The sequence below is a fragment of the Labeo rohita genome, unplaced genomic scaffold (assembly GCF_022985175.1).
Source record: "Labeo rohita strain BAU-BD-2019 unplaced genomic scaffold, IGBB_LRoh.1.0 scaffold_122, whole genome shotgun sequence".
Classification (NCBI taxonomy): Eukaryota; Metazoa; Chordata; class Actinopteri; order Cypriniformes; family Cyprinidae; genus Labeo; species Labeo rohita.
In genome coordinates, this window is record NW_026127362.1 from 16173 (window position 1) to 119592 (window position 103420).

At 38.6% G+C, this 103420-nt stretch overlaps 5 protein-coding genes across 5 annotated transcripts in view; 3 read left to right on the top strand and 2 right to left on the bottom strand.

The window, feature by feature from the left end:
- The window catches only part of LOC127157850 (prostaglandin F2 receptor negative regulator-like), a 17965-nt gene extending 14451 nt beyond the window's left edge, over positions 1–3514 (bottom strand). Inside the window, exon 1 of the mRNA XM_051101061.1 lies at positions 3442–3514. Within this exon, the coding sequence (XP_050957018.1) occupies positions 3442–3514 (73 nt within the window). The remainder of the gene's footprint in view (positions 1–3441) is intronic.
- A 2315-nt stretch (positions 3515–5829) lies between these two features.
- On the top strand, positions 5830–8231 carry si:dkey-11f4.20 (uncharacterized). Its single transcript, XM_051101048.1, has 5 exons — positions 5830–5913; positions 6338–6625; positions 6769–7071; positions 7408–7548; positions 7795–8231. The coding sequence occupies exons 1-5, from the start codon at positions 5859–5861 to the stop codon at positions 7953–7955; spliced, it is 948 nt and encodes a 315-aa protein (XP_050957005.1). The 5' UTR covers positions 5830–5858; the 3' UTR covers positions 7956–8231.
- Positions 8232–37680: 29449 nt separating this feature from the next.
- Positions 37681–70201, top strand: ptgfrna (prostaglandin F2 receptor inhibitor a). The gene is given in 9 exon segments (XM_051101051.1): positions 37681–37790; positions 39936–40268; positions 40271–40303; positions 45594–46010; positions 53650–54072; positions 57107–57511; positions 59078–59185; positions 65419–65718; positions 68678–70201. Coding segments are annotated over 9 exon segments (2235 nt in total). The 5' UTR covers positions 37681–37741; the 3' UTR covers positions 68845–70201.
- A 6470-nt stretch (positions 70202–76671) lies between these two features.
- LOC127157839 (immunoglobulin superfamily member 3-like) lies at positions 76672–92447 on the top strand. The gene is given in 13 exon segments (XM_051101043.1): positions 76672–76857; positions 77689–78057; positions 78269–78585; positions 78587–78686; positions 79732–80136; positions 80351–80734; positions 80871–81245; positions 85648–86031; positions 86415–86816; positions 86908–87714; positions 87834–88217; positions 88331–88726; positions 92200–92447. Coding segments are annotated over 13 exon segments (4626 nt in total). The 5' UTR covers positions 76672–76778; the 3' UTR covers positions 92424–92447.
- A 9824-nt stretch (positions 92448–102271) lies between these two features.
- On the bottom strand, positions 102272–103414 carry LOC127157842 (uncharacterized). Its single transcript, XM_051101047.1, has 3 exons — positions 103289–103414; positions 102875–103183; positions 102272–102744 (listed from the first exon to the last, which is right to left on the bottom strand). The coding sequence occupies exons 2-3, from the start codon at positions 103137–103139 to the stop codon at positions 102341–102343; spliced, it is 669 nt and encodes a 222-aa protein (XP_050957004.1). The 5' UTR covers positions 103140–103183; positions 103289–103414; the 3' UTR covers positions 102272–102340.
- Positions 103415–103420: the final 6 nt, after the last annotated feature.

Here is a 103420-nt window from a genome sequence, read left to right on the forward strand (position 1 = left end):
ATCAATCTAAAGGCTTGTCTTACTTAACATTTTCGTCTTGTTTCTAGTCAAAATATGTAAAAATTCTTAAATTAAGATGCATTTACTAGAACAACATTCGATATTTAGTCTTGTTTCCATGGTAAAAAACTAAATCAAGTTAATTTTGCTTAAAATAAGTACAATTATTTGCCAGTGGGGTAAGTAAAATACTCTTGTTTTAAGAATATTTTACTTACCCCACTGGCAGATAATTGTACTTGTTTCCAGGGGGAAAAATTAAATTAAGTTAATTTTGCTTAAAACAAGACTAAATAGCTAATGTTATTTTGCTTATCTAGTAAATGCATCTTGATTTAAGAATTTTTAGATATTTTGACTAGAAACAAGACACAAATACTAAGTAAGATAAGCCTTTTTTGTAGTGCTCCATACACCATAATGGCAAAGCAAAAAAAAAAAATTTTAACATCTTTGCAAATGTATTAAGAATAAAAAACTTAAATTATTTCATTGCATAAGTATCCATACCCTTATGTGGGACAGTTGAAATTTAGCTCAGGAGAATTCATATTGCTTAGATGTTACTACATTTTGAGTGAAGTTACCTGTGGAAAATTCAGTTGAATGTGTATGATTTGGAAAGGCACACGCATCTTAATAAAGGGTCTAATAGCTAAAAATCCAGATCAGAGAAAAACTGCTTGTTGAGTTTAAAAACAGGATTTTTTGCAAGTGTAACGGAGGCCAACTGTTAGGTTAGTGCGCCCACCTTTTATGCCGGAGACCCGGGTTCAGGCCCCACTCGGAGCTGATGCGAGTAGGACCTAGGGAGAGGGGTTACACAAGCTACAGATCTGTGGAAGAGTTCAGAATAAAAACATGCTGCATTGAAGGTTCACAGAAGCATGTCTTCATTACCCTTAATGGAAAAAGTCTGAATCAACCAGGACTCTTCCTAGAGCTGGCTTCTTGGCCAAACTAAGCAAACGATGGAGAAGGGTTTTGGTTAGAGTGCTGACCAAGAGCCTGATGGTCACTCTAGTTGAGCTCCATGATCATATGTGCAGATGGGAGTAACCTACAGAAGAACAAACATCACTGCAACACTCCACCGATCTGGACTTTATGATGTGTGACCAGACTTAATCCTATCCTCAGTGAAGACACATGAAAATACACTTGTAATTTGCAAAAAATGTTTGGAGGAAACCAAGCACTGCTCATCACCTGCAAATTACCATCCCAAATGTAAAATGTAGTGGTAGCAGCCTCATGCTGTCCAGAGCATTCAGAACCTCAGACTGGGCAGAACGTTCACCTTCCAACAGGACAATGACCCTAAGCACACAGCAAGAATGGCTTATAGACAACTCAGTAAATATCCTTGAGTTGCCCAGCCTGTGCTTGAACACAATCAAATATTTCTGGAGAAACCTGAAAGTGTACATCTGGCCCCATCCAAGCTGACAGAGCTTGACAGGTGAAGAGGTGAGAAGAAAATGGCAGATAACTGCCAAACGTGTGCAAAGCTTGTCGCATCATAACCCAAAAATAGTGCTAAGTACTAAGTTAAGGGTATGACTATTTATGCAATGTAGTTATTTTAGTTTCTGTTCAATTCTGTTTTTGCTTTGACAGTATGGTGTATGGAGTGTAGGTTGATGTGATGTTCTTCTTCAATAACTAGTCCTAGAGCTTTAAAGTTACAACCACCAAACTCAGCCCAGACCTCGAGACCTACTTTCGAACTATAAAACTGTTTTAAACTTTAAGATTTTACAACTACTACAAACTTTCAGACTAGGATTTGTATCAAGTTTAGAACTGATGTTATACATTACCAGTTTTTTTTTTTTTTTTTTTTTAACATTGATAATAATAAGAACCATTATTAAAGGAGAACTCCACTTCCAGAACAACAATTTTACAGATAATTTACTCACCCCCTTGTCATCCAAGATGTTCATGCCTTTCTGTCTTCAGTTGTAAAAAAAATTATGGTTTTTGAGGAAAGCATTTCAGGATTTTTCTCAATATAATGGTCTTCATTGGAAAATTCAGCTTGATGTTGATGATTTTGCTCTGCAAGAAAATTTTTGTACATGCAAGCACAAAAGACTATTAATTTGTGGTTGTGAGACATGCTTCAGTAAACACCATTACTTTTCTCAAACCATTATTTTTCTCAACCATAGTCAGCCTCAAGAAAACCCACAGCTGAACAAAATAAATTATGTTAAATGTATTTAAAATGTACACTTTATGTTCATGAAACAGATTTGGGTCTCACATTATGAAGATTGTGACCTTAAGTCTGTTTATGACCATTTAAAAAACAATTTGAAGTTTGAAGTAAACCAAAGCATGAGTTGCACTGAGGTTTCCTGCATGTGGTAAATATAATTGTCACGTTTGGTTTTAAAGGGGTCATCGGCTGCCCATTTTCCGCAAGTAGATATGATTCTTCAGGGTCTTAAAGAAAGGTCTATAACATGTTTAGGTTAAATTTCTCAGTGGTAGTGTAAAACACCCTTTTTACTTTGTCAAAAACAGCTCTGTTCACATGAGCTACTGCTCACCCTGCCCCTCTCTTCCATTCTAAAGTCACAGTTTTTATTCATGCAGTTATAACTGCTCAAAAACTATTTAAAATACATTTGTAAAGGACTTATTAGTCATTAACAAACTCCTTTATAAACCCTCTACAAAGACATCCTTAATATAGTGCAGTGGACGCAAAAAGCAAATGTTGCAAATCCTTTGAACTTTGTGTCAGAAGGTCATAAACAGAACGAAGCAGCAGTTTACTATTTACAGCTCACTCTACGCTAAAACATTAGTGTCAGTAAACAGTCGTGGGAGGAGCCTGTACAGAACTACATCATTCTGCCAAGAATCTGTGAACGGCTTGATCTGAGAAAGTGGTTATTATTTATGGGGATTCTTAAAACCACTGGGTGAATTTTTATCATTATAGGGTGGTTGTGTGCACACACTGCCAACACACATTTCAGTTCAAATAACATGTGAAAGTGAATTTTGCATCCAATGAACCCTTTAAATATTTGTGTGTAACATCAGATCCACTGCAGGGGAGTCAAAATTGAGAACCCATAAATGAAACTAATGCAAAACTCACCAACAGTGGGTTACGATAACAAAGCTAAATGAAAACAAAGGATATTTAAGGGCTATATATACACTCATAAGGACTAATGACTAACAAGATACGCCTAAAAGTAATCAATACAATGAACCAATGGCAAGACAGAACTCAGAACCACCTGACAAGACTCCGGCAACTCTCACTGATCGGACTACACAGCGCCACATGTAGTCAAACACAACTTAACGCATGAAGCAAAGTAAGCATCATGACAAGATCACATGAGGGACACAGGGAATCACGTGATTTCCCATGGGTGGCTCCCAACACCCAAACAAAACACCCTAAAAGACCAGGACTGTGGTAGAGTGGAGGACGGATGGAGGGCCAGGCCTGTGAAGCAGAAAAGGGCATGGCACATGACATGATGGTAGTACTGGGTGGTGAAGCAGTGGTAGGCCTGGGCTATAAAGCAGTGGCTGAGACGATGGACTATTGAACAGTGGTGGGTCTGGACCCTGGAGTAGAGGCAGGCCAGAATTGTTGAGTAGTAGAAGTGATGACCATGAACCGTGGAGCAAAGAGCAAGACTGTAGACCATGGGGCAGTGGACGAAACCATGGAGGATCGGCTGGTTGGAGCAGAGCCGGCAGAAGAGATGACCACCATGGCGAAGCTGGCTGAACGTGACACCATAGCAGAGCAGAAGAAACAAGGGAGTCAGGAGGCTTTGGAGGAGGACCAGTAGCAGATGCTGTCAAGTTGGGAGGAAGAGCTATAGAAGTGTATGTGGCTTAAATACACCAAATGGCGATAGCTATTACAAAATATGCAACCGACAACGGAAAGTCCCTTGAGACCACCAGACTTGGGCCCACAACGGACATGGCTGGTAAGTTTAGAGGTGGACCAAGGTCTATCTGCAAGAGCCTGGGACATATAAACCCCCCTAAAACCTTGAGGAATCTTGAGTGACCATGATGTGGGGAGATTCTGGTTGATGACCATGATGTAGCCAGTCATTTATGCACTGCTAAATACAGCATCTGTATACACGAATAAGGTATACCATAAGTATATTGAGTAATAAGACAAATAATGGCAATGAATGGTGTGGTCTATTTTTTATTTTTATTTATTTGTTTATTTATTTTGCAGTTTTATTATGATAAACATGACACAATATAACGCAACCCTATTGAAAAAACAGCATATGCTGGTCAGATATGTTTTGAAGCATGGTTGCTGGTTTAAGCTGGTCCTTAGCTGGTCTAAGCTAGTCATGTGCTGGTCACAAGCTTGTTTAAACTGGTCCTAAGCTGGGTCTGAGCACAAGCTAGTTGCTTAGGACCAGCACATGACCAGCTAAGGGCTAGCTTAAAACAGCTCATGACCATGATTTTTGAAGCATGGCTGCTGGTTTGAGCTTTTTTAAACTAGTCCTTAGAGCTAAGGACCAGTTTAAAAAAGCTCAAACCAGCAGCCATGCTTCAAAAATACCTAACCAGCATATGTTTTTTTTTTTTTTTTTTTTATTCAATTCATTTTTGGGTGAAAATTTAATTCACCCAAAAATGAAAATCAGCTCATTATTTTCTCACCCTCCGGGCATCCCTGGAGGCCAGTAACTGAGGGAGACATGGAAGGCCTCAAGGGTGGATCAGGGAGCCATGGTGGAGCAGACAGTTTGAGAGGGCATGGTGGGTCAGGGAGGTCGGGGGGCCATGGAGGAGCAGAAAGTTCAAGGAGCCATGGTGGATCAGGCAGTCCAGGAAGCCATGGTGGAGCCGCTATGGCCACGGACATATGGCTGGAGCATCCGCATGCTTTCGCAATGACTTAGATCAAGGACATAATATATAAAATCTGCTATGGGTCTGTGGCAATCGTCAGGAGTCAAGAAACAAAACATACAATTTATTTTATTTAAAACATAAAAATTACTTTAATCTAGCTTGCGCCAACTGGTCGCACATGGAAGCAGCCCTGGATCGATGTCAATGTTGCGCATGCGGCACTCAGAAATGATGAATGCGAACACGCCAAGGAGAAACTAAATCAAAACAAAGATCATCAGGACCTCAATTTAGGTCCCTACCATGACACGAGTCCCCATGAGTGTGTGTGTGTTCAGGTTTAAGTCCTCACCAGGATATATAAATCACCCGCCTTCACTTTTGTCCTTGGATTTCCTCTTGGGCTCACTGTTGGTCTGCATACAACATATTAACCCTCCTGGAGCTCCCTGAGCTTTCCATTGACCTGTCTATTTAATCTGATATCTTAGTACTAAGTACAATTGGATATTGCAACATATGCATTGTCTTACATTGAATCTATAAGGATTACACAATTTCTTGTGATTTCACCTCTCTTCACATCTCCTCCAGATGGCAGTATTAGACTGAGCCAGTAAAAGCATGTCATGTTTCATTGAACTGGTATTGGGAACCCAAATGTGAGTGACAAAATTAATTTGATGAAAATAACCTGGCCAGAAAATTCACAGTAAACATGTTTTTCAATTACTTTTTATATCAAAATATGTGCAATAACTGCAAAATAAATTAATTGATTATAGACCATCTCAAGACCAAAGCAGGGAATGGGTATCTAGTCCTATGCATTGCAATATGTTATATTATTAAAGGATTTCTCTTATTCACTCATTGTGTATCAGAATTGTTGTGCTTTTATGCTGTGTTTTGTAAACTTGTGTTTACATGGGTGTACCAAAAACAGAACAACTCACTCAGAAACCAAATTGAAAATGCTGCTAAAATTGACATTAATTCTCTTCAGTTTAATCTTCATGTTTCTCCCTGGTAAGTTGTTGTTAAGTTACATGTTTTCTGGAATTATTCGTCTTAGTGATTTATATGTACACTAAAATAAAAAATTATTTTGCAGTTGTGAAACAGAAACATAAACCTCTTTTCTGGTTTTTACAGTTAGTAGAAAGTTTTTTTTTTAACAAATTTGTTTGCTTGCAAAAGAATTAATTCACATTTATGATAATTTCATATAGTTTAATATGAATAATTTAGTCATATGTTTCTCATGTAAGAGTGATTCCTTTAATAAAACAATTTTTTCCCATGAATGTGTTAAATCAAATCATGTCAGCAGTATATACAGGTCAAGAGTACTGTGTTTGATATGCAACACACAGGAGCATTTTCTCACTGTATTAACGATACTTAATGAGTCCACTTTTTGCAAAACTTTTTATACCGCTTTGTTTTTTAGGTAAATTTGTCTATTCGTGTATCTACAAAGCAGTGGGTGATGAAGCTGTAATTCCATTTGATGGTGCAAGACTGTCAGCGTACAACGAACTAAGATGGACACATAATCAAATGAGAGTTTATTTTAAAAAAGGCTCACAAGTTAGGCTCAGTGAGCTCAACGTTGATGAATATGGATCCCTGATACTGGAGAATGTACAGAAAGACAAATCTGGGGAGTACAAGGGCATCATGTATGGTGCAGACGGAAAATTAATAAAGGAAACCGTACAACAGCTCTGTGTACAAGGTATATCTTAGCTTGTGTTCTGTTGCTATTCAAACCTGCATTTTGGGGAAATGCCATTTTTCTCCTCTCTATTTGACCCACAAAGTCATGCAAGACCAAGTGCATTTCAGCAATAAGACATGATGTTGTTGTGTGCATTTCAGAGCCAGTGCCTGAACCTACAGTTTTGGTTGAATGTGTAGAAAAAGGAGTAAATCTGACTTGTAGTGCAGTGAACAATGAGTCAATGGTTGTGTCCTGGATGAAAAATGGCATAAAGGCAAATGTGACACTTGCCGTTTTACACGTCAGCTCATCTGAGCTCAAATTTGGAGATAATTTCTCATGTACAGTCAGCAACAGGATAAGCCAGAAGTCAGCAAAAAAGTTCAGCCAGTGTGCCCTGACAAAGGTGGAAATGAAAATATTTGGCAAATGGTCATTTATCTATGCTGAGTTCTATGGATGTCTATGAAACATCTAATAAATGTTTTATGACCATTTTAGAATAGCCACAATGAATAACGGAATGGACATTTGGAAAAAAAAAATCAAAAAATTGTTTGTTTTAAGCTCATTTTCCTAAAGTTGCCACTTTTATCAAATTAACCTTAAATGTTCATCAAATAAAATGATGTGTACATTTGTTATTTGTTATACATTTGATATACATCTGCTTACAGTACATTTACTGTACCATTTATAATGTAGTTTGTGTAGAAATTCAAATCATGTTTTTGCCTCAGTTTACATTTGTTTAAAATGATGAAAAACAATGTATTTTGTATTTTATCCTTTTTTAGATGAGTCTAAGAAATTATTTGGCTTGGATTTGTGGTTGATGCTGGTGATCCTGACAGGGGGAGGAAGTTTCCTCATACTCTTCATCATCTGTCTAGTCTGTGTCTGCCGCTCCGGACGACGAAACAAGAGGAAAGCAAAAGGTATGTTTCCAGTGGACTATTTTCAGAAACATTTGTCATATACTTTTTTTTGCATTCAGACTTTGAACTGATGAGAACATATATTATTTCACAATGACACAAATTAAAACAGAAGAAGCAAAAATGCTAAACTGAGTGAAATACTAGCTGAATATTTCTGAACGTTCTTAAAATTCTCATCAATTCTCTATCATTCAAAACCATTTTTTTTTTCACATTCTCCTCTTGTATCTCTATGTTGGGCAGAGGAAGAAGAGTACCGACTAGCAAATCTAATGCCAGACCAAACAAATCAGCCTGATGAGCAGTACATGCAGCAAACCACATCGCAGAGGGCTTCCAAAAGCCAGCGTCCTCTTCCACCCTTACCCATCCCCCATGACCCTTCTTATTTCGGACCCACATAAGACAACAACCTAGCCTTCAAGAGACATTGAGACCAATACCAAGACCAATGCTAAATGGAATATTGTTTATTCCATATATAGAATTGATGATATACACTTTTGGTCACAGATGTTAAGTAATAATTTAATAATAAAAATCAAGAAATAAAATAATATATTTTTGTATTGTATGTAAAAGATTTGGATGCATCCTTTAATTTGGTTTTATTTTTACTACTTTGAGCAATTTATAATAATTGTACAGTCATCAATAAAGCAGAACAAATGGAAACATGACATTTTTTTTATTATTATTTTTTTAAGATTCCACACTTACAGTATGCTAGACATTTAAGGACTGCTAATTCTTTGCTATTGGATCAAACTCCACTGAACATATATACACACTACCAGTCAAATGTTTTTGAACAGTAAGATTTTTAATTTTTTTAAAGACTTCTCTTCTGCTCACAATGCCTGAATTTATTTGATCAAAAATACAGTAAAAGCAGTAATATTGTTTACTATTTAAAATAACTGCTTACTATTTGAATATATTTCAAAGTTTCCTGTGAACCAAGCTAAATTTTCAGCATAATTACTCCAGTCTTCAGTGTCACATGATCCTTCAGAACTCCTTCTAATATGCTGATTTGCTGTTCGAGAAACATTTATTATTATTATTATTATTATTATTATTATTATTATTATTATTATCAATATTTAAAGTTGAGTTGAGTACATTTGTTTTAGGATTCATTGATGAATAGAAAGATCCAAAGATCGGCATTTATCTGAAAATATTTTTTAACATTGTACACTACACCATTCAAAAGCTTGGAGTCAGTATAATTATTATTTTATATTTATTTATTTGTTTTTTGGAAAAGAAATTATAGAAATTAATACTTTTATTTATCTTAGATTAGATTAGAACTTTATAATTATCAAAGAAACCTGAAAAAGAATTCACTCAACTCTACTATTTAACATAATAATAATAATAATAATAATAATAATAATAATAATAATAAATGTTTTTAGCAGGAAATCAGAATATTAGAAAGATTTCTGAAGGATGATGTGACTGGAGTAATTATGCTAAAAATTCAGCTTTGAAATCACAGGAATAAATTATATTTTAAAATGTATCTGAATAGAAAACAGATGTTTTAAATAATAAAAATATTTCAGAATTTTACTGTTTTTGCTGTACTTTGGATCAAATAAATATAGGCTTGGTGAGCAAAAGAGACTTCTTTAAAACATTTACAGACACACACACACACACACACAAAGAGATGCTATTTGGTAGTGTATGTTTGACTTTTTGTTTTACCAACTATTTTATTCTCAACAAAAATGTCTAGAACTTTAACTTAAGTGAAGTTAAGTGATTTCTTTGTAAATACTAATCATTTCACTGAAACTAGGTCACTTCCGTTGAGAATATGCAGTTATACATGACGTTTTGTAATTGTGCTCTGCGAGACCACCTTTGTACATGCAAGCACAACAGACTCTTACTTGCACTTTTCCTGTTTTAACTGCTGGTATTTAATTGTGGTTGCAAGACGTTCTCCAAAACAAACCATCACATCAATTTCTCACACACAGTCACTTATTCCATTAGAATCATGACATCTGACTTACTACACCATTACTCTTCTGTAGCCTTAAAAACACACAGCTAAACAAAACCAAATTTAATAAGTTAGCAAAGTTATAAGGTTTTATATTCATAAAACAGATTTGGGTGTCACGTAATGAAAATTTTGACCATGAGTCTTTTATTGTAGCTATGCAGTGCAATGACTCCCACCATTCAAATAACAAGATAACAGTTAAAGTTAAACCAAAGCATCAGTTGCACTGAGGTTTTGCACGTGGTGAATGTAAACGCAATTCTGACATTTGGTTTGAATGTGTGAACATTTCATTTTTGCGTTTCATCTGCCTACATTATTGAGGAAATGTGAATTTGCCATTGTGAGCTCCACATAACAAGTGAACAACTGACTTAATACACACTTTATTGCATAAGTCTTCCATCCACATGAAAAGTGAGTGAGATGTTGTTGGTTTCATATTTCCACACACTTTCAAAATGAGTAAAACAATCTCATGAATATACAATTTGTTGAGTGTTTTGCATGTTTCTTGGTTGCAGTTGAAGAATAAACGTAATTGTTTTCTTATCAAGAACAAGCTACGAACATTGTGAACAGTAAAAGTGCGTTGACCTGTTTTCATTTAGATTTCCTAGCTTTTGATGTCTGAAGCGAAACCCACAAATGCACCCTCTCAATCTAGCGCATAATCTAGTTGTGTTCGAAAACAAAAACATCAGTTTGGAAGGTTTTTACATATCTGTTTGACAAACAGAGGATGTGAAGAGATCGATGTAATGATAAGCTGTCAAGGATGGTCTGTATATTCTACAGAGAGCAGAATAATAAGCATGATGGGCATCTCAATAATATAGATAACAGTTCATAATTTGGAACCACTAGTTCCACAAATGTGGAATTTAATTTAAAACTTCCAGTTTAATATGCTGTAACTTTTGGTAAGAAACAAAGTCTCATTTTTCAAAATCTGTTCAATTTGTTCAGAAAATTCAAACAATTAATGCTGTTTTGACGCTCTTTGATGTGGTGTGATGGAGTGTTGTATAGGCGTCTCAGTTCAAACGACAGCACGGTGGGTGAGTCAACACTACCATCCCTAACATGACATTAACATGAATGCATGAACAACCGCTCAGTCGTTGTTTCAACTTTGAAGAGTGCCGGTTCTTGTCAGAGGGACTGTCAGTAGTCCTATAAAGGAAATAAATAAATGAATCATATGTGAAATAACACACTGCATAGTCTTCACACTTATTTAAATTTAGTTACTCAGTGAGTAAGATTCTCATTTTCTTTTGTTGTTTGAGTAACATTAAATGACAAAGACAGCAGCAGGTTAATTACATAGACTGCATGGATCCATACTGTTTATGACATAACTGAATGCATTTAAGTGAAAACTCATGAACGTGATATCCTGAAATATTTTTGTCCATTTAAGCACGAAGACGAAGTAGCCTATACTTTTTTTTTTTTTTTGCTCTGCATCATTTTCACAGCTTAATATGCTTAAATTCACCTAAATTTAGTAAATTTAAAACATTTGTAAATTTAATGTGCCTGGCTTCCAGTCTTATCCACTTCCAGCTCTTTTTAGCTGTACAAAACAGCCTGTTTTGCTGCTAGATTTGTTTTGTTTTTTTGGTTTTGTTTTTTGTTTTTTGTTTTTTGCTTGCCATATTACTTTAATGTAATTATGAATACAGTGGTTTGTAGTGCAAACCGTTTTACAGTTTACTGCACTTTGTTATTCTTCTTGTTATTTTCCTAGGGTGGCTTATGAACCGGAAGGCATATTACCAAAAAAAAAAAAAAAAAAAAAAAAAGAAGCTTACTTTCACATTGAAAAATAAGGTGGATATTACAAAAGATCAGGCTGTTACATGATTTGACTGAGAGAAAGGGCGATCTACACAACTTAAGTACTTTACATATAGGGAGGCATTTAACAAAATGTCATTTTGCATTACATTTACCTCAAGCAAGTCAATCAATGTCCACAGCACATTTGTTCACAAGAGGAATAAAGTCTAGCATTTTGGTAAATATTTGTTTAGCCTAGTCATTATAATTTACTGAAACTCCCAGATAGCACACATACGTCTGCAAGATGTCTGTCAAAGATCACTTGATCTGGAAAGCATCTGCTGTGTACAGATATCTGCCAGAGTCTGTAAGATGTCATTTTTACATATACATTCTAAATCATTAACATCTTAAAGACACCTAATAGATATCTATTTGACATCTAATAGGAAACGTCCTATAGACATATTGCAGATGAGCAAACAATCTAAAAAACGCGTCTTGCAGATGTAAATGCAGACGTCAGATAGATGTCTCCGTGTCTCCTGTCTTAAATATTTAACTTAAGTTTAACTAAATCTGTCTCAGTCTTAGAAAACGTAAAAAAATGAATAGCAATTACATTTAAAGGTTAAGTGTAACCTTTAATATCATAATAATGTGCAAGTAGATGAGGCAGAATTTTTATCCTTAAGAAAATAAATGTTTAGTATAATTGAATTTAATTAATTGTATTGTTAGTATAATTATATATGTATAAGGATTAGAGAGAGAGAGAGAGAGAGAGAGAGAGAGTTCAGATGCAAAACCAGCTAAAAGCCATCTCGGTCAAAAATGAGATAATGATACTGAGTAAATGCTTTTGACACATGTTATATGTCCATCAAATACTTTTACTTCAAACTCACTAAATTCAAGCCGCAGCCCAATCAGAAGTACCAGTACTTATATAGAAACCTATACAAAGCAGCCAGAAATAAATGCTAATTTTAAAGAATCATGATTGTCAGATGAATTTAGAGACTTTTTTTTATCATCTGAACTCTTCATATATGAAGCTTGTTGCTGAAGCAGTACCCCTAAAAGGACATCTTTGGACATTTTTGACCTCTAATACATATTCGTACCTTAGAGTGGTAATATGCACCTTTAAAGTAATTATATGTACCTACTATTGGTAAAAAAGGTATCAAGATGTCCTTTTAAGGGTACTGCTTTGGCGTCAAGCTGTTGTACCCCAAAAGGTACAAAACCCCTATTTTTATGTGTGTGTGATGTCCAGTGTTGGGGAAAGTTACTTTTAAAAGTAATGCATTACAATTTTGCATTACTCCCTGAAAAAGTAACTAATTACATTACGTTCTATGGAACGTAATGCATTACATTACTTTTGCGTTACTTTTTTAATCTGGGCGGGGCTTGCTTCTTTGTTTTTAATATAAAACAGTGTTAATGTAAAAACCCTTTTACACCAAAAGTGAAATGAATTCACCTCAGACTGACAGAAAAGTACATTTATGCAGGAGATCACTCTTCAGCTATAAAAAAATGAAGCACAAATATTAGTTTATTAAGTCATTTTTGCTTATTAGTATGGTTGAATTGCATCATCAAAGGTCAACAGTAAAGACACTGGTTAATAAAATGGAATTAAATACATAAAGGATATTTGTTTCATTTAACATATGTAATTATTGCAGGGTTGCGTCATATTCTGAGTTTGCATTTCATTGTTTTTACTCATTTTAAGGAATACTGAATCTGTTTTTTTTTTTTTTTTTTTGAGTGAAATGAATTAAAGCATGTTCACATGTAGTCTAGAATACAGTAATATCATGTATACTAACTTTTTCCAACAGGAGACCTGTCAATCAATAAATGGGGAAAAAAGTAACTGACATTACTTATTTGAAAAAGTAACTCAGATATTTTCTTAGAAATTCAAAAGCAGTGCGTTACTTTATTAGTTATATTACGTAATATTACGTAATTTGCGTCACTTGTAATGCGTTACCCCCAACACTGGTGATGTCAAAGCTGAATTTTTTTAGCATAATTACTCCAGTTTTCAGTGTGACATGATCCTTCAGAAATCATTACATTTATACTGATCTGGTGCTTAAGAAGCATTTATTATATGCTATTACTATTAATTAATTTAGTACTATTAAGTTAAAACTTATTGCCACTTATTAATATCAATGTTGAACACAGCTTAATGTTTTTGTTGTCACCTCGGCTTGATCATTTTCAAATACGAACAAAGACAATATTTTTGGCTATAGGGCAGCTTTACTGCAGTTTAACTATATTAACTACTTAAATTACGAGCTTGACGAACGCCCTCAACACTGGACTGATTCTCCCGCTCATTTTCCACTTCCAAGAAACACTTCAGATTATCACCACCAGAGGGAGCTTTTGGTCAATCTATGCTGGATTCACGATATTTAAGACTGCATTTGATATAGACACCACAATAGTTTCTCTATTTTCTCTATCTCTCTTCCTTCCTCAATAACATCAGTGCATGACTCTTTCATTGTGAAATAACAGCAGGTCACAACACATATATCAAATATTGGGCCTGCAGATATGAGCAAGCTTATCCATCCACATATTTTTATCATATTTATTTCTACAAGATGACGCAGAACAACTCTACTCTGTTCTGCTCTACTCTGTTTATTCTGTTAGCCTATAGCCCACTGACAGGTATGGCACAACTGAATTCTAGGAGCTGAATAGTTTGAAATGAGTACAAAGTGGTGTCCTAAATGAATAAGATCATTAAAGACCAACATTTAACAGTTTGATTGACAGTTCACTGTCATTAGTCAGTGTCGCAGTAGTATTCATGTTTGCATATGGTAATCTGGGTTGTGCTGGTGTGGTTAATTCAGCACAGAGTCAGCTAGCTGGTTTTTTGTTATGTAGGCATGTCTGAAGGAACTGTGAAAAGCAGTGTGATTGTACCTTAACAAATTTTGGCTTTATGGTCACGCTGTGCATGTGCGTGTGTCGCAGTAAGTCACCGCAGTGTGACTGAGGTCCCAAGCCAACAACCATATGCTCTGCATCAACAAGTAAAAATAGTAGCACATACAGTTGCAATCAAAATTATTCAACCCCCCAGAGACTGCAGTACTTTACAAATACAAACTTTTCTGAAGATCCAGGACTTTATAAAAATTGCATCTACAACAGTTTAATGGCATATTAAAAGTTATAATGTCAATATAGAATGTAATGTTTTTGAGTTATAGGATTTTTTAATATCACACCTGCGTCATAATTATTGAACCCCTGTTCAACATTGCCGTTTTAAGTCACTTATTTTTTATGGTAGGGAACAAAATTGTCTTAAAACATCTTATAAACTTATTATATTCTTCTTATATTAAAAAACAGAATTAGCTTGGGGTGTGACACATACATACGGTTAGCCCATGCATGTGCTGAAGTTGAGTCGCTAATATGACAGTCAACAGAGCTCTCACAAAAATTATAGAGAAGAAATTGTCTTATTTTATTAGAAAGTCTAAGGCTACATTAAGATTTCCAAGACATTAAAAGTTCCTAGAGACGCATCTGGCAGCCTTATTCCTTGTTTGAAGTGTGTTGTACCAGAAAACCTTTGAGGGAGTAGAACAAAAAAAGCACAATGCCATAAAATGTTTGATCAGAGCAACTGAGAAAAACCTGCAATGTACAGCCAAAGACTTGCAATATGACCCGATGAAACAAGGAAAAACATTTCAAAGCAGTGTATGAAAAGAACACTAGACAACTAAGGCCTTCATGTTGGGGCATCTTGCCGAATACCACTCTTGACCAAAAAGAACAAAAAGGGCCGACCTGAACATGCTAAAATTCATTTGGATAGACCTGTGGAGTTCTGGAATGGAATAAAAGAATGTTTCATGGAGTGATGTGACCAAACTAGAACTATTTTGACCTGTGGATCAGCGGCATGTCTGGACCAAAAAAAAGACAAAACTTATAAGCAGAAGAACACCATCTCCATCGTCAAACATGGAGGTGGATCAGTCCTGTTATGGGGTTGTTTTACTGTAGCAGGAAGTGGAAAACAGGACCGTATGAAGGATATCATGTATTCTTTGAAGTATCAGGCCATTTTGGCAAGAATTGTGATGCTTTTGGTGCAATGACTGAAGCTGATGATCAATGGACTTTCCTGCAGGACAATCATCCTAAAGTATACATCAAAATCTACTTATGCTTGGTTCAGGAATCAGTCATAGAATGTTCTTGAGTGGCCTGTTCAGTCTCCAGATTTAATTCTCATTGAAAATATTTGGTTGAATTTCATTAAAGCAGTGGCAATGTGAAAACCAAAGATTATCAGTGATCTGAAAGCTTTTTCAGGCAAGAAATGGGCCAAGATTGCAGTAGAGAGGAGACAGAAGCTTCCAAGCACTTTCAAGCAGCGATTATTGGTGGTTTTAAAGAATAAAAGATTCTGCACCAAATTTTACTTTTGGGGGTTGAATAATTTTGAAGATGAACGTTTAGAGCCAATTTGATTTTTTTTTTTTTTTTTCTTACATTACTTACTTACTTACATTCTCAGAATTATTCAAATGTGTAATGACAAACTTTCTCCAACAGTGTACTGATGCCTTTGTTCAATTGTTTTCACAAAATTTTGTTCTCTGGATCAAAATGTCTTGCAGGTCAAGGGGGTTGAATAATTTTGATTGCAACTGTACAACGACTTGAACACAAGTGGCTTACCAAAAGGTATACTGACCTTAACCCTGATGTGTTGGGATTTTTGAAATTTGCATACTCATACCAGAAGTTATGTATTATAAACTATGCAAATGTTCATTAATTATTCTTATTAATAACTCATAAGTCTTATAATATTCTTTGTTAACAACTCATAAGAATCATATACTAGATGTACTGAACATAATGAGCTCTGTTGTGCGACGTGCGCTGCACATGTCTAAGTTTCAGCAGTTCTTAGATATATGAACCAAATGTCCATTCTGCACTTCTGGGGAGTTAAAACCACAGGGTATATTTATTCTGTTTTTCAGACATCACACGGTCATGTAGTCATCATTAACCTTTTTATATATCGCACTTTGTCACGTAGCAGGTGACAAATATTTGTTATCCTCTGTTTATTCAGTGGTAAGACTGAGTAAAGCTGTTCACTTCTCCTAATGTCTTTTTGCTTTTCCTACACTCTTTCATCCAGTGTCCAGGTTTACCACAGTAATGACAACTGCCCTCCCTCTTAGGACATTTATGTTTCTGTTGGTTCTTTGTGTTGACCTGAAAGGATGCTGCTGCAATATTTACTCTGGCTTTAACATCAGAGTCTCTTTCCCATGAAGCTAAGCAGTCTAGGTTACTTCAGAGAGTTCTGTTAGACCAAGCTAGATCTAGGAATGGCAATGCTTTTCTGTACTCGGCTACAAGGACATCTGACCAAATGTGGACTAGGGGTCCCTTGTCATCTAGCACACTTTCAGGATCAACTATTCCACTGTGAGTTACAGCTGTCTGACAAAACCTTTCAGTGTATTCACTCACAGTTTCTTCTTTCCTTTGCACATAGTTAGTGATTCTGGACCAGTCTTGTTTGGGTCCCATGATATTCTTTAGAGTTTTCAAAATACACTCTCTCAAATCGTCTTTACTGGCATGTTGTAGTTCAGAAGTAACAGCAGATTCAAAACGGTTGAATTCAGATTCAGTTGGAATTTGTGACATCAGCTGTGTGACTTCTGATAACGACATGTCGTAGAGGCGCATTTTACTGATCAATGCTCCTCTAAATTCAGAAAAATTTGCGTGTGCTAAGGGTAAGCTCTGGGATGGTCTCTCTATATCTTTAGGTCCTAGCGCATTGGCAACAGTTTGTACTTGGACAACAGAAGAGTTTGGAGGAACACTTTCAATTCCCTCAATTCCCTGAGATCTTCTAGCACCACATACCTTCACTGAATCTATAGGCAAATCAGTTACTGATTGGATGGCTATGTCTGTTTCAAAAAAGTTTGTAAGTCAGGGTAATTGTTGTGAGGCTGACTAACTTCTTCCACATCAGTTTTCGCTGAAGTTTTGATGCTGTTCAATTTCCTAGTCAAAGAGGAAACTCTAGAGTTCTTTGTTCTGTTCCTCTAGCTCTGAGTTACACTGAGACTGCTGTGTAACTAGCGCTAAACTCTGTGGCAGCAAATAATGCCTTTTACATTGCTCTTGCGAATACATGCTCCCAATACCTTTTTGCATTCTTCAATTGTCCATACATTTTCTGGATCAATACCAAATTTCTTTGTCAAATTCAGTCTGACTCTGTCACAATTGTGTCCATGTGCTCTCCTAACAATGATTTGAGCACACTGTCTGTCCATAAAGGGGTAGCTAGTCCACCTTTCTCAGTTGTTGGAATCAGCCTAGATTTCCTTCTAAACATGTTGTAATGTCTTTCTGACACAACAGAACACTTCTAAAACCTCTCTGACAAAGCAGAGGATAAGCTAGTTAATACACATCATAATGTACTGTATTTCACCTTCCCTGGCAAAGCATAGGATAACCAATATGCTACACACACTGTAACTGCTGTTAACCTTCCCTGACTGAACAGAGGATGAACTTTCTTCTCTGGCAAAGCAAGAGGATAAACCTTCTTTCCTGGCAGAGGACAACTAGTCTGTTAGACAAAACTGAAATAAACTATCGTCCCTGGCAAAGCAGAGGATAACCGGTTTGCTAACACACTGTAATAGCCGTTAACCTTCCCTGAATAAACAGTGGATAACAAATTTTAGCATGTAATGCTAAACTTCCCTGCCTGAAAAGAGGATAACTTTCATCTCTAAAAATAATTTTTTTAGAGGATAACTCAGTTAACCAAACCCTGCAGCTGTCTGTTAACTCTTCTCTGATGGTGCAGAGTATAACAAATTTGTACTGGTTTTTAATGGTTCTTTTGGATAGAGTGACACTTACCAACCCTTGGTACAGAAAGATTCAGTCAGGAACGAAGTCAGATCTTTGTTGAGCTTGAAGTTTCAATCTGGATTCAGGTGAGGAGCTCTATTTGGGTCACGGCACCAAAACTGTTGGAAACTCAGAAGCGAAGACAAGGAGACTCTTGGGTATCTTCAGCAGAGTTATTTATTGAGAACGCGCTGCGTGGCACTGCATTCATCAAAAGTCTAACTAAGGCAGTGATACATTGTAGTTTATATCCATTTAGGGGGCAGTGCTTAGATCTGGAGAAAAAGCACCTGGGTGACAACCCCAAACAAAGCATGCAAATGAAATATTCAGGTATAGCAACCTACACCATTTACACCAGTCCTAATCCAATCATCATAACTACTCAAAGACTGGGGCAGAGGCACCAAGAGCCATTACCATCAAAAGGTGAACATCTCAGTAATCTTGCTCATTTGACTTACAATAAGAGAGCATGAACTGGCAGGAACTTCTTGCTACAAACTTTGCTTGAGAGAATCATTTGTCTGATAACCTTATATTTACCTTAAATGCTAAATACAATATATTTCACCTTAGTTTTTCATGTGATGCTATGTCAGAGCATAGGATCAGCATATTTTAAACAGATTCTTAAAATTTGTAATCCCACACAGGAAACCTGCTTCTTTGGGTGGTTTCAAACCTCCTCAAGAATACAGGGTATAAATGCACATGCAGACAAAGAACTTCAGCTTCTTCTTCTGCTCCTTCTCCTTTTCTGCTCTGAAGCTCACATGCTAGCCTAGGCCTTCCATAGACTTAACCTTCTCAGATTTGTAAGACTTATATGATTGATAGAATTTATAGATTTCTTAGATTTATATTAACTTAATTTGATTTGGACTGATTAAGAATGAATTTTATTTTAGCTTGTTTTATGCAATTTATTTGTGAAATGATTGGAATGAACATTCGTATTGAAACTTAATTTTATTTTCTCATTTTTAAGTTATTAATAATTCTGTTACTCATTTGTATTTCTGAAACCTTTTGAATAAATTTGTAAGTTCTCCAACCCACCCGTCTGACGTGGATTCGATTTTGCATCAACCCTCACTCATCACCTGACCTCTGTACAGGATATCCTGAGTATTTAAAATGTTTGTACACATTCATACAAACAAATTTTAATACATTTGTCTGTCTGTGTGTGTAAATATATACATATTTACTGTCATGAGCCGGGTCTGATTCTTGTTATCTGTTCTTTTCTTTGTCTTGCCCTCTATTCTAGACTCAGCTGTTCGCGGTCGCAATCAGCGCTCGCACTGTGGAAAGCTTGTCAGCCCAGGTGACGGAGTTGACTAATCAGCTGCAGAACCGCCATCCTGAGCTACCGGTCATGCCACAGACACGCAACTACCCCAAGTCATGGTCTGCTGCTGACTTCGCTGTTGAATTCCGCACCTTAGCTGCCACTTGTGAGTGGAATGAACCAGCTGGTGGAATTGGCTATTCGCCTTGACAAACGCTTTGAATTGCGTCGCCACGCACGAGCACCCGGTCCTGAACCACGGCCTCAATCATCTACCGTCACTTTCCCCGTGGTGACCTCGTCTGAGCCCGAGCCGATGCAACTGGGAGGTCTTCATATTTCTGCTGCGGAACGCCAACGTCACATTCTGGAAAGACTTTGTATGTATTGCGGTGCTCAGGGACATTTCGTCGCTAGATGTCCAGTAAAAGGGACCGCTCGCCAGTAGACAGGGGAGTACTGGCGAGCGCTACTACACTCTCCCTGTCTCAGAAGTCACGCACCTCACTCACTGCTCTTCTGCGCTGTGGCGGTGTCATGCACTCCTGTGCGGCTCTCATAGACTCGGGGGCTGAGGGGAATTTTTTGGATGAGGACTGGGCTCTCGATCATGGTATTCCCCTCCAGGTTTTAGATGATCCCCTTACCACCTATGCCCTTGATGGGCACATCCTCTCCAAGATTTCTCGAGCCACCGTTCCGGTGAGTCTCACCGTTTCTGGCAATCATCAAGAGACAATTTCTTTTTTTATTTTTCGTTCCCCCCTTACTCCGATCATTTTGGGGCATCCTTGGTTAACTTTACATAACCCTCAGATTAACTGGGTAGAGAGGACCATAATGTCTTGGAGCTTATCATGTCATGTTAAATGTCTTGTCTCTGCCGTGCCTGTTGTGTCTTTTGCTTCTGCAAGTGGTGTTTAGTCATTCTCGAGCCACCTCACTCCCTCCTCACTGACCATATGATTGCAGTATCGATCTCATTCCAGGTAGTATTCCTCCCCGCGGTAAATTATATTCTTTATCCGCTCCTGAACGCGAGGCATTGGAGAAATACCTTGCCGATTCGTTAGCCGCCGGTACTATTGTTTGTTAATGACGTCTTGAGGGACATGCTGAATATTTTCGTTTTTGTCTACTTGGACGAGATTCTTATTTTTTCGTCCTCCCCCCAAGAACATGTTCAACATGTACGTTGTGTGCTCCAACACCTGTTGGAGAACCAACTTTTTGTTAAGGCCAAGAAGTGTGTTTTTCACGGTAGTTCTGTAACATTTTTAGGCTCAGTCGTGTCCGCCGATGGCGTCAGTATGGATCTGGCTAAGGTGCGTGCTGTTTCTGATTGGCCTGTCCCAGATTCTCGCACAGCTTTCGCAGCGCTCACACCAAGATGACCGTGTTCACTTGTGCGCATTTTTCTCTCGCCAGCGGAACGAAACTATGACGTCGGCAACCACGAACTGCTTGCTATTCGATTGGCACTTGGCGAGTGGCGACATTGGTTAGAAGGAGCAGCTCTTCCATTTGTGGTCTGGACTGATCATCGTAATTTAGCCTACATCCGTTCGGCCAAGAGATTAAATGCTAGGCAGGCGCGTTGGGCTCTGTTCTTCGGGCGGTTTGACTTTACCATTTCCTATAGACCCCGCTTGAAGAACACTAAGCCAGACACTAAGCCAGACGCGCTCTCTCATCAGTTTAGTTCTTCAGAGGAGGGTCCTTCCTCACAGACCATTTTACCTAGTGGTTGTGTGGTTGGGGCGGTCACCTGGGGAATCGAGCGGCAGGTAAAGAAGGCTCTTGCTCGTGTAATGGTTCCTCGAGAGTGCCCTGTGGGGAGATTGTTCGTCCCTAGGTCCGTACGCTCCGCTGTGCTTCGCTGGAGTCACGCTTCCAGACTCGCTGCGCACCCTGGCATTAAGGGGACCCTGGCCTCTGTCCGCCAACATTTTTGGTAGCCAGCTTTGGTCAAGGACATACGTCATTTCGTTATTTCATGTCCTGTCTGCGCTCAGTCTAAATCTAGCAATGCTCCTCCCGCCGGTCAGCTTCGTCCTCTCGTCCTTGGTTGCATATCATCTTAGACTTCGTTACAGGATTGCCACCCTCAGCAGGCAATTCTGTAATTCTTACGGTTGTTGATCGATTTTCCAAAGTGGCTCATTTTATCCCCCCTCCCGAAACTCCCCTCCTCTAGAGAGACTGCGTTAACCGTGTTCATGTTTTTAAGATTCACGGACTACCCTCTGACGTGGTCTCCGACAGGGGGCCTCAATTTGTCTCTCAGTTTTGGAAGGAATTCTGTTGACAGATTGGGGCAACCGCCAGTCTGTCATCAGGATTTCACCCTCAGACCAAAGGGCAAGCCGAACGCGTCAATCAGATTCTCGGGCGTTTCCGTTCCCTCCGTCCATGCCCTTATTAAATGTTGCCAACGTGTCTGGAGGACCATGCGCTCTACATTGTGTAAGTCCAGTAAATGCAGCTGTCGAGCCACTAATCATCGCCGCTCTAAAGCCCCTCGTTACATTCCCCAGTCAAGTCAAGTCAAGTCACCTTTATTTATATACCGCCTTTAACAATACAGAATTGTGACAAGGCGGCTGTACAGTATTAAATTCCCCACCCTCATCCCCCCCCTGGTCCTTGTCAAGGCTTCTTCTGTCTTTAAGGTCAAGAAATTGCTGCCCGTCCGCCCTCGGGGCAGGGGTTATCAGTACCTGCTCGATTGGGAGGGGTACAGCCCGGAGGAGAGATGCTGGATCCCTGCCGGGACATTCTGGACCGCTCGCTCATCGAGGACTTCCTTCGCTCTCGCCAGCCTTCTGCCTCGGGAGCGCCAGGGGGCGCTCCTCGGGGGAGGGGTACTGTTATGAGCCGGGTTTGATTCTTGTTACCTGTTCTTTTCTTTGTCTTGCCCTCTATCCTAGACTCAGCTGTCCGTGGTCGCATTTAGCGCTCGCGCTGATTGGGACGGCACCTGTTTCTTCTTTGCCCTGATTTCCCAGCCTATTTCTCTCTGCTCGTTCCTAGGCTTTTCGCCAGATTATTGTGCTCTGCTACTGTTCCGTCTGTGTGTTTACGCTCTGGATCAAGTCTAGTCAACTTGTTCTTTTCTTTGTCTTGCCCTCTATCCTAGACTCAGCTGTCCGTGGTCGCATTTAGCGCTCACGCTGATTGGGACGGCACCTGTTTCTTCTTTGCCCTGATTTCCCAGCCTATTTCTCTCTGCTCGTTCCTAGGCTTTTCGCCAGATTATTGTGCTCTGCTACTGTTCCGTCTGTGTGTTTACGCTCTGGATCAAGTCTAGTAAACCTGTGTTTTGTCACACTATTTACCCGCATTCTGTCCAGTCATCCAGTTGCCTGCTGCTGCTGCTCACTCCCCTTCAGACTCCGCTCTCTGGACCTGTCTACACAGCCTAGTGTGTCGCCCCTTGCCCTGCTGTCTGGGACTGTCTATCCTTCAAGTTTTTCCTTGGTTCCTGTTTTTTCCTGAGTTTTTTCTCCAGTATTGCATACGCCCTTTTGGCCAGTGAACTGCATACTGCCTTTGTTTACTTGAAGATAAATAAACACCTTGTTTTTGACCAGTCTTTGCATGTCCTTTTGCCGTGACATTTACAGTGGGATCCAAAAGCCTAAAACCAAAATATTTTGTATTATTTTCTATTTAATACTATATTGTTCATTACAAATTCTATTATCATTTGCGTTAAATAATTGAGCAGATTTTTAGCAGATTTAGTAGATTTCAACTAAAATATATTACAAATAGGCAACATCAACAATGGTTTTTAATTTATTCATTTATTATTCACTATTGCAATGCTGAGTTTTAAGAACAAGCTTAAGTTGTTCAGAAGATATACAGCAGAAATTAAATGAAAAAAGTAGAACAAGAATAGTTTTATGGTTTTAGTTTACTTAAATGTAAAGTTAAAGTTTCTTAAAAGTTAATGGTAATGGTCTCAGCAGATCATGGAGCTTTAAAGCTTATTTCACCACGCAGAGAAAGTTACGGTTCTAGAACTATCAACTTAAGAATTTAAAAATCTTTCAATAAGTTTTTGAATTTGGCATATGTTTTGCTTTAATAACAGCAGCACCTGATCTGCATGAACTCCACAAGTTTATGTGTAAAACCTGAACTTTCTTATTGTTACTAAAGTTCTGGCTAAAATGAAATAAAATAAAATAAAATAAAATAAAATAAAATAAAATAAAATAAAATAAAATAAAATAAAGTACATTACTACTAGTAAATAAAAATACTAGAACGTTTACAACATTAGCTGAGGTAGAATTTTTATCCAGTACAAAATCTTTATAATAATTGAATTTAAAAAATAAAAATAAAAAATAAAATTTAATTTATATAATTTAAGTAATTTGTAATTTATGCAATAATATAATTTAAAAATTGCACACTCCCTTAAGCACAATTTATTTGCTACAAAAGTTTGTTTTAAAAACTAAACTAAATAATTGAATAAATAAATAAATAAATAAATAAATAAATAAACATTACTACTAATAACTGACTTACTACATTAACAAAACAAAATACATAAGAGTTTCAATACATAAATAAATAAATAATATTACTACTAATAAATACAAATGACTTACTACATTAACAAAACAAAATACGTTTCAATCCATAAGTAAATTAATTAATTAATTAACACCACTACCAATAAATACAAATAACTAAAATAATCATATCATTTAATCAATATTTGCTGAAACGTCTTTAACAAATTATATATATATATATATATATATATATATATATATATATATATCCTTCATTAAGTCTGTTCCTTCAGCTTGCATTTGTCTTACTGCTTTACTGGTGCAAAGAGTTCACATGAATATAAATGTAATATAGAATAATTTATATTGATTTTACAGCATAATTTACCTTTCTAATTAATCTATTAAATCTAAATCCTAAAACTTTTAATTAATTCACAGTTAAAATAAATTAATGTAAATGATAAATGTTGGGTTTCACTATATTTATGCATAAATGTATGTATAGTATGCATACAGTCAATGTAAAAGAGCAAATGAAAAGAGCAAATATGCAATGACTTTCAGTCTGTTTCCTGAATTTTATCATGCAGAATGCGCAGATCTACCACCATTCACAACGCTAAAGGACTAAACAGCGCGACTCTCGCAAAACTTAATTCAACTTTAGTGCCGGTGTTACGGTTTAACTGGTGACCGTGTTATCTGGTGACCAACTTCCTGGTTCAGGTCCTCTGCTCCGCACCAGATGTGATGGAACGACAGTGGCAGATTCGCCGATTCTGAAAGAACAAACTGACCTGATATTAAGCTGTCTAATAAACGCACACTTGTTTATTACTTGATTTTGGTATTCTTGTAAAGATTACAAATTATTGGTATGATGGCCCGTAGCGGCGGAAAAAAACAAACCAAAAAAAAAAAAAAAAAAAAAAAGCTTGTTTGGCATGGGTTTCGAACATGCAGAAAATACAGCCGCATTGTGAGACGACTGTAACGAACGTATTGAGTTATCAAACTGCGCTGATTCAGCTACGGATTTCGAGATTCAAGAAGGATTTTACTCTCGGCATGATTATGCAACTGGCTGAATCAAGAAAATATGCCCGTGTTCACTTGTGACCTGTGTTTACTTGTTATGAAAACTAATATTAAAGCAAAAGTACATTACATTTTATGGTCTATGATGTTAAAGTACCTTTCATGGAGTCTCAGACAACTGTAAATTTGTGGCTACTGTGGTCTAATTACAAACGCTATCGTTAAACTTTATTTACTATAGTAAATTTAATTAATATGACAAATTGACGTTATTTCCACGTTGTTTTGCTGTTTTTCTCGTAGAAATACTTCGGAAACTTGTGATTTGATTTCTTGATTGTAATGAATGACATATAACGTTAAATTCTAGTTAAACGCCGCTTAGAAATGTTACTTTATAAACGTGTTAACTTGTTATTTGCGTTCAATAGGTGGTATTTTATTCGATTATAACAGTATATAAATATAATAGCCTTTTCTGTAGTCAAAATGCTGCACTTAACGTGTTACATTGTGACTTGTGTTCACTAGCAGAATAATTATGAAAGTATGACATAAACGTTGTTTTCTGCTGGTTAGTGATGCGCGGATGGTGGTTATATCCGCTGGTCGGGTGGGTCGGGTAATAAAAAAAAATGCAGAAAAAAAGACATTCCAGATCAAGTTTGAAGGGAGTTACCCCTGTTTTAATGCTATTGAGTAGGGTAATATTTAGTGGTGTAGTGCAGTACAGTACCTGCCGATACCCATTTTTTAATCCGTCGGCTTTGCGTATACCCACTTCTAAATTCCCTCTGATGCGCATCATTCCGTAGTGTCCTGCATTAGCCAAAATCGTGACAGGCCACCATTTCTAATTCAATCGTATGTGAATAAATGCAAATATTCGCTCAAAACACATAGTAAAGACGGTAGGGAATGTGGCGGCGGCTTCCTTTGAAATATGTTTGATGATTGCGCCTGACATGCGCACGCGCCCGCTCCGTCCGCGCCAGCACCAGATTTGCCGAGTAGTAAAATTACTAATTTGAATCAGTACATTATAACGAAAACAATACCTTAAAAATGAAAAGAATTCTTATGAATTTTTATGATCTGAAATTTCTTAAACTGGGTGAACCCCTGTAATCTTTTGTCCAAGGATCCAGTAGACGTTCAAACACCCAACTGATTTCATCAGAGATTGCGGAGAGTCACGTCCAGATGTCAGTTAACCTTATTCTTTTTAGGAGACAGAGTAAAATCTTTGCGTGGCAGGGGCAGCTGCCACTCGACCTGCCACCGCTATTTGCGCCTGCCACTCGACCTGCCACCGCTATGTGCGCCTGCCACTCGACCTGCCACTGGACCCGTCAGCGCTATTTGCGCCTGCCACTCGACCTGCCACCACTGAATGCGCTTGCCTCGCGACCCGTCACCGCTATAGCAAACAGGTGGCGCGACGCTTAGGCGCTGTGTGTTCTATTGTGGATTAAACATGAGTTAATGTGGCAAATAAGTGTAGAATTACAAGGTCTGTTTGCTTACATTACAGGCAGGCGTGACGCTTCGGTCCTGCGCGAGCCATTATGGATTTAAAGGGAGAAATAAAGCATAAGTTAAGGTGGCAAATATGTAAATAAATGTAGAATTGCACTGTCTGTTGGTTTATATGCATCAATGGGAGTGTAAACAGTGAGAAATGTTGAGGAAGGCGCGACGCTTCGGTGCTGCGCGCGCCATTACAGATTTAAAGGGAGAAATAAAGCATAAGTTAAGGTGGCAAATATATAAATAAATGTAAAATTGCACTGTCTGTTGGTTTATATGCATCAATCGAAGTGTAAACAGTGAGAAATGTTGAGGCAGGCGCGACGCTTCGGTGCGCCATTACGGATTTAAACGGAGGAATAAAGCATAAAGTAAGGCAGAAAATATGTAAATAAGAGTAGAATTGCACGTTCTGTTTGTTCATATGCGTCAATCGGAGTGTAAACAGTGAGAGTTTTTGAGGCAGGCGCGACACTTAGTTGTGGCAGGCGCGACGCTTCGGTGCTGCGCGCGCCATTACGGATTTAAAGGGAGAAATAAAGCATAAGTTAAGGTGGCAAATATATAAATAAATGTAAAATTGCACTGTCTGTTGGTTTATATGCATCAATCGGAGTGTAAACAGTGAGAAATGTTGAGGCAGGCGCGACGCTTAGTTGTGGCAGGCGCGACGCTTCGGTGCTGCGCGCGCCATTACGGATTTAAAGGGAGAAATAAAGCATAAGATAAGGTGGCAAATATGTAAATAAATGTAGAATTGCACTTTCTGTTGGTTTATATGCATCAATTGGAGTGTAAACAGTGAGAAATGTTGTGGCAGGCGCGACGCTTCGGTGCTGCGCGCCATTACGGATTTAAACGGAGGAATAAAGCATAAAGTAAGGCAGAAAATATGTAAATAAGAGTAGAATTGTTGTTTTTCTCTGATTTAGATAACCGCACCCGACCTGCACCGATCATCATTTACAATTATTCTAAAATAAGAGCTAGCATCGGCGCTTCGGTGCTGCTAGCGCCATTGTGGATTTAAAGGGAGGAATAAAACATAAGTTAAGGTAGCAAATATGTAAATAAATGTAAACTTGCATTGTTTGTTTGTTTATATGCATCAGTCGGAGTGTATACAGTCAGAGATGTTGAGGCAGGCGCGATTCCTCGGTGCTGCATATGCGCCTTATGGATTTAAAAACGTAAAGTAACGTAATAAATAGGTAAATAAGTATAGAATTGCACGGTATGTTTACTTAAGTGCATCACCTGAAGTGTAAACAGTAAGAGGCAGCTGCCACAAAACCTGCCATAACGTACCTTGTTTTATTCCTTGCTGCCTTAACTTGCTTTATTTCTCCCTTTAAATCAATAATGGCGCGTGCAGCACCGAAGCGTCGCGCCTGCCACAATTTAGCGTCGCCTGCCTCAAAAACTCTCACTGTTTACACTCAGATTGAAGCATATGAACAAACAGAAAGTGCAATTCTATACTTATTTACCTATTTGTTATGTTACTTTAGGTTTTTAAATCCATAAGGCGCATGCAGCACCGAAGAATCGCGCCTGCCTCAACATCTCTGACTGTATACACTCCGACTGATGCATATAAACAAACAAACAGTGCAAGTTTACATTTATTTACATATTTGCTACCTTAACTTATGTTTTATTCCTCCCTTTAAATCCACAATGGCGCTAGCAGCACCGGAGCGTCGCGCGTGCCTCAACATCTCCACTGTATACACTCCGATTGATGCATAGAGGCAGTGGCGGGTGGAGTGGCAGGCGCGTATAGCGGTGGCGGGTGGAGTGGCAGCTGCCTGTAGCGGTGGCCAGTGTTGCCAACTTTTTTCAATGGAAAGTAGCTAAACCCCACTTGAAAAGTCGTCAAATGTCGCTAAATGACGTCATACGCTCATTAGCATATTAGCTCATTAGCGTACGTTGCATTGTCTTGCGTCTCTGTGCTCACATACTGCTATTTAATGCAGCCAAATTCAATAAAACTGTTTTCATTTATATATTTCATAGATATATTGATATATTTTACGGTTTCCTTTGTCAGACAACGGGGTAAATATGAAATAGTGACTGAAACGCGGCCCATTAGGACTACATAACCAGCTCTCGAAGATATTTATCTACACTAAAATCTTGATTCATAATCAGGACATTGTCTAATGAAATAAAATACACATACGATTAAGACAATGGCTGTGCTGTGATTTCGGCTATACTTGCATGTAAAATAGAGTTAGAAGCATCAGAATATCTTTTTTTTATCTGAAAGTGCTGCTTCTCAACCGCTCACTGAACAGAGCAGACGCAGATAGAGAGAGAGGGAGAGCGCGCGCGCTGGGAAATTTACGACTTTGCGCTCGCGCGGCAGTACCAGAGAGTCTCATAAACTAAATAAGGTTTGTCCAAGAAGTCGCTAGATTTGTCGCTAGGCGCTTTTTCGAAAAAAAGTCGCCAGGGGGGTCTGAAAAGTCGCTAAATCTAGCGACAAAGTCGCCAAGTTGGCAACACTGGCGGTGGCAGGTCAAGTGGCAGGTCGAGTGGCAGGCGCATATAGCGGTGGCAGGTCGAGTGGCAGGTTTTTGTGGCAGCTGCCCCTGCCACGCAAAGATTTTACCCTTGCTGTGTGTGCAGCGATGTGCAGATCAACTGAATAAATCTGCTGTTGAAAATGAACCATCCATTCATCATATCATCATGCAAAACTAAGAATAATTGTAAATGATGATCGGGTGCGGGTCGGGTGCGGTTATCTAAATCAGAGAAAAACATAGGTGCGGGTGGGTGGCGGGTGGGTGGCGGGCGGGTGGATAATTTATTTGAAGCTGCGGATTCGGGTGACGTTTGAGCTCATCCGCGCATCTCTACTGTTGGTAAATATATTCAAGTACTGCCAGTCGACATGTAGGCTAAATGATCGTACTGTTTAATCATACGAAAATGAAAAAAAAAAAAAAAAAAAAAATAAATAAAAAAGCCACAATGTAGCACGTTACAAAGTGCAGCACTAATTTGCAGCTTTTCAACTACAGAAAAGGCTATTATATTTTATATACTGTTACAATCGAATAAAAACCACCTATTGAACGCAAACAACAAGTTAACACGTTTATAAAGTAACATTTCTAAGCACCCTTTCAACTAGAATTTAACGTTATATGTCATTCACTACAATTTAAGAAATCAAATTACAAGTCTCCAAAGTATTTCTACGAGAAAAGCGGCAAAACAACGTGGAAATAACGTCAAGTTTTTATATTAATTAAAGGAGACATCAGCTAGTCTCTGAAGAAAATGTACCATGTTTTTACTATAGTAAATAAAGTTTAACGATAGCGTTTGTAATTAAACCACAGTAGCCACAAATTTACAGTTGTCTGAGACTCCATGAAAGGTACTTTAACATCATAAACCATAAAAATGTAATGTACTTTTGCTTTAATATTAGTTTTCATAACAAGTAAACACAGGTCACAAGTGAACACGGGCATATTTTCTTGATTCAGCCAGTTGCATAATCATGCTGAGAGTAAAATCCTACTTGAATCTCGAAATCCGTAGTTAAGTCGGCGCAGTTTGATAACTCAATACGTTCGTTACAGTCGTCTCACAGTGCGGCTGTATTTTCTGCATGTTCGAAACCCATGCCAAACAAGCTTTTTTTTTTTTTTTTTTTTATTTCATACCAATAATTTGTAATCTTTACAAGAATACCAAAATCAAGTAATGAGCAAGTGTGCGTTTATTAGACAGCTTAATATCAGGTCAGTTTGTGCTTTCAGGATCGGCGAATCTGCCACTGTCGTTCCATCACATCTGGTGCGGAGCAGAGGACCTGAACCAGGAAGTTGGTCACCAGATAACACGGTCACCAGTTAAACCGTAACGCAGGTGTTGTGCCGAAATTGGTGACCTATCGAAAAATGTGACTAGGTGTCGCTGTTCAGCAAATGTTCGCGCGGGAGCGCGCACGCAGTAGATCAGACGCTGAAGTCGAATGATCTGCGTCGGAGGAGACGAGCGGTGCTGTAAAAGATATTTCATGTCTTCAGACTAAATAAAACTGGACAATCTAGATACTGTCACCAGCAACTAAATGTTTATATAGGAAAGAAATGAAACATTAATGCTGCTGCTGTTGTCTGCTACTGCTAAGAATGTTTTCCGCTTGATATGTTTTAGCACTATATAAACTTATAAGCTATAACATATGTATATCTATATACAAATGTATATCTTATTTTTATTCTTATTACTAGTTCCTGTAATTACCCTATAATGTCAGAGTTCTACAATTTGTTCCTTACAAATGCTTGTGAGTGTAGTTGGCAAGGGTCACTGAATCTAACAAGATTCATATCAAAAACCACTCTCTCACTAACTATAAATGTTTAACAAAGTGTGATATTGAGCTCCTCTTCTTTTTATTTTATAAAGCATACTGATCAGCTGACATATTGACACAGTATGGTCTGACAGGTCAAAATTATATTTATACCACAATATTACTCATTTTGACTGTAAGTCTATTAGTCTATGTTCTTCAAACTCATTCCTGTCCACCTCAAGTGATGTAAAGATTGCTCCTTTTATTCTTGATGTCTTTTGAGTAACAGTCACCAATAATTAGACAGAACAGATATCATTACCAGAAAGAAAAAAAATAAAACTCACAAATTTTTGTGATGCTTTTTAGGTGCTCATTCAGAAGGTTTGTTATTGCATCTCCACTGTAAGTACGGTCAGCTTAGCTGTATAGGTAATTTTCAACTTAAATTTCATTAAAATGATTTAAAAAACATGAGCTTAACCTATTTTAAAAAGTTAAGAATTGCTTAACTTATTTTGATGAGTTACAGTAAAGTAAAAACGTGACTTCTTTATCATACTATTTTTATTTTAAATTTAGATTTGCATATTACTAAGAATTTGTAACCATTAAAACAATATTTTACCCAGATTGACTCATGAGGGTAAGGGTTTTTTTTTTTTTTTTTGTGTTCTACCTTCTAGAGTTCTCCTCAAATATATATATGTATATATGTATATATATATATATAAATGTTCACTGTCCCACATGACTTTGTGACTTATTTTTCACAAAGTCATGTGGGACAGTGACTTATTTTTTTTAGAATTGTGACTTTTTTTCACAATTAAATATTAATTACATTTTGATAAAATACATACAATTTGAAAGGTTTAATTCCCCTTCAGGAACTCGAGCCGAGTCGAAACGCTAGGGGAACGCCTTCAGCGTGACCGTGCTCTGAATCACATGTGTAATCAGTCCAATGAAAGAGCGAGACGTCATCGGCGGGTGACGTCACCAACCAGGAAGCTATAAATACACGTGCGTTAGAAACCGGCGTCAGCTTCTGTCTTTCAGCAGCGCTCTGTGTCTGTGTGTTTGTGCTCGTTTTGGTTGCCAGTTTGCACCACTTTTATTTCTCAGAGCACAGTGTCTAAAAAGAGCTCTAAAACTAAGCATTTAGACAAACCATGTTTTAGAGCGTGTGTTCCTCCCTGCCCTCGCTACATCACAAGCGGGGATACACACGCTCTATGCGTGGTTTGTCTGGGAGCGGAGCAAGCGGCATCGGCTTTCGAGAAAGCCAATTGCCCGCATTGCGATCTTCTTCCGATGCGCACGCTCCGCTCCCGGAAGGCTCTCTTTGAGGAGGGAGCCTTCAAAAGTGTTCCTCGCGGGTCTGGTCCCGCTTCCGCCGAGGCGGAGCGAGCACTGCACTCGTGGGGATCGCAGTTGGATCTGTTGGAGGGTATGGAGACGGGTGTCCCCCTATCTTCTGCCTCACCCAGCAGATCCGCAGCCCGTTCCGCAGGATCGGAAGCCCGCACTGCGGTTTCTTCCCCCTGGGGAACGGGCTCGACGGTCCGACTCTCATCCTCCGAGGGGGGTGAGGTCGAGATCGTCGAAGAAACACCTCAGTCTGTGCAATATGAGGAGCTGCTGGAGGTTGTGACTCGTGCTGTAGAAAAGCTGAAAATAGATTGGCCCGCCGAGTCACAGGCCGAGCCTCAGAGAAGTAGATTGGATGAGAGATTTCTGCAGTCTCGGCCACCTTCAGCCCGCCGGAGCCTTCCTTTTTTTCCCGATCTCCACACCGAGGTGTCGAGATCGTGGAATTCCCCGTTTTCGGCCCGCTTGTTCATCCCCGCTTCCTATAACTATGGCAGCGTTGCGGGGCTGGATGAGCGCGGCTATAGAGCGATGCCACGGGTGGAACAGACACTCGCCAGCTATCTGTCCCCTGGTTCGGCATCGTCTCTCAAGGCTCCGGCATTGCCGACCAAACCGTTGCGAGTCACCTCAGCGTTGGTCGGCAAGGGGTACACGGCAGCAGGTCAGGCTGGTGCGTGTCTGCACATGATGTCCGTGTTGCAGGCATACCAGGCTGACCTGCTGAAAGAGCTGGATGAGGGAGAAGAGATCAAAGACGCTGATATCGCGGAGGTTAGGAGGACTGCTGATCTTGCTCTCCGCGCCACTAAGGAGACCGCTCGTGCTATCGGGTGGTCTATGGCTGCCCTAGTGGCCGCGGAGAGGCACCTTTGGTTGACCCTGTCCGATATGAAAGAAAAGGACAGGGTCTTCCTTCTGGACGCCCCGCTTTCGCCTTCTGGCCTGTTCGGCGACTCCGTTAACTCGGTCGTCGACAGGTACCAGGAGGCTCGCAAGCAAGCGGCGGCGTTCCAACGGTTCCTCCCCCTCCGCCATCCAGCTCACGAGGCTGCTAGGCGGGAGCAGCCTCGGCCGTCTACCAGCTCCTCATATAGAGACGCACAGAAACAGAGTGTGGCCACTCGCACTCCGCCCCATCGAGAGCGAGTGGTCGTACGCTCTAAGTCGGGGACTTCTAAGGCGAGGCCCGACCTGAGGGTCGTGCTGCAGTCTAGGAAGTCCTCGACTAAGCGGTCCTGACAATTCAGGACCGCTGAGGGCAGCCCCAGGGGGGGAAAGGCGGGGTGCACCGCATTCTTCGGTGTCCGCCTCCCCCCTGTGCCCTCAGGAGACCGTTCTGCTAACCCTGCCGGTGCTTCAGGGCGCAGCGGCCTCCAGCGAGCATACACCTCGGTTTCTCCCACCCGGCAACGTAGCGGGGCCGGGGAGCTCGCCACCCCCGAGGGGGTCTCGGGGGCCGCTAGTTCAGGTGCTTCCTGCCGGGGAACCGTTACAGGACACCGTTCTAGTGGCTCAACAAACACCAGAGACCAGTCTCGAGAGACCCTCCTCACGACAGGGAGTCTGGGTTCTACAGCCGGTATTTCATTGTTCCGAAGAAGGATGGGGGCCTGCGTCCCATTTTAGATCTTCGTGTTCTGAACCGCTCAGTCATGAAGCTGAAGTTCAGGATGCTTACTCTCAAGCAAGTAGTGTCACAAATCAGGTCCGAGGACTGGTTTGTGACGATAGATCTGAAAGACGCGTACTTCCATGTCTCCATCCTTCCTCAACACAGGAAGTTCCTGAGGTTTGCTTTCAGGGGCAAAGCATACCAATATCGGGTTCTTCCGTTCGGCCTAGCACTCTCCCCCCGCACTTTTACCAAGTGTGTGGATGCAGCTCTGGCTCCGTTGCGACTCCAGGGCATCCGCATACTAAACTATATTGACGACTGGTTAATTCTAGCACAGTCGGAACAGTTAGCGGCTCAGCATCGAGATGTTGTGCTCGCTCACATGAAAGAGTTGGGGCTGAGACTGAACGCCAAGAAAAGTGTGTTGTCTCCATTACAGAGAACCACTTATCTAGGTGTGGTATGGGATTCGACCACGATGCAGGCACGGTTGTCTCCTGCTCGGATAGAGTCGATCCTCGCTGCAGTCAGGAGAGTCAAAGTAGGCCGGTCACTCACTGTCAAGCAGTTTCAACAACTGCTGGGTCTGATGGCAGCTGCGTCCAACGTGATACCTTTTGGCCTGCTGTACATGAGACCTCTACAGTGGTGGCTCAAAACCTTCCATGATCAAGGTCACGCGGAATGCCTTGCCTTGGACATGTGGAGGAATCCCTGGTTCCTGTCTCAGGGCCCGGTGCTGGGAGCTCCTTGTCGCCGCGTAACGCTAGCAACAGATGCTTCCCTCACCGGTTGGGGTGCGGTCATGAGTGGCCACACCGCCCGCGGTCTGTGGAGAGGTCACCAACTCACTTGGCACATAAATTGCCTGGAGATGCTGGCCGTGTTCCAAGCGCTGAAGCACTTTCTCCCGGACCTAAGAGACCGTCATGTGTTGGTCCGCACCGACAACACAGCGGTGGTCTCTTACATCAACCACCAGGGAGGCCTGCGTTCGCGCCCCTTGTACAAGCTGGCGCACCAGATCCTTGTGTGGTCCCGGGGCAAACTCCTCTCGCTGAGAGCAGTTTACTTGCCGGGGTATCTCAATGTGGGAGCAGACATCCTGTCGAGACAGGGGCCGAGGCCCGGGGAATGGATGCTTCACCCCGAGGTGGTGAAGCAGATTTGGAGAGTGTTTGGTCCAGCCCAAGTGGACCTTTTTCCCACGAGGGAGAACACGCAATGTCTCCTCTGGTACTCTCTAGCTCATCCAGCTCCCCTGGGGCTGGATGCCATGGTACAGACGTGGCCGAGGCTTTGTCTGTACACTTTTCCCCCGATCGCTCTGCTCCCGGGAGTTCTAGAGAGAGTGCGCCGGGACGGGGTGTCCCTCCTTCTAGTAGCCCCGTACTGGCCGGGCCGAGTTTGGTTCTCGGACCTGATTTCTCTCCTCGACGGCTCTCCATGGGAGATTCCCGTCAGGAGGGATCTCCTCTCACAGGCGGGGGGCACTGTGTTCCACCCTCGCCCGGAGCTGTGGAAACTTTGGGTGTGGCCCCTGAGGGGGCACACCTCTTAGCTTCCGGTCTCTCAACCGAGGTTGTTGAGACCATTCTCCAATCTAGAGCTCCTTCTACGAGGAAACTTTATGCCTTGAAGTGGAAGCTTTTCACTTCTTGGTGCGGAAGCCACCAGCAGGACCCAGTTAACTGCCCAGTTGGTACAGTGCTGGAGTTCCTGCAGGATAGGCTTTCCGCAGGGTTATCCCACTCCACCCTGAAGGTCTACGTGGCGGCCATTGCAGCCTACCACGCCCCTCTCGGTGGTCTTTCGGTGGGTAAGGACCCCCTTGTCTCACGTTTCCTCCGTGGTGCACTGAGGCTGAGGCCTCCTGTACGTTCTCGTGTTCCCCCATGGGACTTGTCACTGGTGCTAGAGGCTCTCTGTAGGCCTCCTTTCAAGCCTATTGAAGAGATTTACGATCGTCACCTTACGATTAAGACAGTTTTTCTCATTGCTATTACTTCTCTTAAGAGAGTTGGGGATCTCCAGGCCCTTTCAGTGGCCCCTTCTTTTCTGGACTTTGCGCCAGGTTTGGCAAAAGCTTTTTTGCACCCTCGTCCGGGTTATATCCCTAAAGTCCCCTCCTCAGCACCACGGCCGGTCGTACTTCAGGCCTTTTGTCCTCCTCCCTTCCGGGAGCCCGACCAGCAGAAGCTAAACTGTATGTGTCCAGTTCGAGCGCTGGACGCGTACGTCCACAGAGCAGCCATGTGGAGAAAATCTGATCAGCTTTTCGTTTGCTATGGTCCGGCTAAGCGAGGCTTTCCGGCCACCAAAAAACTTTAAGTCGTTGGATTGTGGATGCTATCTCTACTGCATATGAGTCCTCTGGTCTCCCTACTCCTTTAGGGGTCAAGGCTCACTCAACCCGGAGTGTTTCGGCCTCCAAGGCCTTCCTCGAAGGTGTCCCTATTCAGGACATCTGTAATGCTGCGGGATGGTCCACGCCCCTTACTTTTGTCAGGTTTTATGACCTAGACTTACGAGTCTCTCCTGGCTCTTCCGTCCTTTGTCTTAGCTCTTCCTAGGCAGGGACTTGGCTTCTGGCGGCGTGGGCATCTCGTTCCCCTAGCGTTTCGACGCGGCTCGAGTTCCTGAAGGGGAACGTCTCAGGTTACGTATGTAACCCTGGTTCCCCGAGGGAACGAGACGCCGCGTCTCGAGGCCCTCACCCTGCATCCCTGCGAGCGCTGCTTCTCTCCTGAAGCTGACGCCGGTTTCTAACGCACGTGTATTTATAGCTTCCTGGTTGGTGACGTCACCCGCCGATGACGTCTCGCTCTTTCATTGGACTGATTACACATGTGATTCAGAGCACGGTCACGCTGAAGGCGTTCCCCTAGCGTTTCGACGCGGCGTCTCGTTCCCTCGGGGAACCAGGGTTACATACGTAACCTGAGACGGTTTTTCAGTTTTTCATTGCTGCAGTTTTCTAACAAAAAAATTTCAGAAGGGGGGCTGGGGGGGGTGAACAGTAACAAGATAAATGCATGTTAAGGAATGCATGTTGCAGAATTTCTTCTCAATCTGCATTTTTCACATTGAATTTGTGCAGGGGGTGGGGGGGATCCTGTAGGCCACAAAAAAGGCATATAAATGTTTTAATTTCAATTCTGCTTTTTCTCTTGATGCCACATAATACCTTCACATATTACCATATTTTTAAATATTTTTTATGAAGTGCAGATTCTGATATGAATAACAAAAAGCTCATATGAAAACAAGCTTAATAGTTCTTGCTTTTTGTAAATGATTAAGCCAATTAATGGTGGGTACAGATCAAACAACTTTTGTTTAAATTAGATAAATAAGAGGAGCTGCCACATCACACAAGTCACTTTATTAAGCATTATAGTCACATGTATTAAATAAAGAGGGGTAACATTTTAGTAGCTTTAAATGTAATCTGTCAGACCCTACTGTATCCATAAATATACCAATATCTGATCATATCTGATCATGCTTTATGTAAGATAGAAAGAAGAGGAAGTCACACATCACATGAGTCAATTTCATTTTTAGTCAGCTGTTATGAAATAGTGGCAACATTTTGCCTAGTCACACTTTTCGATAGGTCACCAATTTCGGCACAGCACTTGACAAAATGGATAAAGGAGCGGGTCTCCGTCCTGTTATTTTGTTTATTGCTCTTGGTAAGTTGATTAGTTCTTGATTAAGAGACGCCTGTTCTCATTATGTTGAGGTAACACGGAGGCCTGGTTTATAAAACGCGTGTAAAAAGTATATGTTTGTATTTAATTAGTTTAGATAACAACAACATAGTTAGACATACATTGTGTCTTTATTACAAGCTCTTAATATGGTTGTTTATTGTATAATTTTATGACTAAAATCAGCTTGTTTGAGATCGAGCTCAAATTCTGTCAAATGAGAGCAGAAAGTGTTTTCAGTTTATATAGGCCAGTACAGTTAACCAACATTACATTTGTCTGATAATGAGTTGGGCTTTTTTTTTTTTTTAATTCTTTTGAGAAAGTTTATTTATTTATTTTATTTTTTATTTATTTATTGTTTTTACCCCCACTGTAAATCCCTGAACCCAACCTTCATAGCTAAGTTATTGTATATGTGTGATGTATAGTGTAAAGCTCCAGGTCTCCGTTGTCTAATATTGCCTACATGCCAACCACCAGCGTTTAGCTTCTAATTTAGGGCTGTGAAGTGATCCTGTGGCTAGTTGGAGTGTAAAATATGTTTACTGCAAGCAGATCTCGCAAACCTGTTTTTCAAGAATCATGTGTACCTGTGTTAGTGGTTCTTACATGGTTTTGCTTTAGAACTAAGTGTGGCAAGTGCCACAACATTTATACAAAGTCGTGAAAATGGCCTTAACAACAGATATTTTAGTTTATTAATGTATCTTATGGACTGTTTAAGTCCAACAGTATGCCACATTGTGATCCTTGACCACAAAACCAGTTATAAGGGTCCATTTTTAAGTTAAAATGTATATATCATCTGAAAGCTTTCCACTGATGGAACAATATTTGGCCAAGATGCAACTATTTGAACATCTGGAATCTGAAGGTGCAAAAAGAAAAAAAAAATTAAAATACTGAGAAAATTGCCTTTAAAGTCATTCAAATGAAGTTCTTAGCAATGTATATTACTAAACAAAAAAAAAATGTAGTTTTGATGTATTTACAGTACGAAATCTTAATGGAACATGAAGGATGAGGTTAACATTGAAAAACGGACTACATATAGTCCCTTCAATCTTAAATATATACATGCTTTATTTCTGAGAGTGAGGGAATGTCATACAGCATGTCGATGATGGCGTTTGCCTAAAACATTTTGCCATGTGACACAAATGTGTGTCAAAGTACTGTAGAGTTTGATTGGATATGTGACTTTTGACGTCAATGACAAAAGATACAGGAAGCATTTACTTTTTAAAAAAGATAATGAAAACCTGTTTTATTTTTATATCATTACAGTTCATGATTTTAGAATTGCTATTTAGTATTTTTGTACAGATAACTTTTTTTTTGATGATGTCCTTCAGCATGTTGCCTGGCACATTCAGCACATTTCCATTCATTATCATTCACATAATCAGCTCTGATCTTCTTTCACATAGCAACTTTCATTGTATTAATACTACAGCTTCGACCTCAGTTACACGGCAGGTTTGTTTTACAGTATATTTCACTAGTTTCTAGTATGTTTGTCTTCTGTTCCTTGAATTAAGTCTTCCACCTTACGAGAACAGCCAATCCCTCATGAATAGGCAAGTTGTTACATGTCGTCTTCTCTCAGTTTTGGTTTCTGTCCCTCTGCTCTTCTTTTCAGCTTGTTTCCTCCAGTGTAATGTTTCAGCTCATTCCTTGGCTTGTTCCATGTTAGTGAATTTTCTCTCTTCAGCTGCCATGCTGATATAATTTGTCTCAGAGCACTTAATTCCCAACCCAATAAAATGTTAATATTCACTTTTAGATGAGGCGGCGTGTTTTCATTCTGGTGCTTTGAACGCATCCATGACCTAATGTGGTTATTTACAATTAACATTTCCATAAATAGACACATCTCTTTGAGGTCATCTTTGTGTGCTAGTGCACTTCTAAAAAAAGTTTTAATGGATAAACACATTTAATGTTTACAGTCTTTTCCTTCAGGAAAAAAAAAGTGACTCGTCATCACTCAGGATGACTGATGTTGATATGTGACTGATACTGTGTATTTGATCATACCCCCCCATTTGTCCATTAATGTGTCTCACAGAACAAATACAAGTAGTACATACTGGGTACCTGACAAATCTCTTCTTCTTTCAGTGTCGTTCTGTGAGGCCCGTGTGGTGAAGGTTCCAGTCGGTCCTCTTGTGCACGTAGAGGGGCAAGCTGTCTCCATTCGCTGTGATGTGTCCGACTACGAAGGACCCCGAGATCAGGATTTTGAGTGGTATTTGGTCTTCGCCGATAAAACGCTCCAGCTCACCTCCACCTTTGAAGTGAATTTTGCAGACCCTTCAGTGAGGGACTGGCTTAACAGTGGTGACATCAGTCATCATAAGCTGGGAGATGCTGCTGTTGAACTCAAATTCAAGAAGGTCAGAGCAACAGACAGTGGCGTGTATCGCTGCAGTACCACGAGCACTGATTCGGTCATCAGGGGAACTATCATGCCGATGTGGAGCTCAAAGGTAAGGTGAAGCCTGCTAAGACTTTGCTTACTTTACTCTCAGTGCAAAAATTGTATCTTGTGGGTTCAGCATCTCGTCACTGTACCAAGAGTACATATTACTTTTTTAAGGTACTAATATGTGCCCTTTATGGGGTAAATATGGGGTAAAGAAAATACAAACATGTCCCTTTGAGGACACTACTCCAATGACAAGCTGTTGAACCTCTAAAGATACAATTTTTGCACTTTTTCTGACAAAAAATAATTTAAAACTCTGTTTTATTTTAAGTTTAAACATATTTGTTATAAGTAAGTTATATACTGTAGGTTGCCAATATATCAGCTACCCTTCATTTTAGAAATCTGTGTTGGCACTTACAAACCCTTATTGGTTGTCTAGTTGGGGCAACAAAATCCCAAAGAAATTATGACTTATCTAATACAAATAAAAATAAATCAGCAAAGGCCTGTTCTAACTGCCTAATACAAACAAAAACTGAGCTGATTAAAATAAAAACCAGGCCACTCCAACGTCTTAACCCTGTAAAACCTGACATATTAAATCATTAAAAAAGGGGGGAATACTCAAGGGGGAAGACAAAACTCCTTAAATTTGCTTGAAGGCCCAAGCTGAGTAAAATTTGATGCAGTTTCTGATATTTATACAACCAAAAATAAGATGAAATTCTGATTGTAATAAGCTTGTAATTTAAATTAATTTGTTTTTTATAAAAGTATAGAAGATTATTTGCATAAAATGCATATAAATACCAGTTGTCATGTTTTACAATAAAATATCTTATTAAAATGATATTCAGATGCTTAGTTATATGATCAAAGCTCTGTCATTTTAATTGTGGGGCGCAAAGCATATAATGCAATGTAATACACTCATGGTTGAGAGATGAATGAATAAACGTTCCTTGAAAGCTTAAAGCATTAGTTGACTTCCAGAACAAAAATTTACAGATAATTGAATCACCCCCTTGTCATCCAAGATGTTCATGTCTTTCTTTATTCAGTCGTATAGAAATTGTTTTTTGAGGAAAACATTTCAGGAATTTTTGCCATATAGTGGACTTTAATGGTTCCCGTGAGTTTGAACTTCCAAAATGTAGTTTAAATGCAGCTTCAAAGTGCTATAAACGATCCCAGCAGATGAGGAAGGGTCTTATCTAGCGAAATGATTGGTTATTAAAAAAAAAAAAAAAAGTACAATTTATATACTTTTTAACCACAAATGCTCGTCTTGTCTAGCTCTGTGATGCATATGCATACTCTGTGCACTCCAATTTAAGACAGTTAGGGTATGTCGAAAAACTCCCGTCTCATTTTCTCCTCCAAATTGAAATTTGTCATACATCAGTGTTTTAACTTTTTTTGTAAAGGGCGATTGACCTTTTTTCGCACGTTCACTAAACACTAGGTTGGTTCTTCTGCAGCAATGTAGGATGATTTTCAAGTTCGCAGGCACCATAGAAGTCCACTGTATATGGAGAAAATTCCTGGAATGCTTTCCTCAAAAAACATGATTTCTTTATGACTGAAGAATGAAAGACATAAACATTTTGAATAATGAGGGGGTGAGTAAATTATCTGTAATTTTTGCTTCTGGAAGTGAACTCACATTCGATACTCACATTTAACATGATTTTTCTTGAAAATCATGAAAAAAGTGGTTAAACAGGTAAACATGAGTTGATTCAATCCAGTAAAGGGTTATCTTGAAATATTACTGTAGCAAATTAGCTCAAAAGGGAAATATTTATGATTAAGTATAACTGGTTATAGTTAATTATGAATATTTTAATCAGATCTTAGAATTAACTGTTGCAGAATTAACGTTACAATTATTTGATCTGTTCGTCCACCGAATAGACAGTATAATCATTCATCAGTTCTAGGAAAGGTTACTTTCTGGCCAAGAAAGAATAACTTTCCTACTTCAGTCAGTACTAGCAGTAACTTAACTTGTAAGAAACTCAAAATGTCGCATGTAGCAAGATCAAACATTCAGTGACTTCAAATTGTGAGCAGCACACAGAGACAATCAATTGTGAATATATGCAATTTAATAAATAGAACTGCAGCTAACATAAAACTAACTAAGCAAAACATGTGTACATATACATAGAGAAAGAAAATGAGAAAAGAGAGAGAGAGAGAGAAGGCAAGAATGGCAGTATTTAGCATCAGTTAACCAGCGACCACATGAGAATCATCAGAGAAGCAAAATCACCTTAAAAAGGGGCTCAACTTAAAACACGCATCTAAATAGTTGTAAAGGTTACTTGCATTGGCTTTGTTGCTGAACAAGAGTCCTGATGCGGTAGACAATGGAAGTTCTCGATGAATTCCTTTAGGCGTTCTGGAGGTTTTCTCTATTTCTTTCGAAGATAGGAAAATCCACAGCGAGTCGACAAAGTTACTTGAAGATAAACTACCGGAAAATTGACTCAAAGGAGAGTGTCTCGAAGGGTTTGAGCATGGATGGGTTGGTGTTAGGGTCTTTTGATAGTTTCCCTATCACACCCACCTTTGGGTGAATTGGCCAATACAAAGTTTGGATTTTTGAGCGGGAGAACTTCTCTTTGTCTCCCTTTATGGCCCATTTGCATGTTTATTGCTGGCTTGGGGAATTGATGCAGTTTTACTCACAATATAGTACAAACAGTATGATGCATTTTCTAATCACATGGTGTACACCATTGTTCAGAAAATAAAGTGCAGATCGTTTTGATACCCAGAATGAAACATCTAGAAAGTATTAAACCAGAGATACATTCATACATTGAAAATATGCATTTAGAGATTAACTAGTATCAATAACGAGGGGTAACTGGGCTAATATATTACAGCAACATACAAGCAACACATGCATATACCAAGTACATTTATAACTGGTTAAATATAGTCTAAACAAAGAAAAAGGTTTCTATGTGTGTGCGTTATGTGTATTGGGAATAGTCTGCCAGCCACCAAGGATCTGAGGTGCTTGGTCAAGGAATGCCTTTGAAGTCCAATGGGGAGACAAGAGTTGATCTGCTTAGCATCTTCGTGAGAGCAAGGAGGAAACCATAGACCATTAAACACCCATATAAATGTAGAACGTGAGGCCATGTCTGTAATTTATATGCAAATGTCAAAAGGCTAAAAGGTTCTCTACAGTGTAAATCCTAAACGATCATCAATGATCCTAAGCAGACGCTACATTACTAAATATAGAACTTATTATGTTTACAATATAAAAACCATTAAAGATTAGATTTCACAGAAAGAAGACATGTGAACCACAACCTGAAGAGAGATGTTTTTACAATTATACTAAAAGGCTTTTTACTTGCTGAAAAGTATAAACTATTAACCAGATGACAGATTGGCGTGTGAAAGAGTGTGTCCAATAATTCTTTCAGCAAAGTTTTGATCATGTTGATTTATTTAGAAGCCTTGTAAAATGTGTATCAGATATGATACAGTAGGCTTTATAAAGTTAAACAAGGTTGCACTGAAAGATTAAATGGAACATGATGCACTGCAAGGCTTGAAGACAAAAATACAAAGACTTATTCTTTGTTTTGTCGACTAGAGCAAAACCCCGTGGAGCTTAACGGATGAGCTCTGAAGCTTTTTTTAAAGACAGTGTTTTGATTTTATTACTCCTCTCCACTTTTGGAGATGGACAGTAATAAAAAAAAATATTAACACTAGCAGAGCACCAAACAACACATGGGGACATAAAGTAAATCTTTAATTAAATGTTATATTTGACTACTTCAGATTATATCTCACTGATCCAGCTTCATTTGTAGATTTTCTGGGTTAGTAAATGAGGTAATGTTAATGTCTTGGTGAACTTTTCCTTTTATTTGTAGATTTGTTTTCCCTCTGGGAATTGTTTGGTGTCAGTCCCTAGAGTAGACCGTTAAGGAAGCAGTCACCATTAGGTTTTTCACTAAAACTTTAGCCAAAAGAGAGCCTTCTTCAGTATGATACTGAGAGACACAGAGTGTGAGAAAAGTCAAGGGTCAAATGCAGTCTGCCTCTTAGTGTTTTTTTTTTAGGTGATGCTGTGATGTACTGGTAACCACGCGATTAATGAGAAGCAAAACCTCTTTTTCCTGTACAGAAATGGTGAGGAAATAAGAGTGATAACCCAAGTGTTAATTTCGCTGAAAAAAAAAAAAATAGAGATAAAATGTTCAGTCGGCACGATAGCCCAGTGGTTAGTGTGTCGACTTCGATTCCCCCCGCCCCCAATGGCCCCTCCTCCTCTCTTCACTCAGTGCTTTCCTGTCTGCTCTAAACTGTCCTGTCAAATATAGGCAAAAATCCCCATAAATATAACTTAAAAAAAAAAAAAAAAAAAAAAAAAAGGTCTCTTAGGGGTTCATGTGATGACTTTGGGAACATCAGAATCAGATTTTGCCATGAAAGTCTCTTCATTTTTGAAACACTAGTATGTTGACAAAACATGGGAACTAAGTGTGATTTATGTATTTGCATGTTCATTTCAATCAGTGTTCAGGTATAAACTACTGTTCAGAAGTTTGAGGTTGGTACAATTTTGTAATGCTTTTGAAAAAGTCTCTTTTCCTCAAAAAGGCTGCATTTATTTGGTCTGAAATACAATCAAAACGGTAAAATTGTGAAATATTATTATGGTTTAAAATAGCTGTTTTCTGTTTAAATATATTTTAAAATGTAATTTATTCCTATGATGCAAATCTGATTTTTCAGCATCATTACTTCAGTCTTCAGTCACACGATCCTTGAAAAAACATTCTAATATACTGATTTGCTGCTTAACTCACACTTTTATAAATATTGAAAGCAGTTATGCTGCTTAATATTTTTGTCAAAAACATGATGCATTTTTCAGGATTCTTTGATAAATAGAAAGTTCAAGAGAACAGTGTTTATTTGAAATAGAAATATTTTGTAACATTATATTATGTCACTTTTGATCAATTTAATGTGTCCTTGCTGAATAAAATAATTTTCTTAAAATAAATCTTACTTACCCTAACTTTTAATCTCAGATGTACAGTATATTGCCTTCATCATGTCCAATTATTGTTTTGTAATTACAGTTTGTTTGTTTTTTTGATTGATTGATCAATTGAGTGGCTGGACAAATATAACTCTACTTAGTTTGGTGTATGATTACCTGTTTGTCCTAACAAGAACGAAAAGTGGTTTATTGAAAACCATTATTTTAACAAGTCTGTTTGGTGATGTGGAAATTGCACACCTTTAAAATCTTTCAGCTCCTTTCCTGCCTGCTTTAAAGTGTCATTTGTTATGTCTAGTGATCGGGGACAGTCTGAAGGTGGCTCCAGCCATTCCTAAGTCAGCGGTGAATGAGGGAGAATCAGTGGAACTTCAGTGCAACGCGACACGGGGCTTCACAGAGCACACCTTCCTCTCCGTTACCTGGTCTGTCAGGAAAGGGAGCAGCCCGTTGGAGGAAATCTTGACATTTGGGCCGGATGATAAGATCAAAGTCGGGCACAACTACACCCAGCGTTACACAGATGCTGGACTTCAGCTGGACCTTCGTGGAGGTGGTTTTTATGGACTGGTCCTGAAAAATGCAAAGCCATCAGACCAAGGGGAGTATGTGTGTACGGCCCAGGAGTGGGTGAGGCAGGGTGAAGAAGGAAGAAACTGGCGTAAGATTCTGGAGAAGTCTGAGGAAATGGGAAAGGTTGTGGTGACGCCCGCAGGTGAGTCACATCTCATTCTCTCATCTGTTCCTTGTTGTGTGAGTTTGTAGATTGTGACTACAATTAACGGTCTTGATTCACAAGACATAGGGACACTGATGAGTCCCATTACCAGTAACGTGATTATGAGGTTGTGCTTTAAAAAATAGCTGGTACTATGGTGAGCCTCTGAGTCACAGCCTTCTGTTAAAATGTGCAGTGCTGCTACAAGATATTATTTTCCATGTTTGATGACTGGAAACTGGATGACTGGAAGATGTGACGACATTTCTAGTACAGTGATGTCCCCTTTTATTTAGTGACCTTGCCTCAGTTCTTAAACAATTTTTATTCATTTTCTTCATCCATTTGGTAGTAAATATTATAAGCTGATGCAAACTTAGCAATAAGCTTAAAGGTTGTTTGAGAGTCTATGGATACTCAGACCATGTTATTCGCAACCTTTCATGGGACCATGCAGACACTGCTGACCCCCCCCCCCCTTAGTTACTTGTACTACATCCGACAAATGTTCTTACGCAGTAAAAAATACATTGCGGAAAAAAGATGACACTGACAATGCATTAACAGACAAGACAGAGCATGTTACTTCTGGTATGAAGTCTTAGCTTCCAAATTTCGTCACTGTGTAAGAAATGAAAATAAAAAACATCCATTTTGTGGCTTGTGTTTGTGCCAACAATTTTTAAAAGCTTTTAAGTTAAATTAACCTTCCTCAACAAACTTCATTAAGACATTAAGTTAAATAGAGGGTTGAATAACCTATAATGTACCTTTAAGTAGTTTACACAACTGCATGTTTTCTAAACTCAAAATTGTTCAGCAGCAGTTAAGTACTTTTAGATAATTGAACAAACCTAACGCTAATCACACTTTTTACACAAGTTGAAATCCCCTGTTTTGACCAAACACAAAACATTAAATGGATGTGTGCTGTGCCATTGGCCATGCTCAGTAACAATATAATGTTCAAGCTTAGCCTTTATAACTTTATAAAAGCAAACTCAAGCTGTCCAGGTAAATACAGTGTTACAGTGCGTACATTTCATAAATCCATTCCATAGTAAATACAAAAATATTAATGCTTAAACCAAGTAAAAACTTGCTTCGATAGCCGTAGTGGCAACAAGGTAGAGTTGTTCTGCCTCAAAAGGATTTGCAGAACTAGGCATCAGTGATCAAACGGAGCATGCTCAGTAGACTCTCAAAATCAAACTTCACATTATAACTCACTATTTCAAATTACTCTTTGCTCGTACATTACAAAAGTTGACATTGCTTACTTTATGTGGTAATCTTGCAAAAGTGTAGTTAGTTTACTACTTATTATCAGCCTGATACATTGAAATTATTTTGTTTTTCTGCAGTAGGGCTGGGCGTTATGACAAAAAAAATAAAATATCAATTTGTTTTTCGTTCTTTTTTTTTGGAACCTTTGACTGATTTTTTTTTTTTTTTTTTTTTTTTTTAAAACTAGTCAACTTGAAAATATAGCTACAACATGATTCAAGTAACTTTTCTTTATTAACCTAGTTAAAGAAACTTCTATTCCAAGTGCACCACATGAAGTTGTCCACATGTTGTCCACATTCTCAACTTGAATGTTTTTCTTATTACACTGCCCGTATCACATCTTTGTCAACACAAAAGCTCATTCTGTGTGAATGGCATGAGTGCGTTACATGTGACCGCTTAATCTCGTGCGACGAAATGTGGTTGGACCATTCTTTTTTTCTTTACTGTGATCACTGGCATATTGTCAGTGTCTAATACTAACGTTTGGTAATATTTCTATTCAAAATTGCAATTCCCCGATTTCTAAAATAATAAAATTGTGTCAAAACATTAAATTCAAATTAATCTATAAAATCGGAAAAATCGCATAGCTGTATTCTGCAGTTTCATTAAACCTGTTCTTTTCACTCTGGCATGTGTATTTTGTGAGCAATATGCATTAGAAAGTCAGTACACATACTTTAGATTTGCCGTCTGAGCCTGAGATTAGCATGGTTGTCTGGGTTACAGAAATCATTAATTTAACTTTCTAATTTATGCTGGGATTTGTAAGAGAAATGATTGCCTGTAGACACCAGACAGGAGACAATGCTCCTTTCTAAGTCCCTGTTATTATGAAGCATTATGAACAATGAGAGCAGACTCTAAGGGATTTCTAGACTGTAGCTGTGACTTTTTATAGTATTTTATTAAAAGCACTCCTGCCTGTCCAAGTTCTTTCATGTGGCTCTCACTTTAGTAAATGTGTTCATTTTATCTCAGCTTGACTTGAAGTTGTAAAGAGGCCCTGAGGGATTACAAATATTGGCAGTGACTCAAAATCAGAATGTCTAAGGATGCTTAATGTATAGCTACAAAAGGACAAAAAGTCCCATTAAAGCAGCCCATACTCTGGGTTTCATATAATACATGAGAAGTGTGATCGTTTTGGTCCGTGTCCGTCGATCTTCTCTGATTTATTTCACCCCGTCCTCTCATTCTTTGTCAAGATAACGCTTGTATGGTCACATTCCTTCTGGTGTGCAGATCACACCATCTTGCTCGATATAGTCTACCAATAACACAACATGCATGGAAAATTGAGCGATACGTTTGCATGACAGTTGCTGGCATAAGTAATACACTTTTCTTTTTTTTTTTTTCCGGCTTCTATCGACTTACTCACAGGACCAGAAACTCCCTCAGGGAATAGAAAGTCCCAAACACTTCCAGACGTGCGAACGCAACATACTCTACCTTGCCCCTCCCTACTTCACTATGTAAGATTACTAGTTGCCTGCTGTCAAAAGCCCCACAGAGAGTTCTGGACAAAGTTTTAACAGCAGTGTGTTTGTGGGTAATCGAGTCAGTTTCGTTTGCCGTTGGCGCTGATGTTATCTCTGACCCTCTTACCGGCCTCCAGACTGGAGTGCTGTGACGTGTGAGGGATGTTTAAAGTTTACCAAGCAAACAGAGTCACTGGCTGCCCTATCTCAGTCTACTACATTTCACCCTTCAAAATGGAAAGCAGATATTGGTAACAAAGTGTTATAGGAAATTATATTTGATCATATGAAAGCAAGTTTCATATGACTCCCCTTATCTCACATATCTCCATGTCATTTATGATTCAGTTTCCTTTTTGTTCAGTCCAGTGTTGAAGTAAATTAACTCTTGTGTGTCTGTGCATAGTTCAGTATGGTTTCAAGAGAGGTGGATAATCTGTAACCTGTTGTTTATCTATAAATGATTGATCCAGTTATTTTCCTGGTGTACTTGACAGTTACAGTGGCTCAACTAATGTAGGGGAAAGAAGACTCAGTTTCTCAGCCTTTGGAGTGTCATATGATAACAGGAGGAAAAAACATTTCTTGTTTTACATATGTAAAGTAGGGCTGTGCAGTACAGGTAGCTGACAAACTGTTTGTTTTCTAGCTCTGCTTAAAAGGTCTTGTGTTATGACAATTTTTGAGAAGTACAAAAGTACAACGTGACAAATGAGGAACAATACAAACTGTGGAAACTGCAGTGATATGCAGTTTCATGAGATCAGGTATATATTTTAGCAGTGTAAGCTAGTGCACAGAAAAGCAAACTTTTAAATTTAATAAGCATAATTTGCGAATGACCTTTCTTTCAATTATGTGGAGGTTTTACACTCCAGGAAATAATATATTTTTTAATTAATAAATATTTTTGTTCTTAAGCTTCAAAATATCTTTTTAACTACATTTTCAGGGATTCCCAGCAGATTGTTCAATTATTGAACAGTGAATGAAACAGCAAATTTGTGAGTCACTTCACATCAGTCAGGACTCTGTTATAAATTATAAACGAGTCATTGCTGAAAACGCACAACCCAGTCTCACGGGTGAACAGCTATTTTCCGAGGTGGCATTTTCATGAGTTAGTGGTTTTGAATAGTGTGAAGACATACAAATGAGATTCCACAAATCCATACAAATTAGTCAACTAGCCAAAGCATAATAGTTATGAGCAGCAGTAAGACTGTGTTGAAACATACACTGTAAACCGTTTGTCAAATTAACAGTAACTCACTGGCTCCAATTATCCAGTAGTTGCTGTATTATGTACTATAGTAAAAATTGCTGTAAAATTAAGTACACTATTTAAGAGTACTATAAAACAAACTACAGCATTATACCATTTTCATTTATTTATTTTTACTTCGTAATATATTCAATAACACAAGTTATTGCTTTACACCAACAGCTTTATTCAGTCTTCATCTTTTACATTTCATAGCTGAACTTCAATAAAATAAACAGAATTACCAGCATATTAATTGTAATTCATAAATGAACAAAATACAACAATAGCCTCCTATTAAATTTACAGTAACACGTTGTGCAAATGGAAAATAAATGGTGGAAATATGAAAAAATAAAGTTTGAGGTTAGTACTTAATTAGTGACAGTATACAACAATAATCAGAGAATACATGGTCTCAAAATGCTTCAAAAGTTAAAACAGTTTGACTCGGAAACTGAGCATTCGCTCAGATATTCACTGAAGGTACTCTTTATCTTTCAAATAATATCAGAATAAAATGTACAAAAACTTTTCCTGATAATTTATTCACTCCCATGACATCCAAAATGTTCATGTCTTCCTTTCTTAAGTCTGAGAAAAACATTGCAGGATTTTTCTCCATATGGTGGATTTTAATGGTGCTCAACAGATTGAAGGTTAAAAAGCTGCATTGAAACTGCATTTTTAACCTTCAATCAGTTCAGCACTGCGCAGTTTTTATTCTGGAAGTAGAGGAATCCTTTAAATTAAATGGGGAAACTGCTAAGAATACAGTAATACTGTGAAAACAACCAAATTCCCAGTAACATACTTTATGCAAATTGTATAGATCTGTTGAATATGGTGATTTACTGGGGAAACAACAAAAAATGTTTACAATGTACGCTAATTTTGCTAATGCTTTATTTAATCTACATTCAAAATGTCAGTCTCACCACAGGACAACTAACACATTTCACTTACAGACATGAAACGTTACAGTGACATAAATGGTCTTATTCCATAATATTATGCATTAATGAACTATAATTGGTGGTAAATTAAATATGAGAAGGTTAATTTCTTGGATTTGTTATGAGGTAATGTGCCTCTTTAAAGTGCCAGTAGCAAAGTCCTCCTTACAAGTTTCTCTCTTGAGGCCTTATTTCTGAGGCATTCCTCTGTCTCTTATTCTGATGGCTCATTGTGAAACATTACAACTGTTAATGTAAGAGTTCTGTCTCTGTTCAGTTTTTTTAATACTCTTCACTGAATGCCTGGAGAGCACCAGCACACTTCTTGCTGCCTTTCTTTCTTTCTTTCTTTCTTTCTTCCATGTTTTCTGCTAGTGAATCATGTCAAGGATTTCTGTGCAACATGCTGCCTTATTTTTGAAGTCTTCTCCCTCAACGTTAAATGTTAATTAGTGTTTTGCATATTCTAACTGCACTATGAATTCAGTTTGGGGAATTTCCATGTAGCAGGTTATTCAAAGCTATGCTACTAAATGCAGTGTGTGCACAAAGCTCAGACCTCTTTGTTAATGTATTTATTTATTTTTCCCCTTTTATATGCCAATGACAGTTGTTTAGTGAGATGTTTCTGTGTAAAATGTTTCTGCCTGATTTTGAGGACACAGCAGTGCTAGAGGAAGTGCATGAATGTTATATAGGCTAGTGTGATTTGAGTCAGTTCAAGATGAGGAGTAGAGGAACTGGTTGAGCATCTGGAGAGACTAATTTTATAACTTCACTTTCATTGTGTTTAGAAGTGTAGCACTTACAATAGAGAACTAAAAAAGTGTTTTCTTACCATACAAACAGGTGTCTTTTCTCAAAGTACACAACAGCTGGGTACAATGTGTGACTGCAGTGGCAGTGAGTGAGCTGGCCTGGTGTCAAATACACAAAGCCAGACCTGTGTGTGTGAGCTTACCAGTGCCTGAACAATGACAGCTGAAAATTGAGAGAATGTGCACCCTTGCCCTTCCCTTCCTACCCAGAGACAAACTGGAAAACTAGGTCGACTGCCATACCTCTGCAGACATTATGAATGAATGACATACCTGAAACGATTGTATCTGTTTTTTATTCTTTTAAGATATTATTTTATGTATTTGATCTAGAAATAGCATTGAAAGGGTGCATGTTTTATTTTTTTTTTCCAAACTTTTTTGTTTGTTTGTTTGCTTTGTTTTTTAATGGAAGCCTGTTTTCACCACTAATAAACAATAAGGGGAATTGCAACTTTTTATCTCACAATTCTGAGTTTTTTTTTTTTCTCTCCGAATTTTGTAATGTAAACTCACAATTGCCAGAAATGGTCAGAATTGAGAGATACAAACTTTCAGTTCTGACCTTTTTCTCAGAATTGTGTGATGTTAACTCACAATTGCGAGAAAGTCATAATTGTGAGATATAAACTTGCAATTCTGACTACTTTTTCTCTGGATTTTGTGGTATAAACTTACAGTTGAGAGAAATAGTCAGAATTGAGAGATGCAGCCTTGCAATTCTGACTTTTTTTTCCTCAGAATTTTGTGATTTTAAACTCACAGTTGTGAGAAATAGTTAGAATTGAGATATAAACTCACAATTTAAACTCACAATTGTGAGAAATGGTCAAAACTGTGTGATATAACCTCACAATTTTTCATTTTGTTCTCAGAATTTTGTGATGTAAATTCATAACTGCATGAAATAGTTAAAACTGAGAGATATAAACTTGCAATTCTGACTTTTTTTTCTCAGAATATTGTGATGTAAACTCACAATTGCGAGAAATATTCAGAATTGTGTGATATAACATTGCAATTTTTACTTTTTTTTTTTTATCAGAATTGTACATTTGTATCTCACTGAGTTTATATCTTGCAATTCTGTCTATTTTTCTCAATTGTGGTATATAAACTCCCAATTGTGAGTTAAAGTTCAATTCTGAGGGGAAAAAAAGACTGATATTTTCTCAGAATTGCAAGTTTTTATATTGCTTTTGCTTGTTGTGAGGAAAAAAAGTTGCAATTACCCTTTTTTTTTAAATTCAGTGGTTGAAAACAGTACTACAGTAAAAACAGTACTATTTTTTTCTACTTATATATTTTCAAATGTAATTTATTCCTCTTTGGCCAAACTAAATTTTCAGCAGTCATTTGTCCAGTCTTCGGTGTCACATGATCCTTCAGGAAAAACAAAAAACAAACAAACAAAAAACAGACATTTCTTATTTACAATGTTGAAACGGGTCGTGCTGCATTTTTGTCGAATCCTTGATACATTTCCTTCATGCTTTGTGAAATGATGAAATGTCATGGTGATGGACTTTTTCTGCGTTAAAATACTGTACATTTTCCTGTCCCAACATATAATGCAGAGACAACTGTAATTGTCATTTGTTAGTTGATTTCTCAAAAAGTGTAAATGCTGTGATTCTGTGGTGCTAACAAAATATTGCATTGAATGGTATGGGCAATGGTATGGGCTTGAGGTGGGACTGTGTTTGGCTGACCATTGGGCTGGGAAATATCTGCAAACTCATAAAAAGATACAGGCAAATGTTATTCATAGGTTACAGTATGTGTGACTGATTGTCTTTATGTTCCTTTCCTCTCCCGCAGAGTTGCAATTCAAGGTGACCCTTACAGCCCCTCTGAACCCTCAGTCCACCAGCGAGCCCACTGAACTGCGCTGTGAAGTAGGTGACCTCCTCCACCTCCGAGATGGCCGCCTGGGTGTGACCTGGTCCTACTCTACAAACGCACCTGGAGATGTATCTCAGAAGAAAATCACTGTAGCCTCCCTGAATGAGCAAGGAGCTCTAATTGCAGGCAGTGAGTACCAGAAGAGGATGGACAGTGGGGAAATAGCAGTGACCAGGAAAGAGTCTAACGTCTTCGTTCTACGAATACTTCAGACTCAAGATGCAGACATGGGCTCTTATTCTTGTGCAGTAACAGCATGGAAACCCACTTCACAAAGTGGATGGGAAAAAGCAAAGGAGGTCCAGTCAACTCCTGTCACTGTACAGTGGACACCAAAGAGTAAGTACAAAATTTTGGCCCTTTTTTAATGAAGTTTCCTTATAGATCTGTTAGGTATAATTGAGTAAAAATGGCCATGAAACATTTTGAAATGCTGATGAAGTCTCTAGTCAGAAGCATACTTTAAAGGAGAGGTTCACTTCCACAACAAAAATTTACAGATAATTTTTTTGAAAAAAACTCAGGATTTCTCTCCATAGAGGACTTCTATGGTGCCCGTGAGTTTGAACTTCCAAAGTGCAGCTTCAAAGGGCTCTAAACGATCCCAGCTGAGGAAAAAGGGGTTCTTTTTTACTTTTTTTTTATGACAATTTCTATACTTTTTAACCTCAAATGCTCGTCTTGTCTAGCTCTGCGTTCAAGACAGTTAAGATAGGTCGAAAAACTCCCAGCTTATTTTCTCCTCCAACTTCAAAATTGTTCTACATTGCTGCAGAAGTAACAACCCAGTGTTTACAAAATGAAAGTGCAAAGATCATACGCCCTTTACAAAAAAAGGTAAAACAGCGATGTAGGACGATTTTGAAGTTGGAGGAGAAAATGAGATGGGAGTTTTTCAACCTCCATAACTGTATTAAACCAGAATACACAGAGTTCACACAAAGCTAGACAAGACAAGCATTTGAGGTTAAAAAGTTTAGATTTTTTCGCTACACAAGACCTTCTTCCTTGGCTGGGATCATTTAGAGCCCTTTGAAGTTTGTGGGCACCATAGAAGTCCACTTTATGTAGAGAAATCCTGAAATGTTTTCCTCAAAAAACATAATTTCTTTACAACTCAAGAAAGAAAGACATGAACCTCTTGGATGACAATGGGGTGGGTAAATTATCTGTACATTTTTGTTCTGGAAGTGAACTACTCCTTTAAAGATTTAAAGACTACTCCTTTTTACAAGATGTAATATAAGGTCTCTCCAGAATGTGTCTGTGAATTTTCAGCTTAAAATACCCCACAGATCATTATATCATTTCGAAAATGCCTATTTTGAGTGGAAGCAAAACTGCACTATTTTCATGCATGGCTCTTTAAATGCAAATGAGCTGCTGCTCTTCATCCCCTTTTCCAGAATAGGGCTGTGCCTTTAGAGCTTGTTCCTCAGATACTCTGCTAAAAACATCTGTTTGGTTTTGATTATCATGTTTAACGCGCTGAAGTCATTTTAGTTTTAAACCATATTAGTTTAAACTTCTGATATATGGTTTTCTGAGCGCAAATATTCGAAGCATGCACACAAAAAGCGGCTGTCACACGGCATGTGTTCTCTTTCAAACAAAGTTCTCTTTTATGCCTTATTGCGCTTAAACTGTCAAATGCACACAAGTTTATGTTAAAAACATATGAGTTACAAAAACAGTCAATTATGTCTGTGAAGGTAAACAGCTAGGAAAGAAACTGCATGTTTATATTAGATCTGTGTGGCAGCAGTGTAATATACAGTAAATAAATCAGTAAATCCACCGCTCTCTTGTCTCCTCTAAGGCTGGGACTCTTAAGTGGTGTTCTGTGCTCATCAGTGCAGCCAATGACAGAACAGTTAGCATGCTTTGCTTGACCTTTTGTCACAGCATTAGAACTGGTACACTGTTGTCGCTTGCGAAAACACAATGGTTCCGCCATTAAGATTAGATTAAGGGGCGGTAATATTATAATAAGATCACCTTTCTACATCATAGAGGTAGCGAAAACTGAGCTCGTTTTTTCACAAGCTTGCAGAGAATGTCTTACCGAAAAAATTACTGGATTGTTCTGTTTCACGTTTTCTGTGTTGGTGGATAAACCACAGACCAGATTATAGCCATTAGTATGCAAGCCTGAGTACTTGGACACATTTTTAAGTGTTAGGTCTTGTTGAATGTACCTGTGTTACCACTCTTTATGCTAACAAAACTCTGTACTTTGGAAAGAGATGGAATTACTTTAAATGCCTAAATCATTTGTAAAATCAAATGTATTTTTATTCAAGTAGCAAGAATCAGCAAAATTCTCTTCAGACTGTTGCGCCACCTCAATCGTAATTGATCTCTGAAGGAGAAAGCTGGTAATGACTGCTAATGATAATGTCTTCTCATTGCAGCAGTGTTAAAAATGCAACTTGTGTTTTGTGTTGCATTCAGAAATCAACCACACAGTTTGTGTAGCTAAAATTGCCCTCTTAAACTTTTGAATAGCATGTTTCAGGCCAAAAACGTAACTGTCCCTAGCCTGTTTTTAGGATTTGCGGTCACTCTTCTGATATGTCATTTTTACTCCATGAGCTAAGTGCTCCCAGCAGCAGTGACAGTTGTACCACTTAGCGCACTAGCGCATGCATCAAAGCTTGATGTTTGAAAGTCTCCAATGTCTCTCATTTTGCAGCTCTCAATAAGGGATTAGAGTAAATGACTTTAATTGTGTTTTGTGATGGCGTCTTCTCTGTGAAGACAGATTTAGCTCACAATGGCCGCACTGTCTGGGTTTGGATGCTCTCCACTGCACCCTTGATTTAACTTGGGCTGTGTTCTGAAACTATTTCTGGTACTGACGAAATGTACATGGTGGCAAGCACATAATAAGAAGTGATGGCTTCTTTTAAATCTGTTAATATTTTTATATAACCATGAAATTGTAATTGAGGAGTGCCTTAACATTCCTGATGGCAATTTTGGTCTCTTAAATCCTTTTGCTCTAGTATTAATGAAGTGTTACCTAAAATCTTAATTTACTATGATTATATTTTGATGCTACTCCTAAAATGGTAAAATCTTAGCTAAAATATGATCAGATGATGTTAAGCCTCATAATTTTATTTTTTAGGGATTCCCAATAAATCTCTGTCAAAACAATCTCTTTCAAAGTTGACTGCAGAGCCTCCAAATAGAAATCTGCAGCAATTATGATATATATGTGTAGTGAATAGAAAAAATAAAAGATTTGTGCCACTTCTGCAAACTATAAATATCTAAAAGTTGGCAAAGCTCTGTGGTGAAAGTTATTTTTTATTGTTCTCAACTGTATTTTGCAATAGTTTAATGAGTATTTTTGTGATCTTTTTAGTACCAGTTTTGCAAGTCTTAGCCCATCGTGTAAGAGAAGCTTCGACCGGTGGATCAACATTTGAGATGAGCTGTCGGGTGACTGGTCAGAACCTGAAGAATCCCGGCTACTCTGTGCTCATCCGCTTTGAGGAGACCATCGGAGGCAAGTCCCGCAAAGTGTTGTCACTCAGCCAGGACTCAGTGTTGCAGCTAGAGGAGTGGAGCGAGCCAAGCCGCATTGACAGCGTGGTTCTGGAGAAGACCGGGCAGCTCGAGTACCGCTTCCGTTTGTATGGGGCCCAGGTCACAGATCGTGGGTTCTACTATTGCGACGTCGCGGCCTGGACACGAGATCAGAGCCAAGACTGGATCAAAGCCGTCAGTGCGGAGTCCAACAAGATTGAGATCGCCTTTGTACACAAAGGTATTATCATGCTAACTACTGTACACTAGACCAAGTGAGCTTTAATACTCAAAAGGATGATGCTGAATTGCCTGTAGGCCATGTTTACAGCTGAGGTCACACATTCTGTAGTTCCTCTTTCTGTCAGATTCTGGATGACTAGACCTCTATAGTGTCTCCCTCAGGGCAGATTCCTGCTGCCTACAGAGAAACTCTGTGTCTTTATCTCTTGCGTTCATAGGCAGCATTTTAAAACATCATAGACATGCTCTGATTTGAAAGCTGGTTCTAAAAGCTAAATTGAGGCCAAATTCGTATGCATTTTCCACAATGAAGGCGATCCCATAATTGCAGACAGAACAAGTGAAAACTTGATTATAAATACACTTATAGAGTGCTTGGGTAGTGATGTATTTTTGTAGACCAAGTTGGAAGTTCACATCACCTTGGTTTCTTCAAAAAAAAAAAAAAAAAAAAAAAAAAAAAAAGATTTTTGCATTGCTTTTAGATTGATGGAAATTAAGCTTTGTGATCAAGTTTATGATTTTTACACACTTTGTTCCTCATGATAACCTTGGCAAATCAATGCAACATTTATAAATTGTGCAGCCTAAACACAAGAAGTAAAAGAGTAACTTTGAAGCCTCAGTACAATAAGCAGAAGTGAATAAGCTAAAAGTACAATACAGTCACTGTCACTAATCTTCCCACAACACTTTCAGTCTTAAAAAAAAAAAAAAAGAGAGAGATTTCCTGAAAGTTAGAATAGGTTACAAGAACATGATTATAAATATAATATGTTTGTGGACTAGTGAGTAGATGAGTTTACCTATTCGGCACAATGATTTAATGTTCCCAACAACCTCTGTAGTGCCATTTAGCCATTTGTTAGCAACCTCTTTTTTCAAGACAAGCAAAAGATTTTTTAAAAAATCCCAACAGGGTATTAATGATGTATATTATCTAGTAGAATAAAGTGTGGAAATATCTTGAGCTGGTTTGACCACAAATTTTTTTAGGTGTTCAACCAAAGACCCATTGGAAAAAAAAATCCATTAACTTCAGGACGATGGAACTGGAAGTGCTAAAATATTAACTTGTTGGGTTTTGTCCTACAAAAATATGTCATCCTTTCAGCGCTCTATCTTTCATTCATTGATATCTATTCATTGATTAGTATCTGTAATAATAGTTCAGACTAATTAAAATGGACCGTTGTACCCAAGTGTGCTACATATTTTTATCTGCAGTACTGCATCATTAGCTTAGCAAATAACAGGCATCAATTAACAGGCAAATATCTCTTGTGGCTTGCAGAGTTGATCACTATGTACATAGTTTTGCAAATCAGTCACTTTTGAGGTTCAATTTAGGTTAGGATGCTGCCAATTTAAGAAGTAGATAGCGAAGCATCTTAATAGTTTTTGGAAGCCTCTTTTTCCCTCACTATTAGTGTTTGAATTCAAACGAAACCTTGAAGAAATTGAATTTTGAATTTTTTAGGAATATGTAAGTCTTTAATATCCAGTTAAAGACTTTGAAATCTAGGTTGACTTTTAAAACAGTAAATGTTTGTTTCTCATGCAGGTCCAGTATTCAACATATCCATTCGTTCAGAAGCAAACAATGTGATACCAGGGGACATGGTTCAAATGAAGTGCATCATATCCATCTTGGACGCTTCTCCTAACACTGGTAAGTACTGTTTGTGTAAATGTATATATATTTTTTATACTGTACCTACAGTGGTAACACTTTAGAAATACTTTAGATTAGGGAATACATTCACTATTAAAGGAGAAGTTCACTTCCAGAACAACAGTTTACAGATAATGTGCTCACCCCCTTGTCATCCAAGATCTCCATGTCTTTCTTTCTTCAGTCGTAATATATATATATATATATATATATATATATATATATTTTTTTTTTTTTAAGGAAAACATTTCAGGATTTTTCTCCATACACTGGACTTCTGTGGTGCCCCGAGTTTGAACTTCCAAAACTCAGTTTAAATGTTGCTTCAAATGATCCCAAATGCGGTTGTAAACGATCCCAGCCGAGGAAGAACGGTCTTATCTAGCAAAATGATTGGTTATGTTCATTAAAAAAATAAATAAATAAATAAACACTTTTTAATCTCAAACGCTCATCTTGTCTTTCTCTGCCTAAACTCTGTGTATTCTAGGGTATGTTGAAAAACTCCAATTGTATTTTCTCCCTCAACTTCAAAAATCATTTCAAAATCATCCTACATCAGAAGTACCGACCCAGTCTTTGCAAAGTGAACTTGTAAAGAAGATCAAACACCCTTAACAGAAAAGGTAAAACAGCGATATAGGACGATTTTGAAGTTGAGGGAGAACATGAGATGGAATTTTTTCGACATACACTAACTGTCTGAAAAAAACAGAGGTCGGGAAGAGCAAGACAAGACGAGCATTTGACATTAAAAAGTATATAAATTGTATTATTTTTATGAACATAAATGATCATTTTGCTAGATAAGACCCTTCTTCCTTGGCTGGGATCACTTACAACCGCATTTGGGATCGTTTGAAGCCGCATTTAAACTGCATTTTGGAAGTTCAAACTCAGGGCACCATATCAGTCCATTATATAAAGAAAAATGCTGAAATGGTTTCCGTAAAAAAACAATTTCTTTACGACTGAAGAAAGACATGAACATTTTGGATGACAAGGGGGTGAGTATATTATCTGTAAATTGTTGTTCTGGAAGTGGACTTCTCCTTAAACTAAGAGTTTTCCCTCAATAAACTCCAAATCTGCTGCTTATTAATAATTATTTAAGTTTAGGTATTGGGTTGGGTTAGGGGATCTAAAACATGGTAATGCAGAGCAAGGCATTAAAATGAACTAAATAAGTACTAAAAAACAACCAATATTCTAGTAATATGCATTCTAATAAGCAACTAGTTAACAGTAAGAATTGGACCTTAAAATAAAGTGTTACCAATACAATTTATATAATATACATTTTTTAGAAAGTTTAGGATAAATGAATTCCTTAGCTTAAAAAAGGATCAAACTTAATGTAGAGTTTTTCTCTTTTATGATTTCAAACCTTTTAAACTTACGTTTGTGAAATATTTTGCTTGTCTTTCTTTTAAAAAAAATACAATTTTGGCGTTCTGTTATCTAATCCATTTGACATTCATTCATTTTAATTGTGTTTTTATGTCTAAATACTTTTTAGCATCACTGTATCTTTATTTTTGGATACACTGAAGTAACGAGAATTAGATTTTACTCCAGAAATGTATTTTGGGGGAAAATATTTGGCATGTTCCTGACAGATTTTTTTTTTAGATGCATCTCCAGTGAACTTTAAATCTTCCAGTTCATTCCCTGTCACATTCTGCTTAAAGCTTCAGTGTATAAATGGAATAGAATCTCAGAAGTAACCAAGTGCTTTCTTAGCTGTTTTAATTATTTAAAGGATTTTTGTAAAACACTTTTTTTTTTTTTTTTTTAAGCTTTTCACCAGTTATTTTAGTGTTTCTTCATTCCTGTTCAGTTTCTTGCCTCAGTCCACTCTGACCTTGTAAACTCCCTTGATGGCAAGTTTTGGCATGTTTTAATATCAATATCCATGTTTAACTTCTTGATTAAGGCATCTATGTTCTGTCATATCCCCCTTTTTTTATAAGTCATCTTTTATCTTCAAAGTCAAGTGAGGTTCTTCATGTTTTGCGCGGGTGTTTGTTTAGTTATTCACAGTTGATATTAAAAACTGAATGAAACCAGTTGGAAATTATCACCTGAACTTTACCCCCTGAGTCACATCCTGCATCGGAGTGACAAAGCATCTTTTCCGTTTGTTCCTGTTGCTTAATAGTTACTCATAAATAGTGTATGCACAGTTATGTGAGGTAGGAAATTGAATTGTGCCTTTATAAAGCACATTTAGTAGTCTTACAAAAAGTGCATTAATTTTACATTCAAGACTATTGTAGTCAACAGGGCACATATTTTTGGTGAAACTCTGACGGATGATTTAAAAATGTGATTTGGTGTGGACAGACTAATTGGAATATTTTCACGTCAATAAGTGTGGTGTAAAACCTAAAATTGTTGTTTTGCTGTCTTTCAAGCACCGCAGTTTCCTAAAGGAAATGCAGTTAAATTAGATGTGAGTGGTTGGATGTTTACTTTTTTAGTAATCCTAGTGATACAGAGCTGTGGGTTGCTGTTGGTCACATTGCTTGCTCAGCCTGCTGTGATGGTATCAGTCAGAAATGTTGCACACTTGTGGGTGAATGTTGGGTAATACTCAGAATGCAACGTAAAATGTTTCTTCCTCATCAGTCTGTAGCCACAGGCAGGCACACACATGCTGTAGTCATAGATACATGTCAGCACAATGTTCACACTTATCTTTTCAAAATACAGTATAGAGAAACGAGAGAAATTTTTGTGCTGGTATTATTGTTCGCCTTTTAAAAGATTTTCACCCTGAAGGAAAAGAGGTTTATATTTCTATTGTGTTTTGTGTTTCTTTAAGTGTAATCCTCAGGAAGTCAAGCAACAGTAGATTTGTCTATTAAAAGCATAGTTAACCTAAGAATGAAAATTCAGTCATCGTTTACTCGCCCTCAAGTCTTTCTAATCTTGTTTGATGTTATGTTTTCCACACAACTCATTCACTATATTCCAAAGCTTCTAACGTCACACAGTAAGTTTTGTTTGAGAAACAAAAAGCAAATGCAAAAGATAGTCCACCCATAAATGAGTTGGGAATGAAACAACGTTCACCTATTTGGGTGAACTGTTCCTCTACAGCGTTGTATTGTGAAATCACATTACAGTGATTAATTTTTAATTAAATTCATAAATCTTAATGTCTGCATTGCTTGTTCTTGCACACAGGCTGACTAATGTACTCAAGTAGTGCAGCCAAGAACATGTGCTGTAGCTGAAAGGTAGCGGAAGGCCAGAAGATGAAAGTACCCATGAGTACAGTCAGAACCCAAAACTGGGCGTCAGAGTTACTCATGAGTTCTAAGTGGGTTTACTCTTTTATTCTGGGCTTGATTAGATCAGAAAGAACATTTTACTTGTTTTAAGGCTAATTTTGGCCTAGTTGTTGTTCACAGTGGTTGAGAATAAGGGCAGCGCTGCTCCCTCAGGCTCTGTATGATCTCAGGTTCATAGAAAACACCTTTCAAACGCCTGTGCAGTTTAACAGCATCCAATGTATGCAGTCCTACACAAGCATTTCATAGGCTGGAGGCAAGATGAAGCAAAAAATATATATATATATATATATATTTCATCTAAAATGTTTATTTTTTTATTTTAGGAATTTGCATTTGAGAGGCCAGTGTAAAACAATAATCGCTTTTTAATAGCTTCCCACCGGGGATTGTTTTGATATATGGTTAATATTACCCTAATAGAAATGACTTCAGCTATTCGGCATCAAGCATCATGGCTATTATCAAGGTTTTTAATTCAATGTCCTCCAAATGTACTTTTTAACCGTTTAGGTAGTTTGAGGGTCCCTTTATAAGGCCTTGATGATTTTTCTCTTAGTTCTTGTCTTGGAGCTGTAGATGTCATCTTGAGGCAGTAAAGTTCAGATAGACAGGCTACAGACAGCATAAATGTAGAAAAGACACAATCAACCCAGTCTTTATGAGTGCCATTTGTCCACCCTCAGGCCCGGAAGTGAGTTCTAGTCAAGACCTGTCATTCCTTATTAACCGATGAAAGGATATATGTATATAGAGCAGATCAGGGCAACAGTGTCCAAGCCTGTCCGTAACTTTCCATCTAGAGTCATAAGGTAATTGATTACTGTTTAATAGAGAGCAGGTGATATAGCAGAAAAGTTATATTTCAGCTTTCATGTGTGTATGTATATACACTGCCATTCAAAAGTTTGGGATCAGTACGATTCTTAATGTTTTTTTGTTTTTTTTGAGTCTCATATGCTCCTCAAAACTGTATTTATTTGATCAAAAATACAGAAAAAACAGCAATATTGTGAAATATTATTGCAATTTCTAGTAGTGGTTTCCCATTTTAATATACTTTAAAATATTATTTATTTCTGTGACGCAGCACTGAGTTTTCAGCATTATTACGCCAGTCTTCATGTCACTTGATCCTTCAGAAATCATTCTGATATGCTGATTTATTATCAGTGGGTTTTTTTTTGGTACCTTTGATACCTTTTCCTTTGATTCTTTGGTGAATAAAAAGTTAAAAAGAACAAAAGTCTTTACTGTCACTTTTTAACATATTCTTGCTGAATAAAAGTATTAATTAAAAAAAAAAATACTGACCCTGCACTTTTTAGTTTTAGTGTATATTGTAACACAACATTTCTATTTTTAATAAACACTGTTCTTTTTAATTTTTATCAAAGAATCCCCCAAAAAAAGGTATCACAGGTCCCAAAAAAATATTAAGCAGCTGTTTCCAACATTGATAATAAATCAGCATATTAGAATAATTTCTAAAGGATCATGTGGCTCTGAAGACTGGAGTAATTATACTGAAAATTTGGCTTTGCTTTACAGGAATATATTATATATATATATAAATATATAAATATATAAATATAAATAAATGCAGTCTTGATGAGCATAAGAATCTTCTTTAAAAAACATTAGGATCTTACTGATCCCAAACTTTTGAACGGCACTGTATGTGCATATAGGCTTTGGTGTTAAAATATGAATTACTTTTATTCATATTGTCCCAAAATGACAATAAAGACCTACTTTGATACAAAATATTATAGTTTAAATAAATAATGTAATTTACTTACCTGTCATCAAATATTCTTCTTCTTCAAAAAAAAAAAAAAAAAAAAAAAAAAAAAAGTATCACAGTATCCACAAAAATATTAAGCAGCACAACTGTTTTTAACATTGATAATTATATGAACACCAAAACAGCATTTTAGACTGATTTCTGAAGGATGTGACACTGAAGAAAATTCAGCTTTGATCACAGGAATAAATTACAATTGACAAATCAGTGAACACAGAAAATTGTTATTTGAAATTATAGTAATATTTTACAACATACCCATTTTTACTGTATTTTTGAATAAATGAATGCAGCATTGGTGAGCCTATAAGACACTTACTTTCAAAGTTTTCAAACTTTTAAATGGTAGCATGTGTATGTATACATAAATGTGTATAAATACATAAAACAATAATTAAGCCACGTCAGAGAAAGTGTAAAGAAATAGATAAACAATTCTGCAATTGTGAACAATTAAAATGTCTCAAACTCGTAAATAAATATGATTATACATACACTTTAAAAATCATAAGTTGTCTGCTGTTCACATGGGATTCTGTTATGAGATATAGACTTGGTTTTCACTTGATGAGTAGCAGAATGCTGTGGTGAATTGTGGTGGGCTTGAGCTGCGCTCACGGTTGTCAGTTTCTGATTACCCAATGGCCTTCATTGAGATTCCACACATAGCAGTGAGGACAGCGTGCAGAGGCATGCCTGAGTCTGTCTGACTGCTGCTGCCTCACTCTGGATCATCAGGGAGTGTATATGGTATTGAACCACTTGAAAGACACAGTTTAACTTTGTTTTCTTTCCATACACTACTTTAATACCCTTGTGGTTAAGGCACACACTTGCTTGAAAAAGCTGCAGCAACAGCATGGCTGTTTGGAGCGTTGCAACAGAACGCCTATGAACAATAATAGTGACTCCACCTGCACATTCACGTGGATTTACCTCTCATGATTAAAGTCAGTGTATAATACCACCCAGAACCTATTCACATTTGTAAGTGAAACAGGATATTTGGTTACAGATATTGTAGAGCAACACATGACAATATATTGTGAAACAGAAGAGGTTTAAAGGTCAATTTTGATTCTATGCTGGCTTAAATAATTTGTTTTACGGTGTCTCTCCTACAGGTGATATGGCATTTGATGTTCGCTGGTTCCAGAACACAAACATGGCTGTGGATAACGGAGTCCAGCCTCTCATCACTATGGACCGCTGGGGAGTGGTGAAGAAGACCGGCTCCAATGACACCAGTCTAGAGCGCACCGACCACCACACGTTTGTCCTGACCTTGCACAAGGTTCAGGAGAGAGATGTGGGAGAATACCACTGTACTGCCACACCCTGGCTCCTGTCCCCTGCTACTGGAACCTGGAACAAAGAGAAGGACCTCACCTCCGCTTCATCATTTCTATCCGTCAAAATAGAATGTAAGAATCCTGGTTGTGTCTATGGATGGGATTTGTTCCAGTTCCGATACATGTGAAAAGCCTGGAAAAACCTGTCTCTGCAAGTATACAACCCTGCTTCTGGAGAGATACCATCCTGCAGATTTCAACTCCAACCCCATTTAAACACACCTGAACCAGCTAATCAGTGTGTTTAGGGTTTCTTGATAATTATAGGCAGGTGTGTTGGAGCAGGGCTAAAACTGAATCTGCAGGATGGTAGCTCTACAGTAGCAGGGTTGGAGACCCTGGGACACACCAAGCTGACGGTCAGCGTCAATCAGGCTAGTTTGTTTGGAGTGTCCCATGCGCTGACTCTCGTCGGGCAGGAGTTTGCCCGATTCAACATGTTGAATCAGTGTCTGGCCATCGGGAGGAGTAAGAGTAAGAATTTTTCAGTTTAGTGAACGAGTCAGGTCCGAGTATTAAAGCCAAAGTGACGAAACAAGTAAGTAAATGAAAGTGGCACAAACAGAAGGCTGTTCTAAAGTTACGTGATCTTACCCAAGCATTCCAAAATGTGAATATTTTCGTAATAATGTGAGCCTCTTATAGAAAGTTATCAAGGTATGTTGTAAGCAAGCACTGCTTTGTTTACGTTTTGTATATCTGTGTTTATCTCATATATCCTTGTTTTCGGTTTCTTCTTTTACATGATGAATATATTAAAAGCTGCTGATATAGACAGATAAATCTTCTTGATTAGCTTGTTCAGAACGCATTTGTTAGTTTGCAGTCGACTGTAGTCTGTGTGGTGTGTTCAAGCTCAGCTTTTTGGTCCAGATGCTGACAACACGAGGCAACAGCATGTTTCGTCGCTGCTAGTTTTTCGAAGTCGGCTTGGTGTGTCCCGGCCTTTAGACCCACTGGAGGGCCACTGTCCTGCAGATTTTAGCTTCAACCCTAATTAAACACAACTGGCCATATCTTTCTAGTAATCCTGAAGATATTGATTATCTTGTTCAGGTGTGTTTGATTTAGATTAGGGTTGGAGCTAAACCAGGAATTGTCTTGCTATTGGGAAATGAGAGGGTCTGTATTACTTACCATTGGAGAAAACGTGACTGTCAACTTGGATCACATTAGCGTTCATAACCAATCACATTACAGTTTTGACGTCATTGAATTTCAGTCACAGATGTGCGACACTCAGTCGCTGTTTACAGATACCGTAGGAATGAGTGAGAAGTCCCTCAACCTGAATCCCACCTGTTTAAAAAATGTCCATGAATTTTCGTAAACTAAACTACTGTTTAGTGTAAAACAGGGTGAAGTTTAGCCTGTCAATTCATTAAATGATTAACTGTTTCCTTAAAAAAGCTGTTTATTCAGCCTAGTGAAGCCTCTACTCTACGGATATCCATTTAAACAAAACGACCTCTGGTCTCCTTTCCCACGTACCACCAAAGCGAAAGCGTTAGCATAAGCCGTTACGCTTTTTTGGCTAAAGGTTGCAGGCTTACCTTCCAGTGGCTTTGGATAACTCTGCAGGACAGTGGCCCTCCAGGACCGAAGTTGCCTAGCCCTGCACTCTAATCCAGACATTCCCTCTATATCGCCCTTATCTATATTGAGGCCGGACACACCAAGCCGACTTCAAAAAACTAGTGCCAACAAACACCGATGGTGTTGTCACCTCGCATTGGCAGCATCTGGACCAAAAAGCTGTACTTGAACACACCACTCATACTACAGTCGACTGCAAACTTGCATGTGTTCTGCATCTGCGTGTGAAGAATTTTCTGTCTATATCAGCAGCTTTTAAGAGTATATATTTGTCATTCAAAAGAAGAAACAGAAACAAAGATATACGAGATATACACAGATACATGAAATGTAAACAAAGCAGTTCTTGCTTACCATTTTGAATATCAGTTATGTTGATAACTTTCATTGATTCATTTTAAGCAGCTTATGTTGTCATGAAAATATTTGCGTATTAGAATGCATGGGTAAGATCACGTAACATTAGAACAGCTCACGTAACATTCTGTTTGTATCACCTTCATTTACTTACTTATTTTCAACACTTTGGCTTTAATTCTTCGGCATTGACCCGTCCAACATCCAATCTCCTCAACGGGCCCAACAGATGCTGGCTGACCGACCGTCGGCTTGGTGTGTCCCAGCCTTTAGATGCATTGGGATGAGAGTGAATTGATGCCCATGTCACAACAAGACTTTCTGGAAAGTTTTATTAGTTTGGGTCTTACAAAAGACCTTAGTAATGACTCCAATATATAGTGTATATCAAGATTGGGCAGCTACTGTCCTGGAGGGCCACTGTCCTGCAGAGTTTAGTTCCAACCTTAATCAAACACACCGGCCTGTTGCTTTCTAGTGATCTGGAAGACACTGATTAGCTTCATTAGTTCAGGTGTATTTGCTTAGGGTCAGAGCTAAATTCTGCAGAACAGTGGACCTCTAGGAACAAAGTTGCCCATCCATGATATATTGTGTATAGACCAGGGATGTCCAGTCCTGCTCCTGGAGGGCAGAGTTTACCTTAAGCTGTAATTAAACACACCTGAACCAGCTAATCAAGGTCTTCAAGATTACTAGAAACTTGCAGGCAGGTGTGGTGGAGCTAAACTAAGCCCTCCAGGTGAAAGGTCAGCTACTAAAACATTTCATGAAGGTTTTTATGGTATTTACTAATAAAGCAAACTTGGGAGGACCATGTTGGGATGGAAATTTCTAGAGTTCTGGGAGTCTGTTGCAAATAAAAGGTCCCAAAAAGTTTTATGCTTTTGCATGTGAGGAACTGATGACTTCAAATCCCCTCTTCAGCATTTATGTTCGCAAAGACTACGAAAACTGAAATCTACATCCCCAGTTGCTCCTCCCAAACTTTGCTTCCATAGCTTTTATATTTTACCACATCTGGTGTCATCTTGAACATTTGTGATTGACAATGATCATTCTCTTTGTTGTTCTGCAGTATGGGAATCTTTGAAGATGCCAGTGGGATATGGTTTGGCTGCTGCTGTGATTGCTGGTATTCTGTCACTGCTGCTGGGTCTTGCTGTCGCCCACTGCTGTTTCTCCAGGAACCCCATGCACACGCCCCGTCCTCGTAACAAGCTTATGGATCTGGACATGGATTAAACTAGTCCACCTTTGCACCTCTGTGATCCTGCCCAAAACCACTTCAACTGACTATGCTTTGGGACAGAATGCGGATATGCACATTGCTTAACAAGAGATGGAAAACCTGTTTATATGCACTCCGAGGATCGAGCCACTCCAACTGACTACTCCATATTCCCACTTGGGCGCAATAAACTTATTATTCTCAGGAATAGAGCACTGACTGCCCCATCCAATGTTTTTTTTTTTTTCTTTAACATGCAGCGCATCCTGACTGCTGATAGGATAAGCACCAGGAATTGAATCTTTTGTTTAGCACAAACTTGAGACTTCGCAGTGGCCAAACCAGCAATATTACAGTTTGTACAGCTGACGGTGATGATCTTACAGCAACTAATAGGAAGGACTCTAGCAAAAGAGCCAAGAACCTGTCAGTTATGAGTGTGACAGAAACTTCTATTTTAGACTGACCTTTTAAACTGCTGCCATCCCGGAGGCTTTGTTTGTCACATCGTCTGCGGACGTCCGTCGTGCCCCCCTGCCCTGCCTGCCTGTCAGAGTTATGCTGCCAACAGTGGGGAACCTAAAATGACTGACCTTTCCTCTCTGCGGTAAAGCGTATTGTTGACTCACAGTCTAAAGGAAATATGGCTGATTGATGGGTGCTTTAAGGCTGCACTGCATCATTGTGGGGTCCAGAAGTGACCACTTGAGGGAATGGACCCAACAGGCTGTCAATCGGTGACTTGGCTTGTCTGGCTAGAGCAATTTTGAAGGCCCTGCTAAGTGATGATCCACACTGTTGGCATTAACTCATTCCTCACTTTCTCTTTCCTGCCCACAACCATTGACAAATGCCAATATACATCTCGGTTTCCCAAATGTGCATTGTTGTCTTGTCAGAATGCACTCATTACGCTGGTACTGACACAACTGACCCACACTGACATGATTGTAGTAGATTCTTTACAGATGTACAAATGCTCTTTTTATCTGCCATGTGGTCAGTATTTTTTGAGAAGGGAAGCTGTTATGTGCGAGATGCGGTTTCACTGTATCTCAGAGTGAGTGAGTTATTAAGAGCCACATTTATAGACAAATGTCAAAAGGAATTTCACCAAGATGCTTTGCTTTACTTCATTTATGGATATTATTAAATAAATGTGTTTTTTGTTTTGTTTTATTGTTTTAAAGAATTGTTTTTTATTTTTAGTTGTGTGAAATTTTATGCGCTTTTACCATCTCTCTCTCTCGTGTTTTTTTTAAGAGGCAATAAGTATTTTCTTTTTGTTTTGCTGTTCATTGACTGACTCACTCTAGTTCACAATGACAAACCAACAAAAAATTATTTCTCAATAAAAAAAGTATAACACTGTGTTGACTTGAGATGTCTGTTTATCCCAAATCTGACATGAAGCCCTTGAGAAATGCTTCTGTCTCCTTTTTTAATAATTAATGAAAATGTGTTTTATATGCATACATTTGAGTCATATTTCTTTATTTTCCTTGCAACTGATGCTTTCAGTCTATTTCATTTCAGTTTTTACTTTCCTTCATTTACTTTTAACCTCTTTGACTTATGAGACTCTTTGAGAATGACCCCTTATTGTCCCAGATAGGATATCTCTGGATATTTCTGGTATTTCTGCTGTAAGCTGCTTGTTTTCAAGTTTATTTATTTATTTATTTATTTATTTTTTAAATTATTAACAAAATTACTAATTTATACTGGTATTGGTTGTATTAATTAACCAATTTGTGTAATTAACCAATTTGGTGACTCTAGAAGCTTCAACAACTGTATGTTCTTCAATTTTAAAAAAAAAAAAAAAAAGTGTTATTGAAAGGTAAAATAGACCCACTATTTGAATACTTAAAATAATAATATAATAATGAGTTATTTGAATACTTAGTTGTCCTACAGTGAGTCCCACCCCCCTGGGTGAGAACCATTGCTTTTAGGAATAGCTTAATCAAAAATTAAAATGTCATTTATTCATCTTGTTATTTCAAACCTATATGTCTTTATTTTGGAGACACAAATGTGAAGTTTTTGAAGAATCTTAATGCTGTTCCTTTTTTTTTTTTTAATTTCTCAAAACTTAAAGAAAGACAAAGCCCACTGTAAAAATACTTTAAAAGTAGTCCATATTCATTTTTGTACTAAAAGTGTAAGTTATACACTGATAATTCTTCGTTTAGTAAGGACAATAGTCTAGTAAGCACTTTTGGATATGAGTATCAAAGGGGTCATATGATGGTGCTAAAAAGAACATTATTTGGTGTAATGCAATGTGTTTATGCCTTAGGGTTAGGTAAAAAAAAAAAAAAACAAACAAAAAAAAACAACTTGACTAGACAAAAAACAATAAAACCCATTATAAATGAGGCATTTGTTGCATCCAGTGGGGACAATTATTAATTATAATGACTTATACTGTTTGTTTACTGTAATGTTTTTTTATGCATTGCATTGCATCGCGTCGCATGAACATAAAATCATGTCTGCATTTGTGATCATAGAAATGACAGACAACAAGCACTACTCTATAGTCAGCAGCAAATTCTTTAAATACGAAAACGTACTTGCAGACTGTGAGTCAGAAGTGCCAGACTGTCCTTGCAAAGTTGGATTGCCCCACTTTATAAAAACTGCCTTTGTGTTCACATTGTAGGCTACTCTCCCAGGTTCAGGAAACAATCCTCTGTAAAATGTGCTGCACACCCTTGAATATTTGGGTTGTACTGTTCTGGAACAGTATTGTAAATATAACTTAACTACTGATTTCTAGTTGTGTACTCATTTGGAAGGCCAAAAAAGTACTTTGCTTTTGCAACGAAGCATACAGTGTCTTCACGACATGGCATTTTAGGAAGGCATGGCTGAGTCTTAACTGTTATAAAGAATATCTCTTTGGTTTTGAGACTTTAATCTTTGCAACTTTACAGATCTTGTATATGCACAAACAGCTTGTCACACTCTAAAGATGAAGGAAAGCATGAAATCTCATTATAAATCCCCTTTAAAATGTTAAAGACCCTTTTTTATATATACAAAGACTTTTGAACAAGTTTACACATTTTAAGTTCATTGCTATTTAGTAATGCTGTATTTGTCTTTGTCAATTACACAAATACTGTGAAGAACATGGTTTTAGTTTCCTCTGTCAAGTTTTGTTTTGAAGATATTCAGTAGGGCCCATTGTGGAAATCTGCACTGTCCTAGACATGTGTCTTAATATTATACAACTGCTTTTCTTTTGATATCTGTTTTACCTCCTGTCCTCTAAAGCATTAATGTTAGATACTAAATGGCTTCATTGTAACTCCCTCTCAACAGGTCTCAACATGGGATTTCCTGTCCCCTTTTATGAATGTCTATGAAGGTTATTAGTCATCCAGGTCATTGTGTGATGTCAGGCAGGAGTTTTATTTCTAGAGCATCTGAACTTGTTTCACGAATTTAACTCACTCAAGCAGCCAAAAGGCAAATAAACAGTCTTGCCTTGAGGGGGGCTTGACCTTTGACACCAAGCCATGTCCTTAGAGGTGTTTTCATTGTCTTGACTTGCAAATCTAGGCATTTGTCACTGTCCTTCATTTGAACCAGTGGGTTTTTTATATTAACTTTGATGACTTTAACACACACTGGACAGTCTGAGACTCATTTCTTGTTTTGTACATCTTTGTGTGCTTTGCTTTGATTTCAGCCCAGACCATAAATAAACTGATGGCTACGTTTGAGTAGTTAAGAACACGTCTGGCAAATCAGAATTAGATATGAGAGCAAATGGGGGTGTGGTGTTATTGGATGATAACGCTTCATGCTCTCCATGGCAACTATGTAAACAGTCATACTAAGGAAAGAAGAGGAAGTGTAGATATGATGTCTGTCAGTCAGTTTTACATTGAACTGGATTGTCCTGTTCCCTGTCCTGTGTTCACTGAATCTGACTGAATTTTGTTTAATACCCCTCACAAAAATACCATAGCACAGTGATCACAGACTACAGTATCAGATGGTAATATACCATAGCACATGTATCAAATATTCACACCATGAAATTCATGTACTATGATACTTACATAATAGGCTACTCTGATGTCCAAAACAACATCCTGGATAGCACACGTACATCACGGAGACGTCTACATTTACATCTGTAAGAGCATTTCCTCATCTGCAATACGTCTATAGGACATCTCCTATCAGATGTCAAATAGATGTCTTTAAGATGTTTATGGTTTAGAATGTATGTAGAATTGACATATGTTCAGACGTCTTTCAGATGTTTGTACAAAGCAGATGCTTTCCAGATCAAAAGATCTTTAACAGACATCTTGCAGACATATGTGTGCTATCTTGGATAGTAATACCATTGTATTTTTTGGTAATTCATTGCATGTGGCATGTATAATGTGAAGTGTGAAGACAGTAGGTGAGTCTATCTTTGGAAACAGCAGTAAAATATTTTGGTTTCGATCTAGAGCGCCCCCTGCTTACCATCCACTCACTTTGCAGGTTGTGTCCTACTTCCAGTTTTAGAGTTTCCCAGAGGGTCCCTGTACTCTAAGTCTCAGATGTAAAATGATCTAGAGAAATGTATTGTAAAATCAGAAAAGATTTATACCCAAGTACAATAGAAATGACCAAAATCTATAGCCTACTTAGAGCAACAAAGTGTTTGTACGTTGTTACTAGGGTTGCAAAATTCCGGGAATTTTCAAGATTGGAAACTTTCCATAGGAATTAACGGGAATATATGGGAATTAATGGGAATATACGGGAATTAACAGGAATTATTGGGAATAAACTGGGAATTTGCAAAATTGCAGGAACTGGGAATGTAAATGTAGATGAGAAGAAAAACTTGCAGTATAATCTTGGTTAAAACAACCAGGTTTAATGCTATTTTAGTTTACTTTCTGACCTACACACTGCTCAGTCACATGCACACTGCTTACTGCAGGGCTGTTAAGGCCACACACCCTACATCCACTGTACATTCCTCTATAGCATGCACAGATCAAACTATCAAAATATATTATGGTTAGTGTTCATGTAAATTACATAAATATTACAAAAATATATATGTTTATAACTTCCTTGTGCTGTGTGTAAGCTACTGTGCAACTAAATTATGCCATTGTTAAAACAAATACACTGGCTGAGCAAACATTTAGGTGAGATAATAATAATTTAAAAAACAGTCTAAAAATGACCCTCCCCCACACAGTTCCCCTAGTAGTCACCTAAGAGGGAACCCCCCCCCAAGATATATATATATATTGATATATATATTGATATTACTTGTGTAAAGTAAGTAAGTTTAGGTAAGTTTAACTAGCAAAAACCAAAATGTTTATATAGTATGTCTCATGTCCCAGTGTTTATACAGTAGCAAGCCAGTAAATCAGATATGAACAATCTAAGATAGTTAGCATTATTTCATTTACTATTTAGGAAGTATCATGTGCTGCTAGCTTAAGCTGCAGTGCTATTCCTTATACCTTCTGCTAGCCAGTTTCATACAGAAGTACAGAACTGGTTTGGACACATTCCTATTTTTAATGTTTTCTGAACATCTCTTATGATTTCTTATGTACATCAAGCCCTCATTTATTTTTCAGCAAAAATACAGAACAAAACAGTAATATTGTGAAGTATTACAATTTAAAATAATGGTTTTCTGTTTTAATATACTTTAAAATATAATGTATTGCTATGAAAAAAGCTGAATTTTTAGCATCATTACTACAGTCTTCACTGTCACATTGACGTAATCCTTCAGAAATCATTCTGAAATGCTGATTTATCAATTTTGGAAACAGCTGTGCTGCTTAATATTTTTTTAATTCCATTTTCTTACAGGATTCTTTAATGAAAAAGAACAGCGTTTATTTAAAATATAAGTCCTTTTTTAACAGTACAGTACTGTTCAAAAGTTTGGGGTCAGTATGTTTTTTTTTTTTTCAATACTTTTATTAAACAAGGATGTGTTCAGTTAGTAAAAAGTAATAGTAAAGACTTATATTGTTAGAAAAGATTTCAGTTTTGAATAAATGATGTACTTTTTAAGTTAAATCCAGGAAAAAAATCATCATTTTTAAAATTTGTATTAGTTTGCATGCATGTCAGCTTATAATCAACCAAAACAGAATATAACAGAATAGCACCATCTCTATGGTCAAACATGGAAATAGGCCAGTCTTGTTATAAGGGTGCTTTGCTACTGCAGCATGTGTGGAAATCTTGACCCTGTGACTGACATCATGGATTCATTTGAGCCATTAAATTATTCTGAACATTGTTTATCTTTAGTCAACTTAGTAGTGTTTTTTTAACTAGTTTGAGCCACAAGAGGGCATCCTCAATAACACATAAGAGAAAGTGATTTCTTCAGTGCCTCATTTCTTCAGTGTCCATTCTATGTTAAATGTGGAAAAAAGTTTAATGGCTTAGGTGTCCTGCCTGGAATGTTCTTTAGTGCATGTTTTCTTATGCATTTCCTGGTATTTAAAGCCATTTGCATTGAAAATCTTTAGTGGGATTTGAAGAAAACAATGGTGGCAGAAAAACCAAAGAATTTAAATGAATATATATATGAATTTATTCATGAAAGTATTCTGAATGTTGTTTATCTTTAGTCAACTTAGTAATGTTTTTTTAACTAGTTTGAGCCACAAGAGGGCATCCTAACAATAACACAGAAGTAAGAAAGTAGATTTCTTCAATGCCTCATTGCTTCAGTGTCCATTCTATGTGTAATGAGAGTTGAAATGTTAAAAATGTTAGTTTAAACGATGAGGTAAGCACAGTATGGATTTACACTTCTGTATGTTTTCTTATCAGCATTTCCTTTCCTTGTTGTATTTATATTCACATTTGCATTGTGGGCAAACAGAAAGCTTTGGCTGCACAAAAGTATGTTCTTCCTCTGCAGCTCAACCCACAGAAGTTTCTGTTTCTCATGACACAAATCAGTCCACAGGCAGAGAAATGATGATTTCACACCGCTTTGTTAAACACTATAAAGATATGATCTTTGAAATGACAGAGAACATTAGTGGTGGGTTTATGACTTGCTGAAGAGAGCCGTTCAGCCCTCTACAGTCTCTTAAACTGATTGAGGCAGCATGTTTTGCCTCCATTTGTATACGCATGATTCACTTTCTCAGAAGTATTTTGTTAAATAACCACAAAGAAGACAACGCCATCCTTTACACTTTTATTTTTAGTGAATGAAATGTCAGCATGGTGTGATGTCTGATGTGAGATCAATCAGTCTGTTTTGGCACAAGTAGGCAAATGTATTTCAAGCTGGTTTCACTACCGTTTTTTTTTTTTTCACTTTCTGTACCTGTGAACTTCTCTACAGTTGAGCTCTTAGATTGGTCTTTGACACATTCCACTTTGACTTTAGGTGTTTAGCCCTGTCATTTGAATATTTTACATAAGGTATGAATGAATGAATGAATGAATGAATAAATAAATACATTTATTTACATTGTCATTGTTTTCACAGGTGAATATGAATCAAAAGATGCCAAAAGAGTAATTAAATAAAGAGCTCAGTTAAATTTCAATCTGGGTCTCAATTTATGGTTAATTACAGATTTGTTAAGATAGGTAACATTTTTACAAAAGTTAACAAAACTGATTTTTTTTTTAATTTTCCATGAAAATGTAACTACTGTTAAAATGGCTATTTGCAAAAACCAACAAAAAAAATCAAATTATGCTGCATAAAAACTGCTGGTATGCTATAATGCTTTGTTCACATAAACAGTGTTAACTAAATTGAAGACAGTGAAGCAAGTGTGGTGCGAGACGACAGGAAACCAATATTCATCACACTTGTTTCCTCTTTATCTGATATGTCACAGTCGCATGCTTCAGAGGACATATATCACTTTTAGGTGCTCTCGATGACACCTGTACTAACTTGGAGATGAGAGAGAAAGCAATGGGATTGATCCAGCTGTGGCACCTGCCACTAGTGTTGTGTCTCACAGGACTCCTGCAGTGGGGTAAGACTAAATTTAATCACACGTATAAACCTTGAATTGTTTTCTCTGAAGATATATAAGTTATGTGAGATTATTTAATTTTCTCACCCTCATGTTGGCTTGGATTTGATGTGAAATGCAAAATGCTAGCAATACATTCAAGCTGGACTTTTCCATACAATGAATGTGGATGGTGATTATTACTTTCATAACTGTAAGGCTTCAAATAAGACAAAATAATACCATAAACGTTACATGCAAGTGGTTTATATGACTAGTAAAATCTAGCTTTTGAAGTGTTTGTGACATTTAAGGGTTATTAACTAAAAAATACACTTTGCTGCAGTGCTTAAATCTTATTTGCACTTCCACATATTCAACCTTGCTCTGTCATGCCAAGATGAGGAGGACCTAATACTGTCATGCAAATATCAGGCTTCATAAGACCAAAAAAACAGTCATAAGGGTTTTAAGATTTATACATCCTCTGAAAGTTACATAAATAAGTTTTCCATTGATGTATAGTTGTAAGGATAGGACAATATTTAGATTTTTACTTAATATCCGAATGATTTTGGCATAACATAAAAATTAATAATTTTGACCCATACAATGTATTTTTGGCTATTGCTACAAATATCCCTTTGCTATTTAATACTGGTTTTGTGGTCCAGGGCCTCATATAGTGCATTAATAATTATTTTTATATATGTCTCCAGTTGCCATTGATTTTGCTGTATGGAAAAGAGAAGTGTGAATAAAAAATTAACTTAAGTCATGGGTTTGGCTGAGTCAATGATGACAACAAGTTTATTTTTGGGTAAAATATCCCTAATGCCTGTCTCCACACAGATCTGTGCAGCGGTCAGATTCAGGTCCAGATACAGGAAGGTCCTCTGTACAGAGTGAAAGGATATCCCATCTCCATATCCTGTAATGTAACAGGGTTTACAGGCCCATCTATCCGGGATTTTCAATTCATTGTCAAGAAACCAAACATGGATGTAAATATGATCAGTACTAGTGACCCAGAGTTTGCTTACGGAATGTTCTCCAGTAGGGTAAGAAATAAGGAGATTAATACTGAAAGGCTGTCAGGATCTTCAGTTCTCTTGAAGATCGACAATTTATTGGAGGAGGATGCGGGTGATTTGTTCTGTGAGACTCTACACACAGGTGGTGCATATTTAGGAGATTATGCTGCAGTAACAAAGCTCAATGGTAAGATATTTATTTATCTTGAGGAGTTTGATGATTAATGAGATGATCTGGCATTTTGAGATTATTGAATAAGAAATCCGTCCTTTAACATCCATTCACATGCCCATGTATCCAAAAATGGTCACTGATATGACATCAGCTGATATCAGTTCTCTAGATGTTAGTATTGGCATTGAAAAATGCATATTGGTCACTACTTTTTTATCCACAGTGATCGCAGACACCCTGGAGGCATCATACTCTGGCTCTTCCTCTCAGAGCTTGTCTGAAGGTGATCCTCTTCAGCTTGAGTGCCAGGTCTCCAGCCAGACTTTTCAACACACTCATCTGTCAGTCACCTGGTTTCTCCATGGTGAAGAGGATAAAACCCCCCGGACAATCATTACTCTGGACAAAGATCTGACTGTAAAGACAGGAGCTGGATTTGAGGATCGCTATCATGCAGGTCTTATCAGCATGGATAAGGTGGAGGAAACAACCTACAGACTGAAGATGCCTCAAGTGCAGCAGTCAGACCAGGGGGAAGTTCTACTGCAAAGCCATCGAGTGGATCCAAGACCCAGACCGTTCCTGGACTCAGATTGCCCACAAAACCACCACAGCATGTAATGTGGAAATTAAGCAAATTGGTGAGCATTATATTTTGGAATTTTAGTGTCTATCAAGTGCACATTTGAGGGGTCATCAGATGCCCATTTTCCTCAAGTTGATATGATTCTTTAGGGTCTTAATGAAAAGTCTATAACATACTTTGGTTAAAATTTCTCAATGGTAGTGTAAAAAAAAAACCTTATACTCACTTCCACTGATAGTGAAGCTGGATCACGAATGATTCGCGCAAACATAGATGGATATATGTAGATTGGGAGGGACATTCCCTTCACAAACAAACGTAATCCACTGCATCTTCAGCGGCTCCGATGTTGGGAGTAAATGACGACTACTATGTTCATTATTACATTCAAAAGCAGAACACCTCAATCACTCAATCAGAGATATTCTTGTCTAACTTACATCCCTGCTTCGACATCGAAACAATAGAGATCAGACTGTTACAGCTCATCAGGGCAGGTCTAAGGTAAGACGCCAGTTTCAATCAAACTATTGTGGAAGCGGCCTCTGTCGGTGTAATGTCACACAGACAAGAAGCTGAGAATGGCTTGATTTGAAAAAGAGGAAATTATGTTTACAGAGTAATTAAAAAACACACTATGTTCAAACAACATGTAAAAGTGAACTTTGCATCCAATGACCCCTTTAATGAAAGTGTGAAAGTAACAGCAAAATACTTACAATCAAATGCTGATATTTATTCCCATTTAACTACCCACTTTTCTAAATAACTCTTAAATTGTACTAGTTTTATGCCATTTTTTAGCACAGGAAAAAAAAAAAAAAACCTGTGTTAATGTATTCTGTCATATTTTCTCTTACCTGTAATAGTTTCTAAATGTTAAAGAAGATAAAGGCAGGTCACAGAGCCTACCCATGTTAGCATTTTTAGCTTCTGCCAAATGACAGATAAGTTTGTGGCATATTAATGTAGAGCATGTTATATGCAACTACGTAGGTCAGAACCTGTTGTAATGCCTGAAGTGAGTACGTTTGCAGTCATACCACAGGAAGTTGTGTAAGAGAACCTGATTCGTCTCACTCATTTCTTCTGTGTCTCAGAAGTGGCCCCTGATGCAGGTTCATTCAGTGTTCATGTGACGGCTTCAAAAAGGACACTACAGGAAGGAAACCCATTGGACATCCGTTGCAGTGTGAATGCACAGAACCTTCCAGGTAATTTCTTCTCTGTGACTTGGCTGAAGAACCAGCAGAAAGTGGCCCAGATTGGATCTTCTGGGGTGCTCACCATATTTGACAGTTACAAAGAGAGAGAGAATGCAGCAGAGATGAGAGCAGTGAAAACCAGTCACACAGACTACCTGCTGACCATCCGTTCGGCTCGAACTGAGGACCAGGGCCAGTACCAGTGTGAAGTATGGCAGGAAGACATGAATAAAGATGGCACCTTCAAAAAAATACAAAAACAAATGTCCAGTCTAGAGACTGTGAGCATCACGGCTAAAGGTAATTAACGATGCAATTGTTCCTTCTATGCAGACATTGTGCTGTTCAAAGATAAGTATGGAGATGATAACAAATAAAAAAAAATCCTAAACTTAATTATGAGTGACCAAACAGTGATGCTTGCCTTGAAATAATAGGCAGTGGTTTGCATTATTTGCTGTAAATAATCTAGTCGCAGTTTTCATAACGAAAATGTTTTTGCCTGTTTGGTCAGAGAGTAATCTGGCAGTGGTCATGGAGATGAAGGATGTGGTGACTGAAGGAGGTTCATTACGGGTCACCTGCTCAGTGTCGGGATTCAAAGGTCCTTTATCAGTGTCATGGCAGCACAAGAAAGATTCGGGGAGCTCCTTCAGTGATGTAATTAGTCTGACCCATGAGGGAGTGATGAAAGATATTGGGGCAAGGTATCAGAGCAGACATGTTCAAACACTTCATTCTCCAGCTGGAAACTTTACTCTGGAGATTGGTGCATCTGCAACATCTGACAGCGGCGAATATAAGTGCATCGTGTCTGAATGGACAGTACAGAGCAATGGAGAGATGAAGAAAGCCAACACCCAATCTCAACAAAAAGCCATTATAGTTAATTCAGTTGGTAAGATTACTATATAATCACACATTATTCTCAGAAACAGAGAAAATTGTCAAAACATTCAGCCATAAATTCTTTGTAATTACTCTGTTCATATTTGTGCTGTTACTGATATTAGAGTTTAAATAATTCTTTTCAGATTCTCTAATGAAGGTGATCTTGAAAAGTCGCACAACAAATGTGTCTATAGATTCACCTATAGAACTACTTTGCACAGTCAAAGGGCCTGAAGTGTCTTTGGCTGTACGCTGGATGTTTCAGCCCCGCAATTCAACTGTTCAAACAAACATTTTATCTATATACCACACTGGAGAAATCACCTGGGGAGCAGATCAGAGAAACTATCAGCTGTCCATTCCAGCACTGCCATCAGACATCCGTTTCATTCTCAAGGTGCCAAGAGCAAGCAAGCAACAGGACGGACAGTACCAGTGTCAAGTTGATGCCTATCAAAAGGATGTACAGAAAGCCTCGAAGAACTCCAATGCATTGGCGGTGACTGTACAAAAACCTGGTAAATATAGTTATTTATCAAAAATAGTGTATATAAGGTTCATTCTTCGACTTTGATATAATATAATATCTTATGACCTATGCCAAAACTTAAATATAAGATTGTTTGGACCCACATTAAATTATGTGTATTTACCAAGTACATACAGAGGAAAACAGTACCTACATGTTGTTACACAAAGTTTTGATCATACTACAGCCCTAAACATACTGTTAAACCTAACACTTCCCCTAATCCTACCCATATTCCAACCTGGTGAAATTTTATTTAGGTTACACAACAGTATAATTATACATTTAAGTATTATTGAGTAATATTAATTAACTATATGTACTTACTATATGGTTAGAGTTTGGATTAAGGTTTGGTTACTTGCATATAATTATGCATAATTAATTGTTATTATAATAGTAAGTACTTTGTAACAGGGACTCCTTAAAGTAGTGTCCTTGTTATAGTGTAATTGCATGAATAACCATTGAGTATGGCACAGAGACCTGGAGGGCAGCTTCTCAGTCACTAAAAAGTAGAGAAATTAGAAAGTGCTTATAGTTAAAAATGTTTAACCTGCTCTCATATATCAAGAAAGTGATATTAAAAATCAAATGGGGTTGTGCACAACAAACGTCTGTATTCTATAAAACAAGTTGTGATGCTTCCGGTTCAGGGCTGCATTTTTTAAAAGCATTGTAAATAGAGATGCACGATATTGGATTTTTGCCGATATCCGATATGCCGATATTTTTTCATCTCATTTTGGCCGATACCGATACCGATACCGATATATATCATTTTATTTGGAAAGTTAGTTTTTAACAATAACTTATTCGTTAGGATTAAATAAATAGTAATGAGTGGTTTACATTCAATCCCTTCTTTTTCATCAGTAGACTAGCATTATTTATGATCTGAATTTTGTAAATTAAGTTCACTTTTGCTATGTTATAAGCCGAACTTCGGATGCTTTCACTTTCGAATTCGCAATCTGAATACAACATTTCAAAACGAAAACAGAAAAGTAGAACTAAACTGGGTGACTGTGAGGGTGCTTTGCGGGACATGAACAGGACATAATTCATTGCTACAATTTCTTAATTCGTGCCTATGATTTATTAATTTATTAATTTGTAAAATGAGGGAACGAATTAATATGTAGTATTAATGAATTGTTAATTTAACGAAATATTTTATTTCCCACCCGCAATTTATCACAGTAAGAGATACGAAAACATGGATTAAAAGTGAATGACAAGAAAATAAACCTAAGAAATTAAAGGGTGAGACGGTGAGGATTTGGGAAAATAAAAATATTAAGTTATGTGGCAATTCGTGACCAACTGGCAAAACAGTACACTTTTTTTGCACAAGAATACCAACATGTTTACCTTCTCTGGTTTAACAAGCGGTCTTTTACCCTACTCGAAAACCAAATCCTCCGTCCGCCATCGTTTCCAGAATAGTCGCGTCCTTTTTGCCGTCACCACCTGGCTCGTGCTGACACTACAAATACAAACCAGGCTCTACACCCGAAGCGCTTACAACGAAAACTACTCTTTGCGTGATCAGTGAAATCCTGAATATGCCACGGCTTTGTAACTCTGTAACCCGCGCTGTATGGAGCAGTGCGACCACGTCAAATTTTAACTTGCACATTTAAAAAATAAAAAAAAAGTGACAGTTTTGATCATTCTAGAGCCCTGCAATACAAAGGCATTCAACATGGAAAGAAAGTAATAGAAATGTAGTCACTAAGTCATGTTTAATTATAATTTCTAATTATTTTATACGGTGCACTGCGCTCTGACAGGGCTGCGGGACACGAACATAATTATTTCCTACAACTTGTTAATTCGTTCCTACGTTTTATTAATTTATTAATTTGTAAAATAAGGGAACGAATTAAAAAGTCGTATTAACGAATTCTTAATTTATTGCCACGAAATCTTTTATTTCCCACACGCAGTTTACCCGCATAAATGATCCGACAACATGGATTAAAAGTAAATGACAAGAAAACAAACCTGCGAAATTAAAGGGTGAGACGGTGATGATTTGTGAAAAGAAACTATAAATATTATTAAGTTTGTGGCAATTCGTGACCAACCGGGAAAACAGGACACACAGCCGCTTATGGCTTTAAATGTATTGGCTCGAACTGCATGAATCCAAAAGTATGGTCGCTACTAACATTTGCCTGCTAACCAATTATTTAACTTATAAAGAATGCTTTGTACCTCACTTGTGTCATATTCACGAAAAATGTTTCATATGAGCAACAGTGTGTTTTGCCGTTGCGCCGCCGAAGAAAGAGAATTCACTGACCGCGCGCCGTAATTACTTTTTATTTTAAATGCAGATCATGTCATGTGCAAACACAGCCATTGGGTTTCAAAATACAACAAAGAGCACCATAAAACCATTTAAAATGTGCATTTAGCGATCTAGTGACTGGATATGAAACAGGCAACAGTAAATTATCCCAAATGGAACAACGGCGCGCTTTCTCCTATAGCCGCTGCTGCCACTGCACGTGCTATTGCTATGCATCATTCTGTATGTGTATTCTCAGTTTAAATGCAGCGATACAAAACAGTGAATCTACTCCTCATTCAGTCAAAACTTTGCTTCAAGAATGAGCCACACTGCTGACGTGATCTAATCCCTAGCACACCCTTAGCACATGTGAGTTAACATATTCATCTTATCGGCAAAACATATCGGCATAATTTTTCATATCGGGCCGATGCCGATATTTACATTTGAAGTCATTATCGGCCGATTCCGATATCAGTCCGATAATATCGTGCATCCCTAATTGTAAACCTAAGTTGATCGTAGCTCCATTGGTGTCAATGATTCTATGATCAACTTAGGCTTACGATGCTTTTGGGAACATGCGCTCTTGAGTATCCTCAAGCCATGCACTCTCTCAGTGGCTGATTCCCTCTGGCTCTGCCCTGGCTTTCTTCTAGGACTCCAGAGCTGTCTGAGTCTCCCTGGCTCAAGCCTTCTGTCCTTCCCTGGTCCCTTCTAATGTTTTCCTGGGCTTATCCATTGGCACCGGCTTGGCTTACCTCTCTCCCCTCCTGATCTTGTCTTTGGTGTTTGACCCTTTCAGTCTTGTGCTGGACTTGTGTTGTGTCATGTTTCTGTCTTGTTTTTGGTGTTCCTCACTCACACTCCATATTCTGTCTTGTTGTGTGAACATGCAGTCTCGAGGTCACTCAGTCATGCGTTCCTCTGTCCAAGTATGTCGTTGTGTTCTGTGTAGCACGCGGTTTGTGGTTTCTTCTGACGCGTGCTCTCTCGTTATCTTGTGTTGTTGCAGGCAGTTTGTGTTTTTATCAGCTACGTACCTTCTTGTTATTTTTTGTCTTGCCGTGTAATGCACAGCTTGTTTTTCACTGGCTGTGTGCTTTCACGTTGTCATCTTTTGTGTGCACACATGTCTTATGAGTGTTCTCATGAGCTTAACACATGGTTTGTGATTTGTTTTGCTGGCCAAATACTTGTGCTTTTGGTTTTGTGTGAGGCTTTTGTTTGTTTCTGTGTGCCATGTGCTCTCATGTTTCTTGCCTGACCCCGCCCATCTTGTTACCTGATTATTGGTGAATTTGCCCCACCAGACCTCCCTTGCTACTTGATTTGTTTGCTCCCTATTTATTCTCATTGTGTTTTCAGTCCTGGGCCAGTTCATTGTTGATTGTTCCCTTATTGGTTCCTGTTTTGCCTTGCATTGTTTTTGCCTTGCTGTGCTGTGTTGTACTGTTCCCTGGCCTGGCATGGCCTGCCTGCCTGTTTTCCCCTACGTGGAAAGGACATGGTATGAATAAAATGGCAACAGTGAAAACAAGTAGCAAGGTTAGCTAATAACCGTAAAAGTACATAGATATTGTCCTCATACTGCTGTTAATATTTTCTCAGATAAGCAGATGCAGACCTGACCTCCATTTGGTCAGGTGATGTTCAAGATATATCCCATTCAGTATATACAGGTAAGCAAATGAGCTCAGAATATGAATGCAATGCAAAAATGGTTCTTCATAATGGTTTTCTAAGGACAAACTTATGTTCATATTCTGGGTGCATTGGCTTGCTTGTATATAGTATGTATCATTACTAATGTGTATACTGAATTTGGTCCATTAATATCACTGCGTTTGTTAATATATTAATATTTAGTACAAAACCAGCAAAAATAACTAGTTTGCAGTGAAGGAAGCCATGTTTTGCCCTTCAAGGGGTGTGTTTCTATAAGGATGTGACATCACATTAAAAAAAAATTTGTTTAGGATTTAGAGTTAGTTGCTTATATATATTTAGGTTATTGTATTTTGTTGAATATCTCTGTCTCTCTCTCTCTCTCTCTCTCTTTTCATCACTTTGTACTGTTTAACCTCAGTCAGCAAGATGCGCCTGTACTCACCCACCTCTCATCTGGAAACCACTGTCAACACTGATGCTAAGATTGAATGCTCAGTCACGACAACAACCACAAATACCTCTCGCTTTATGGTAACATGGATGATTGGGTCCCAGATGCTCTTAACTATGGACCTAGATGCTGTTGTCAAGTTTGGCTCTGCAGCCAGCCTAGAGAAGGACCAGAGGATCCGTGTGGAAATAAAACAGAAACAGACCTTTCAGCTGACTATCCACCAGCTCAGAACATCTGACAGTGGGCAATATCATTGTGAGGTGGAAGAATGGCTTCAGGATCCTCTTGGTGACTGGTATTCACTAGAGAAAAGGTCTGTTTCCACAGACCTTGCTGTCATAGAGAAAGGTAAAAACCTGGACTACAATATTCTACTCACAGAGAACTTTTAATCAGTAAGATGCAATGGTCAAATGAGAAACTATGAAATGCATGTTTTTGGATATGTACTTATGTAGGTTTCAAAAGTGTTTCAAATATTTCTATTCTTTTAACAAAACCTAGACATTTTTAACTTTATGCCACCAAAAATATCACAAAGACTTTTAATTTGGAAAATAAAACGTTATTCAAAAAGTTATTCATCATACATTATTTTAGAAAACACGTTTTCATAATAGAAGAGGTTTATTTATATCATTGCATGCATGCTTTTTTAATGCATTTTTGAATAAAAAGTTCAGGCAAATAAAATGACCCAATTACTGTTGTACTTGTCTTTTATTTTCCAGCCAGTGATTTCAAAATGAATAAAGCTAACACTCAGCTGAATGTTGAAGAGAGAAAGCAGCTGATGTTGAATTGCTCAGTGGATGGTATTAAGTCTGACTCCACACTTCGCTACTCCCTTACCTGGTTTTTTAGCCGAGATCAGTCCTCCAGTGTGACACTTCTTACATATAATCATGATGGCCGTCTGAATTACAACAGCTTTAACTCAGAGCTTGAGGGACGACTCCACTTCTCCACCCCAGAAGTGGGTGTCTTTCACTTGACTATCCATAGATCCATTCAGGAAGACAGTGGGCGCTACTACTGTCAAGTTGAACAGCATCAGCTGGACTGTGAAGGCCAGTGGTCCCGTAAGGCAAGTGACGAGTCAGGTTTTACCGATGTCACTGTTCAGCTTATAGGTAAGTACTCTATATTTAAATTAAGATTTTGAAATGATCAGAAAAGTAATTAAGTTGAGCATTCATGCTGATTTTTAAAAAATTAAATTAGAGGACAAACTGCATGTGGATAAAGAGAACCGAACCCTGAACATTACCAATCTACAAACGGGGTTCACCATTGACTGTGTCATTAAATCACGGTCCAGTGATGCATCTATGTTTGAAGTGACTTGGTCCAAGGGTCAGAGAAATGAACAACCTGTCATCATCTTCAGTGCCAGCCATGATGGAATTTTACACAGTGCAATCAGTGATAAAGATCTGGTTTTTGGACACCCAAGTGCCATGCATTATATGTTGACTGTGCCAAACGTCAACCCCACTGATACCGGCCTTTACCACTGTCAAGTTGCTGAGTGGATTCAGACAGCTGAAAACAAGTGGAGAAAGATAGGTGACAAAAAGTCTGGGGAGCTATCCGTCCATGTGAACACTGAGGAAAAGCAAAAAGAGGACAGCTTTGCCATGGACAGGACTGACAAGCATCTTGACATCAAAGAAGGAGAGAGATTTGAGCTTGAATGCTCCCTGGATGTAGGAAAAGAGGACCCTACTCATCAGTACAGTCTCAGATGGGTGTTTAAAAGCCCAGAATCTGTAAGCGGGATACCTTTATTGACTTACTCTCATAATGGTCGTCTACAGTACCTTGCAGAGAAACAGCAACTTAAGGACAGGTTACGCTTCTCTAGACCTACTTCTGGTACTTTCCATCTGCTAGTATTAAACTCAAATACAGCTGATAGTGGAAATTACTACTGCACTGTTGAGCGGTATCAGCTCAGTTGTGAAGGCGAGTGGAAACAAACAGCAAATGCCCGATCAGGATCAACTAAAGTCACAGTTCGCAGTATTGGTAATATATCCACTATAAATCTAACTTATGGCTATCAACATATGATCTTCTTTAAGCAGTCAGTGTATTGTGTTTCATTCTTTTCTTTGATCTTTGATTTTTTCTTTCATTTAAAACAGAAAGTAACTTGCGTGTTCAGAAGGAGAACCGAATGTCCAACATTACCAATCATCAGACTGGGTTCACCGTTGACTGTGTCATTGACTCACAGTCAAGTCAAAAGTCTGTATTTGAGGTCACCTGGTTCAGGGCTCAGGAAAAAATGCCAGTCACCATGTTCATTGCCAGGCGTGATGGTACCTTATACAATGCAGTTGGTGATAAAAATCTTTTGTTCGGACGACCACGTGCCACACACTATAAACTGACTGTGCCACAGATCAGCTCCACTGATATGGGCCAATACTACTGTCAGGTTGATGAGTGGCTTCTAACTGCTAACACCTGGAAGAAACTGGATTCAGATACATCTGGAAAGCTCTCTATTTTTGTTCATACTGAAGGTAATCTAGAAAGTATGCTTCTATATATAAGCTTCTATACAAATAAACAAATAGGGGTTTTGCAACTAATGAACTAATTCAGACTGATGTTGAATTTGTCTTATATGTTTCAGCCGGTGATTTCAGAATGAATAAATCCAACACTACACTGATGGTTAAAGAGGGAGAGCAGCTGATGTTGAATTGCTCAGTGGATGGTATTGAGTCTGATTCCACACTTCGCTACACCCTTACCTGGTTACGAGAAAACCCTTTAGAAGGTCAGTCTTCCAGGGTGACACTTCTGAAGTATAGTTATGATGGCAGTCTGAGCTATAACTCAAAGCCTGAGGGACGACTCCACTTCTCCACTCCAAAAGTGGGTGTCTTTCACTTGACTATCCGTAGATCCATCCAGGAAGACAGTGGGCGCTACTATTGTGAAGCTGAACAGCATCAGCTGGACTGTAAAGGCACATGGTCTTATAAGGCAAAAGACACGTCAGGTTTTACCGACGTTGAGCTTATAGGTGAGTACTCTGTATTTCAGTTCAAAGTTCTAAAATCAACTGATAGAGAAGATTATTGAAGCTCTTTATTTTGGCAAGCCTGCAAGTGGGGTTCACCACTGATACATCACTGGGCAACACGGTCTCACTCCCAACTCGTCGCATATTGACGCTTGGTCAGGACCCTTTGGTGTCACTGTTTGAACCTCAAGTGTCACTTTTGGATGTGCAGGGTCCTCCGTTGGTTTCAGTTGTTTATCTTAATGGTTTGTATGCATTTGTAAAAAATATAAATCATTTTATATAAATGTATACTTTCATAGGAGCACCTAAACCCACCCTTACCCTAAACTTACCCACTTCTGAACAATATAAAACATCTAACAGGCAAATATAAGTACCGTTACAGGTATTTATTGCAGAAACTGACCATAAACAAGCAGTATAAAAGCATTACAAACAAGTCGTGTTGCATTCTGAAGCCATATGATATCTTTATGCAAAGAAGAAAGTAAAACATAAGGTTTTAATTGCTGAAAATGATCCTGCTCTGTTAACGTGCTCATTGAATCTCATTCAAAAAGATACACTCGAACTTTAGCATGACGCAGTCGGTCATGAGACATACAAGAGCCAGTGGCATTTCACAACCAAGGCTGACATAAGGCTTCTGGCGGGCAGCATTTTTTGAATTTAAGCACGAACAGACTGAGCTTTATGGCAGATGGAGATGGATTGTGTCTATTCCTCTCACAAATAAATCATTTTGCCTCAGAAGACTTGGAATATTAATACTTTTTGAATAAATTATGACTGTAGCTGTATCTGCAAGTTATATTTTGTGTTTTATTGACAAAAGGTAGGTTTAGGGACAGGGGTTGAGTTACGTGCTCATAAATGTGTAAATAATGAAATGTAAACAAAACTTGTGACTGTTTACATTGAAAAATCACACCCCAATGTATATGCAATAATGACAATGTTATTACCCAATATATAATTTAATCATGACGATAAAATTCCCAGTGCCTTCTGTGTCAGCATTATGATGCCACGGGTTTCTTATTTAAAGCAATGAAGGACCCTGCACGTCAAAAAATGATGCTACAGGGGTACCCTGTGCATCATAAAGTGAACCCAAAGGGTCCTGACCAAGCGTCAATACAAATGTTTGAGATGATTTGGTTCAAGGGTTAGACAAATGAAAGATCTGTCATCACTTTTAATGCCAGCCATGACAGATCGCCATATAGCTTTGTGTTATTAAGAAATCAAATGCAGTAATTAAATTGAGAAGTATTTGTTTCGGAGTGTAGTGCAGCACTGTGCTCAACACAGTGTGTACTCAGTTCACAAGTTTACAGCAGTATTTTGCTGAAAGTTTCATAGTGAAGGATGTAAGATATAAAAATGACTACTGTGACTTGTTGTGTAAAATAAATTATTACAGTGATATTTTACAGTAAACAGCAATTTAAGATGGTACTTCATTTTTATAACTATTGTTACAGCTAATAGTAATTCTTATTAATTTTGAAACACAGTGTAATGTGGACCGAGACACTATCACAAATGAAAGAGTTTTCTTTCCACTTTAAAGTCCAGCTTTTAGCACATTAGAAAAATTGACCAAAAACCCCTGCTGTTGGTGATTTGAGCCATTTTATTCATTTCAGCTAGGCTTTAGTCAATGAGTTATTCTTTCCACATGCTTTTAACCATGATTACACCAATTAGGGCATGTTCCTTGTATGGGTGTCACAAGACACTTATCCCATGAGACGAGACGAAACACAAAAAATTGGGTTCACAAGAAAGAGACAAAATTTTTACACTATTTTTTAAAATGTATAAATGGAAAATAGCATTTTATTCGACTGAAGGTCACACAATACAATGCAAAGCCACACAATATAATTAATTATAATTATGTACATTTCCTTCTTGAGCCAATTTGCTACAGCTAATTTCACTCTCACACCTGCTGATATTGTAAGACTATGGAAGCCCGTTTCTGCCACTGAATAAATAAAAGGTGAAACTTTTAATCCCACAATTCTGACTTTTTTTTTCAAATAATTGCCTAATAAAATCTCACAATTCTGACTTTGTTTCTCAGAATGAGGAGATATACTACAATTGTGAGTTATAAAGTCAGAATTGCAAGATATAAACACAGTTTTTACTTTTTTTCTGACAAATGCAAGTTTATATCTCACAATTGCGACTTTTTTTCTCAGAATTGCAAGTTTATAACTCACAGTTCTGACTTTATAATGCAACTGCTAGTTATTAAGTCAGAATTGTGAGATATAAACTCACAATTCTTTTTTCTCCATCAGAACTGGACTTTATAACTTGTGAGTTTATATATATATAAAAAAAAAATTACAAACTTGCAATTGCAAGAAAAAAAAGTCTGAATTGTAGGTTTGTGTCACACAATTGACTGTTCGCAAAAACCCGCCCTCCTTAGTTACTGTGTCTATGTCTAACAAACAATGCTGCTCTTACACTACACAACATGTTCTCATATAGTGAAAAATACATTGTGAAACAAAGAGGAAACTGACAACATGCTGTTAGACAACACAGGTTACTGTGGGAACCATGGGAACATTTTTTTTCTACTCTCCCATCTGATTTGTTTGTTGGACAGATTTGGCGTTATGATTGGTCAGATTGCCTGTCAGTCAAGCTGTTTGTCAAGGGTCAATTCTGAGAACATATCAGTCTTTTTTCCCCTCTCAAAATTGGACTTTATAACTCACAATTGCGAGTTTATATCACGCAATTCTGAGGGAAAAAAAAGTCAGAATTGACTTTATAACTCACAATTGCAAGTTTATATCTCACAATTCTGACTTTATAACATGCAACCATGAGTTTATCTTACAGTTACAAGAAAAAAAGTCAGAATTGCAAGTTTGTATCATGCAAATCTGAAAAAAAGTCAGAATTGTGAGATAAAAAGTCACAATCATTATTTTTATTTTACATGTTTTTATTCAACGGTGGAAACAGGCTTCCATATGAAACGCAATGAGAAATGTCTTCACATTTTGATCTTGTTACACCCCTGGGTCATAGATCAAACATCTTTCTTGTTTGTGCAGCAGCATCTCTATATATCAGTCAGACTTTAGGGTTAGGCTTAGGGCTAATGTCAGGGTTACGATCTAGTACGTCATCAACCATAATTTCTCTCTGATTTTAGGGGTAGATTATGGTAAGGGTTTGGGTTCAGGTTTGGACTATGTTTCTGTCAAGAAAGTTGACCAACAAAGATGTTGATACTGGAACAAATTGTAGTTGGTAAACTTATGGTGACCTCAAAGACACAGCCCCTAGCCCCCAACCCCTTTAGTCAGAAATGCCTAATCACTCTGGAGCTGCAAGAAATGACTTTATAACAACAACTCCAACCCTATTTTAACAATCACTTTTCTTTTCCAAAAACTCAAACATCTAACATTGGATTTGTTTTTGTTCAGGTGAATCTGAAAAACAGACAAGTTCCAATAAAGACCCACTGGGAATGGCACTTGGAGTCACTATTCCTCTGATTTGCATTCTTGTATTGGTCATAATATTGTTGTTGAGAAGAGAGCAAAAGAGGAATTCTGAACTGAAGAAGAAGAAAGACTGTCTGTGGGCTGAAAATAACCCTCTCACTCCCATAGCTGAGGTGACTCCTGCTGCAGGGGATCATTCCTAGTCTGTCTACCACAGTTACTGTGTTAATGCAGTGGTCTGTTGTTCCAGACACAGCAATAGAGAAGCGTACTGAATGATGGTGTGACAAACCCACAATTCAGACTTTTTTCTTGCAGTACAGACTATGGCTGCTCTGCTAAACTCACAAGTTATAAAGTCAGTTCTGATGGTGAAAAAAAATTGTGAGTTTACTATCTCACCAATTCTGACTTAATGGCGCTGATTACGACAAAGTCAGGGTATTGATTACATAAACTTCAATTCTGAAAAACCAAGCAGTGTGGATATAAACACATTATCAGAAAAGTAAAACTAATGTTTCTCTTGCAATTCTGACATAACTCTGGTGTGTAGTACTCTTATCTCCTCATTCTGAAAACAAGAGGTCAGAGGTGTGAGTTTACCATAGGTGAGCCCCGAAAGTCAGAGGTAACGAAGATGCAGGGTTTCACCTTTATTTATTCAGTGGCTTGAAGCACAGGCTTCCATGAGTAGTGTGAGGTGTAAACGAAAGGAAAACAATACATGAATTATGGTAGTATTGATATTGACTTTACGGCTGTGAGCCTTCAGTCGAGGCAAAAATATTTTCCATTTGTATTTTAAAAATAGTGTAAAACGTGTAACCTTGTGAACTTAATTTTATGTTTAGAATCTGAAGTCTCATGGGATAAGTATCTTGTGACACCCATACAGGAACATCGCCTAACAGTAGCAATCATGGTTACTTCATATTGAAAATAACTCATTAAAGCCTAACTGGCTGAATCGTGGCTCAAAATCTGATCAGCCTGTGCTAAAGCTGGACTCAAAGTGAACTCTTTCATTGTTTGAGTGTCTGGTCCACATACTGTTTCAATTAATAAGGAAACCACTATTAGCACAACTAGTTATAAAAATGAGTACCAGCTATTTACTAGCAAGCCTGTCACTGTAATAATTTTATTTTACAGGGTCACAGCAATCTTACATCCTTCACTATGGCTTTTCAGCAAATACTGCTGTAAACTTTTAGCGAACTGAAACCACATGATGACTCAGTGCTGCACTACACTCGAGCAAATACTTCTCCCAGTGTACTGCATTGTTTATTAGCACAAAGCTACCTGTAAACGTCTGTCATGCGACAGGCCTTTGATTTGTCTGGCCAGGCATTTGTATTGGCAGTCAGCACCCTTTGGGTTCCTTGCACGGGGTACCCTGGCATAACATCGACACAGTGCAGAAGTCCTTCATGCTGCCGTATCTGGCACTATTTTATCAAGTCATGATTAATTATATATTGGGTAATGGCTGTGTCATTGCCATGCATGGGGTATTATTTTCAATGTAAACAGTCACAGCCCCACATTTCATTGCCCACATTTATGAGCTGCGTAAACAACCCCTGTCCTAAACTGCTGTCAATAAAGCACAGGCTCCATGCTGCCCAGCTTGATGCCAATTATTCAAAAGTGACAATATTCCAGGATGTGCTGGGCAAAATGATTGTGAGAGGAGACCCAGACAATCCATCTCCTCTGCCATAGAAGCGTCACTGACCCCGTCTTTAGGAGACCAGCAAGCCATATCGCAGCTGGTGGCTCAATGCCACTGGCTCGCGCATGGACCGACTGGAATAAATATGAGTTGACTGCCGTTAACAGGGCAGGTCATTTTCAGCAGTAAAAAACTGCTATGTTTACTTTTCTTTGCATAAAGGTATATCATATGAAGCTTTCAAAATGCAGCACACTGAATGTGTACTGCTTGAACATGAGGTGGTTAATATCACGCAGCGTGCCTCATTACGCCTGTTAGGTGATTTTATATTGATGAGCAGACAGGAGAGCAAGAGTGAGTTTTAGGTAACTTCTATGAAAGTAGCATTTATATAAGCTCATTTACATATTTTACAGCTCTCTAAGCTACAGTCAAAAAATCAAGCAGCAGAAGTAACAGGAGACCTGCATCAAAGAGGCTGTTGCCAATTTCAAGCAGTGACCAAGGAGTCTGACCAAGCGTCAACATGCGGCAGTTGGAAGTGAGCCCAGCAGTGTCTGAGCCGCAGGCTGCCTGGGCTGATCGGTTGATTTTAGAGGCTGAGACTGAAATATAGGTACTCACCTATGGCTCCAGCGTCGACCAAGGCCTGAGTTGTCTTTACTTGCCTGCGCTGTGCCTTTTGTGTGCTGTTCTGCAACTAGCCACTGCATGGATTTCCTGGATGGATCACGAGTAGTCAGCGAAGACACCCTTTGAGTGGGTGGGTGGGACTCCTGAGAGCGAGTTACAACAAACTACCATCATAACTACTGCTTCAGAGTGTCACCCTGGAAAGTTTGACCCAGCTCTAAAAGGGTTTTCTCGCTGGCACAGGCCAGAGTGTGGCGAAGATGATCGGGCACCAGCCACAGCTCCTTTGAGCAGTGCTCCCTAAATCGACTACGAAATGCGGCTGGCTATAGACAGGGTGGCATCCATCTGGAGCTGGTCGTGGTGCACAACCTGTTTCATTTGACTTTGTATGAAATATCGGCGCCACTTCTAGATTGCCTTCCGGTAATAGAGAGCTCCAGCGATGTCAGTTTCTTCCAGGCGAACCGCGGTCAAGCTGCTCACCTGACGACGGCAGTGGCCTGTCAGTGGGCTGACGTGCAATGACGGTCTCAGTTTGTGCGTCGAACAAGTTTTTATCACCAACTGCAATATGGGCTGCCATCGCGGCGGCGAACCACAACTTTCGAGCCTGAGCGGGCGGAGCCTCAATACCTTGGCTGTGTTGGACATTCGATTTCTCATGAACTGCGGGATTACACTGCAAATAATCAGATCAAGAAAATTGAAACACAACTACACTGACTGCGTGATAGCCATAAGTTAGATTTATAGTGGATATATTACCAATACTGCGAGAACTGTGACAGTTGACCTGTTGGATTTCACTTACTTCACCTTTATTCAGCTCAGCAATTTGCCGGCTCCAACATTTCCGCATCGCTGTATCTGAGGTTTATGCGATGGAAAACACCGAAATGCAGAAGAAAACTTCTCATTAGTTGCTGCTGTCTGCAGGCGCATGGGTGACCGTTATGAGCAGGAGTGTCACTTGCAGTGCGACTATCAGCTGCCCATCTGTACTGATGGTGGGAATCTCTTTTCCACATCAGGGAGCATTCGAGTGATCAGATGCTGATCGTCTGGCTCCGTAACAGCCATCCACCGCTTTCTCGTCTCAGCCACAGGCTTTTTGTCACCTATCGCCTCGCTTCAACAGGCTCACTCAGCTGTGACAGTGGGAAGGAGCGTCAGTTTGGCACGATCAACATCTCTGCGTGGCATAAACTCCCAAAAAACCCTTTGTGTCAAAAATTCCATCATGTGGCTACTGAAGACGATGAGCAGGTGACTCTGACCTTTGGACAGAGTCGCTTTCAAACATGATCCATCACTGGGCCGTGTTTAATGAGCACGGTCAATGGTGAGCCGTTTGCTAGGTAATGTTCAGGGTTCAGTTTGCTCTTTATCACATGCATCACTGCAATTTCATTTTTAAAAATAACTTCAACTTAGTACTTTCTGTTTCAAAACTAATTGGCTATAGGTACTTACCTAGCTGAACAGTGACATCGGCAAAGCCTGACTCGTCTTCTCTGAGACCTGACTTCTGTCCAGCTGATGCTATTCCTTTTGACAGTGGATGCATGAATGTCAAGTGTACTGAGGTGGGCGTGAATGGGGTATGCAGTTAAAGCGTTCAGGCGACATCATGGCAGAGTGCACGCGGAGGAGCTGATCTCGGCTAAGCCCGGAGAGGCCAGTGACTGAGTCCTGTACCATCCGCTGAGAGTAATTCAGCATCGGCTGCTTTCAACATTCAGCTGTGTAGCACCATTCGCTGAAATCACTGGCTGGAAAATAAGACAAACCTGGCGTAATTAGTCATTTATTGCACGAACTTTTATTCAAAATGCATTAAGCATGCGTACAATGATATAGATAAACCTCTCTATTATGAAAGTGTTTTCTATCTTTTCCAAATTAAGTCTTTGTGATATAAAGAAGTTAAAAATGTCTGGGTTTGTTGGCAGAAGATAGAAATATTTTGGAACACTTCTGAACTACATAGGCTACATATCAAGCATGCATTTCTCAAATTCTCGACTGTTTCGGCCCTCTTACTGATTAAAAAGCCAGCCAATGGCGGGTTTGCCCTATATGACAGGGTGCTGAGCTGAGGTTGAATACCAGTCACCAAGAGGATCTGAAGCCACTCGCAATGATGCCCGCCCACTGTCAGTGATTCACAACAGTGAACAATCAGCTGCTTCTGTTTCCACCGCAGTCTCCTCTGTCGCCTCTGCTAGGCGGCTGCAGAGCTGCGGCGGCAGCGTGGGTCATAGTTAAAGCATCTGGTTTAATCATCCACGGCTACATCATGGCGAGGTATTTGTAAGTTGTTGTCGTGACTAATCTTAGCATCATTTCCAGATGAAGGTAATGGCACATCTTACAGACGAAGGTGCAAAAGGGAGCTCAAGTGATGAAGAAGGCGCAGGAAGCCAGCAAAATACAATATTATAAATATATATAAACAACTAACTCTAAATTTCAAACAAGCCTCTTTTAATGTGATGTCACATCCTGTCTTTGCCTTGAAGAGCAGGCAGCAACTCGCTAAACAAGTCATGCTGCAGGTTGCAATACTAAATATAATATGATAACAAGCGCAGTGATGTGGAAGCCCAGGGTTCAGATAATGTCAGTCTATACCTGCAAACGAAGCCAGAAGCCGCCCAGAACAGGGCATAAGTTTGTCGCTTAAACCATTATGAGCCATTTCTGCATTACGTCATGTGCAATACAGCTTACCATGTATACTGGTGAGGTCTCTCTGAACATCACCTGACAAATGGAGGCCAGTGCCACCTCTGCTATCTGAAAGTGTGCAACGTATGAAGGACAATATCTATGTGCTTTTGCGGGTTGATAACTTGTACCTTGCTTTGATTTTCACTATTGCCATTTTACATGTCCTTGCGTAGACGGCAGCAAACCGAAGATTCCACAACAAATGCAGAGCAAAATCAAGAACAAAGCCAACAATGGCGCTGTCTCTTGTGAAGATGGCAGGAGCAAACAAATCAGCAACAGAGGAAGGTGGTGAACAGGCGATTCCTCAATGGCGGAAGCAAGTGGGCGAATGTGCTTTGTCAGTAAAGCCTCTACTAAAAAACTTTGGCATGTGGCCAGCAAGCAATGCCATGTGTTAAACTCATGGTACTCATAGGTGTGTGCACACGACAGCGTGGCACGGCCAGTGAAAAAACTAACATTACCATGACAACAAATAGCTGGTGATCAAGCCCCTGAAGCTGCCTGCTAACAAGATGCTGAGGCTGCGCGTCGGGAAGAAAACGCAGGTCTTACAGGCTCACAACGGCTACTTGGACGGAAGGCATGACTGGTGACCTCGAACTACCGCGATTTCACCTGGCACTGGGCTGAAATAATTTTCAAAAACGAGACAGAAAACTTGCTCACAACAGGGTCCAGCACAAAGACTGTCAGGCACCAAGGTAAGATCAGGAGGGGCCAAGCCGTATGTGGCAGCAGTCAGAAGGACCGAGGGTGCAGAAAGTGAAATGGACCGAGGCAGTACTCAGAAAGCGCAGCTGTTCCCAAAGCACTCGTAAGCTAAGTTGATCATAGAATCGTGACCAATAGGCTGCGATCAACTTAGGTGCACTGATAAATATCATTTGATCGCCGAGTCGACCGATCTTTCTTTTCAAATGTGTAAATAGGCATGCACAGTATATTGCCGACTAAAACAGTATGACCCAGCTTCACATGTGCTAAGTATTAGAGAGATTAGATCACGTCGGCAGTGTGGCTCGTGTGAAAGCAAGACGAGCCAGGCCACCAGGCACCATGCTCGCTGCATTTAAACTGAGGTATACAGAAACTGATGCATAACCTTCTTGCGTGCGGCACCGCGCTGCAAGCGCGCCGTTATTTGTTGAGATAATTTACTGTTGCCCTGTTTCATATCCCGGTCGCTAGATAAACAAATCTACATTTTTAAATGGTTTTATGTTTAAGCCCAGCTGTGGGCTGCACATGACATGATCTGCGACTCAAAAGCAATGCAGCGCGATCAGTGAATTCTCTTCTTCGGCGGCTGTTACTCGCCATGGCGAGCTCTGGCCGAGTGAACGCAAAGCACACTAAGTTAAGCGGAGACGGTTTAGCAGGCAAATGATAGTAGCGACCATGCTGTTCATGCAGTTCGGCAATACATTAAGCATAATATTTTCCAGATTGATGCAGTGCCACAAACTTAATAATATTATAGTTTCTTTTCACAAATGTCACCAAATCTCACCCGCTGTTACTTGGGTTCTTTTCTTGTCATTTTAATCCATGTTGCTCAGATCCCTTCTTGGAGTATGGGTATTAGGTGGCAGCAAACCAAAATTGCGTTAATCGACTTTTTTAGTCGTTCCTTATTTTTACAGAATTAATAAATTAACAAAACGTGAATAACAGGGCCCAGCAAGGAAAATAATTATATTGAATATCCCGCAGCCCTAATCAGCAGATACACCCATGTAATTAGAGTATAATTAAACATGACCGAGTACATTTCTGTGCTCTTTCCATGTTGAGCTCTGCTTGTACTAAATGAGCTGTCACTATTTTTAAATGTGCGAGGCCAAAATTTGACGTGCACTGCCCTTCACAGCGCAGCGACCCTGATGCTGAAGCCAGTTTTAGTTGTATTGTTTGGTTTGTCGCTGCAGGCGGCTGTGCTTCATGAAGCGATGACGGCATTATTTTGAAACAGAGGCGCAGCTGTTAAGCAGAGGAAGGCTATGTTATTACGACCTTGTGCCCGGTGTCACGGTGCCACATAATATTTTTATTTTCCCCATTTTCTGCTATTTTCTTGTCATTCACTGAATCCATGTTTAAGTATCTCTTGCAATGATAGAACTGGCGGTGAGGCCTCAGCGACCGTGAGGCTAAATTAACAATTCATTAATACTACATATTTTAATAGCTTATCATTTATTGAATCAACAGCCTATAAGCTAATCTTTAACATGTTTTACACTAAACAATAGTTTTGGATTGAACTATTTTTAGAGCTTACACCAGAAAAATTATTAAGCTTACGGCACTTCTCATTCTTTCCTGGTATCCGTAAACACAGACAGAGTGTCACACAACTCTGACTCGACAAGGCTGTAATGTGATTGGTTATTAAGGCACACGTGACCCAAGTTGACCGTTATACATTATCCAGTAGTTAGTAATACAGACCCTCTTATCTACCAATAGTAAGACAATCTCTGGGTTACTAGGAAGCTACAGGCAGGTGAGTTTTTAGTAGGGTTGGAAATGAGCTCTGCAGGATTGCAGCTCTCCAGGACCGGAGTTTGTCACCTAAATTAACCATGATTTTATTATAGTAAAACAGTGGCGATTTCTTTAAGACTGCAAGGGAAGCTCAGCTTCCCCTATAATGTCACAAAATTAATGGTCAAATTATGTACTATTGTATTAACATTTTATTGACTAAAAATGCGTTAGAAAACGTTCATCTCAAAGACGAGTTCGTTCAGAATCAGTTAGATATAGCAGGTCGGCTGACTTGATTTTCTTCTCATACATTCCCGTAGCGTCACAGTGCATTTCCCCGTTGAAGCCCAGCGTCCATTGACTTCAGTGCGGCTGCTTTGAACGTTTTTTTTCAGTGCTTTGAAACTAGACGGTCATTGGATAAACGCTGCGATTATGTCCCGCCCACGGACGCTCAGCGTCTCTGGGGGTGAATGAGGAGCAAATGAGGAGTGGGCTGGCCTGGACTCCGAGCTTCTGCGTGATGATTGGAGGGTCTGTCGAAAGATTGCATCTCTATGGGATTATTTTTGTGCCAATAAGAATGAACGTAACTTTATAAAACTGAACGTAACTTTCCAAGAAACGATCAAAAATATGCCACTGCAAAAGAAAAAAACACAATGAAAATGAAAAAATGAACTCAGTCGCACAAATTTAACATGCTCTTCAAATATGCTTCGTTCTTTGTTAATGATTTTCAAAGAATCGTTTTCGCGAATCATGGATTCTGAATGCGTTGCCACAGCTTTCGCTTACGCTTCGCAAATTTTCGTTTGCTGTTTTGGCACAAACCTCTCGTGGGGGCGGGCTTAACAGCGATCTACTCTGATTGGCTAATGAGCTTTTGATGGACAGTTGCTCTCTGACCTGGAAGCACGGACGGTGACGTCAGTGGCGCAATACGTCGTGCTTTGTTTATAGAAACTATCAGAACTGTTGCACACTGTACATGAATAAAACTTTTATCGATGTTATTGATTAACGTTACTTTAGCAACACAAACTTACTTCAAGCTGCCCTGAGGGACAAGCTGAGGTGGAAGATGATGCTGCTCCGTGTCTCTCCTGGGAGCTCATCTTTAGAAACTAAGAGACGACTGTAGGTGAAATACTAATAACATTAATACTTAATATAAACAAAGCACGACGTATTGCACACCGCAACAACTTTCCAATATGTGCGCCACTGATGTCACCGTCTGTGCTTCCAGGTCAGAGAGCAACTGTCCATCAAAAGCTCATTAGCCAATCAGAGTAGATCGCTGTTAAGCCCGCCCCCACGAGAGGTTTGTGCCAAAACAGCAAACGAAAATTTGCGAAGCGTAAGCGAAAGCTGTGGCAACGCATTCAGAATCCATGATTCGCGAAAACGATTCTTTGAAAATCATTAACAAAGAACGAAGCATATTTGAAGAGCATGTTAAATTTGTGCGACTGAGTTCCTTTTTTTTATTTTCATTGTGTTTTTCTTCTTTTGCAGTGGCATATTTTTGATCGTTTCTTGGAAAGTTACGTTCAGTTTTATAAAGTTACGTTCATTCTTATTGGCACAAAAATAATTCCATACATCTCCTTTTGACTGACAGCGATTTTGTACTATAAGGAATCGCTGAAGCTATTCGCGCTCAGTCCCATCGCGGATTTCTCAAGTTGCTGCAACCTATTTCTTTATATTTGCTTGGCGAAACTGCTTGATTTTCATCATACATTTCACACAATTATACACCACATTCCTTGTTTCACTTTTACAGAGTTTAATATTTTTTTTAGATCGTTCATTCATTCATTGATTACTTGGTGTTCCTTAAAGACATGGAGTTGGACAGTGCAATGCCTCAGCTTTACAAACTGTTCTCATTAGTGGCAACAATTGGAGCTACATCTGCAGGTGTAGAAAGGAGCTTCTCCTGTTTAAAGCGGCTCAAGTCCTACACCCGAAACACTATGGGCCAAGGCCGTTTAAGCAGCCTAGCTCTGCTGGCCATTGAGAGGACACTGGTCAAGTCACTGGAAAAGACGCCTAGTTGGTACGACAGGGTCACAGACCATTTTCTTGAAAAAGAACGTAGGGCAGAATTTACTTTTAAATAAATAGACAATTTTATGATGTAGGCCGAAAATGAGCTTCCCCTATTTGACAGACCAGTGGCCGCCACTGTAGTAAAAGTGCAGTAACCATGTATTTTTGGTTTATTGAAAACCACAGTTTTACTACAAATACCATGGTTAAACTATGGTTAGGACACCAAAATCATGGTTAAATTGTAGTTACCATGGTTTAACTATAGCAAGCATGTTTTTCTGGTTTTATTTGTAGTAAAACCAGGGTTAATTTTTGTAAGGGCCCTGGCATAGAAGAACCATTTTTGGTTCCCCAAAAAACCCTACAGTGAACAGTTCTTAAATGAATCATTTTGAAGAACTTTTAAAAATCTAAAATAACTTTTTCCACTATAAAGAATCTTTTTTGCATTTGAGAGGTTCCATTGACATTCAAGGTTCTTCATGCAACATGAAACAACCTTTGTTTTTAAGAGTGTATGTATAGAAAGAAACCAAACATTCTTGCATAAATTATAATATTATCATATATCTGCATCTCATTGCAATGTTGACTAGAGAGGGGCAAGGGGTTCCTGTCACATTTGGTATGTTTACCTGTGCAAATGCTGGCATTTTTCTCAGCAGTTTTAGTTTGACAGGTGTAAGTGACCCCTTGATTCCACTCTTGCTGTGGCACCAGTATCTCACTGTACGCTTTCACACGTCCATCTTCCATCACTGTAACATCTGGATCTCTGCCAGTTTTCTCCCTAGACTGTGAAAGCCACTTGATCTTCGGGTCAAATCCCGTCACTGAACACAGCAGCTTCTGTGAGTCTGAACTAGACTGACCCACACTGGGAACAACAGCGAGCTCTATGGTAACATCACCTGAGGAAAACAAATGCATCAGATGTTTAGTGAAGAAATCATAATACATCATTAATAAAATTCAATACATTACATCAGTTACTGTCCCCAGACTAGTTAATGTGGTATTGATGAAATGTTTATTCCTCACCAAAAATGTTTCCAGTAGATTGGGATGTCCAGGATTTGAAGAGTCTATGAACTTTACAGGTAAAGACTTTTCCATTCTTCTGGTGCTCACTAGGTATTGTAAAATGTTTGGTCAAGTACCAAATATTTTCAGAAGGGGCCCAATCCACACAACTTAAATCTGAGATATCAGTATTATTGGCCTGGAAGTTGATGCAGACCTCACCAGAGGGAAGATCATTTACAACACACTCCAGCACAGCACTGTCTGCCTGTGCTGATTTCATCAAAGTCCTCCTGATAACCACTACAGGATCTTTCTTTATATAACCTGAGGAAAACAAATACATTTTATCACATGATATATGAGTTTTAAAAGCTAAATTGTCATCAAGTGCATTGACGAATGCAGATCAGTGCAAAAGAAACCACTTGCCAGCTGGAATTTCATCCCTCTGTTCTGGGAAACATGGATGTTTAGCGGAACAAACAACGGTCTTAAGAGTCAACCACTCATCTTTGGATAAAGTCAAGTTGCTCACAATGTTATTGGATGGGTCTTTGACTT

Bases quoted from the DNA above. Each gene is read 5' to 3' on its own strand.
- si:dkey-11f4.20 (XM_051101048.1), top strand. From the start codon at position 5,859: ATGCTGCTAAAATTGACATTAATTCTCTTCAGTTTAATCTTCATGTTT. The intron at 7,072-7,407 runs GTCTATGAAACA...ATCCTTTTTTAG, and splicing joins CTATGCTGAGTTCTATGGAT to ATGAGTCTAAGAAATTATTT. The intron at 7,549-7,794 runs GTATGTTTCCAG...TATGTTGGGCAG, and splicing joins AAACAAGAGGAAAGCAAAAG to AGGAAGAAGAGTACCGACTA.
- LOC127157842 (XM_051101047.1), bottom strand. From the start codon at position 103,139: ATGAAATCAGCACAGGCAGACAGTGCTGTGCTGGAGTGTGTTGTAAAT. The intron at 102,745-102,874 runs GTGAGGAATAAA...TGTTTTCCTCAG, and splicing joins ATCTACTGGAAACATTTTTG to GTGATGTTACCATAGAGCTC.